General features: G+C 40.8%; 5 protein-coding genes and 1 non-coding gene across 13 annotated transcripts in view; 4 read left to right on the top strand and 2 right to left on the bottom strand.

The window, feature by feature from the left end:
- The window catches only part of PRAG1 (PEAK1 related, kinase-activating pseudokinase 1), a 24005-nt gene extending 21927 nt beyond the window's left edge, over window positions 1-2078 (top strand). For all 5 annotated transcript variants that reach the window (XM_027721722.2, XM_027721721.2, XM_039379900.1 and 2 more), the window contains one exon: window positions 708-2078. In XM_027721722.2, the coding sequence (XP_027577523.1) occupies window positions 708-1745 (1038 nt within the window). In that variant the 3' untranslated portion in view covers window positions 1746-2078. The remainder of the gene's footprint in view (window positions 1-707) is intronic.
- A 5572-nt stretch (window positions 2079-7650) lies between these two features.
- LOC113988258 (ribonuclease CL2-like) lies at window positions 7651-12129 on the bottom strand. Of its 2 annotated transcripts, none has more exons than XM_027721661.2 (2): window positions 11964-12129; window positions 7651-9405 (listed from the first exon to the last, which is right to left on the bottom strand). In XM_027721661.2, the coding sequence occupies exon 2, from the start codon at window positions 9397-9399 to the stop codon at window positions 8968-8970; it is 432 nt and encodes a 143-aa protein (XP_027577462.1). In that variant the 5' UTR covers window positions 9400-9405; window positions 11964-12129; the 3' UTR covers window positions 7651-8967. The 2 variants fall into 2 exon arrangements, with proteins under 2 accessions (XP_027577462.1, XP_027577461.1); XM_027721660.2 differs by lacking the exon at window positions 11964-12129 and adding an exon at window positions 9816-10444.
- A 114-nt stretch (window positions 12130-12243) lies between these two features.
- Window positions 12244-15969, top strand: RPS3A (ribosomal protein S3A). Its single transcript, XM_027721659.2, has 6 exons — window positions 12244-12358; window positions 12606-12709; window positions 13940-14127; window positions 14300-14508; window positions 15108-15217; window positions 15807-15969. The coding sequence occupies exons 1-6, from the start codon at window positions 12297-12299 to the stop codon at window positions 15926-15928; spliced, it is 795 nt and encodes a 264-aa protein (XP_027577460.1). The 5' UTR covers window positions 12244-12296; the 3' UTR covers window positions 15929-15969.
- LOC113988289 lies at window positions 15470-15539 on the top strand. Its single transcript, XR_003540862.1, has one exon. It is a non-coding gene; the product is annotated as a small nucleolar RNA SNORD73 (small nucleolar RNA).
- A 2422-nt stretch (window positions 15970-18391) lies between the features above and the next one.
- On the bottom strand, window positions 18392-105135 carry SH3D19 (SH3 domain containing 19). 3 transcript variants are annotated; one of them, XM_027721656.2, is made up of 20 exons: window positions 104809-105135; window positions 85543-85582; window positions 60163-60203; window positions 53055-53097; window positions 51716-51863; window positions 51289-51490; window positions 49717-50709; window positions 39591-39698; window positions 36381-36493; window positions 34149-34207; window positions 31668-31932; window positions 30444-30512; window positions 29129-29201; window positions 28681-28811; window positions 26300-26358; window positions 24511-24698; window positions 24207-24259; window positions 23526-23712; window positions 22828-22925; window positions 18392-21543 (listed from the first exon to the last, which is right to left on the bottom strand). In XM_027721656.2, exons 1-20 carry the CDS (start codon window positions 104924-104926, stop codon window positions 21427-21429), a joined length of 3105 nt encoding a protein of 1034 aa, XP_027577457.2. In that variant the 5' UTR covers window positions 104927-105135; the 3' UTR covers window positions 18392-21426. The 3 variants fall into 3 exon arrangements, with proteins under 3 accessions (XP_027577457.2, XP_027577456.2, XP_027577458.2); XM_027721655.2 differs by having other exon boundaries at window positions 49717-50712; XM_027721657.2 differs by lacking the exons at window positions 85543-85582; window positions 104809-105135 and adding an exon at window positions 54023-54063 and having other exon boundaries at window positions 49717-50712; window positions 60163-60185.
- On the top strand, window positions 104921-106311 carry LOC120322985 (translation initiation factor IF-2-like). Its single transcript, XM_039379872.1, has 2 exons — window positions 104921-105280; window positions 106108-106311. The coding sequence occupies exons 1-2, from the start codon at window positions 104946-104948 to the stop codon at window positions 106115-106117; spliced, it is 345 nt and encodes a 114-aa protein (XP_039235806.1). The 5' UTR covers window positions 104921-104945; the 3' UTR covers window positions 106118-106311.
- The last annotated feature ends 28610 nt before the right edge of the window (window positions 106312-134921 follow it).

The raw sequence follows: 134921 nt of genomic DNA on the forward strand, positions 1-134921 counted from the left end.
GTTTTTTTTTTCCCTGTGTTGATGAGCGCAGCTTGTTGCTGGTTTCCCTTAGCTGTTGATCATGGGGTTGAGAATAGTTGTTGACAGAAGGAAGCGGAATGGTTGAGGAGGATGTGAAAGTGGCTCCAGGGCTTAGGACCAGAGAAGAATTAGATGGGAAGAAAGTGCTGGAGGTCTCTGTCCACCCCTCACTCCAAACAGCACTATGCTCGTAGACACGTCACATTGCACGGGGCCTTATCCAGGCAAGTGTTTACCATCTCCAGAGATGGAGGTGGCACGCTCCTGCCATAGGCTTTGCTTTTCTCTCTGCAGTATGTCTTCTGGGTTGCAGTAGTTTATCTCAATGACATCCATGATGTAAAAGCTGTGTTGCTTCTATTGGTAATGAAATAAAACCTTCAGAAGTTATTCACGGGAGGGCTACCATCCTCCTTTCCTGTAATTACTGGGCACTACCTGGCAAAGGACGCAGGCTCAGAAATGTGACACAGACATCTGGCTGCTAACATTGGAGTGTTGCAGGACGAGAACAATCTTCAAGCCAGGAGATAGTTTAAAGTACTTAAGGGACTGATGTGCATTTTGCTTCTCCCGTTGTCTTAGCATCTGCAAATCACAGTGTAGGAACCCACCTCTCAACTTCCAGTCTCTACCCTGTCTCTGTCACTGGTTGATGAGACTTTTCCTTTGGTCTCTCCTCACAGATTTGTAAAACCCAAGAGTCAAAGGTGGCTGCTTCGTACTGCAGCCCTGCTGTGCCAGTCCACTTCAACATCCAGCAGGACTGTGGTCATTTCGTGGCCTCTGTCCCCTCCAGCATGTTGCTGGCCTCAGATGTGGGGAAAAGCATGCCTGGGGATGGCCTCTATCCGTCCCGCACTGCCAGTGAGCACGACTGTGTGGTGGTCATTACCCGCGAGGTGCCGAGCCAGACCACTGCCGACTTTGTGAGGGACTCAGTGATGTTGCACCAAGCCAAGCCTGAGCTCTATGAACGTCGCGTTTGCTTCTTGCTCCTCCAGCTCTGCAATGGCCTGGAGCATCTCAAAGAGCATGGCATCATCCATCGTGACCTATGCCTGGAGAACCTCCTGCTTGTTCCCTGCAAGCCTCCCATGAGCTATGTAAAAGCCAAAGATGACAAACACTTACCCCGCCTCATCATCAGCAATTTTTTGAAAGCTAAACAGAAGACTGGAACTGGAGACTCCAAATTGAAGAAGAGTCAGGCCCGGCTGGCCCCAGAAATTGTGTCAGCTTCTCAGTACAAGAAATTTGATGAGTTTCAGACTGGTATTCTCATCTACGAACTGCTGCACCAGCCCAACCCTTTTGAGGAGAAGGTGCACCTCAGGGAGCAGGAGTACAGCCCTGAGGACCTCCCTGCTCTACCCAGCCTGTCCATCTACTCCCGGGGACTCCAGCAGCTGGCCCACCTGCTACTGGAAGCAGACCCCATCAAGCGTGTGCGGATCACCGAGGCCAAGCGGATGCTGCAGTGTCTGCTTTGGGGACCCCGAAAAGACCTCATGGAGCAGCCCCTCAGCCATGAGGAAACCCTCCGCCAGGTGCTTCAGAACTGGGTGGACATGAAGCGTGCCCTGCTCATGATGAAGTTTGCAGAGAGGGCCGTGGACACAGAGAGGAGCATTGAACTGGAGGACTGGCTGTGCTGCCAGTACTTGGCATCTGCTGAGCCAGCCTCCCTCTTACACACATTAAAACTGCTGCAGCTGCTCTGACCTTGGATGTGTCTCGGAGGCAGCTGAGGGCTCCTGGTTGCCTTGCAGCTAAAGGTACACAGCCCCTTTATACGTGAGAGGCTGGAATCTCAGCAGCAAATGCATGTTCACCTCCTGCCCTGCACTCCAGTCAGAGTGCACCAGACACGTTTAGTATCCTCAGCACTGTTAGTTTGCGAGCAGGCAAAACTGGGAACCTACCCCAATTTTGGGGGATTTTCTGTTTTGGGGTTTTTGTTGTTATTGTTGTTTGTTTTGGTTTTTTTTTCTGGTATGTTAAATGTGGACTAATAAACCCCTGCCTGCGTGTGTGCATGTTTCTAATGAGCTCAATATACTTGAGTTGATTTCTGTGCCTATGGGACAGTCCTCTGATCCCCACCTCTCCCAAAGCTTCAGAGCCCAGGAACACTACCATGCTCCAGAGTGGGCAGCAGGGATGAATGGTTGACTGCTTCTCCTGGGAACCAAGGGCAGTTCGCATAATGCTCCTTTGCAAGGGAGAACCAGGAGGGACTTTCAAATTCACATCTTTTATGGGTTTTGGCATCCATTCTGCTTCTCACTTTAAAAACAAAAATTACTGCTTGTTTCTGTATATCAGTTGCATTTTTCACCATGGGCAATTTAATATCAGGTGCCTGTTACCTTTGTTAGATACTAATACAGCGTGGCTTTCCTGTCTAGTGCAGTAGCCATGCAGGGTCTTGGATATGAAAGGGTGAGAGAAAGCCCGGGATGGGTCTGTTCATGAGGATGATGCTGCATGCTGGGACTTACCCTTGTAAAGCTAATGAAATGGAAAATCCCCAATTCACCTCCAAGGCTTTGGGGGGAAGTCAGCGTGGGTTGCTTTGCTTTCCTCATCCCTTGAGCTCCCTCTCTTTGCCTGGTACTTCACCTGTCCCTTGTGTCTAACATTTATTTAACCCTTTTATCAAGAGATGAGCTGGCATGTGGAAGGCCAGGGACACCAGCCTGAAGGCTGGGAGGGTTTTATTGCTGCTCGTGTTTGAATTAGAAATGCACAGGGCTGAGCGCACTGCAAATGTACTCCTCCAACAGATGTGATGCAGGAGCAGCACAATGAAAGAGGGAGAAACTGGCCTGGCTCCCTCCAACCCCTTTCCCTCTAACTGGACATAGAGCAGCCGCTCAGCTTGGTAGAGACTGTGCTGCTCAGAGAAAAACAATTTGCCAAAAGGTTGTGGGCTTCTTTTACTCTTCCACCCCAACATGAGGCAGAGATGAGCTGCCCTGCTCCTGGCACCAGTTCTGCAGCCCTTGGAGAAGGGGTAGATTTGGGACACATGGAGAGAGCCCAGTATCTGCCTAGCTGAGACAGGATGTCACTAGCTGAGTTACCCCCTCCCTACTCAGAGAGAAACTAATGAGTGCCTTCCTTCAGCCTTGATTCACCTCCAGACCCAGCCTACTCTTATGGGAAAATTTAATTACCTAGGTTTTTTTGACACTTCATACACTTTCTGTGAATCTTTTCCAGGCTTCTCACCTGGATTTTTTTTGGTTTTAATCTGTTTGGCTATGACTGCTTCTGATGGGAGGGTTCCTTGGCTGGGCACCCATTTGCAATGAATTTCCCCCGATTCCCTTAGGGAAGAGGCTGTGCATGTCCCTACCTGCTGGAAGAATGTGGGATGGCTCCAATTGTGGCTGCCAGGGATTTTTTAATACACTGACTTCCTTGTGTCTGACTCTTGGGTCCCCTTCCCTCCAGCATATGTGGCAGGAACTTTCTGGCTTGGGAACCGCTGTCCAACAGATCATCCTGAACACATCACTGGAAAGTCTGGCTTTGGCTTGCTGCATGTGGTCTCACATGGGTCAGCAGAGTGGTGAAACAGCTGGAGAACCTGTTTGAAGGAGCCCTGCATGTTCTTCTGAGATTAGATGAAGAGATGACTCAGTTTCTAAGCGTGGATGTAAGGAGGAGGTTGGCAGCAGTTCTGCAGGACAGCACTGAAGGAGAAAGGGCCTGGCCATGACAAATTCAAGCTGTACTGGCAACAGGGAAATAATATGCAAGGCAAGTGTCTTGCAAAGCTTGAGGCTGGGTACTCAGCGGGACTCAAGAAATAGCCAAACATTCAACCAGCCCACATAAAACAAGATTGGATCCGTTTTGAATGCCAAGTTTCAATTTGGTGACAAACACTGTTACAGGTATTAGCACAGGGCCTGCACAGCATGGGATGTTAACCTGATCAAAACTCTTTCCCTTGAGTTTGGGCACTTGAGACTGTTTCTGGTGTTGGTCCTGGCACCTTGCAGCAGCATTCCCAGAAGACTAGACGCTAACAATAGCTTTGTAGCTTTTTCAGCTGTATTATTTTAAGATTGGGTGGGTGGCTTCTTGCTCTCATGTAAACAGAAATTCTTATCTCCAGGTTTTCCTGATACTTTCCCCTATGATAGCTCATGCTTCTCCAGCCTGAACAGTCCTAGGTTTTGGGTCCTAGGCTCAATGCTTGAACTGGAGAACTGGAGAAAAGCATTAGGGTTTCTGCTGCCCTCAAGGCAGCCTGGCAGCCCCTTTCCCTCTGACCAGGTTCCTAGTGGACCCAAGAAAGATTGCAAGAGAGCTCTCTGCCAGTGCCTGCTATTCCCGTGGAGAACAGATTCCCAGGAGCTGGGCATAGCTGCTGACTGGTGCATTTGTAGTGCAGGTGAGTTTGGTGGGGAGGTTGTGTTTCCTACACAAGATGAGGCTGAGACCCAAGACAAGCACTGGGCAGGCAATGCTGCTAGAAGCCCTCTTGCCCAGTGGTCTGGTGACCCAGCCTACCTGCTTCACAGCACTCCTCAAAGCTGGGGGATATCCCAGGAGTAAAAGCCACCCTAGTTCTCCAGAGGTGTGTTATATGTGATTGCTTTGCCAATAGCACTTCTCACCCTGCATGCACACATGTGCAGGGACATGTCCCACCAGCCACACAAGTTACCCTAGGACAGGCTCAGTTCTGCTTTGGCTTCTTAGCAAGCAGCAGCAAAAGAGAGAGGCCATAGGAGAGGGAAAGGATGCTGTTGCAAGAAGTCCAGAGCAGGGGAAAATGGGGCTTGAAACTCCTGCCAAGGTGTTTATGCTGGGGCTTAGTCTGGGTCCTGCACCTCCACTGTCCTCCTGTAGTCTGCCTCCTGGCCTCTTATGGGCCTGAGTGATCACTAGGACCACTGTGGCTGCAAGCAGCAATATGGGCAGGATTGGGGCAGATGTTGCTGGCCCTGTCTGGCCCCCATCCTAGTCACAACAGAGACTGTCCCCACTTCCTGCCCTGCTCCCCTTGCCTATATGTTCATTCTGGTACACCCCTAAGCCCATCTTTCACAACCCAGAGTGTCTGGTTTGGTTGTTTTGTCCTTAATGATCTTGATCTGCCCCCCCCAGAGAGGGGGAACTGGGGTCAACTCACAACTGAACCGTACAAATGTCCTTATCCGAGTCAGCAGGGACTTGCTACCATGTGTCCCTCTGCACCTCTGGCCAGGAGAGCCCCCCAGGAAGCACCACAGACATGAATTGCCCTTGGTGTAGCAGCAGGAGTGACGACCATGTACCAGATAGTCAGAGAGAGGTGTCCTGAAGCACAGAGGTGGTGGAAGAGCAGCAAAAGGGAAGGCCACCAGTCGGTATGGGGCTGCAGGGAGAAAGACAAGCAGGTCTGTGGTGCACATCAAGCACCTTCCTCAACTGCCTCCAATGCCCGGAGAAAGGACTGAGCCAAGGGCTGCTCTGGCTCCTCCTTCTATGTGGCAGGACCTCAGAAAAAGCATAGCTGAACCAAGGAAACAGAGGTATCTGCTGGAAGAAGGATATGTTTTTTGTATTTGTCAGTGTTGAACTCCTTTAAGAACCTCTGTCCCAAGGTTTGTGTGTAGGTGGAAAAAGCTGGGGTTGGTTATTTGCTCTGTCAGCCACCTGGGCCATTATCACATACTTTGAAGACATCAAGAGCAAGATAAGATCCCCTTTGAGCTGCCACATATGGCATGTTGAGATGCAACTCTGAGCAAAATTCCCGTGTACTCCTGGAGGCTTGGTCCTTCCTCTTTGCTTCCTCTCCATTCATACCTTCACAGAAAGCAGTAGCGTTTTTCCAGCTCTGGCCTCATGTGCTATAGGGTAGTGGTGGGAACATGCCAGCATTTAAACCCCCGGTCACAGGAAAGTGAGGATGGGTTCTGCCACTTCTCAGTGACAGGGGAGGGTGAGCCCATCAGCCCCACCACTCAAACCAAGCTCCAGAGCCTTTTTATTTAATAGAGATAAAGGAATAGCTCTAGTCTCTCCAACCCATCATTCTTCAAGTAAATAAATAATTTTTAGAAAAAGACCCATAGAAATACTTGTGATGGTAGAAATTAGTCATTGTGGTTAAATTGTTCAAATTGCACATTCATTCAAAAATGTGCCATATGAGAAAGTAAAAGGTCCTCTTTTGAGCCAGACTTGGAAAGTGATTTCAATAGTCATCTCTAGGGTGATGTGAAGCACATTCCTGTTGCTCCCATAATACCACCAGCAGTATTTCATGCTAAACAGACCAAAAATCTCAAGAAAATCAGTCTACATGATTTGGATCTTCTCAGTGAGATACAGCTATGAAAAAACAGACAAATTCAAATGGAAAAAGAATGGATTTTTTTAAATCTCAGTTGATACCTGTTTTATTTTAAGTGTATAAACAGTGTGAATACAAAGAGGAATACTTGGTATTTCCTTCTGGAACTAAAAACATTGGAGGGGTAGAAAACGTAAAGTTTTCTCCTTCCTTTGATGACTGCTTCAAAAGATTTAGTGTTTTTCATTTAAAAGAGCAAAATTAATGCTTAAAGTTAGAGAAGTAACCGCTTATTAAAGAGATTTTGATTTTAAAGGTATATCAAGTCTGACATACGAGTGCTTCCACTCTTAACTGAGCTTTTCAAGCTGTCATGATGTTGGAAAGCTTGGATGAAGTATTTCGTTATAAGAAGGTAGAACATCAAAACTCCATGGAAAAAATTATTAGAGCAAATCCTGCATAGAAACCAGTTTTTCTATGCAGAATCCTGCATAGAAACCAGTTCGCTGTATTTGTGCAGGGTATATTTTAAGAGCAGGTGATAACACTGGAGAGAAGCTTTTTCCATGCCAATTTTGGCATGCATGGCATGCAGCAACAGCCTGGTTTCACTGTGCCAAATCCATGGAGTCTGGTATTGACTTTGCTGAGTAAATATTTTTTAAGGCCTTTGCAGTGCCTGCTTAAGCAATTCCCTGCTATGGTTCTGCAAAAATGCCCTTGCTTTTCAAGAAGCAGAAACAAATTTCCACAGTAGCACTGCAAATATTAACACACTGCTCATGCCTCTCATTTTATACCATCAAATGCTGGACACTGGAAGCATATGAGCCATAGTGAAGCAAAGCATGCTTTGTGTCAGCATTATTTGCTTGATTTCCATGTGCTAAACAAGCAACAGCCAGTTCCTGGCAAAGGAATTAATTGTTTGACAATACAGCGGGTGAGACGAGCAGGCTGACCACTGTCACAGCAAACTCTGGGCATAAAATTCGAGCAGATACCACTCAGATACAAGCTTTGGGCTACTACTCTGGTGGCATGTAGCACTGTTCTGGAAACACTTCTGGTTGCGCCTTTGCCTTTTCTTCAGGTAAAAAGCACATAAATGGGAAGGGAGGCTATTAAATCAGGTTGAGGAGGTCTGAACTGAGCTCCTGTCCCTGACTTTTTCTGTGACCTTAGGAAAGCTGCTTAACTCTCACTCACAAAGCAGAAATGATAGTTTGTGTCTCCCTGTGGTGTTACAAGGCAGAATCAACCACAACTTTTACATTTGGCTGTGATATGCAGGACATGAAAGTACCTAAATGAGAAAGGAATTGAGTAATAAATACAATGATTTATTAAAACACAGGGTGGAGAAGTGAGTGCTGGAAGTTGCTAGGCCAGGAATGCCCCAAATGCCCTTGAAATACCCCAATTCCTCTCCAGTGCACAGGAAGTAGTGCTCTTCTCACTGGGGCAGGCAGCATTGAGAGCTGGAGCTCGCCAGTCCATGGAGGGCCCTCAGAGTGTCTTTCTGCTGAATTCCAGAAAAAGAGCAGCTGAGTTACTCAAGGCACATGAGCAAGAGCTATCTTGGAGAGGGAGCAATGAAAAAGGATCAGGAAGTCCATTCGCTGCACTTCTTTTCCTCCTCAGCTACAATTTCTGGGTGCATCTGAGAGCAGAGACTGTTCAGCCTGGAGAAGAGAAGGCTCAGGCAGGGGGAGATTATAGGTGTACTGGTAAGTACTGACGGGGAGGAATGAAGGACAAAAGGTGATGAACACAAGCTGAAATGCATGAAATCCCATCCAAACCCAAGAAAATACTTGTGTATGTGTGTACGTGTAGTGTGTGCGTATTGTGTGTATGTGCTTGTGTATGTGTGCTAGGTGTAGGAGCAGGGGTGTGAGTGTTGTATGTTTTGTGTTGCGAGTGTGGTTGTATGTTGTGCGCACAGTGCACGTTTCATGTGTATTGTGTGTGTTCAGTGTGTGGGGTGATAATCCAGAGCTGTGTATGGCCCCAGCTAGGACTCAGTCCCATACGGGTGCCAAGGGGGCCCAGAAGCAGCTTCAGCCACAGATGGGGGCAGAGGCATGTGGGAGAGGGGATTGTGGGGCACCTGATGGTTTATGGGATAGATATGGGGGAAGTTGGGGGTACCCAGGGGGTTATGAGGCACATGGGAGGTTGTGGGACCCTGTGGGAGGTATGGGGCATCCAGAAAAGCAATGTGACACCTGAAGGGTGAGGATACTGAGGGAGAGAGCTGGGTGCACATCCAAGAGATCAGGGGGACCCTGGGCTGGGGGAGTGGGGATGGTTATGGGGCACCCATAGGAGTTGTGGAGTGACTAAGAAAGGAAGAGAGGGCACAGGAAAGGTCAGACACCCTACAGGTCCATGGGACATCCATGATGCTGGGAAAAGGGGTTTATAAGGCACATGGGTGGCTAGATCCACCTTGGACAGGGTTGAGGGCACCCAAGGGGCTTAGGGGCCACCAGAGAGGGGTAAGATCACAGGATTCCCCCAGAAGCTGATGCTGGAGCCCAGGCCTGTGACACCTCCTTTATTTCAGGCATTAATGGAGCCTCCAGTGGGAGGGAGAATCCGTATCCCCACCTACAGCCCCCACACGTCCAGCCTCACTGCGGGGGCGCGTAGGTGCCGGCGAGGTGCACGGGCAGCCCGTCCCGGCAGGCGACCCGCACGTGGTGCTGGACCTGCCGGGCGCGGTAGGCACAGGGGGGGCGGGTGTCCCCCCCCCGCAGGCGGCAGGCTGTTATGCCCATGGCTGTCGGGGTGCTCTGGAACCCTGAGGCATCAGGCTCCCGGGAGCAGGCAGCCACCAGATCCTGGGCCGGCGCGTGCACGAAGGTGTTGGAGGGCTTGCAGGGCCTCCCCTGGGCCGTCACCTGCCGGCGTGCCAGCATGGTCTCACAGTAGCGGTGCGCCGCGAGCGTGGATGTCCGTGGGTAGTCCACGTGCTGCCGCAGGAACTTCTCGTAGCGGCTCTCGCCCTCCACCCCTGCCAGTGCTGCCAGCACCAGGGTCACGCATAGCACCCAGCCTGCCATGGACACCTGTGGAAAGCAGGGTTAGGGCCATCTGGACTTCTGGGCCCCCAGCTGGAAACCCCACCCTAGATGCTTGATTTCTCTACAAATTCCCCCTCCCGAACACCTGGGTCCCTTGCAAATCCCCTCTAAATGCACGGGGACCCACCGCTGGACAAATAGGCCATCTGTGTGTCTCACCTGGATGCCTGGACACCCTATAGAATACCCCACGGACACCTGAGTTAGGCACTCCCCAGAAGCCTCAGTCCCCTACAGAACACCCCCTATCTGCTCCTCAGACCCCTGGGTCCCCTATGGATGGGGTCCCTGCCCCAGTGCCCAGACGCCATACACAGCCTCCCTCTCCCACCGGATGCTTGGGTTCTTCACAGCCCCCTCCCACAGACATTCCCTTACACATCCCTCACCCCCACCTGTGTGCGCGCCTCAGTTTCCCTTATGGCCTCAAGGTCTCCGGGATCCCTCCCACTCTTCTGCACATCTTTTATACTGGCCCCAGCTGGGCCCAATGGGCAAGGATCCAGGAGGAGGGGCAGAAGAGTAAAGAGCAAGGTCCAGTGGATGTCTGGGAAGAGACAGGTATCCAGGAGGCCCCACTCACCCTCTTGGTCCCCCCCAAGGTCATTAGGTAGTCATTAACAAACCACGTGACTGTCTGCACACATCCCCTTGGTGTCCCCTGCCCAAGTTGCCTTGGATCATGCATCCTGGCTTGGCCACCTGTCCCATGAGAGGCAGGACACCTGGGCCTCTTTGGGTGGCAGAGCAAGATAACTAGTTCCCTGGTGGGGACAGAATGTCAGCATTACCTCAAGGGGACCTGACTGATGTTCCTGCTCCTCTTGAAACACATGGCACATCCACGGCTGTCCTGCAGTGCTTCAGGAGCTATGCATCCCTTTTCCCTGTGTCCCCTTGCAGGCAAGTTCATACCCCTGGGAAGTGCATTTTGCCTCGCTGCTACCTCATATGCTCCCAGCTACTCCACTGAGGCAGAGAACAGCAAAGAACCAGAAGCCAGTCTGAGCCTATCAAAGACCCATTCCTTTCCCTTGACCATCCTGATGGACTGCCATGGAAAGCATGTCCCATTCAGGGGGAAAGGCTGTCACCACTGGGTGCAAGTGGTCTCCATTGTCCTCTTCAAAGACATGATAGAGACTGTGATGGGAAGTGGCAAACGGGAGAACGTGCACAGGAGCCCTCAGCTGCCCTTCTCCCACATGAGCAGCCAAGTCTGAGCCCACCAGTGATTCAAGGAGGACAAGGAGTGGGCCTCAGTCCTAGAACCATGGGTGGCTGAGAGATGCACTTTTGAGTGTGTGTCACCATCACCTGACCTACTTGTCCCCCAGGACAGCACAGAGCTGCCCCCTGTCTGTCCCAGGCCCACCATGTCCTTCAGCCTTGGGTACACTTGGTCCTTGGCACCACCTTCCCCAAAACAGCTGTCACAGTTTCAAGACTCGCCACAATGGAAGTGCAGAGGGTCCTACCCTGGGCTCTGGTGGCATTTCTACAGCCTCTCAAGAAATCCTCCTCAAAAGTGCACAGCCCCTGCAGCAGGAACAGCTCAGGCACCAGGCCAAAACCCTGCAGACAGGGAAGGTCAGCACAGCCCCCTTGCTGACTCTCAGATGCTGACAATACCCTGCTCCTGCTGGGCATGGAAGAAGGATGGGGACTCTCATCAGAACCCTCCAGACACTCTCTGGTTTCCACTGTCCTGGTGTGGGTGGAAAAGGGATGGTGTCTGCAGGAGGAGGAGCAAGCCTGGATGTCTGGCAACGGGCTGACTCTAGCTGGCATGGCACAGGGACCTGTGCTGGAGCCTTTTCTACCTGGCAGACCTTCAGGTGTATCCTTCCCAAAGGTCACTATGATGTCTATTCATGAACCACAGCCTGTGGTCCATTCTTGTCCCAGGGAGTCCTGACTGCCTGGCGCTGTCCTGGGCACTGCATCTCCCTCTCTCATCCCTGCCCACCATCCCAGGTGGGCTGATCGGAGCCTCCTGCTGCCCTGTGGCAAGAGGAGCCATCAGCCGAGGCACTTGGGGAAGCCTAGACCAGGAACTTCTGTTTGTCTCCTTGGCGCCCCATATGGCATGGGAATGTTGCCAGTTTTGGGAGCTTTCTAAACACAGACACAGAGACTAGTTTAGAAAGGAGACACTGCTTATTCTGTGCAGGGTGCTAGATGAAGGTTCCACGTATCAAGCACACCATGGGGTAAAAAGTTACATCTTTTATACAATAAAGTTTACATGAACCGCCTACCTAATGCATATTTATTTGTATGACGTAATCTTACACAACGCTTAAAACACAAAAGCTCTTTTCTTTATTAAGCAACTTCTACTGTAGAAGTTATCCAACGACACCAGTTACGTTTACAAAAAGCGAGAAGACTCAGCCTGGGGACAGATAATTCGGCTTGAAGGCATCAGGAAGGAAACGTAACTGATGCGCATTAGGTAGGCGGAGAATATGTATTACATAGGCGGGTTCAGGTAAACTTTACTGTATAAAAGAAGCAACTTTTTACCCCACGGGACCTACCTTTCGCCCGGGCACAGCCGGCGCAGCGAGCCTGGTCTCTGTGGCTCTTGGGTCCCCGATCTCAGGGTCGCGGTGCGGGCGCTCCGCAGGGCGCAGCTGTGCCGGGCGGGGGCGCTCACGGGCACGGCCACGCCGAGCGCTCCCCCGGCCCCCCCGCGCCGTTGGTTCCGTCCCGCCGTGGTACGGCCCGGCGGGGGAGGTGGGAGGGGGGGGCACCGCCCGGCCCCTCCCGGCGCGAGACGTCCCCGTGCTCGCAGGTCTCGCGTGAGCGCCGGTCTCGTATAATCTCGCGGGAACGGGGGCGCCCCGCCCTTTCGCGGCGCGGGCGGGACGATGGCGGTCGGGAAGAACAAGCGCCTCACCAAGGGCGGCAAGAAGGGCGCCAAGAAGAAAGTGTGAGGGCGGCCGGGGCGCGGGCGGGCGGTGCCCGGGGGCGCCGGGCGGATGGCGGCGGCGGCGGGATGCCGGCGATGCGGGGCGGATGGCGGCGGCGGCCAGGCTGGAGCGGGGCCCGGGCTGTCATGGCGGCTGCCGGGCGGGCCTGGATCTAGAGAGGCGGCATGTGGGGAGGGAGGTTTTACTGAAGCTCGGCTGGGTCTGAGAAAGTCGGTTAAAAAATCTTTTCCCTTCATTCGATTTAAGGGTCGATCCTTTCTCCAAGAAGGACTGGTACGATGTCAAAGCACCGGCGATGTTTAATATCCGAAACATCGGGAAGACACTTGTCACCAGGACCCAAGGAACTAGTGAGTAGTTGGGGTTTGTGCAGTAGAGGGGCATGTGTCTCCTCCGTGCGCTGGCTCCAAGCGGGACTCGATTAAAGAACTGCTGACAAATGGGTTTTGCTCGTATTAATATGAACCTGGAAGTTAAAAAAAAAATAGGCATCTCTGGCTCAGTTGGGTGATTTAAGTGAGTTTTCTTGAGTTGGGCAAGTTGTTTGAATAAATGAGCTTAGTTGCAGGGAAGTTCATACGGTGAGGTCCTTGTTTGTACAAGAAACCAAACCATAGGAGGACAGGATAGGCCTGAAGTTTCTGATGAGCTGCTGTGGTGCTAACCTAGTGGGTTGGAGAAAAATTAAGAATTAAGGAGTCATTTTGACTGTCACAGGGGGAGATGTGGGACAGTGCCACGGGAGACCTTGGTCATAACAGGATCATAACGACCAGCATGTCAAGGGACTAAAGTTTAAAGCTTTTGGGTAAAGGTGTCTCATCTCTGTTGAGAGCTGGAATTGCTGATTTAGTGTGACTGTGTGTACATGTAGGCGTATCACTGAATGGTAAAGTTGTTTTTATAGGATCTGGCACATCTTAGGAAAAGGAAATGTGTTAGGGATGCAGGGGGATCTGGATAGGGGTAACAGTACTTTTGGAAGCCTAGCTGTGCAGAATGGCTAAATAGTTACACTGTACTACATTTATGAAGATGATCATTACTTTGAACTGTAACGTGAAACAAGTAAAATAAGGGTCACTGTAAACCAAGTGTGAATCAGCCAGTGTTAAAATGGTTGTTAGAGGGGGAGCTGTGAAATGACTGGGGTGTTGGTTGCTGTTTCATTTCTGCTGTGGCATTTTTGTTTTTCATTGCTGTTCATAACTTCCAAATACTCTGGAACCTGTTCCACTTAAAACAACCCAAACTATTACATGTGGTGCAATCTGCAGCACGCTGGTGTTCATGTCCCCCATCTGATACAGTCGCCTGGAAAGATTCATCCCAGAGTTAACAAAATCCAGTATTTGGCTCTGTGAATTGATTTGATCTGGCTCAAGACACAAATGAACTGCAGTGCTGCAAGGTCCTGGCATTGCATCCCCAGGGGTTGGGCTCCATCTTGGAGGCCTTTCCAACCTTAGTGATTCTGTGATCACCACCATTAGAAAACATCCAGTGGGAATTTGGTATCTGATTTGAACAGCGCGCTTCTAATGTTAATAAAAGGTATTTTATTTTGTTCCATCACACAGAAATTGCCTCTGACGGACTAAAGGGCCGTGTGTTCGAAGTGAGTCTGGCTGACTTGCAGAATGATGAGGTTGCCTTCCGTAAATTCAAACTGATCACTGAGGACGTTCAGGGCAAAAATTGTCTGACCAACTTCCATGGAATGGACCTCACCCGGGACAAAATGTGCTCCATGGTCAAAAAATGGCAGGTGTGTAAAGAACAAGGTCTGTGTTCCTGCCGGAGCCCTCAGGAAGGGGGGGAAGCACTGGAGCGTTGTGAAGCTGTGTTTGAGGTGGCAGCGGCAGGTGTTAATGATGTCGGGTTAGAGGGGTTGGGGAACCTCTCTGTCATGTGGGGGTAAATGTCTCTTTCTTTTCCAGACAATGATTGAAGCCCACGTCGATGTCAAGACCACGGACGGTTACCTGCTGCGCCTCTTCTGCGTGGGCTTCACCAAGAAGCGCAATAACCAGATCCGCAAGACCTCCTATGCCCAGCATCAGCAGGTCCGGCAGATCCGCAAAAAGATGATGGAAATCATGACCCGGGAGGTGCAGACCAATGACCTGAAGGAAGTTGTCAATAAGCTGTAAGCTCTGACTGTGTTCTCTTTTTCTCCCCTACAGTTTCAGTAGTTGTTTGTTGGTTGGTTGTTGCTGAGAACTTGGAGAATGCTGGTGCTTCCTGTGCCATTTGGCAAAGACCAGGCAGGGAGCCCCTCATGTTGGAAAGCCAAAGGCCATTTTCTGCAGATAGCTTCTCTTGGTCTCTGCATCCTGTTTGACTCGTACCCACTGTAACATTTGCATAAATGTAAAATTGTGCTCTCCAGAGGATTTGCGGTTCTGCAGACTAAAGTTGTAATTCTCATCAGCTGGGGCTGTGAGTGTTCTGGGTTCTTCTGGTATAAGAAGGTTTTCCGAAGTGTGATATTTGCTTCCAAAAGTTTGATTGGAGATTTGTTGTCAAAATGGGCACGCTTGCCCTATGCTCCTTTTAACACTGCAAGGGAAACGTCTTAGAATCTAAACATACTTGAAGAAAAATGTCAGAGTGAAGGTTGCATTAATGATGTGAACTTATGTAGATTATTTCGTACTCTTAAAGATTTTTTAAGCCTGTGTTGCTGGTGAAGAAGCAGGCAGAGTTTTTAACATTGTGGCACTACTGTGCTCTGTGATTTCTCAGGATCCCAGACAGCATTGGCAAGGACATCGAGAAGGCCTGTCAGTCCATTTACCCCCTGCACGACGTCTACGTCCGCAAGGTTAAGATGCTGAAGAAGCCCAAGTTTGAATGTAAGTCAGTTACTGCAGACCTTCAGTGTTCCTGGAGAAGGATGTGGCAAGCAGTCACTTTAAATGTGTTTGCTTTCGGATAAAGATGTTACAGCAGCATCATGAACTTATGCAGCTGTGGTATTGAATTGGTGTGTTCTTGTGTAACTTTGTGGCTTCCAGGATTGAAAGCAAAGCAGTGAGCATTGAGTTAAGAGCTTTTTGAATTCTCACCTGAAACTGCTGCTGAATGCTTAAAGGCTTTACCTTGGGAATGAATGATGACAAAATGTTTCGGTCCCAAATGACATGGAATGATTCTGTTTTCCCATTTTCTGACATTCCCATGTAATGCAGTAGTAGGTTCTTGAATCCAAATCTTTTTAGAAAAAATTTAATTTGTAATTGTGTTATGTTGCACTTAGTTCAGTCTTTTTTCCATCTGACTGTCAGTTACTGCAGCAGCATCTCCTTCCATGAGCTTTCTGGAATGGACTTGGTCATACCTGTATTAAATGTTCTCGTGGTTTGTGTATGATGGGCAACTGAGTAATTTAAAACTGTTTAAACAGGTGCATCCCTCACTGTTTATGTTGCTGCTTCTTTTTAGTGGGCAAGCTGATGGAGCTGCATGGTGAAGGTGGTGGTGCTGGAAAGCCCTCTGGGGACGAGGCAGGCACTAAAGTAGAGCGAGCTGATGGATACGAGCCGCCCGTGCAAGAATCTGTCTGAAACTAAAAATTGGTGGAAAATAAAAGTTTTAATATACAGTACTAATGTTTGGTTGCCTGCATTGCTACTGGGCAGTATTGGTGCTGGATGTGTGGATGGGTTTTCAGTAAGGTAAACCTATTGCCTCGGTTTAAAAAAAAGAAAAAAAAAAGACTTGTGTTGGACTGGTGTTTTTCATGATTGGTGTTGCAAGATGGGTTGGAAGGGAGGTTGTCCTTTTTGTGGATTCTGTATGTTGGTTTTTCCAGTAATTCTAGTCCTTACAAAAGAAATCTTGGGTATCTGTGCAGAGGTTGCATTAATGAGAGGCGCCTCACAGAGGAGCATTGTACAGGGATAATGGGGCTGCTGTTTCAGAATTTTTCTGCTGTTTCAGAATTTTTTATTATAGGGAAGTCTTGAGGATTTATCTGGACTACTTGCCTAAAAATTACATGTATACGTTTAAGCTTCCTCATGGTAATTTAATACAACCTCTTGTGGGATAGATGTGGTCTCCCATAATCAGAAGTTGTTTAAATATCTTAAAGTTGTAGTTATGGTTATGGAAGCTGTGTTTGTTTTGAGCAGTGCAGAAATGCAGAGCATGCTCAAGAGCAGTAGGGGGTTGCATGTTGGTTTTTAACCTCTGTCAGAACTGAGGGGTAACTAATCATAGTTGAAAAACCTGTGAAACTTTAGGGGGAAAAATGATACCGTAAAAAGGCAACGGTCTGTATTCTGAAAACAAAGCATACTTAAGGGATTTGCTGAGTAATTTTAACTGTTTATTATCTGATAGCATTTTTTCTTGTTCAGGCTTCAAAATGGAGGAGTGTTTTTTCTGACTGAAATGAGTTTTTTGTGCTATGAACATGTTTTGTTTAGAATTAGTCCTGTGAAAATGTTGGTAAGTTTCTGATTTAAAATCTGAGAACAAAATGGGGAGGTCAGTGAGAGCTGTAGATCTCGCAGTTGGCTGTCATATAGCATAGGATAAGAAATGGGGGAAAATAGGGAAATATTACTGTTTCAGCAAGTTACTAAGGGAAAAGGAGGGGGCCCTGCTACCCATGAGGGCTGTACTGTTCCGTGTCAGGGATTTTCACCTTTTCCTATTTGGTAATTCTGGTTTGCACCAAATCATATACAAAATGAAACTAATGTTTTCAGACTTCAGAGGACTGCAGGTGATGTGATTTCATGTTGTGATTCCAAGTTACAATTTAATATGTGTTCTGCTTTTTCCAGTTGGTGTAGTGGAAGTGTAGTGAGTGCTCAACACTCATGATCTTGTAACGGAAGAAAGGAATCATTCTGCTTTTGACCCTCTGCTTTGCTCTTCCCATTAGTACTGCTGAGGCAGGTGTCGTCTGCCTCCAGGAGTCCCCGTCAGTCATATTTTTGAAGCCATAAGTTGCAACAAATGCCCCTTCACTTCTCTAACAAAAATGAGAACTTCTCACCAGAGTTAGAAAAATGAACCATGATGTAGGGTAAGTGTGGTTAGAGGTTGGAAAGCCTTGAACCTACTACAACACATTCCAGTGCAGCTGTGCACATGCAGATGTGTGTGTATAGCTATTCCAGGCCTGGATTGGCATAAGGACTGTCAGAGCTGTCAATTATGAACAGCCGTGTGTTGGCTGTTTCCTCTGCTTAGCAGTGGTTCCATCAAACAAATCATTAGGGCCTGCAGCTGGCCCGTATTCTCTGTAGGCTGGGAGAGTTAGGAATCCTAAGGTGGTTTCTGTGCTCATTCTCTGAAAACTTGAATGTCTTGGATATTACTTTCTCCTTCAGCCGTATGTCTGAGGAGTTGTTGCAAAAAGTCTAGTCCGAGAGGATATGGAGAAAGAACAAGAACTTGCCTTTTTTCAGGCTTTTTAATGTTATGTTTTTGAACAGTGGACTGCCAGTATTGCTGTGTAGGGGCTCTGGGCATGTATGTATGTATGTATGTATGTATGTATGTATGTATGTATGTATGTATGTATGAATGTATGTATCAGGATTTCAGATGGGGGAAAAAGCAAGCAGGAAGGAAAATTTTGTGCATCCTCTATTCTCTCAGCAAATACCAGCTGAAAAATCATGGTGTATGAAAGCAGCAGTCAGCAGAGCACACCAAAATCATGTGCAGAAGTGCTCATCAGTACAAGTAATTTTGGCACAGCGAGAGTCACACTGTGTGTGTCACCCTGCGGTGACAGCTGGTTGCTGCACGTAGCAAGTGTCACAGATTCTGCAGGTGGTGTTGAATGTACCTGAGTCCAAAGGCTTGAATAAACTCTGTTAAAGCCATCCAGATTTTCTGAGGGGTTTGGACTACTTGAAAATGGATGCAATATTATTTGTCTGATTATTATTGGTATTTGTCTGGGGGTTGGGTGTTTCTTTGCAGCGGAATGTAAGCAGAATGAGATCCATAAAACTGTCAAGTGGAAAGCTCAGCTCTCCACAGCATAAGACAAAACGCCAGCATGACTTAATTACAAAAATTTTATTGGTTAAATACATTCTTAATTTACAGAGGTACCATAACAAACTTACTGGACTTAACAAAGGTATATTTAGGACACTGTTAATTGTACACAGAACAAAGATGTCTTCCTGAAGATATTTCCAGAGGGTGGGTCAAACAGTATTTCATCAAATTAGACTTTTCTTATTATGCTAATGCACACAGGTCTAGCTAAATTTCAAGGTTACAGCTGAAATTTCCTACTATATTGCAGTTAAGATTTGTGCTCCACCTCGTTCCTGGGTTTTTGTACACCTTAGGAATTTTGTTATGATCTGTAGGCAGTCTCATGGTGGTGCTAGGCATTGTCTTAAGAAAACCCTCTCCTGTAAAAGCCAAGCATCTCACTTGTTTCAGTGTTCACAAAGGCGCTGTTTCAGCTGCCTGCAGCAATGCGAGCAGCCCTTAGATGGCACTCGGTGCTGTGAATAGAAGGCCTTGCTGCTCTCCCTTCCCTGCCCCACAGGGAGGAGATGATTAACATACAGCAGAGTGGTCTTTTCTACGGATAGGCACTGCCTTGAAACATTCAGTGGAAGTTACAAAAACAACTGGTCAATACACATTATAAAAATGAGAACGAGGACATGGAAAGAAAAAAAAATATAAAAGAATCAGTTCTACTTTTAAGACGTATCAAAATTTTAGAAAACTGCCAGACAATAGGTAAACATCATACACAACTCTCACCTACTGCTATACTGATTTAGTATATCTTTGGAGGGCATGGGTATTCCTTGGATTTCTCTAGGAGATGGTGTTTTACTGGAGTAAGAAACAAGAAGTTTTAGAATCTTTTGGCAGGAAAGCTTGGGCAGTGATTTACGTCTAAGTTTGATTCCACAGGAGTTCCAGATAGGCTTGTTGGGGATGCTAAAACTGAATAATAGCTGTACAAATAGTTTTTCCCTCCGAGAATGGCACGTAATTTAGAACTGTTTTATAATATTAATAACCTAATGGAAGTAGAAGTCTAGTTCTCAGCTCATCAAAACTTTGTGTGATCTTCATTTCCCGGTTGTGGAAATGGTATTGGTGCAGTTTAAATACACTACAGAAAAAAATCAGGGTGAAAATGCCTGTGTCTGTGCAAGTTCTGTGGCCTAATTGTGACTGCTGAGTGAAATGGTGCTGAGGACCTCATGTCTGCTCTGCACATTCCTCAGGCTTGTTTCAGGTGAGCTGTAGTCAGCTACTGGGACTGGATGCCCATTCCCCGCTCAGGGGTTGTTCCTCAAGTTCAGTTTTGGCTGTAAGCCTGCTTCTGCCTGCTGTGATGGTAATCAGAGTGCAGGGCACGGGGAGCGAAGGGCAACCCTCACCAGCCTGCTTAGGCATCAATTTAGATGCACCTTGATCTCCTGTAGCAGCAGGGACTTGTTGCTGTGATGCTTAGAGCTCATACTGATAAAGCTGTAGAAAGACCAAGTCAAAACTATCTCAAGGTCAATCATGATCCTAGTTTCCAGTCTCCATTCACCACTCAACTGTTGGCCCTCCTGCAACATGAACTGCCAGACCCATGAAGAAAAGTCTTGTTGAGGGTATCTTGATACCTAGTGACCTGCAGCTCTCTGAAGTAATGACTCGTGCAAACAGCTTACTGGTTTCTCTTTGTTATATAGTGCAGAAATGATGGAATACTGTCAGCAATGAAAGAGCCAACTGCAGCATAACGTTTTCTATTCCAGTCTGATGGAGTTAGATGCCGTTTAACTACTTTGTCAGAAGCCAAGTGTTACAAAAATTAATTTACTACCAGAAGTTCCTATAATGTGAAGCTTCCTCAAGTCATGTCTGTCTTAGTTTGTCAGTCAAGCCACACTGCTACTTTTTACTTATTGCCTTGGTTAGAGCTGCTTAGAGTAACCTCTTGCCAGGCATGTTTTCCTTAATGTCTTGACAGACCATTTATGATGATGCTCAGTATAGTTGGTATGTGGTAACAAACTGGAAACTACTCCCACGTCTGCTGAAAGCTAAAACCAAGGCTGTATAATACCCTTCATGTTAAGGTTAGGAATAGTGTTACTGAAGTATGTTCCAGTGCTTGAGTGACAAATGAAATGTAGACTGACTGAAGACTGGTTTTCCACTTTCATGACGGGAGTGGAGGGGCAAATATTTGGAATAGTGCAGCTACTCCATGGATGGGATTTGAGAAAGCTCAGTAAATGCTCTCTGTCACAACTATCCTCAGCTGGGAAAGAAGGGCATGATAGTGCTTGAAGAACAGTGGGCAGTAGAAAAATCTAAACCTGTACCTGGAAAGTATTTTGGGGAAAGGGAGGAAGGTTGAAGATGATTCATACTAATTTAAACAGTACTTGTAAAAGGCAAAATACTTAAAAATCTTACTGTGATCTTGCTGTATGAGCAGCTTGGGCTAAGAAAGGAAGAATACTACACAAGGATTTATTTCTGAGTTTTCCCTCTTACCAGTATTAGATTTGATACCTTTCTACTATGAAATACCAGTTATTTTTCTTGTCCTCTAAGTTATAAAACAAACAAGTGGATTCTACTGCTAATGTGGAACTCAAGCAGTAATGGAACTCGAATATCAAATTCCATCTACATACTGAGTATTGTAATTATATATTAAAACAATTCTTTAAATTTGGATTTTAAAAAGTTTTTAAAGAAGCCCAAAGCGGTTTACTTTATGCAGACTTTGTGCAGGATAAATGTAATACCAGATAGTAAACATACTAGAATGCTATATAAGTTAAAATGGTGTTGCACCACAATATTCCCCTAGTTGGAAACCGCTAAAAATCCTGCTTGTTTTGCTCTCAGAGCGTTCATGAAACATGACTACATACACTGTCACAAAGGACTAAAATGTTCTTATTTGACTTAAAGACACTAGTATGACTGTCTAGAAAAAGTAGTGCAAAACATTGATAGTCAACACACGTTGATGCCTTTGCTGTGCCTTTAGGGTAGAAAACATTCTCTCCCACATGCAGGGAGTACAAAAAGAGGCAACACTTCATGGTGTTTTTAAAATCTGAACAAAGTTCTTGGGAAATATCCCAGACCTTCCTTGTATCTCTCCACTCATCCAGTCCTCATCTACAGATTCCAGCTCTGTTATCGTATCACCTGCCTGTAAGAGAAGGAGTAATGTGAGTCAGTACAGCTTACTGTGCAATGTTAATGCATGCATAGCTGGACTTATTTAGAAGCAATTAATATCAATCAAATAGAAGAGAAGTAGGATGTGGCCAGCCTCTTCTGTTGGTTACATCTCTTGGAGATTGTATGCCAAAACCAGTTGAAGCTTCTCTTAGGGTAAATATTTGTCTATGGGGAAAAACCTTTGGAGGGGCAAAAGAACACTGCTGGATAACTTCCTGAGTTACTTAAGCTCTCCAGGTAGGCAGATATGCTAAAAGCTGCCTCACAGACCACTTGTTATTTGCGTGTGTTTCCCCGCTCTGTTATAAGGGTTTCTCTTCTTAAAACCCTGGAAAGATTTTTTTTTTTAGTCTCAATATTTTCTAGCACTTGGAAACTTTCCCAAAAGGAAAAGCAATAATCTGAGAGCTCAGTGTGGCCATTTAAACTGCAGCTCTTGTGTTTGGTCCTTGTTCCAGTTTTCACTGTCTCGTGCCACACTCTTCATCGGAAGTACTGTTATGGCCCTTCTTCCACTACCATTGTTCCCCTTTTCTGCTTTAAAGAATCATCTATCCTTTCAACATTGCATGCTGCTATAATGCTAGAACTATTTTGCTAGTTTTAGAATATATTGTGTGTTTCAACTGATAAGACACACTTTTGGGCCTGCTTGTGAAAGACTACTGTTTCTCAGAAATTTGCTTTTGAGGACACGGTTACCTAAATCATGACTTTGAATCTCAAGGGCACTCTGTTTCTTGTTCATGCTGGGCATCCAGCAAGTATTTAATTTTTCCCCTTGTTTCCACAGAAACTATGTATTGTGTTGCCGATTTAAAATTTTGCTGTACTTGGTGTCCCTTAGAGGCCTGGCTGCTGTAGCACTGGCACTCTCACTATTATCCTCCTTCTCACTGCTGTCTTTCTAGTCAAAAAAAGAGGCTCTGTTGACCAGATCAACTGATCAAGAACTGAATGTACTGCAAAATGAGGTTGGTTTGTCTTGTTATGTTTACTAGATCAGAGAAGTCAGAGGAATTCTGCAACTCCTGATCTCTTTTCAGTGTCTTTAATGAAGATTTTGCCAATATGAAACAGCAGTGGTAAGGGAAAAAGTGTTTTTTAGAGAGACCATTTATCAAATGTGTTAATATTCTATGTGCTTCATTCTTCTTATTTCAAGCCTATTTTAAGAGTGGATAAATCTTATTTTTTAGCACTCTTCAGGAGTGTAAGACCTCTTGGAAATTGGTCTAAGAGAGATACTTACTTTAAAGGAAAGCTCATCTTCGTTTTCTCCATGAAAATCATAAAGAGCTCTGGCTTTTCCTTTCTTCCCTCCCCCAGACTGTGACAGCTCTATCCTGGCTGCAGAACATGGACAAGAGAAGTTATTTGGATTGGCATGAAATAAATCTCTGTTTCTGGAGAAGTTCCCTCTCATTCTCATGCTTTCTCCCCATTATTGTGCTACAGGGTGTCCAAATGTTATTGCTACTGCTGTAACAAATTCACTGTTCTACTGGAATAAAAAACTCCACTGACACCAGTTCATTTTACAGTACTAACAGAGTCTCACAGTTCTGCTTTCAGGAGGACTAAATTTGACTTACTTGAACTTTCCAGTGGTGATATCTAATAAGAGCTGTCTTCTCTTTGTGCTTGAAGATGAGGCAGCACCCGTGATTTATTCCTAAAGGTGGCTCAATGGTCCTGTTGTGCCTGTGCCCAAACCACACTTGAAAACATCCCAGAGTCTGTGTCACCTCCCACATTACTTATTGACTAGAACATTATATTGCCATTATTAGAGGAGGTGATTCAAAACTTAGCTTAGCTTTAGAATATTAAAGACTGTGGTGGTGTGTGTCTTGCTAATACAATGGAGTAGTTGGGTTCTCCCAGAACTCTGTTGTGACTGTCACAACCGAAGGAATAATGAATTGCCATTTAATAGGAGCACTGTACCTGAGCAGGTCTGAACAAAAACTGCTGGGAAAATCCCTTCCTTTCCATTTAGTCTTCCTCTATACCACTCCAAATCTACTTGTTCCAGTATTTGGATGTAGTCTCCCTTTTTAAAGGATAGATCATCTTTGGTTTCTGCTGTAAAATCATGAAGCGCTTCGCACCACTGTACCGAGCATCTGTTGTTCTATTCAAGTGAACAGAGGAAATGCAGTAATTTTAGAAGCGTAAATGGAGCCCAAAAGCTGATGGATAGTGCAGAAAGCAGCTGTACAGAACATGGGTGTCCTGACTTTCTCCCAAGTGTTGCTGCAGATGTACACTAGAATGGCATTTCAGCAATTACCACCACAGAATTTCATCTTGGCTCAGGCACATCCCTTTTTATCGCTGGTGGCAGGAAGAAGGATTAATAAATTCAAAATTAGATCACTGCAGCAATACTTAAAATAGAGCTAACAATAATTTTCTTAAGCATAAAGGATAAAACTTTACTTATTTTTTCAAGCTATGAATTTAATCAGTTTAGGCCAAATGTCAGAATCCAAGATGTGACCACGCAGCGTTGTGTGCTGTGGGAGTTGTGTTACATTCAGCTAATCTGGCATTATAATAGGATGTCTCTGTAAATCTATGAAACTGCTATGTAAATTCTGACCCTAACCTATGAAATTTTATTACCTGAGGAAGGGAAGAAGAAACCTCCACCTTGTTCTTCAGTGCTGCTTCTGTACCTACATAAGTAAAGCACAACTTAGAATAGCAGCAGTGACTATTCAAATCGTTAATAACGATAGGGACTTTAGATATTCAAAGTGACTATTAAGAATAGCTTCTTAAGATTTTTGATTTTTTTTTTAACCTGTCTTCTCTCTCTTTCTACCTCCTTCCTGCATTCACTGTTCTTCTGGAATTTTCTCCTATAAGTTGCCTATATGCCTGAAGTACAAAATGTTTTTGAAGATTTTTGCCTATGTATTCATACCTGTTCCAGGCAGATCTTCAATTACTTCCACAAAGTTCAAGGGGAAAATTCCAGATGTGCCTCTGAGCTCTCCTTTGGCCCATTCTTCATTTACATATTCTTTCAGGATAATAGTTTCACCTTCTGAAAAACTGAGCTCATCTTTCTGATCTCCAATGTATTCAAATCGTGCTAGACATCTTGGACCTCTGTGCACAAACAAAAGAGAAAATTACATTGTGTCTTTATTATTATTACTGTCCACTTAATAACAAGGCAGCGTGGTGCAACATATCAATTGATAGTTTAATTAAAATGATAAAAGAATGCACTGAAGATAGAACAGGTGGAAAATTGGGGTCTAGCCCTGGTTCTTATCTCTGCTTTCTGAGGAGGATGAGTACGGAGTCTGGTTGAGCCAGACGCAACTTCTGCATCCCAATTCCTGACTGTTAAGAGTATTTTGCAAAAGATCCTATTTCTCTTCCAAACAACACTAAGAAACCTTGGGTTTGGGCCATCTGTCCCATTTCATATCTTTGCCTATATCCAAGTAAGTGTCCTGATACACTTTTTTCATGAGTTTGATTGTTTTTCAAGCTAGCATCCCATTTAGATGCAATCAAACATGGGTGGGTGCTGTATATTTGTCCCAAATACATGGAGGTTTCATAGGAAGAAGATAAAAACTATCTTCTTTTACATACTTTAGTCTGTAAAATATATCCCCATAGGATATATATATGGGAAATAACTTACCTATCAAAGAAAGGAACACCAATGCATCTAATAAATTTTGCATACTTTGGTACAGTACTGAAAAAAACTAATTATTTCCCCCCCCGACTCAAACAGATTTAACAATTTAACAAACTAATAAATTAAATTTAGGAAGTTACCCTAAGAAAATATTTATCAGAAATACCATGCTGAAAAAAGAGCAGTAATAGGCTTTAATTCTTTCTATAGCATCATGGCATACAACTAGTGTAAGAAGCTTGTTTCCCACCCCTGTTCCCCACTCGTATCTTTGCAAAGATGTGTCTTTTGGGACAGAGCTAGCACTTTGTGTTTCTTTCTAAGTTGCAGAAGCAGCTTTTAAAAAGAAAATTCTGTTTATGCCAAACCAAAGAACAAACTGAATGATCCCTCTCACACTAGGTGCTCCTGCCTCTGCCTGAATTGGGTTTAATTGCTGGAATGAATGATTATGAAATCCGATAAATCATCACTGAGAAAAAATAGCATGAAAAATTGTCTCTTGCCCACAGATATTAGTACAAGTTGTTTGAAAACCAGAAATGAAAGTGCTGGAAATACACTTGATAATTTGATCTGCGGAACTTCAGATTCACCCGTACAGCTATACACTTAAGGAGATGGATAGACAGATAGATAGATTTATCTCTTAAAGTACATCTATATTCTGTCCCATTTTATCTTGTTCTTTCAAATGAGTAGGAGCCCTACCATGTTGCATTTTATAAGGATACTGGAAGAAAGGAGCAAGGCCTGGAGCAAAGGGAGGAGCATACAGTGCTGCTGAAGTTAATCAGATTGCTTCATGGTTTCCGTAACCAATTTTCATGAAAGTGAGGTTTTAGGCTTTTTTCACCTAAATATGAGTCTTATTAAAACATCATAAATACTCAGTTTTTTAAAACATATTTTAATTTTCAAAATATATTTTGGTGAATAAATTGTTGACTATATTAACCTCAGTGCTGACAGCACCTGCTTCACAGTTGGTGTTTCTTTTTACTTCCTCGTAAATCAACATGAGAAAGAAAATAAGATTTATCTGACTCACTTAATACATTGTGATGAAGAGGGTATTTTTTTCCTGTTGGCTTCTTCTGGAACATCAATCTAATAAGACAACAAAATAAGTTAAATCTTCCATTTCAAACTAATGGGAACATAACCACAATAAACTTGAAACTGGATAAAATAATCTGTTTTTCAGATGTGTGATGCTCTGTAGTCATTGGTATACTCTGATATATGACCGTAATAATGTAAATTATGGGGGGTTTATGCCTGATTTCTCATTTCTAATTTTATGCAAACAAGGAGCAATATTTAATGTTTTCTTTTATGAAGCTGGTTTATTGTTTCTACTTGTGGCATGACTGACAGAATATGTGATTGCATGCTACTACATGTTATTGTATTTAGTTCCCAACTTTCAACTGATAAGTGCTCTCTATTATTTACTAGCACAGTATATCACAATAGACAAAATTATTGTTTACACTTATCCTTTCTGTGCTCTGGTAGCCAGCTGTCTTCCAAACAAAAATGCATCTCGCAAATCTCACTTGAATTGGAGAAACACAACTTAGAAAATCAATACACAGATATATCAAACAGACAACATTCAAGCCCTTTATCATAAGAAAATTTCAATTGTATTTTTGGTGTGACATGAAGGATGATCTGTAAGATGTGGAAGACTACAAGCCTAGAGACTCTGGCGAGGAGCTTTGGTTTACAGCTCACTATGGTATCAGCCAGCTCCCATAAAATCAACAAGAATGTTTCACTAGCTTATGTGAAGGACTGGAGGAAATTTAACACACTTAATCTTTGCAGTGCTCTTGCTAGAGGGGCTGGTATCTGTGGTGCTCTGAAGATTCCATGGGAAGTAGTAACTATGTATTATTGTTCGGTGTCCAGGCCTAACCTATTACCCAGCTCAATATTGTAAACCACACTGTAGCACATTGTACAGAGACTTTGTATCAAGATTAAATCTGACATGAATTAAGAGGAGAATTCACTCAAGCAAATTAGCCTCATGTACTGCGCTGTCTTTTGAAAAAAAAAATATTCTGAAACAAAAGATTTTTACTCTCAAAGGGTAACCACCTTTTACAACTTAGATAGACATTTGAAATGTATCTTCCCTAGCTTTTATATGCTTGTATCTGTCCATATGAATGCTGAATTTGACCTCAAATACTCATTCCACTGCTTTAACACAAAACCTTTTCTCTGTTAGCCATCAGTATGAGCAAGAGTTTTTAAGTTAAATTGTTGGTTTGTGTAGAAGCAGCAAATCAATTTAGCTAACAAATCTTTCTCATGAAAGTGAATCGAGCATGGATCTGTTACTACTGAGTTTAGTTTTTATTCTTCAGCACTTCTCACATCAATTTTTCTCTAATAACACCACTACAAACTAGACAGACAGCCTACACTTCCTGATGTTTACCAAATCCTTGGTATTGCCCATGTGGCAGCAGTGCTCATCTCTGCCAGCTGTCCCAGCTCGACATAGACACTTAATTGTCTTTAATGCCAGGCCATGTACCTCCACAGCATCCTGGTGTTAGTCTGGCATTCCTCCATATCCATATGGCCAGTGTGGATAGCCCAGTGCCCTTTCCACTGTCACAAAATGGACCTCAATCTCAGACTCTGGCTTGTAAAAGGTTTGACCCAGCATTTGACACAGAGAACCATATTGAATCTCTTTTAAAGAGAAGGCATTCAATTAATAGCTACTGGGCTCCCAAAACAGCACCTGTTCTTGCCTTCCGTTTACTGTCAAGTGTCACATTCAGTAACAGGATTGCTTTAAGCTGCTCATTTGCAACAACACAATCTCCTTGCACTGTGCCAGCATAACCATTTGTGCAGCCACTTAGTAAGCCACTTAGGCAAATTGATCCTGCTGGAAAAAACAATATTCCAGGAAGAAAAAAACAAACATGTTTTGTTGGACCAAATTGCTGCCCTGACCTATTTCACTACATGGCTATAAAAGTGGTGATTCCAGTGCAGTTCAGGGGACAAGAAAATGAAAGAAGCTGGGGAGTGGGGGGAAGGCACCAAAAGGAACCATCTTACTGAGTGTTGATTCTTACAGGCAGCTGTCAAAAAATAATCTGCTCTGCAGACCCTGAGAAACTACCCAAGTAAACAAAGAGAATTTGATAAAGGCAATGATTTTCTCACTTGGCTTTAAAATAAGAACAAAATATTCCCCATAACACAAACTGGTCGCGCCAAATCAAGTATCTTTCTAATACCACACAAACAAGTTGATATGTCTTCTGTACTGCCAGTGGGATAAGAGATTATCTAAATACAGAATGGGGTTAAACACACAGGAGACTAAGTAAAATAGAGCCAGAAAACAAATGCAATAGGATCTGTGTAGCAGTGTGTATAAAGCCTACGTACAACTACTTTAACAAAGTTGGCTGGAAATATCCCTGTGCAATTCCCACATTTTCCTCTGTACCACTCAGTATCAATTTTCTCCAAAAGACAAATGATGTCTCCAGAATGAAGGTCCAAGTCATCAGGATGCTCTGTAAGACAACATCATTTCAGTTAACAGTATTTGCCACACTCACTGATTTTCTCCTAAGTAAAACCTTCTTAATATAAATACCACAGACAATAACAAGAATGAGTTTTCAAAAAGTCTTAGTTATACTTGATAAACCAGTGAGCTTTAACTGAAAGATTTGGCCCATCTACAGCTAAATTCATTGATTTGAACAACTCTATAGGCAGATGCTGTAGACTGAGCTTCCACACCATGTTTAAGCTCTAATTCCTAAGAAAATTCTCATTGGAAAGTCTTAAAATAAAACAAGCTTCTAGAATATTCACATTTACGTACCTGCAGGAAAATCATGCAGGACTACAGCATGAGGTGCACTTGTGTCAGAAACTTTTGGAGGGTGGTTTGAATCCTGAAACAAACAAAATAAATCCAAGCAGTTCATAATCATGGAACACACCAACAGTATGTACTCCAAAAGTAATGTTCTGACTCTGGACACAATTTTGTCCTGGTGTTAGAGAAACACCTTTGGAGGCAAGGGTTATTGGTCACACAGCTATGGGTCTGAATTCTGGATGCCTTTTGCCTGTGTAAACCAGAATACATTTCACCAAAGTCTACTTCAGAGCCAGTAAAAGAGAGGGAAGGCATGTAACTTTCCCAGTACAGACAAAGCCTCAGCTATCTCTGTGGGTCAGAAATCTGGAGCACTGATAGCAAGGGCTGTGGCCAAATTTTGTGCCACCAGTCACTCTTTCTTGCTTAAGTGAAGACCCAACCCAACTCTCCCTACCACACTCAGCAGGGGCAGCACATCTGCTGACTAACAAGCATTTTAGAGGGGCAAGGAAGCCACTTTACATGAAGGTAACACTGAGGGGAGCTGACAATTTCGTTGTGGGATCTTTACACAGGGAAAGTATATTCAAAATGCTGAGTCTTCTTCTCTATCCCACCCACTAGGGATTTTTCAACTGCACTGATGACAATCATAGAGTGTGACTTACATTTGAAGTAATTCGTTGTGTGCAAAAATCCCAACAAAAAAAGCCCAATGTGGACAAAGATAAGGGCAGAGTAATATGAATTACAACAGATAACAAGAGATTGCATAGAAATCTACTTCAGCCATGTAGGTTTCTGATAATAGTCAAAAAGGCTGCTCCTGGCTATAATTTACACTAGCTGTTTAATATTAATGCAGCATGCCCTAAAACCAAGTAAGGATCTGTAGAAGCAGAGAGAGGAAAATACTTTCAACTCTGTACGTCAAAGCCAATTCACTGATATATCATGTACAGCACTTCATAAAACTACTCGCTTATCTTTTGCTCACTTCTCAGATACTCAGCCAAGGGAGTGACTGTTTTCCTATGAGACACAGGAACTTTACCAGTTTCCTCTCCCTTACGGCACTCCAAGTAATTACTGTTGCTCTGCTCCATAAGCAGCATGTTCCTGTGCTATAAGGCAAATCGCCATTATTGGGTTTTGTTTTGGCAGTAGTTTTGTTTGGATTAAAGAATCACAAGGATTTAATAGATCAGTATTACATTTCTCAGTGTAACCTTTAAAGACTAAAGCATTCGATACTTTAAGGCAACAGGAGTCTTGCTCATTAAATATTTACCAGCAGAAAAAAGTGCCTTACCTTACAGGACGGTTCTCCTGTGTTCCTGGGAAGACAATCTTCCTTGGCAACTCCATGAGGCACGGGTAGCTACAACAGAAACAGAGACAAATGTAAAAGTTTTTTTCACTTCTAAGCACCTCAAATTCCCACTGCGAGTGAAAATGGAACTATTCAGACCACCTAATACAGGTAACTAATTTAGGAGTCCAGTGGAAAAGGACAGGCTCCTTTGGAAGGCACTCAGATAGACCACTAGTGATATGAACTGCCACTTTGAGAAACCCAGGTGGTGTCATCCACTTTAAAAGTGTCTTAGACACCCACTTGGTCTCATACCATATGGTACAAGATATTCAGAAAGACATCTGATGTAGAAGTGTAATCATTTGTCATGGAGGGCACTCAAAAAACAACCTGGGAGGACAATTTCCTTGACAGTAGTATTTGGGGGCAGAGAATTACTAGTGATCTTCTACTGAAATAAAAAATATAGAAATCTAAGTGAAAGATCAAAAAGAAGGCAACAGGAAGTTTCCACTTTATGCGGAATATTGATGTTGTTCATGTTCATGGCTGTGTGGCTTCTTTTTTTGACAACAGCACTGGTTCAAGCAGTTACACCAGCTCTATCACTGACCAGTTTCAAGTACCTGAGGAAAGACTATGCTGATCTATTTGTATTTAATATTCCTTAATAACACATATAATACCAAAAAGAAACATTTTTATAATGAAAAGGGATGGCATCAATAGGATGAAAATGTAAGATTAGCAATGTTTCTCACTCTTTACAGGCTTTTTTAAGCAAGGTCAACTATTCTTTAAGTTCTAATGCCTCCAAATTTTCTTAAGCATTTTCATATATATGGATAAACCCAACATACAAATGCAATTATTTAGCATCATTTTATGTGCTGTAAGAGAATTCAGAACTGATGACTATACAAAGAACCCCCAAAACCCAAAAGCTATGCATTACAAGATATATATATATAAATTGTATATATGCACAAAAATACACCACATATATCTATACTTGGCACTTATATATTGCTTTCTCCAGTATTACTTTACAGGACTTATTACTATTTATCTATTGGTATTTTCTAAAGAAGATTATGCTGATACATGCACTTTGAATGACACAGCATAGTAACCTACTTTACTATCTTTTTCACTACTATTTTAACCAGCACTGTTTTATAAAAACAACGGTCTCAGATAGAATATCTCAGCTCTCACCATGTATTTATTGTAGAGAGGATGACCCGGCTTAGGTCTAGGAGGTAATGCTGGATCCGGATTTTTAAAGAGAGCACTTTTTGTTCTCTTGGGTCCCAATCTGAACTTGCTGGTTTTTTTATCAGAAGCGATGTCAGAACTAGATCGTGAAAGAGCATCCTTTTGGGAGGAGGCTTTGGTTGTGGAGAGTTTTGGTGGAGGTGGCCTTCCAGGAGCACCTTTAGGTGGGGGAGGTCGAGCTGGTATAATTTTTCCATCCACAGGCCTAAAAATTGTGCAAACCATCAGAGAAAATATGCATATTAATAAGCCTGCCACCTCATCCTCCACCACTGCCCTATCTAGAGAGTATGCAGCAAGGAAACATGATTCATGACAACCTGGGCTGCAGAGTATGTAGCATCTGAAGCTTTCCAGGAACGCATGAACTCTTCAGCTACTGGGACTGTACGACCACGTCCTTAGACAGATCCTTTGACTACGCATTTCCAAGTCTGCTCACCACTTTTGCTTATCAACAGCCTGCCAGCTTTCATGGGAGCCCACTATGTAAGCTGGATTTCTTTTAGCAGTAGAAAGAGCTTTGTCTGAAGCTGCTGCAGGATGTTCTGCTATTGAGAGCTTTTGGGAAAACTGGTCTTCAGGATCAGCCTAGCTCATTCCCTGGGTTATCACTTCCCTAAAGTGACTTTTGGTCCTCTGCAGAAACTCATGACATACGACACCACTTTGGACACAATGCCATCAATAGAAGAATTTACCATTTTTATGCAATAGAAAGAACACTGGTGAAAATACTCAAGTTCTCTGACATCTGGAGGTACCACATTCTCATTAATGTACCAGTAGTTTAGAAACCAAAATCAGAGACTAGCAAGTGACAGTAGTAATTTTTTTTTGTTTTAATTAAAAATGTAAAAAAACCCCCTTACTAAGCATTGATTAAACAAAGCTGCTTATACAGTACACATGACTCATGATTTTTAGAATCAAAGAGTGTGGCCAAATCAATAAATTGCTAATTAAAAATCACCTCTGCTATAAACAAGAATTATGTACATAAAATTTAGTCATTCTGTTATTAAGAACCCTGGCACTACCACTATTCCAAAAAACCAGTATTATTTGATTGTTATGGGAAAATCTTCAGCCAGTTACTGCAAGTTTCTGCTACAACTGTTTCTCTTTTTTTCATATAAAGTAACTCAGCAAGGTCTGCAAAAATTATCAACCCCAACAAATGTGCATTAGTGGATCTTTGAAGTATCACTCTAACACATTTTGTCAGTGTCATCCACCACTTGAGAAGATATTATTGCTCTACTAATGCTCCTTATAAGAGTTCTCTATTACTAGTTGAGTATGGATTAATTTTTAAATTTCAAAAAAAATTCCACTTCTGTTCAACTTCCACCTCTCCCCTTTCTTGGCCTCATCCTAAACTGAGTATTTTTAATATTGACAAAAAGGGAAATTCCAAGTTAGACTGCACTGAATCTGTAAACAGATCAACCCATACGTTTGTAAGGCAACTCAACTAAACAAGACTCTAAAAAACAATTCAGCAAATTATTACTGCTTACTTAAAAAAAACAAATTTAAAAAATCCATTTGAGCAGAAGAGTGAAAGGACAAAAAGTTTATTGCAGTTCCAGAGACCCTCATAATAATCAGGAATGTTGTTATGCTAAACTGAATGTGGGGAAGCAACACCATAAGGTGTTCTCTTGTGCGTACAACCACATTCTTTCACGTTAATGAATACTTATCATTAATGACAGACTCAGTTCAATAACAGAAAGATTCTCTTGTCCTGATACATCAGAGTAAACTGTTGTGTTTAAACCCACAGATTCAGAATGCAAATGCTGAGATAGCCACAGTGGGCTGGCTAGCCAATGCCGTATCTCCCTCCCCTCTGTCTCTGGCATTGAGTGGACATGAATTTAAGGTGGGTCCAGCAAGTTTTGCCTCTGCAGACCTTTTTCCTTGTTGGTTCAGAAGAATAAAAAAACCCCAAGGTTACCACTGATCCTGCACCTTCACAGGTGTTTTAGGTCTGAATTGAACTGTACAAACTAGTCAGTGCTTCTGGGAAGCTGCTGGCCCAGCATCTGCCATTTCCAGAGTGGCAGCATCTGCCACCTCCATTCCTTCACCACTCAAACCCTGCCACAAGTGCAAGTGCTGTGGGTGAAAAGGTTAAAGATGTAGAAAGGAATGACTGTCACCATCCACTGTATATTAGCTGAAAAGTCAAACAGCTGTCCTATAATCTCCCTGCTCATACCACTAATGTACAAACAAGTATCAATCAGCTAGCAATTTGGTCCTGCCTGTTTATTAGTAAGCATACTACCTAGCCAAGACTATAGAGTTATAACTAAAAATTGGTAGTGTCTACTTTGAGACTAACTAGATAAATTAATTCAGAAACACATTCAGAAAATTTTAAGTGAGTCTCTGAAGAACTGCACTTACCTTGGGGGTAGTACAGGTTCTTGTTGAGGCACTCCACTCTGTTCTGAATGATTCAACTCCTAAAATGATTCAAAAGAAAAAAGATATTTCTTTAAGCCTAAGGAAAAAAAAAACCATAACAGATCTTGGTGAAATTATATATTTCTTATATTAAATTATATCCCACAGACATGAAAAACAAGTTTCTGGAGGTCTGGGAGTAAAGTAATAAGTATTATGGTGTGTTCTAGCCTTTTAAGGTGTTGTTGGACATAGAGGGAGATGTAAATGACCTGGTTTACTACCTGAAACACAGATTAAATTGTGCGTTAAGTATGATCCAGCCCTCTTTTCCTACTGCATGGCAGTAAGGGCTTAAGAGTGAAATAGAGGAGTCATACAAATTTACCACTACACTGCCCATAGGATTTCATTATCAATTTTTATTTAACTTTGACACGTGAAAGAGACTTTGAGCAGTCTTAAAGCAGAAAACATGACATCAGTGCAACTCACACAGGACAGTGTCTCTTGGAAATAACATTAGCTCCCATTAAAAAAGGCATCTAAATATGTTTCCTAAAGATCTAACAGATAAACCCCAGTGAATCTTGCTTTGGCAAATTAAGGCATCACTCCTCCCAGGTGTCCATGCTGGCCCTGCCAGGGATTACTACCCTACAGCAGTCAGGAGAGGGGGGACATGTGCCATGTCTGAAGGGCTTGGACCACAGCGATGGACTAACAAGTGAACATCCTTACTGCCTCCTGCTGTTCGTTTTCATCCCAGTGCCAGAAAATTCTGCCAGCCTCACTGAACAAGCACAGCTGCTTCTGGCACAGTGTGGTAAATCAGAGTGCTGAATCTGGGTTCAAAAGGATCCTTTCTGAACCAGTAGTTTGAAATACGTCTGAACAGTCTTGTTTACTTAATTCGGTGCTTGAACGTGCTCGAAACTCATAAACAACTTCTGTGACTTTTCCCACCTAGAAAATACTTAGATGTATTTTGTGACAAAATTTGACCTTGACTGAGTCCCCAAATTATTGTCCTGATTAAACAATCCTGATTAGAAAGAAAACAACCTGCCACTTTCAGATGAACATGTTATCCTCATACCAAAAATTTTCCTTTTCAGAAACGGAAGAAATCTGTGCCAACTGCTACCTACGGTCAACGATTTTTACTGTTGCCGTTTGATCACCTCCACCGACAAACAATACTAGTTTTAGGAGCACAGTTCTTATCTTTCCACAGATAAGATTTAAGTGTTTCAGTGGATTCAATGCAATCGTTTTCTTAAAAACATCCTCTGAAGCTTACACATGCCCATCACAATAACCTGAATGACCTTGTACGAGTTTTGGAGTAGCACTGCATAAAATGTTATTTAATGTCTTGTATCGGAAATTATTTTCAGCATTATCCAGAAAAGATGGGACCTCACTGAATAGCCTTTTCAATCGTGACATTTAAAAACCCTTTACCTTAATAGCAGAGGTAGGTACAAAGGCATTTGTTGGCAGCTGTCCAGCTAGTGAGGGCTTTTGATTTGATTTGATTTTTTACTGCCTGTGGTTTCCACACGATTCTCTGACATTCTTGCCATCACAAAACTCAGTATTAGAAAATTTTACTGTCATTTTCTAGTTTATTTTAATTCATTTTTGTAAATCTGTGTCAAATGGCATACAGGATATGCAGCTACAATGTCCACCATTACTGTGTAGGTGCTCAGGAGCGAGGAGCAGAGCCTCACTTTCCAAAATAGGTGGTTCAACTGAACAGAAACAGCTAGAAGAGCTTAAAAAAAGCAAGCTTCATTCTTCTACAGAAAAGTTTCCTCTGCCCGGAAATTAGCACAGACATTAAGATGTATTGTGTGTATGAAGGCAAAAAAAAAAAGATTTCTAAAGGACTTTGACAACATTTCACTATGTAAATCCCAATGGATTTTGAACCACTTTGCAGTGCTTTTGAAATTAAGTTGTAGAATATCCTGATTCCAAATGATAAATACAGAAAATTGAAGATAGATGTGATCAAAGTTTAGTAAAATCACCTAAGTGCTTTTCAGAACTGACAGCAGTCTAAATTACCTAATTAAATTAAAGAACATAATTAAAAGAAAAAAAAGCCTTAGATTTTTGAGTAGTCCTTTTCATCTTTTGGTCCTTCAAATAACTTTACAAGTGTTTGAGAGTTAACCACAACACACAAAGCTGTAATACAGGAAAACAGTTCTAACTTACCCCTTTTTTCACTAGGTCACCACTGTTGGGTTTTCTCACTGTGATATCGGATGTGTTCCCAATAGGCTTTTCAGCAGGAAGTGGTGGAGGGCTATGGGGGATGTCATTTAAAGCTGCAAAAAGACCAAAAGTTCCCAAATGAAATTCAAATTAATAGCTTCTTTACATGGACCAACAACAGACAAAATGGGGCATTTTTCTGTGAATGCAACTTCCTTCCTCAAAGCCAGAGCAGCCAATGGGAAGAACCACTTAAAGACTAGCGAAGAGAAAAGGGACATGAAGCAAACATTGCAACTCTGAGGCTGAATTCAGGAGTACTTCCCACCCTGCATAAGAGATCTTCACTTTACTCTCAGGACACCAGCAAGTTATTCTAGAGTTTCAGGGTTTCAGCTGCAAAACTCATTGATATAATATTAGATGAGTAGAAGAGTTTCTACCCCTGGGAATGTCAGACTCATTACTGGATACCCCTGAAACACCATCACCATCTCTCAGCCACATTTCTAAACCGGCTCACTTTTTTTTCAGCTGTCAGCTCCTGGAATATCCTTCAGGCTGGAAAACAGCTGAGGGTTATTTCAAGTAACCCTGAAAGATCAGGAGACTTGGATGGAAGAATCTCCAGAAAGGTAAAGGCAAGAAAATAAAGCGTTGCCTGCTACAAAATTCAGGGTGACAGAAAGCAGAGACAGAAGCTCCTGGGCAGTCTTTAAGGAGTTAAGCAAATTTAGGACATGGAAGAGGAAACAGTAAGCTCTTACTAGGAAAGAGTGATGATGTCCTCGGTCTCAATAAAGAATATAAAACTCTGGTAATTATATGACATTTGCTTTGAATGTCTCTGCCATTGAAACCTGGGAAGCACTTGGACAAGTTTTGCCAGCATATTTACCAAACATTTCATCTTTTATATATTGGAACCTTGTCATCTATTTTACAATGTGTTTGTATATCAAGAAAATTCACTTAACAGAATGAATTTCAGACACTTAAGCTTTTCTGAATTCCTGCTGGACTTGGAGTTAAGTAAAAATATGTGTAGACAGTCTGGACATTTATAGAGTGATGACAACAAAGAAGAAAGATGCTGTCCAAAAGAAAACTTTCAGTTGCTCATTCCATGAAAAATACTCTCCACAAAGAAACAATACATAGGAAGGAGAAGTGCTGTTTATTTTTAACACCTCTGTTGCATTACTATGATTACTATGATGTAAACCACTGCTGTGATATTTAAAAATTCATCAGTTCAAGGATAAATCCCTGATTCTTAGAAGCAGATCATAGTTACTGTGTTGGCAGTGACCAAGCATGGGGAAAAAAAGTTAGAAAGTTCATCACTCTTCTAAGCTAGTGTGATGGATGAAAAATAAAAAACAATACCTGACAGTAATTGCAAAAGAAACCTTCTCTTATCACATCTTACTGACATATAAAAAGCACGAGACATTTATTTATCCACTTCAAATCTTGCTATATACACAGATGGCCTGATTTTCTCTCCCTTACTCTTCATAAAACAAAATTAAAGGAACTAAAGGAAGATAAAAAGCCTGAACAAGTAGATGGCAGGTGTTCTTTTCAGTGATTTCTAAGTGTAATAACTGAAGTGGAAGTTTAATGCTTCCTTTCTAATCACATCTCAGCAAAAATGCTAATGCTAATTGAATACTTTACTGGAGTTCAAATTCCGAAGCATCCAACTCTATCTCCTTTTTGGTAGTGCTGGATGGGTGGCTTTGTTGTTGTTGATGATTAGGGGTTTTTTGGTGTTTTTTGTTTGTTTGTTTATTGGAGTTTTTCTTTTTGGTTTGTGCTGGTTCCTGACAGAATTTATCTCCCTCAATATGGTGAAAGACCCCCTGTACTGAGATTATGTGGCCCTTTTACAATGTAAATCCTACTATATCCATGTTATACCTTGATCCAGTTGTACTTTTCCCATTTTTTAACTTTTAACAGCTTACATTTCTGCAGCAGCTCCTATTTGACAAAAAACTACTCTGCTTTCTTGGAATCTGCTTCTGTTCCTCCATATCCCATTAATCTTCCAGCCACAGACTCCCATAAAGCAGTCCTTCACACCCTCCTGACATTTGTAGCTAAGTACAGGATGACGGGCAGTCTTCTCTGGAAAGCTAAATTACCACTAGAGAGCAGCAAGGGACCAGTTATTTACAAGTTCAAAAGAGAATTGTCTCAGACAAAAAAAAAGAAAACGAAAAAAATTGTCAGGTGGTTGGTAGCAGTTTGTTTGGTTTTGCTTTTTTTATAATGGAAATTACAATTTCTTTATGGAGAAGAACTATGTCAGGGGTTCTTCACAGTAGTTCACAAACATGTTCTTCTAACTGAAAAAACCCTTTTATTTACAATCAGATATTAACAGAAAGACTTTTCCTCACAGCTTTATCTTCAGTTTTTCTGCATTTTTAATCATTACCACTGCACTTCTCACATATGCGGGCGACAACAAAATGTAGTATTTTAGCACTGCGTTGGTGACAGGGGGAGATGGAAACTTGGGAAATAATGAGAGAAAGTCTCAGGAGAAAAGCCACCTGGACATACGGTTGCTACAAGCTGACTCTACACATACTCAGTGTAGCAAAACACGATTTTGAAATATGAGTTTTAAGAGTTATCTTCTGACATTTCTCCCTAAGCTCTGAAGATAAAACATTAGGCTAAACAGAAACAAGTATATACTCCAGTGTACAAAGATCAACACAAAGACCTTGTGGCTCCCAGGAAGCTTGGGAGCAGCATTAAAATAACATCAGCTGAGGTCAGAGCCAAAATCAATTTGGCCAATCAGCTCCGTGATAAGATTTAGCTGACAAAACAAGCTTGCTTCTGTGGGAAGGGTCTCCCGCTCTTCCCTGCCAGTGTTTAGATCTGCCTCACACACACTCTTTCCCCTTTGATATGCATTAGCCCCATAAGGTTTGAGACATCAGACTCAGTGCAATGGAGGGAGCCAGATGAGGTAGCTGGGAGGCATGGAGAGTGGAACATGATTCTCATCTATTTCTCCCTCCCACCACAGCCTTTAGGTTGGCTGCTCTGTCTTGTCAAACTGTACCACGGGATTCCTCTGGCATCTAATACAGCTAGTAAATAGCAAATCAATTAATAAACATTGAGTTCCAGGTGAAATTATTTTCTAATAGATTTCTCAGACAATTTTGGAGAAGAACTTACGTTTCCCGGGTTTAGCTGGGATTCGGATCACAGTGGGTTTCCGAGCTAAAGCTGATTGAGCTGGCTGTTCCTTTGCAGTTTCACTTTTGGCGAGGAACTGAAATGGATCTAAAAGGGGAAAAAAACCCCCGACATATTTAATATTTATTTGTTGAACACCTATGTCACCAAGTATTGCTTTCATTATTAAGGATATTTACACTTCACACCCAAGATAGTAATAAAAAAAATAAATAAATCAGGCTGATGCAACTAGTGTACTCAGCAATTTGTACATAACATGTCTTCTTTGTACATCTGCATTCATAGCTGACTTAACACAGACATGCTCCAGATACCTTCTGGGATTATATAAGCCACTGAACAAGAGAAACTGCATTGCTTGGCAATAGGGACCTGAAATCAGAATGGTTTTAGGGAAATGTTTTCAAAGCAGTTGCTCTGATATGTAGACATAGCTGTGAACACGTTCACTATAAGTTTTAATCAATAAAATCTAGTCAAAGCTAAACGATCAGCACTGCAGCAGATAAAATGCCTACAGAAACAAAACAAAACATTTAAATATTACCAATTACAAAATGTCTTTGCTGTAGAACAACTAACTCCCTTGAAGATTCTGTATCACTTTATTGGTTATAAACCTAGTGACACGGAGGAGACTGGTTCAGACCAAGGACTGCGAGTTGTGCCTGAGCTCTGCCCCTGCCAGTATCACTCATTCCTTTACAAGCCTTTCCAATCATTCCATTGGTAACACAGGAGCAATGTTTTCCATGCTTCACAAACTTCAGCACTGGTATCTTATTAATAGGCATGGGAACATAGGCACATGTAGAAGGCAGCTGTAAAAATAGTTGTGCATAAATAAAAACCAAATCAATGGGTCTTTCTCATGTACACCTTCATGTCAAAGAGCGATACCACATTTACACCTCTCCTCTCTTGTTAACAACTGCTACTTCTTTCTCTGACATTACCAAAAACTGCTGTAAAATGGCAACGCTTAACGATATCATAAAAGTGTGAAGTAGAAACTGGAGAAGCACTCTGGATGATAAATTCTCCATGACACATATTCCTAGCCACAACAACTGAGTCTGATCTCCTCTGGTGGCCTTTTTAGATGTATAGCTCAATGAGATGTTATTTATGGAGTGTCAGAGTCTAAGAGAGCAAGTATGCTGGGCATCTCTTTAAATGCTTCATGACTTTTATAAAAGTATACCCTTTCTCAAAACTACTGCCATGCTTCCTGACTAATTTGGAAAACCCTGTATTTAACAAAATTTTATCTTCAACACTTATAAAAACCAATTAAAATTATGCAATATTAACTCATGATTTCTTCTAAGTAGTCTTGGATAGCATATCACAATGTGGTTTAGCAAGACACAACAAATCTGTGTCTGGGAATTTCCGTAAGATTTAGGAAAATCCAGAAAAACAGTACTTATTTATGAACAATCTCATGCCCTCCTGGATGCACATAAGTTTGGTGGCCACAGCTCCCCAGGCTCTGCTGCCTTTCCCCTTCCCGGGTGCTTCTCCCTGCTGCGGGCAGCCCCCTCCCTTTGCCCCCGCTCCCATTGCCAGCGTGCAGCTGTCACACAGCAGGGACCATGTGCCACAGAGCCCGTGCATGTTCACCCCTGCTCAGATGTCCACCTCCCACTAGCCCATTGCTTAAGGCTTCCTTCACAGGTGGATCCAGCATGTATAGGTGTGCTATGTGGGTTTGTGCCATGGCCTCTCTCTAAGTCAAGACAGGCTCCCCAGAAATTCACCTGGGTACCTTCATATCACATTTTCAATCATGAATCAAGTACATCAGTTCCCTCTGTCAAGCTACTTGTACAACACTTCAGGTACAAAGGATCATGACAGGTCAACAATCTGTCTACAGCTAAAGGTATAGTTAAAAATAAGCTCTGTTACCATCTAGACAGGAGATGGCTCCATCACATTGTGCTCAATGACGCTGGTGCATCCAGAAACTAGGCACAGGCAACCGACACTATTTTAGAAGGTAAGGGCAAAACTAACATCTTGCTGAAGTTATAGATTAGCACCAGTAAAAGGTTTGTGTTTCTTCAATGAAAGCTGCATCAGAGTAAGAGTTTTTCTAGAATTCTTGAAAACACAGACCACAAGAGGGGTGGAAGCATTCTGGCAGTACAGTCATTACAAGAAACAAAAATCCCTTTGTCTGCTAGCTACAATGCTAACTCTTGAATTGCATTAAAACCCCCAAAGATTTATCTAATCTTAACTCTTGTCCTGGTGTTCAGAGTGACTTTAAGTGCAGCTGAAAAAGAGAGAAAACCTGGGCTTTCTTCTGTCTTTCAGTTATCTGGCAACTCTATGACACATTTGAGGAGTGACCCTGGCGGGGCAGTAGGGCAGTGGGGCCTCAAGGCTGCACTGGCCCATTGGGATGCTGGAGAGACAGGACGAACAGCAGAAAGGTAAGCAGGGCTAAGTCATGGGCTCCTTGACACAGCAAGACCATAAGGAACACACTGGCACACACAGCACCTCCCAGGATAAGGTTCTGCAGAGGTTAGGGAAGTTCTGCATGAACAATAAAGAAACAGTTTTCCAAAGCCTCCATCTTATAAAAATAGAGACAATTGTGAGACCAAGTGGAAATGCTCTAAACACCCAAAATAATCACAGTTCTGTATTCTTGTAAATTTATAGGAGATTTAAAATTGTACAAAATTGCTGTTTGTCAGCTGTTAATCACTGCTATGCATAGAAATGGTTTTCTTGACCATTCAACAGTTGGCAGAGGTCTCCACATCAAAACATCTGATAATTTTAAGTCTGAGAAAAGTAATTTCTAAGGTTGAGAAAACCATTTGATGAACGTTAGTTTTCCACTCATTATCTGATGTTCAATTATACTGTTGTCACCTCATAATTAGTTTAAAACTCATTACCTTGTTTGTGTTATTCCATTCCCCAGTGCTGGGTTTGCAGCAGAAATTGGCTGAGAAAACAACTGTGCTGCTTTGTGCAATGGGACTGACAACATATCAAATTTTTATGTTGTTTAACAACAATTGGGCATCGTTTGAGCATAATTCACGGAGGTGTGAAAACAGAACTGTTAATATACTCATTTAAAGCTTCTCAGCTCAAGGAAATTAATCTGCAAGTCATTTTTCATAACACATATCAACAGATTTCTATTGATTTTTTTTATTAAACTTTTAGAACGATTCTTAAAGTTTGTGTCTTCCTTAGTTTCATTTTTCTACAGCTTCTGTTTCAAAGGTTTATGTGATAACCTATGTTAGTGTGCTTGTACACAGGAAAAACAAATGAAAGCTCTGTATTCAAATACACTGTATATCACCTCTTTTCTTTCAACAGCTTAGGAGAGACAGCCTTTTCCCCCCATTTTCATTTACTACCCTTGTTTAAAATAAAAAATGTAGGAGCTTACAGAACAAAGAGTGGGTTTTCCCATGTGAAGAGGATGGACAGATATCTTTCTGAAATATTTATTGGTAGTCTTTAAGTGAGAGGGAGGAAGAGGTAACAGATACCTCAGCAGCAATAAGGGGTATCTCCAAACAAATAATATGTGGAAAGTTAAAAGCACAGACTAGTACTATCTGTTGTGAAGGTGCTCAGTCTTGCAAGGAGTACTCAGTACACATGAGAACAACGTAATACAAAAGGTGGGGATGCTGACATGAACCCCACTTGCCACTACAGAAGTATGCAACTGTGGTTTTTAATTAAAAAAACTAAATCGGCTCATACATTCTCTTCACACAGAACAGGACTGTTGTCAGAGTCTTCCAGAAATAGAGAATAGACACAAACCTCATCAACAAATGGTTTTATTAAAACCTAGGCCCATAAAAACACTCTGGTGTTTATGGAAGCATACTCAACCCATATCTGGGGAAGATTCTCAACAAACAGGTCCTCCTAGGAATATATCTGAAGATTCAATGGAAATCTGACAGATAACATCCCAGAGAAGAATGAGGTTCATGCTCAAGAAACACTGTGAAATGCCACAATCAAAAGTCTGATGTTCAGACATTTTAAACCTCAACCTATTTACAACTACAAAGAGATGTACTAGACAGGTATCCTACCTAAATTCCAGCATCGGTGATTTTCCCAATCTGTTTTCCACAGCATTTTTCATCAAGACAAATAACAGTTTGCTGTTCTTAGAAATGGTATTTCTGACACAGAGAAAATAATACGGACTACATCACATTTCACAAAAGAAGTGATTTGCAGTTCCCTCTGCATGGAAAATTGTCATGATGTGGTCATGATCATATATTTTAACAGGCTGGAAAATTAAAAAAGAAAAAAACCCCAAACCAAACAAAAGAGAGACAGTATGATGCAGGTTCTTTCAGGATCTGATCTGTAAACAACATGAAAGTAAGTTCAAGTGAAACTCAGGCTTCTCAGCATTCTCTTAACACTGGGAAACTAGACCAGCTCACTCAAATAAAAGGAATACAGTATTATACAGCAGGAGACTTAGTATCCTTTCAGATTTAAAATTGGAGCAGAGGAAAAGTACATCTGCTTTGCAGAAGGAGCCTAGCAATCAGTGTGACAAAAGCGCACAAAGACAAAGAATTATACAGAGTTTTGTATTCTCTGGAAAGTATAGAAAAAGAATTTGCCAAGAGATGCAACAGAAGATCCGACCTAAATGTACTCGTTGAAAATGCAAGCTGTCCTTAGCTGAGCAATGGGATGTCTCATCCACAGTGTCAGAAAGCTGGAGAGCAGATAAAATCTACTAGAACAGCAAAATTTCTTGGGTTATTGTAACACTGAACGGTAATAAAAGCATTCATGAGGTGGGAAACTACACATGTACTACTCATACACAGACAGAGATACACAGATGGACCTTTTCTGAGCTTTCAGCACTTCTCTCTCAAAGTGTCGGAATCCCCACACTTTGCACCTGTGTGTATCTAAAAGCATAACCACTTGGTTCATTGCTAGATTGCCCATACTAGTAAAGGTAATAGAAATTACAGTGCCTTTGGCACAAAACAACTGTGTATCCCAGCATGAGCTCATATGTGAGAGTTTGGAGGCTACTCCTACATCATTAATCTATTTTGCTAGTTGAAGTAAGATTAGGATAGTTCAGATTGCAAGAGCCTTCAGGAGGTCTCTAATCAAACCTCCTGCCCAGAACAGGTCAGCTATGAGGGCATGTTGTTAGAAATTGGTTACGTAACCTGGTCTAACTTCAAAAACTGGATGCCAGAGGGTATTTGGACATACACTGGGTGACAAAGAAAATAAGCCTCCAAGTTACCCTGGAGATTAAGAAACACAGCCTTGTCCATTCTTTCCAGGTGAATAAATGGTTGTTCACTGGCAAGAGATTTGAGTGCCCCAAAACAGGCTAGCTGGAAATTTCCAAAACAGGTAATGGAAAGCAGTAGGGCAGACAAAATCTTTTCCTATTGAAAATGTGAAGGACAAGGTAATTTATAATATTGTTTAAAATACCTATCTACTCTCTTGCAAGAATCTCACGTTTTCAGCAAAGGAAAAAATAGTTTTATTTAAAAACATTTCTTTCAAATAAGCATTTTATTGTTCTTTAACAAACTTTCTGATCAAAGGATGTCTGCATTTTGTTACTGTAAAATAAACAAATTTAATTATCAGAGAAGACAGATCTTATTAAGAACATTATTACTTGTGTGTTACCACTTAACAAGCATCTATAGACCCAGAACTCAAAAACAAATTCATTTGCATTTGACAACTTAAAGGGCTCCTCATCTATTACATAGCTATGATTTAAAAACCTTTTTTGTTTCCTTAACCTAGATATAAGGCCCTCTCCTGCAGCAACAGTGGAGTTCCTTTCAAGGTCCTTGAAGGCTCCAATTTACATTTACTAAGCAAACATCTGTAGTGACTGAAGAGTTAATGGATGCTTGTTGCCACTTCTGCTGGAGACTGCCAACCCTGCAGCAAAACCAACAGGACACAACACAGACCCGAACCCCCACTACTCCACCCCACAGCAGCGCGTCTTCAGGCAAATCTGTTTTTATAAGAGGTTTAAGCCAAAGAGCAGATTAAAATGGATGAAACAGCTTGTTCTTTTCTGGCAGTAAGTAAAAAAGGAGACAGGTGTCTTTAATATAACCACAATAAGAGTCATTGGAAGTAATGCAGCAGAACCTTAAGAAAAGCTGCATTATTTTGAAGATATGTCTGGACTAATCTACAAGTTAGAACTATTTCAGTTCTTTTCTGTTTTTCTTTTCCTTCCTGAGGAAGCAATTAAAAACAAGCAGCTGGGCAATATCGCCACAGCAGACAAATCTGGAGTTACTAAAGCAGCAGTTTTTATGAATTGTCTATAATGCCACACAAATGCCACCATTCATGCCGCAAGAAGGAACAATACACATAAATGGATAGCAGCACTGGTTTGGTTGGGGTTTTTTTCACCCTACAGGCAGAAATGAACCTTTATACTACAATAAAATAGATAGACAGACAGATAGATAAGACAATTAAGAAATGCAGTAGTTGTACTACTGTTCAAACTGAATCTAATGAAGCTATCAAAATGTGAGCTGTCTCCTGCTGGTAAGGTAAGGCTCTTTCTGAACTACTTTTCAAAGAATTTGGTTTAAATTGAGTTCTGGTATGTTAGGCACAGAGCAATCAATGAATTATATGGTGTTTTAGAGAGAAGGAAGCATAGCTCCCCTTATGTGAAAAGGAAGAAAAATATCCTAGCAAGATTTACCTCCAGTTTTAATTTAAATGCGCACTTTAAATGCACAGTTATCTTATTTTCTTTGTCCAAAACACACGTTGTCAGAACATTCAGCAAGCGGGCACACTACATGCTTTGACACAGCAACTAACACAAATTATGGTTAAAATCATGGGTCTTCTGAAGCCATGAATTTACACTTGGTTAAACTTGCACTAGCATTTCATTTCCAAGTCTTTGTAAAAATGGGTAAGTGAGAAGAGAGCCCGCCTGACAGATTACCAAAACTTCAGGAACTGCACAAATCCCTGTTATCAGCTATAAAAGAAATGCAAAAATATCCCACATGCTCCAGAATATCACAACCATCATCCAAGTGTTAGAACCTCAAGATGTAGAGTCCCAAACAGATCCCTTCGCATCTTAAAATGACTGGCTTGAACAGAAGTAATTTCATTAGGATACAAATGACTTTGAACATTATCTTTGGCCTTCAAGTCCAAAATTATTGCACTTAAAACTGGCATCAATTTTGGCTGATAACAAAGCAGTTCTACAGATTTGATGTAGACTGACTTCTTTCTGGGACTTCCCTTGGGCCAGCATCAGAGACATGAGTTGGATGCAAGATTCTGCCACAGTTCACCTCTAAAAATAAAATCATTACTGTTTGGATAAGGGCAAATTCACTCTACTAACAGCTGTGCTGTCGGAGATGCTGTCAAACACTGATGAAACCCATGGGATTGCCTGAGGTAAACTTGAAAGAGAATCATCCAGCGAGCTTAAACTACCAATTAAACACTGACAGTTAAACTGGTGGAACTATAAACTGTTTTGTTGTCCACACTGTTGATATCAGCACATACACAGTATTCAAATATCTTTCACTACTGTGGAGATGGCAGCCTTCTGTTAGAGGAAGCTGATGTCTTATGTCAGTCAACGAAATTGCTGTGGAGACTCTGAATTTGTTTTGCCTGTTTCACCTTTTCATTCACATGCTCACTTCAACTTCTGCGCCCTTCTCATCAACTCAACATTTCACTTTCTAACTTCCACACCAGCTTTAGCAGCAGCAGTGACTGATCCGTCCAGTTCCATTTGCATTAGTCTAAGTACCAGACTCGGTTGTGCTGTACCAGAAAAAATGAAGCTTTGGGAACGCTGCAATCTGTGATGTAACACTGGCTCTTTGACAAAAAAGATGTTGGTGCTTGGTTTCAAACAGCACTGCATAAAAGCCTCCTTCCTTTCCTAGGGTTGCCATAACAACAAGCAGAGTGCTGTCATTTTGCTAAGTAATGACAATGACAAATATGTAAGAAATGCAAAGGTCTGGGGAACTGGGAGCAAGATTAGAGCTACTCTTCCTGCCTTCACAAAACATTTCACTGTGGATTCATCTTGCAAATCCTAAGCTGTTCCTACGGGAACGTGAGAAATAGCTAGTGTTAGTGCTCTGTGTTGCCTCATTTTCAGAAAGCCAGTGTTGTTCTTGTGGATACTCTGTCAAGACATTGCACAATATATGATCTTGAGCTCACAAATGACAGCAAAAATCTGGAATTAATCCTAATGTTACAGTGAAATAAACTGATAATGCTGTCAGACCTTTTTAGTAGGCAAGAAGTGATTACAGCAAAGATGACATTTTATTGCATGAACAAAATCACAGACAGGCGACTCAAGAAGTCAGGGAACTATTATTTGAATAATTCCTCTGTTAACCATGAGAACATAAAGCATTTTCTTCTTAATTAAATCAAGAATAACACCTAGGACACTAACGAGAAAGAGTAAGAGTGACATTCTTACCACTTCATTGTGAAAGCTGGATTTTTTCAAGTGATTTTCATTTGTGAACACTCACTCTCTGATTTAATAGAAGAATTAATGTTATTTAATTTTTCCAGGTTGAGGGAAAGTCTGTCCTTTACTGTACATAGCAAAAACATAATTTTCCTTTCAAAATATAAATATTCTCTGCTACTTAGAACAGTAGATTGGCCCACCCAAGCCATTCTATCACTCAACTCACTCTATCTCCCTCAACTGAACAGGGAGAGAAAAAATAACAAAACGCTCATGGGTTGAGATAAGGACAGGGAGAGATCACTCACCAACTGCTGTCGTGGGCAAAACAGACTCGACTTGGGGAAAAGTTACTTGAATTTATCACCAATCAAATCAGAGTAGGATAATGAGAAATAAACCCAAATCTTAAAAACACCTTCCTCCACCCCTCCCTTCTTCCTGGTCTCAACTTCCCTCACAATTTTCTCTACCTTCCCTGCCAGTGAGACAGGAACGAGGCTGTGGTCAGCTCATCACAGACTCTCTCTGCTGCTCCTTCTTCCTCCTCAGAGGGGGGACTCCTCACGCTCTTTCCCTGCTCCAGCTTGGGGTCCCTCCTGCTCTGTTGGACATGGGGGAAGATTCTAGCAGCTTCTCAGAAAAACCATCCTTGTAGCCTCCCTCTACCAAAACCCTGCCATGCAAACCCAATAGATGAGAGTAAAAAGAAAAAAAGATGAAAAATCACCGCTAGTTTCTTAAATAAGCATTTTGTATGACACACCCTCTGCTTTAAAACACAACTCTCCCTGGATTGCAATGGGGTTGGTAAGCTAAATCAGGACATAGTTGAATATTAAGAGAGCAAAACTTATTGCTATAAAATTTAATGATAGCCCAATCTGTGTTTTAAACTACCAAAAACAGCATTAAAAAATCAATCCCAAGTGCTTAGTGGTATCAAACAAGGTTTATGAACAGGAACGTAGCTGTAGTAACTGATCCGTCCATATGAAATAATTATTTTCACTTCTTAGAAAAAAATCGAAGTTGCGTAACTAGCATATAGCATGTGACAAGACAGGACAGAAAGACAGGACAGAGAAAATAAGTAGGGACTGGTGACACAGAGTGTCCCCGTATGTTTGATCAGAAGTTTCCCTAAATGCCACAAACATTGCTACTTCTCCAGACGACTAGGTTTCCCACTGCAGAACTTCAGGCACTTTAATAAATTAGTCAGATTAGACGGCGAGATATAAGATGTCCCAAGTTCCCCAGAGAAAATTGTGATACATTCTAGAGGTGACATCTAGCATATAACATCAAGTCTTTAATCATTATTTTAATAATCACGTAATAAATCCAGCAGACAAGTTCTGAGATTTATACAGCCTTGAAACCTTCCGAGTCTCAAAATCCAGGTAATTTCATAGTGATCCTGACATAATAGAAAACCAGAAGTTTCATACACCCATATAAACCCTGTCAAGACACGTAGACATAACTCACAAAGGATCACATACCTGCAAAGAGTAACCACAGTGAACATTTAAAAAATTTTTTTCTTACCTGCTGCTGCTTCAGAATTGATGCTATCTTTAACTACACAAGTTGGACTTAGGGGCAAAACATCATCATCAAAACTGATCAGATCTCCTTCCACATTTAGTTTATTTTGCAAAGCAGGTGCTGAGGAGTTGGCTGCAGGTGACAATTCCCCCAGAGACTTGACAACTTTTTCTTGGGCAGATACAGAAGCCCGTGAAGGAGCAGCAACCGGTTTTAGTGAGGCCAAAGACAGGGCAGGATTTTCTGCATAACATGACTTTTTAGGAACAAGAGGCCTTGGAGCAGGAACAGGAAATCTCTTTTGTCCATCACTATTTTCTGCAACTGATCCACTCCTTGCATCAAGAAAATCACTACTGCTACTTTTAACAAGGCCAGGTTTTGGCTTCTTTGGCAGTTCAGGTTTGGTTCCAACACTGCTCCCAGCTACTTCAGGCTGAGGTTGCAATTCCTTGGAAGCTGTTGATTTGTTTTCGGTCCACACATCCCAGTCTTCTGAAATTCTGCTTACCCCTGGCTTTGGAGCAACTACTGGCTTCTTTGTAGTAACAGACCTCGGGGTGAATGAACGAGGGGCAATTTCTGGCTTTTTTGCTAATCCTGAGGTATCATCAGTTCCTTGGGATTCAAAAACTTTGATCCTTGAAACAATACTATTTTGGCTCTTTTCTGTACTCATGCTTCCTGTCACCAAGTGATTGTCGAGTAAGCTGTCATCTGAAAGAGGTGACTGCTGAACTGCAGGTTGCTGCCGTTTCGTGGTGGGCTGGTTCACTTCTTCGCCATTGTCTGTCTCACTTTCAGTACTTTTGACCACAGGTCTGAGATTGCTTCTTGATCTTGGCTTTGGCACAGGACATATCACAGCATTGGGATTTTCTTGGCACCTCTGACCTTCAGGATTTTCAAAGACTATTAAAGGATTCTCATTTTCTGAAGGAGACTTAATCAGGAGAGATGCAGAAGGCCTAGGAGGTTTAGGAGGACTCTGCCCTGCTAACAGAAAAGGTTTCAGTTACCTATTCCAGAACACTTTGTTTATGTTATGGTTTGACAGCCATCAGGATGGTCAACATGATGGTTTTCATTCAGAACTTACCAATGCTTGTGAAAATGCAGTGATCTTTCTAAAAAGATGCATGAAAAAATATACAAACTCTAGGAATAAGCTGAAGATTGCTGAAAGGCATGGTATCTACACATTGTAAGTTCAAAACTACTTGTTAACCTGCAGCACTGAGGAGCCTGCAAACAACATCTATACCAAAGAAGAGTACAGTAACTTCCCCAGCTAGGTTTGCACACTTTTCAGTCTGAATGTATGACAGTGCTGCTATTTTGATTGGACATCTGAGCTCCTCAGGCCCCAAAGCTCCGACTGTAATTCTGGCTGAATCAAACAAAACTTTCAAGATTTAATTATAGTCTGAATGCAATGGTAACTCTTCAGAAGAGAAGATTTTTATAGAAATTTAACTGTTATTCATATTAAATGCTGCACAGACCAATAATAGAGAATATTGAGGAAACAGAGTAAGGTTTTCATTAAGGAGAAATCCAAATCAGCCTCACCTCGACAGCCTGCAGATTCCCAGTGTGTAGGCACACTAGTTTTTACATTACTTCCTGGCAAATGGCTGATTAGTTCCTCTGGAAAGTCAGTTTGTGTTGCAGAAGTAGTGGTATGTCTGGGAGCAGCAGCATTATTGTTATTTGTTGTATTGACTTGCACTTGATTGATTTCTTTTATCACCTGCTCATATGATGGTGGAAGCTACAAAATAGACAAATATTAATGTACATCCAGATATGATCCTTTAAAAAAAAGGCACCATATAAATTTAAAAATACTAAATTAACATATGCAGAGGAAAAGAACACTGTCATAAAATCTTCTATTCAATGTGATGAAAGCCTAAGCAAGCAAAAACTCCGTTCCTCTCTTAATTTGCTTTTTACCTTTGTAAATCAAACACACCTCACAGAAATTCATGCTCACCTCAGCTGGAATACGTTCATTTCTTCTCCACTGAGCATGAGATGACGCAGAAGGGAATCCTAATCCCTGAGGAGTGACAGGGCTTGCACCTGGAAACCAGGAGGATGGCCGGAGGGGTTCAGCAGCAACTATTGTAATTTCAGGACGCCTGGAAATGAAGGCAAAGGAGAATAATTACCTAAAACATTTAAAAATAGTTCCTTTAAGTAAAAAACTCCAAGGTTTCCTCTTCATGGGAAATCAAAATAGTCCAGGTCTTTTTGATTTAACCAAAGATAGTTTTCCATGACTTAAAAGCAACTTACTTGACCTTTCTAACAAACACACTTGGGCTTCTATTCAGAGCACCTAATTAAATGCCTAAGCCAGAAAGTAGGTTTATTGGCTTCAGTGAAATAATTTACATGCTTAAAGTACTTAAACACAAGTGTAACTCAATTAGATGGCAGAAGTCTTAGTCTTCATGGGATAATGAGAAGTAATCATGTGCTTGCCCTTAGCCTGCTACAGTGTGAAAACAGTAGGTAGTTAAAACTGCTTCTGGCTGGCTACCTAAAAACTTGTGTGTCCTCAGACCTCAAGGGAAACCTCTCACCGTGCTTAAGTGGGGCAGAAGCAGCCTCATGAAGCCTTTGGGACAGGGCCTCTTTGCTTACAGCATCGAGTACACCAGGGACTTCCGTGACAGTGAAGGCTCCATAGGTACTACCCTTGGTTTATTACTGTACCAGCTGCTTTAGAGCATAAGCTGCAGGGATGGCCCACGTTCCCAGACCACGGCTCCCAGAGCATCACTGATCCAGCTGGAGTCTCACACAACATACACTTTGAAAAGGGAGTTTTGTGAGTAGACAATGCATCTGCTTACAGAAGGGTCTGCCTGCTAACAGAAATAAAACTGCAGAAGCGTAACTCCTAAAACTATTGTAAAAACAATTAAAAAAAAAAAGAGGGGTACAGTTCCTTCACATCTAAAATAATGGCAGATTCAGTTCACCAGCTATCCAGGCTGATGACCTCCTTTCTCAGTGCCCTTTGAGCAACTGAAAGGAAGCCTGAAAGTGTGCTTATTTTCATTGTGAAATGATCCTGTAAATAGATGTCAGGAGAAGAAAACAGTTCTGCAGAGGTTTGACGGTTGGTTGCATTCTCTTTTTGAAGACACAAAAAAAGTTGATGAGAAAACTCCTCAAACTCTTAACCTACCCTGTGCTTAAGAATCATGGTATTTCTATTTTATTCCAAGTCTAGTTTATTTTTAAACACACTAAGGATAGAGAAAAGGAAAAAAAAATAATCTAGAGGAGACCTAACTGCAATATCAATGACGGCACATTACCTTCTATCCCTCTGTTGTTCACTATGGCTAGAGGTCCGAGAAGCTATTCAAAGAAAAGAAACAAAAGTTTTGAAAAGGTTAAAACACACTGTCACAGCAACATAATGAGGATAATAGCAGAGCTCTTACCAATCCACTATCAACGACACGGAGAACACCGAGCATCTGATCATAAATTCCAGATTTTAAGAGTGGCCAAGTTTAAAAAAAAATTATTTGCATTAAATATGAGAAGCTTTTAACACATTTAGGGTGCAGTTTCATAATCATTTAAAGTCACTCTGTGTCCAAGTTACCACCAAGAGAGATTGTCATGTCTCCTGTATTCTTCCTTGCCCCATGTTCTTGCATTCTGCATTGTGTTAAGAAAAGTTGAAACTTTTTTTTCCTTAGTTAAAACAATGCATAAATAAAGCAACAAGAACTGTTAAACATGTCTGACTTTTCCTTTTGATGGATCATTTCTGAGATGTTCTCTTTAATCTTTTTTTAATGTCTCTGTTTGTTTTTATAGATGGGAAAGGCACTAAGGCACAGAATCTAAGAAGGTATTTCACCCTCCTTTATATAAAAAGAAAAAATTAAATGTTCCAGCTAGATATTTGCTAAAGTTTAATCACTTGTGGATTAAAAGTTAGAAATATTTCTCTTTTTTTCAAACCATGTGTTTAAGTTACACAAAACAAGCAAATCCTGACACCTTCATTTTTCTAGTTTTGCCATATTTACATTCAAATAATTTTTTTTTTCAACGGCCACATTATATTTTCATTTGGATTTCCTTAGAGAAAAAAGAAAATTATCCAAGGGACAAATTTTTGCATAGCAAGTGCAATTCAGGAAATGGTAGAATCTCATTGTGCAACAGCCGACACTGTGCTGTCCCTGTCCCGTGCCATCACAGCACCATTAGCCGAAATCAGCCCAGCACACTTGATCCAAGTTGCAGAGTGTTGCGTCACACATACCTCTTCGACAGGGCATTTTGGATGTGCACTATTCATGAGTGCTAAAGGAAAAAAAGAAGGGGTTACAGAAGACAAAGAGGAGGTGAAGGAGAACAAACTAAGGCTTCAGAGCACCAGAAACCACGATCAAATGGGTTAGTCATGCAAGGATAGTGCACGTGCCAGTGTTGCAAGGAGCCAACTGTAATGTCTATTAACAAATAGTGTCTTAAAAATGAAAATAAAATTAGATTTTATTTCTAGCTGCATGTCAATTTTAACAGTGACTCTTCAGAAGTTTCCCTTGCAATAAATTAACCATGAAGATTATAAATGAACATGGAAATGTCCATGGCTCAACAAGGAACCACTGTAGGAATGAGGAGAGGGAAATCAAATCTCTTTGAATGCTTTTTTAGCTTAAAATCATGGTTTATTTGGGTCTGCCATTTTTACCTTCCAAAAGTAATGGTTTACACTGACGAGTTGATATAGATGCAAAAAAGGCTGGGATCTCATAATTTATACTCTCACCTGTCAAAGAGCTATGGGCAGGCAAGTTGAACCCAGCAAGAGGTACACCTCTTACCAAACTTTTGGGTATGACTGCACATCTGCTAAACGAGTTCTGTAAAAAGTGTTTGGTTAAGATAAGTAAATATAAATCCCCTACACCTCATCTTCACTTTCTTCTTCAGACATCTTAACACAGCATTGATCTAATACACACATTGGAAGAAAAAAACTCAAACTGAATCAAATCAACCAAACCCAAGATTACTTTAGGAAAGAGGATGGAAGAAAGTGTTTGTTTGGTAAATGTATTCAATACAAAGGCTTGGGTTATAGCTGAATTACAATGATAAGGGTGTGAGAAATAAAACCTAATTAATAAGGAATGTAAAACTGAATTGATAAACCTGTCACCTAATTCCATTATTTCTTCACGTCTAAGTAAATTCTACATGCTGTTTTCTCCTGTGAGATTCTAAATCTGCTTCTATTTATCAAAATTACTAAAACAAATAGGAAAAACCTAAAAGCAGTTTGAAATACCTTTTTCATTTCTTAACATAGGTCAAAAAAATGCACTGAGGTATTTATGCAATCCATCAAACTCCAAATTTCAAGTGAAAAGAACACATTTACAATATTTATATAAAATAACACTTTACTAGTAGATATAAATATGTCTCTTTAAAAGGACTAATATCCAAGCCATCACATATGTTTTCAGAACGTGCTCATTCTGCTTGGAAAAAAAAAATCTCCCAGGCATTTATGGAATCAAGTTACTTCCATGTGTATAAACATTTAATAGAAACATTTATTTTTTAATGACACTGACAAAGTTCTTCCCTCCTTCCATCAACATCTCCTCTCTTTTTGCTGTCACATTCTTTTTAAAACCCCACTTTTAGAACATGTTTTTTTCTGGAAGCTCTTTAGAGGATTTAAATCCACAGTAGAAGCAGAGGTGAAATCAACTGCATCTTCTGCTCTCAGGTATTCCACAAATGCTAGACAAAAGAAAATATAAACTTTCCAAACAATCCTTGCCCCCAGACTTGCAGGGGGTTTATTCCTTTACCATTTCAAACAAAAGAATTTAAATTAAAAAGTGTATGAAAGAAGACACGAATTGGTAAAATATGGTACACACCTGAGTTAAAAACACAAGAGAAAAACCTGCAGCTATTTTTCTGGCCTTGTGGTCTTTCAATCTTCTAAGTCTATACTTTATTCCCTTTGTGGATTGCCTTGAAAAAGCATGCTACTAATTTTCGCCTCATATTTCAAATTATGACAGCTTTAAGATTTGAAAAACCTTTCTTCCATCAGGGGAGTCAGTGGAAATGTATTTCAGTGCTGGTTGGTACACTGGCAACTGAAAACAGTTGGATTCTCAACTTCTACACTAAGAAATGCTCAGGGTGAGAATTACTGACTTTTCTAGAAGATTATGCTTAGGGGTATTTAAATAAAAGGTAAGCAAAGAAGTTACAGAAGGGGTGGGAGAGGAGAATCTCAGTGTATAAAATCCCCACTTCTTCACCTTATAACTTTTTTGGTCTTGGGTGGGGAAAAAAAATCAAATCAACCCATAAAATTGTCACTATTTATTTCTGGTAGTGTCAACGTGGCACTTTATTAGTTAGTGTCAATGAGGCATCTAAATGTGTTTAACCTAGTATAATAGAATTTAAACAAGGATTAATGGTAATACTGTAAATAGAGGCCAGATCAGTGACTTACAGATTCATCTTTTGTACATTTCTTACAAGCATTACTTAGTGGGCTTTTATCCATTATTTTTAAAAGTGCAGCGGTAAAGGGTACTCTATTTGTGCTGTATACTTATGTTTCAAATATTTGTCCTCTACTGTTTCTCTGGGTCCTACTGTTCAAGTGCAGTTAATATGTCACTCATATTTGAAACACATTAAGATTAGGGTGCAGGGGGGCATTTTAAGCAATGGGATCAAAATGCCTGTGTAAGTACAACAACCATTACACCACAAACCCATAAACTTTGATGCTATAGACAAGCTGGAGGCAACAGAAGTCTGATATGCAGATATGAGCCTTTGGAAAAGAGCTAAAGTAGAATTTACAGTATTTCAGGCAACTTTTTTAGGCAATATAGAGGCAACGGAAGTTATTTCAAGGATTTGCTCAGAGATAACGTTCTGCTGTGAGCTTTGAGTGCTTCCACAATATGTACACTGCATAACAATATTTGCATGCTCTCTTTGCATAGCAAATCTCTATGAAATACTGAACAGTTTTGTCATTGCAGAGTGCTTTAAAAGCAAGTTTCATTTTGCATTAGACGGGAAACATAACCTCAAATAGCCCAAGTCTTTCTACAAGGATGATGTGTACCAATATTTAAAACCACACCTTCTTTGAATTCTTTGTAACACCAGGCTAGACATTTCTACCACCAATCCTATAATATATGTAGACTATTAGACTGAGAAGTTATTTATTTCCCTATATAGATGCCTAGGAATGAAGTTTATTCATTATATCGCAAGGAGAGTCTCCAGAGCGGGCAAACACTCCCTCCCTTCCCTACAAAGTAATCCACTTGGAAGAGCAGACAGAAGAGTCCCATGCAAGAGGCCATGCTTGTAGTCCTTGCAGTATCAAAGTTGTTACATGGTTGCAGAGGTCCTTCTTCAGGGAACACTAAAAGGATCAGATAATCAAGCCAAAACCAGAAAAAAAAATATTTAATTTTGCCCAAGATCTGATTAGACTATTTCTGTAGATGTGGAGGTTCAAACTAATTAAAACTTTTCATGCATCTCTCAAGTAAGAGAGTTGAAGTTTTTCTCCAAAACTGTTTCTTGGCACAAGAGGGAGGTCTTGCTCCTTTTCTCCTAGTTCTGTTTCCAGGCACCTCAGGGAAATGTTAGGTTGTCTGATTTTAGAGCTGGGCTGATTTAATGCTTGAATGTAGCTAAAGAGATGGTGATGCCCAATTCCCCTTCCAAACATGGATTTTTGTCTCCTCCTGAATGAACATTAGCACTCATATGACCCCACAGTGAGTTCAGAGTGTTAAATGAAAAAAATAAGCACTATCTGCACACTTTTTGTCCTGTTTAATCTCCTTTAACCTGCTTACCTTGGGTTCAGACCACCAGCAGCACAGGGGAAGGAACGTGCCACCCCCAAAAGCAGTCTCTACTTCCTGCCTCTGCTTCCTGTTTCCAGTGCTCTGTGCAGCATCAGGAAGGGAACTGATCAAAAAAATAACATAGGGGGGTAACAGGGATTCCTCTTCCCACCCCCGGTGTGGTCATATGCCCTTTTCACAGCTGATCTAACTGCTGGGCTCCAAGAGGCTGGCATTGCTGCTGAATAAAATCTTCATAACTACACCCTGTAGTTTCACTCAAATTGGACAATCACAATTTATGAAGGCACTTCACTCCTACCTACACCTTTACTTGGGCTGTATGTTTCTGCCTCTGCACCATTCCCTGCACTATGCCAGCCCAAATGTTTGTGCAGATGGGGAAGAGAATGAGGTCACGGAATTGATCTGGTTGGGAAAATATAGGAGCCAAAAGAATCTAGGAAGCCCCCAAACAAAACAAACAAAAATGAAAAACAAACAAAACCCACAGCCAAAAATGGCTGCAAAACTGCCAAATGGAAAGCCACAGCCTCAGAGTGCATACAAGCTGTTACACGTCCTTCATTCAGCCACATATTTGCTTAGGACAGAATGAGAATTGAACAAGCCTACAGGTTATTTCAACATTTTAGAGTAAGAGACTTGCTTCCGTAGCCCTGTTCCTTAACAACACCCTGTTCTGGATGAGTGGAGAAGCGAGTGAAAACACTGTTCCCCTTTGTCTCACTGCTGCAGCACTTGGCTTGCCTCTTTTTACTTGCTTTGGCATTCTCGTGCATGTTGCTGCGCTGGCGTCAATGGGAATAGTTTCGCTGATTTCAGTGGGAGCTGGGTTCAGTGGTGTGTTGTCCTGGCCTGAGACCATCATGAAAAATCCTAGGGTAACTTTTTTGAAGAGCTGAGATTAAAAGACTACTCCTGAGCAGATCTCACGTTCACATGCTTGCTTTGTTCAAGTTACGTTGGGTTCTTTTCTGAATTCTATGGAACGATCAAACAACTGAAAATGACACCATCTTTCTGTGCAGAGTTGTAGTCAGGGTGACAAAGGAAAACAAATCCTCCTTCTCTTCAGCCACAAGACAGACTTCTCAATACAAAGTGATATACAGCATTGTCCACAGGTGGGTAAGTTGAAACTCTGTACATACTTACCATGTTTCTTGAAAATTTGAGAATAACAACCCACAGAAGCTTTGATTAAGAAATAAAGAAAGATTTCTAATTCCTTTAGGGAAATACACTTTTCTAGATAATACCATAGCTTTTCCAGATTAATGTCAAGGGGAGTTAGGAATTATTGTGTCTATTTTAATTTAGGTCAATTCACAGGATGGTTACTGGTATACAAAGAACTACAGTTTCATATACAATGCCTTGCTATGTGCATGGATTTTTTTTTTTCTAGCTTATTATCTGAATAATTCACATGGTACTTATACTTCATCATAGCTACTCACATATTAATAAGTAAATAGCACATGAGCCACAGCTTCCTGACTAGATTTTTACTTGATTATGCCTCAAGACAAAGTATCATTTGCTACTATATTTTCAAAAACACAGATATCAAATGCCTAATGATCTCCTAGATGGTGTCTCACTTAGGCAAGGTACTGGGGCTCAGGCAGTCTGAATCAATTTCTGACTCCACCACAAAAGGCCCTCTGTGATCTGGTGCTCTCTGTTTTCCAGTCTCCATCCATAGCAGCAACAGCACAGATAAAGTGCTGCATTTTAACTACAGCATCATGCAGACTTGCTCTGAGTAAAGCTTTCATGATGTCCTTTCACTACCTCCAATTTAATCCATACTAATGAGTCCCTGACTAATAGGTCCAGGAGAAACAGATCAGTAGTACATACACTAATTTATTTTTCCCCATAGCAGAATCCTTAGGGTTGTTTCATTAATATGAAATTGGAGTCCTGGACAGACAGGAAGTAAAAATGAAAAGTGGAAGAAAGAAGCAGCATAAAATACTTTGAAAGATGCAGTTGAAGACATTCTCTGCCTGGAAATATCATGAGCAGGGAAAAGGGAAACGGAGTTAAATGATGAAATCGAGCAAGAAGAGTTTGGACTCTCATTCAAGATTTATAAACAATTTTTTGTTTTCCAAAACAAGCCCATTACATGAGTATAATCCTGTCCCCGGTACAGTCACTGACCAGTTGCTGCAGATTTCTACTAAAATAAAACAATCTTCTGTTTTGTCAAGTGAACTAAAAATTGGCATATGTAACCCAAAGCTCTTCAGAGATGGATCACATCTGTGCACAGATGCATTAGTGGACAAATAAGAGAATGTTACTAACTGGAAATAAGGAACAGCCCATCAGCAAAGCAAAAAGATGGTCTAAAAACAAGAAGAGAGAGAAAAATTATAGACCCCCAGAGCCTGCTAGCTACTTTGTTTTCACATGCAAAGTTAAACAGTTACTAAAAATGAAGATGTATCAATCTTACAATATTATAGTTTTCAAGAAATAGGAAAAGTAGACTTACATCTCTTGATTGCTGCTCTTATGGATGACAAAGGTCCTTGGCTTAATGGAGGAAAAAAAATTATTACAATGTGGTTAATGTCTCAAAGAGGAAACAACTAAGTAACATGTAGAAATTCCCCTTATATTTTAAAGGGTCTGCCAAGCTCATTTTCCCCCTACGTTGTTATCGTACAAAAACTTATCCAAAACTCCTGAAGTAAACAACCATACCCAACCCCTTCTAACGAAAACCAGGTTACAGTTTAGCTTCAAGACTCTGCAAAGATAGAAAGCCTATTATTAAATGCATTATTTCTCTCAATTGTGCATTGAAGTTCACGTTCTGGTTCCTGTGGGTGTGTATATTCGCAGATTATAAGCATTTAATGACTCAACATTCTCAGAAATAAATAAAACTTACACAGTCAAGTAAAAACGTACAGCCTCTTTGCTAAATATTTTTAACAATTACTTAACAATTTGTCTTCTCTTTCAGTCGAGATTGCATTTTTCAGTAATAACTCGGTGGGTGGGGTTAGGCAGGAAGACAACATGACCAAAAATTTGTTGATGCACAAGGACAGAAAAATGTTTCCTTTTGCCAACTCATCTGTTTTCTTGGTAAGACTAAGGTTTCTGATGCTTCTCTTCAGAATGTCTTATTTAACAGACACAGCAGTCCTTATTATTTTTGCAGGTAAAAATCAAATTTAATTTGGGATTACCACTTTCAGAAACATTGCTAACTTGAAGAATATGGTACCTCTACTTTGTGCAAAGCTACAGAGGAGATTAAAAAAACCAAACAAACACAACAAACAACTAGTTCAGAAAAAAATGGTTTTTTTTCCTCTTTTTTTTTTTTTTTTTTTTACCACAAGAGGTAAAGAATACTTATTGGTGAGAAACTTCTGGAAGTGCTGAATAGTCTTTTTAAAGGCTGAAAATAAATAGACTATATCTGATTCAAATTAATACAATATTCTAATTACAACACAAAGGTATACTATCAGCCTTTTCCAGAAACATTCTACCACCAGCCTTCATCAGCAGTAGAATGTTAGTACAGGGAGGGCATTAGCATTTTAACTCTGCTCTCCCTCTGACTGCAACAGGCAGTGCAGCACACCAACTCTGTCAGGGCTCAGTTTAGCTCCACATGCACACGATAGCTGCAATTACTCCAGTGGGCTGAGGAACAGGGGGATTTGGAGGAGAGAAGAAAGAGACAGTCAAAAAGGATGTGGATGAAAAACGTCCTCCCTTTACAGTCATTCTGGAGACTAATTAAGACTAGAAATGCATGTTGCTCTGATTGAACTGTTTTCTGAAATAGTCTGGCTACTCTAGGATAAACAATGCCTGTTTGTCTGGTTTCAGAAACAGTTCAAATGTGGCTTGGCCCCAATCCACACTGCTAGCAAAGCTGCATTAGAAAACATTTCTATCAGTCATATTTCACTCTGCATTCTCAGCAGAAAAGGGTTCTAATTTTCCTTCAAAGTGTCTCATCATAATAGAGCCTTATCTTTAAGAAACACTTTCAGTTGTGTGTTCCTCACAGATGTACCCCAGACTCCCTTTTTAACTCTTCGTATCTCAAGTCTCTTGCTTTTGGATGTTCATTTTTGAAGCTTTATTCTTCTGCTTTCATTTCTGTTTATAACTACAATTTTTAAGGTTTTAATTTAATCATATTTAGTATCATACAGGAAGGACACCGAAGTCTGGTAACATGAATCTAAAATCTTCTGGAGCAGCAATAACTTTCTATACTCAGAATTCAAGATTTACCTAAGTTTTATAGGCAGAAATTAGAAAATCTATAAAGTGTGCATATTCAAGTATCAGTAAGAATGAAAAGGAACATGTTAAGTTTCTTTCTTCCACTAGCAAAAGCCCTTTGACCCACTGCAATTTGCCTCGGAATCTGATAAGCACTTTCATATACAAGCAAGTATTTTTAGCTAGAAATCATAGGAGTCATCATGCAGACACAAGTTTGAGCTTTCCATGTGACATGAGGACCAAAAGGATATAGAACACATTTTTAAAATCAAAATGCAAAGAACAAAGATGCAAAACCTCTCATGAAACCAACCTAGTGAAGTTGAAGCATGGATATATCAAGAGCAAGGCAGTTCAAGTACGCAACTACTTGTGTAATTTAGAACCCAAGATAATATGGTTCTGTTAGAAAATTTATGAGCTTACAGGCAAAACAAGCTGTTAACAGACAGTTCTTCTTTTCCACTTTCCATTAACAGGTCACCCATCAACAACCTTTTGGCAAAGCACTACATTTCCTGTCCCAAGGAGAGTTTCATTCACATCTAGCTTACAATTATTTCAACCCTTTAAAAACTTGGAAATGAGAGGGGATGCATTATTTTTTTCCGCATGAAGCCCTGTAAAGGAACTGCAAGCTTCATAACTTTGTTACATATTAAACCCCAGTAACTTAAATAAGATGCTGTTCTTGAGGCAACTGGTGATTTTGCCCATACCTTATGCTGAGTTAATCCCTTCCTGCTCCACAAGCAACAATTTCTGGACTCTTACCCTGTCTTGCAAAGACAGAAGTGATAAGGTTGCTAATACCCGCCTCTGTTCTGCAGTTAATGACATGTTTTCTCTCAAGCCATCCAAATAATTAACATAACCAAATCAAATTTAATTCTCCTATTTGATGAGGTAGGAGCTGCACCGATTACTATACTGCATGGTCCTTGCCTCTTTCCCACCTCCTCCTCCTGTCCATAAGGCACGGCAATGAACCAGAGCGCAGAAGAAAATCCTCACAAACACACATGCTGAGGAAAAAACTAATACACATGGGACCAGGATCAGAGTCCTGGTCCCAGTGTGACTCCCCTAACAGACTGAGGGGACAGTGTGCCAACAACTAGCCCCTGGGGGTGGGGGACAGCAGCTCCTTTGTCGCCCTGCAATGTACACAAGCAAAGTCCAAACTTATGTTGCCGGAAGAAAACAGTGCACACAGCAGAAGTTTCAGAGCATTTGAGACTGATAAACATTAGCTCCAACAACACCACAGTCATATCTAATATGGAACAAGTAAAGATGCAAACCATTCATCTACACCCTCCCTCTCCCCAATTTAGCATGCAGGAGAGCAATTCCTCTCACATCTGCACATTTATCCTAGACCTTGCTCACTGTTAATTTAAAGCACAAACTTTGTTTCATTTCCAGCTATGGCAGAAGCTTTGTTGAGCTTCCCCTGCCAGCCCCTCAAAACCCACCTCTGTCTGATCCTTCGTGCACCCAGACAACCCCAGTCAATAGGTTCAGAGGGGATCTGTAAGCTGCTGTGCCTGCTATGCTGAAAGCAGTTGGGTACTTTAAGTCAGCAGTAATATGAAAAGGGCCCCATGGGTCACCATGTCTGAAAGATAAAGAACATGGAGTGGTGTGTTTGAAGCTGTTAAACACCTACTCCCTCTTCCTTGGCAGGCTTTACTCTGGGTTTCAAGGACGGGTTTTCTAAATATAAACACTTGAGGAAAATGCTTCAAAAGACTATTTTAGGTCTGTGCATTAGGGAAATAAAATTGCCACAAACTAGACTGGTCAAAGAGCTGTAAACTCTTTTTTTAGCCAAGTGCAACTACTGTGCATAAACCAGGGTCTCTTCCTCATTAGGGGCTCTGCTTCAACACTTACTTGACTGAGTAGTGTGTCTCTTCAAACGCAACTCCAGTGCAGCTACAGTATTTCTCAAAGGCCCGCTCCTGTGGGGTGACTCCTGACCCAACACAGCGACTGTGGGAGTATCACTCACCTCGACAGTCCCTGCAGAGCTGAGGAGGGGAGGTGCTGTTTAAGTGGAATAAAGCTCAAATCACACAGGCATCTTTGAGCAAGCGGGCAGGGATTTGTGTCTGCCCGGAGCAGGACAGCTACCTAAGCAAAGAGGCCAGGAAGTTCTGGACTACCTGTTTCCGGAGCAGCAGCATCTCCAGCTCAGCCAAGGGCACCCCACAGACGCATTCCCACCAGCTGGCTGACGGTGAGGCAGCTCTGCTTCCGAGCACAAACAGGCAGAGTAGTGCTGGACTTTGCCTGCCTCTGGAGAGCACAGGCAGGAGTGGCAGGTGACTGCTCCCTTCCTGCCTGTGAGCATAACCACAAACACCTAGGGAAGGTGTCCCCCAGCTATCTACAGTCTTCTGCTCCACAGGCTGTGGTACTGCTTGGGATACAAAAGACTTCCCAAGCTACCATCCTGTCTCAGCATCTCTCCTTCATCTACCTCCATCACTCTCCTAATGGCTTGCACAGGATTCTCAGCAGGAATTGGGCACTCCTCCATATTGCCTGCTCCCTTTATCAGAACCAGGACCTTTGGTTTATTTATCTAAACTGACATAACCATGAATATTCTACAGGAAAACTGATTGCATCGCTTTCAGACATCACTCTAGAAATACATAAAAGCCTGGAGGGAAAAAAAAGAGGTAACAAAAAAATAATGAAAAAGAATGTTCACTTGTTCTAAAATACTAATATTCTGAAGCATCTATTCCAATGTCTCAAAATTTACCCTTTGCGTCAAGTTATATGAACGTTTCATACAGTATCAGTCCTTAGGTTCACATACCCATGTAAAAGTTCAATGTATTTCTAATTATGATGGTTATTGACCCTGTCTTATACACACACACACACACAGAGTAGAAAGAACTAAAATGTTGCTATTTTTAATGTCTTGTGACTTCTTTGAATGTGAGCCAAGAATTTTAAAATAGCTAATGCTGAAATTACTGTGAAGCAAAACACTAGTTTAATAAAAGGCATCATATATTCCTCTCAGTTACTTTAGAAATCATGCCACCTTTATAACAGCCAGTGTACTACAGTGGAACATTTTAAAAACTTATTAGAAGACATTATTCGAAATACAAAATGTTTAAAACGTCACCTAAATGATTTCACTGCAGACTGAGTCACAGAAAGACGTTAATAATTTTACAGCTAAATTGAGGGCGGTGCAAAAGATCAGATTTATCACCACTTGCAGACCAAAGACAGATCTATTAGTTCAACCAAAAAGCTCCTAAAGCGAGAACAGAAGACGCACAACTATCCCAAATTCATGATGTGGGTGCAGTAGACAGAACTGTAGTAATCCTGTGGATTAAATGAATCTACACTGAAAATGTATCCACATGATCAGCCTCTTCAATGCCTCCACTGCAGAGGAGTCCCAGTCCCCCAGCTGATATGTGTAAATTCACTCACATGGCACATGGAGCCCAGGTGCAGTTTCCCCATTAGTGTAAGAGAAGTGGACGCTGCGTAGCCAATAGTCCCACCTGCCCCAAGATCACCATTTCCACCAGCTTTCTTTTGTTGGTGCTGGCATGGTCACAAGTCTGCTGGATCAGCCATGTGATTTTGTTAACAACAAAGAATCCCATCCCAAATACCCTGATTAGTTTTCAGCCAGACAGGCCAACTGCTCCAGCTGGCTGCAGAGCCACACAAGCATCAGGGTGGCACTGGAGAAGCGATGGGAGCAGACAGACAGGCAGGCCAGCAGCAGTCCTTGGGGTAAGCAGCTCAGCCTCTACTCACAAAAACAAACCTTAAGTCTATGACTCTGCAGCTAATCTGACAGCAAATCACCAAATGCTGGTTATGTTTCATGTCAGCTGTTCTCATCCTTCAGTATTGGTTTGTTATCGAAAAACTCTTTCATTTTTTTTTCCTGTTAGTGTTGGTCATCCATATTGGCCCACTAGGAGATCAGACAGGTACTAGAAAAACACAGTTGGCAGCAGCCTGGCACCACAGTGGTCTTTCTGTAAAATCAAGATGCACTTGCATGTTCTCTGCTAAATCATGGGGTATTGTCATGGCCCTGTGGGTACAAGAGGCTAATGAAGATCTAGTCACCTAAGAAATCACATCTCAATAGTACGGATCTGGTAATCTATGAAATTAAGACCTACCCTCGTAATAATTTTACCTCTCTCTTGGGTCCAGCCCCAAAAGCAAGTAATCCTGAACCAGTAATGAAGTCCAGCGACAATTCAATCCTCATCAATATGCTGAGGATGTCTACTTCTGCATCACTTAATGAATGCCGCAACTGTGACTTCCCACTGTCTGGACAAGCGAGGATGTAGTTAAGAAGCAGCTAAAATCCAGCTGCTCTGCTAATTAAAACAGCTCACGTTGATCAGCATAGGGAAATCCTTCCAGGAATTGCTCTCTAGCTGTTTCTTCAACCACTTATTACATATTCATGTGCCTGTCACTGTCATACTTGGGGATTGTATTTCAGCAACTGAACCTTCAATTTTAAGGCAGAACACAGGCGGGAAGTCAAAGCAAATCATGGCAGCAGATGATAACATTTCACACTTTGATTCCCACAGCAACCTAGAAGTCAGGAGGTTACAACAGCTTCCACACTTAATAACACAGCTTAGATCTTAAAGCTGAAACACCTTCCAAATTTTTTGTCAATCTGAGTCACTCAGCTCGTATGCAGCCTGAATTAACTCTCTCCTGATCCAGAGCTACAGATACACCAGCTAGATTTCCATGAGCATTTTCTTTCAGTCAACAACCTGAGCTGAACTGCTCCTTGCCCCACAATGGCTGTACAAACACGTGCATTCCAGAAAGGCAAATCCTTAGACCATGATTCAGGTCATGCTCAGTCTTCATTGTATATTGACTGATTCTAGCTCCCAATAAAATGTACATGACAAGAAGACTTTGGTCTTCCTGGAACAGCTAAAAAAATTCCCTGCTATGCCATCTGTCAACATATTTTTACTCACTGCTGTGATAAGCCTGCTTGTATGTTTTGACTGAAATCAGTAAATAGTATTTATGCTTTAATAACAATTTAACCTTGGTAGTAAATAATTATAGCAGTAGAAAGCACTTATAATTGTAATAATAGCATAATAGCAATGTAGCACTGCAAATGTAAATGCAAGTATTACTGAATTGTCATAGTGATAAGTGACAGGATATTTGGGCCCAGAGAGCAATATATTCAGACACAAAAGTAAGGGTTAAAAAATGGAAGGGAAGAACTGGTTCTTTTAGATACAATAATTTAGCTGTAAACTGCAGCTTCTTCTGATGGAAATTCTTTACCACTAAAAGCCTTATGTAGTTTCTGCATTTACACATGGGGAAAGATGACAGTGCCCTACTTCTACAGTTAAAGAGTACAAATCAGAGCTTATTTCTGAAAAATGGTGCTTTGATTCAATTATTTGCAGTTACATTTCAGTCAGTAAATCAAAGCCCTCTCTAGCCACTGACAGGACATTCTGCTAGCTTCATACCCTTCTGTACATCAAATACAACCTGGTGGCTGAATGAGCTCCAGAACCTCTGTAATTGGCATCGCAGATGAATAAAACCCGGTTTAATCATGAAGGATGGAGCAGGACAAAGGAATAAAGAAAACATGTAGATCTGGATCTACAGGATTCAAGATATCTTTACAGGACTTTAACTATTATGAAGTATGGATATCAGATTTTCTTCAAATAGTTTCTATATTTTATAGAATATATAAGTATAGCATTAAGATTAAAGTTTTGTAAAGGGGAAAAGTGGTATGTTAATGTCTTCATCTGACTAGAAACATTAATAATGGTTACTAACAAAACAGATAACATTTGCTTTGCAGCAGTGAGTATCTTAAAACCCTACTGAAACAGTTATCTGTTGATAAGCAAAGAGAAAACAATAGGGGATGGATGGGGAAAAATCACCCAAAGAAATTAAAAGATGGGTGTATTTGGGCTGGCCTTATGAAAACACAGAGGCTGAGAAGCTTTTGAATAGAATAAAGCAGAGCATGGCTCCAGAGAAGAACAAGGAGAAACTAAAGGGTGTTGACTGCAAGGGCGAGAACTCAGCAGGACCCAGAGGACGCAGATGCTGGGGGTGAGGAATCCAGCAGAGAAAGCTCAGGTGCTTGCAAGTATACAGACTTCAAAGACATCAGAGCAGTAATCAGACTGAAGGAACAAGGCATAGGTGTTTCTTATTTTGCCTAGATCTGTTTGTTTCCTGTGTAAAAATAATCTGTAAAATACAGGCCTGTTCGCTTCAATTATTGTGCATCCTTTAAGGAGGAAACTAGAGTATAAGGAAGGAGTTCCTGGGGAACCTCAAGGCATCTAAGGCCTGAGACAGGAGTCTCACTTCCCAGGAACAGTACCAAATAATTTCTACACTCAGCAGCTGAAACAGTATCTGGATCCTGTCTAGTCAGAGATTAACAGCACATGATTCAAGCACTGTAATACAAAAGCCAGCCGTTTGAGAAGTACCTAAGATGTAAAGTTCAACCTAACCCATAGAACTGGGATTACGAGAAGTGTTCAGTGCTGGTGTGATCTCAGTGCCAAAAAAGCAGTTGAGCACCTTTGAGAATTTCAAAGTTCGACAACTGCAAATGCTGAGCTCTTTGACAAGTCCATTCCATAGGCTTTCTGTGCTCCTTCAGTCTAATTCAACTTCTTCATAGGTCAGCCAAGTCAAATAAGCAGCAGGAAATGTGCTGGAGGTTAAGCTTTAGTTGAGTGAGGAAATAAAAGAAATTCTCTCATTGTTTTAATTATAGATGCGTGTTGAGAGCAAGGGCATTTCTTGTGAAGGGACAGTCTACAAGACAGAAATAATAATACATATGCATCAAACATAGTGAAATCTTAATTCAGTGCTTAAAATGAGAAACAAAAAATCAAAAACCCCTCCACAGTGTAAATGTGAACCAACAGCCAAAAGATGTGCTTAAGAATACTCCAAGGTCATCTGTATAAAGAAACATATTGGCTTCAAACTGGCCATTTATAATTATAAATAAATCATGTAACAAGCAGCAGAAATGCTAATTTTCAACCCTCCCACATTAAAGCCTCACAAAAGTAAAACTATCTTCATGTGTGATTGCATCTTGTTCCAATGTACAGTTGACTCACACAGTTACACCCTATAGTACATGACACCCATGAACTTATAACAGTGGCCCTTACAGAATGCACAGTGCACAGAAATTGTGAAATAAAATCTCATAACCACACCCTTCACTGGACCCGTCTTTCCAGAAAGTGGCCTGCATGCAGCTCACTCAGAGAAATGGCATGTTTGCCTATACACTCTTCCCCTGCCCTTCCTGAAATGCTTCCTTTTCTTCTATACCACAGATATGGACAGAGCTTTTGGATACAAAATACAGAAAATGATTCACCAGAAACTTGCACTACACAACAACAAACCATACATTCATATATCTGTAGGTCTGCAATGTTAACCTCTGAGTTTAAATTTGACCTTAAACTTCAGTCCCTTTTAGACATTCACAATGATCCAGCAACGCTGAGATTAAGCTCAACCATTCCTGAAGATACGCATCAAAGATTATATTTCAAGTCTTTTAATTCTAATTGTACAAGGATCTTGGTAAGGTATAGTCTATAGGTGAAGTTAATACCTTTGCTAGCTCAAGCTGGGGAAAAGCAACCAACTTTACACATACTCTAATACTTTTGCAAGGGTGAAATAGAAGCATCAACCAAGAGAGACAAAGAGCTCTGTCGATTTTTAGGAGTGATTTTAAAACCACACCTACAAAACCTGCATCTATCCCACACTGCAAAACCCTGACAGGTGGGAAGAGCACTGAATTTGCTGTAAGAACAGTCAGCATACCTACCTCAACAACCGAGAGAAGGTCTTTAACCTCTTGGGACACTTCTCCAGTGAAATAGATGTCATCTTTGAGGAAGTCACCAAGCAAACGTACTACAAGACAAAAGGAACTTCCTCCACCCTCAGTCGTATATCCTGGCTGTCTTACAACATCATAGACCTCAAATTATATGGCAAATCAATAAATACTGCAGCCTCTAATGGATGATTATAGCTTGGAAGAAATAATCACTGTCATCACCTTTTGCCACTCAACTACATTTAGCTTCAGAAACAAAACACCTTGTAGAACAGATTGAACCAGACCTTGCTGGAGCAACAGCCATAAGAAATACCTTGCTGAAACATTACACAGCCACAGAAATCAATGCCCCTCCCTCACTTGTATCCCTCAAACACATGGCTCTATCACATGCTCCTCCATGCACTTCAATCAATACACCATATGTCATCAGGTAAATTAGGCAGAGGAAATTAAAGAGCCACAAAGTATCAGCCTACAGAGGTGACTGAAAAAAACAAAAAAACCAGGGATCAGTGGGGTTACCCTTCTCTTATAACAATCACTTAATCTCTGACCTCTAACCCTTTATCCCTAATATTTACAAAGACAGGTATAGAAAATAAATTTTGCTTCTTTTTTTTTCAATTTCCAGTGCAGCTTAAAGGCTCTGGATTCAGATAACATAAGTAGGTAATGTCTCTAACCTCCACTATAAGGGATGCTCTTAATTCCAAAGGTAGTAAATCATTCCTGTTCTTTTTCTCATGTCAGTCAACAACCTTGTCTCCCTCTCCCCTTGCTAGCATGCCTCTGCGCCTCCAAAAGTAATAGTGACCTTTTCCTTTACTGACTCATGGATTAATATGATCTATTTAAAACCTGGAAAATAGCATTTTAACTTTCTCAAGAAGCAGCAAAGCTATAGTGAACAACAGCTCAGTCTCTTACACCACAGAATATAGAAAACTTTACATAAAACTAGCAGACACCAAGCTCAAAAGAGCCAAAGAGACTTTTCAACATGCAACATGAGGTTAAGCTGTGGCACTGCCTGCCATGACACACTAGAGGTGCTAAAAGTATATATGAATTCCAAAAAACCTAAAGAAAACCCATTGTTGCCTAATAAATACAAAACATCACCTCTCTCAGAGGCCACAAGCCACACAAATCTGGGTGCTGACAGAATGCATGGATACTTTCCAGTGAATGCTCGTTTCTTCCTTATCTTCCTCATTAGGCTTCTACTTCATACAAAAGCAAAGACAGAATAAGAATACTGGAATAGGTAGACTTTTGGTCTGCTCCATAAAGGCCATTTTATACCCTCAGGTGTCTTTCAGGACAACTTGTCAGACAGGCCCAACAGGCAGACAGGATGCATGATATCGAGGACTCCCTGCCCTCTCTCCACCTGGCTGAACACTGCAACTTAAGGGATAGGGGGCAATGCCAACAAGTTCCTGTCCAGCATAGCAGGCACATCTCCTCTGTGACTGCTCCCCCTTCCCAGATGTCCTCACACAACAGGTATGAGGTTCTGCAAGTGGAACCAAACAGTAAAAAGGACAATGGTTCATCTAGCATGGAGGTGTTGTCGAAGTGAAGTCAGTCTATGCCCTGTGACAAAACTGCTTCCATAAAGAGAAAAAGATGGGTCACTGTCATAGGAGACTCCCTTCTGAAGGGAACAGAAGGCTCCTTATGCAGACTGGGCCCACTTCTTAGGGAAGTCTGTTGCCTCCCTGCGGCCTGGGTTAAAGATGTGAAGAGAAAGCTTCGCGCCCTAAATACCACCCTTGGATTATTATCCATTATTGATTTTTCAAATAGGTAGGGATGAAGTTGCAACTGAGGGCAATAGAGACTTCAGGGCATTCAGATGACTGGTTAAGGGATCAGAAGACCAAGTAGTGCTCTCCTCTATCCTTCCTGTTGCAAGAAATGATGAGGGAAGAAATGGGAAGAGCCAGCAAATCAATACCTGGCTCTGAACCTGGTGTCACCAGCAGAATTTTGTGGATTTTGATTATGGGTTGCTCTACACGATACCCAGCCTGCTGGTGACAGATGAGGTACACCTGTCTCAAAGGGGGAAAAGGATCTTCACACAGGAGGTGTTAGCAGGGCTCACTGAGAGAGCTTTAACCTAGACTTGAAGGAGGAAACTGATAAAACCAGCTCACTAGAGATAAGCTCATCAGTGTTTGAGGGACGGTGTGCTAACAAGGTCCTTCAGTCTGGCTTGTCAGTGGAGTTAGGAGATGGAGATCCATGCAGCAGCAAAGATGAAAGGATTATTGATGTGTCAGAAAGCATGGAAGCGTCTCAGAAACTCAGGGCTTCTCCTCCTCAAAAGGTGATGGGATTGATAGTCCAACAGAAGTGGATCTACACCAATGCCCACATCATGGGCAACAAACAGGAAGAACTGGAAGCCACCATCCAGCAGTAAACCTATGACATAGAAGCCATCACAGAAACATGGTGAGATGACTCGCACAACTGGAGTGCTGCAATGGATGGCTATAAACACTTCAGAAGGGATAGGCAAGGAAGGAGAGGCAGTGGTGTATATTAGGGAGTGTTTTGATTGTCGAGAGCTAATGATGGTGATTATACAGTTGAGTGAATCAGGGGGCAAGGCAAATATCATGGTGGGAGTCTGTTACAGAACACCCAACCAGAGTGAAGAGGCAGATTAAATATTCTATAAGCAGCTAGGAGAAGTCTCATGATCGCAAGCCCTTGTTCTCAGGGGGGGCTTCAACTTACCAGACGTCTGCTGGAAATACAATACAGCAGAGAGAAAACAGTGCAGGAGGTTCCTGGAGCGTGTTGCAGATAACTTCCTGACACAGCTGGTGAGTGAGCCAACTAGGGAAGGTCCCACTGGACCTCTCTGTGAACAGAGAAGGACTGGTGGGTGATGTGATGGTTGAAGGCTGTCTCGAGCTCAGTGATCACGAAATGATCAGTTTTAAATTCTCAGGAAAGTAAGGAGGGGGGTGAGCAGCACTGCCACCTTGGACTTCCAGAGAGCAACCTTTGACCTGAGACTGGTTTAGAGAGTCCCTTGGGAGACAGTCCTGAAGAGTAAGGAAGGTGATCAGGAGTAGTCAGCATGGATTCAATAAACATAAATCATGCTTGACCAACCTGATTGCCTTCTACAATGAAACAACCATCTGGATGGATGAAGGGAGAGCAGTGGATTTTGCCGACCTCGACTTCAGCAAGGCTTTCAACACTGTCTCCTCACAGGTAAACTCAGGAAGTATGGACTGGATGAGTAGATAGTAAGGTAGATTGAGAACTGGTTGAATGGCAAATCCCAGAAGGTCACAATCAATGGCACAGGGCCTAGTTGGAAGCCTGTCACTAGTGATGTCCCCCAAGGTTCAATACTGGGCCCAGTATTGCTTAACTTACCCATCGATGACTTTGATGAAGGGGTAGAGCAAGTTTGCTGATGAAACAAGGCTGGAAGGAGTGGCTGATATCCCAGAGTGCTGTGCAGCCCTTCAGAAGGGCCTCAACAGGCTGGAGGGATGGGCACAAAAGAACTGTCTGAAATTCAACAAAGGCAAATGCAGGGTCCTGGACCTGCGGAGGAATAACCCCAGGCACCAGTACAGGCTGGGGGCTGACTTGCTGGAAAGCAGCTCTGCAGAGAAGGACCTGAGAATCCTGGTAGACAACAAGCTGTCCATGAGCCAGCAGTGTGACCCTGTGGCCAAGAAGGCCAACAGTATCCTGGCCTGTATCAGAGACAGTGTGGTCAGCAGGACCAGAGCAGTGATTGTCCACCTGTACTGCTGAGGCTGCACCTCGAGTCCTGTGTCCAGTTTTGGGCCTCTCATTACAAGACAGATATTGACATGCTGGAGCATGTCCAGAGAAGGGCATCGGAGCTGGTGAAGAGTCTGCGGCACAAGTTATGAGGAGTGGCTGAGGGAGCTGGGGTTGTTTAGCCTGGAGAAAAGCAGGCTCAGGGAGATCTTACTGCTCTCTACAACCACCCGAAAGGAGGTTGTAGCAAGGTGGGGATCTGTCTCTCCAAAGTAACAAGCACTAAGACAAGAAGAAATGCTTCAAGTTACACCAGAGAACTGTGTTGCCATTTCAGATCTGTCCTTGATGGAAAAAAAACAAATGCTGTTATTAACAGAAAGCTTTGCTAGTCATCATAATAAAGTTCATTTAACAGAACACATTCCCTTGTCAACAGCCTTAGAAGGAAGAAGATAGACTGAGCAAATAACCTTCTGTCCTATACACCAGTAAGGTGTGGTGAGAAAGCCTCTCTTGCAGCTGCCATTAATGTACTTGTTCCATGATATTGTTCTCTTTCTTTGTAGTTGTCCAACCTTCACCTGTCAGGAGCTTTACATGCTTCTAGCTATTCATGGACCTAGTATTTTAGAAGGGGCGGTGGAAACAAGGTAATAAAACAACATAACCATCTTAAAAACAGTTGTCCAAAGAAACTGTGCTCTTGGGAGAAGAAGAAAACTTCCTGAACTGGTTCAATCACAAAACAAGATCAGGATTGTTTGAACTAATACTGTATTCATAAAATCATGGAATCTTCAAGGTTGGAAGAGACTTTTAAGATCATCAAGTCCAACTGTCAACCCAGCATTATCACTGTACCCCCTATACCACTAAACCATTATCACCCAGTGCCAGGTCCAGACACCTCTTAAACACCTTCAGAGATGGTGACTCCACCACCTCCCTGGGCAACCTATTCCAATGCATGACTACCCTAACAGTGAAATTTTTTGTCTAATAACTAATCTGAATCTCCCTGTCTCAGCTTTAGGCCATTTCCACATCTCCTCTTACTGCAGGCACAGTAGAAGAGACTGGCCCCCACCTCACTCCTTTCAGCTTCTAATACTAGATAGATACTAGATACTAATGTGTAAGGGAATGGGGAAGCAGAAGTCCAGATGACACGAAATATAAAAATTATTATAGCTAACCCAAAGCTGTTTCTTTCCACTAAGCATTTATTCCAAGAAAAAATATTGCCTAATATAATACATGACATCACTGATGTACTTCTTTCGCTTGAACTAGATATTATGCTTTAGATCAAAAGAGAGATTTAACAAAGTAATCATTGTTTGTGGTTGGAACACCATGATTAGATCTGGACCTTCTCTTTAATTAGAAGTCAAACTTTGCCTCAAGCCTCAGGAGATGGCAAAGTCCACTATACCCAGAACACATCACAAACCTCTTGTAACAATGCTCCCAAGATTAAGATGCAGCCATGCATACTTATAAAGACCATACTTATATGAATACTTTCCACATTTAGGGGTGTGTCACCTAATTTCAGCCCTCTGTAGCAAGGGACCCTCCTGTGACCTGAAGGGCCCTGCTGGTGACCTGCCTTGGTTGTAGCCTCCAAGGCAACATCAACATGACTTTTCGTACCATTGAACCTTAGCTCTCTTCTTGAAGCTGAAATAGCTGGAACACACGCAAAAGCAGCTCCTTGTTATCTACACTAAGGGCTAGTACTAGCTCAGTTGAGCCTGTGATTTGCCACAGATGGCCAAAACCAGGACAAATACTGTATGTAAACAGGGCCTAAATTCAAATGGTGATATCAGTACTGAGCAAAATACCGCTTCTGAAAAGAGAAATTTTGTAGCAAAATCAGAAATGCAAAATCACAAAAATTTCTTACACATGACAGGATCAGAGTCTGAAATAAGCTGTGAAAACTGCACAGCAAGCACTATACTGAAATACAGTAAGGAGAAAGAAACTATCAATGTGACAGGCCACACTAGGAATACTTTTCCCCCATGATGTAGTAGTAAGAATGCAACTGTAACATGCTTTAAAAGAGTACTTGGTCAATCATTTCAATGTTCGACCTGCTAAATCAGATGCTACTTAAGGTAACTGATTCCCTATACTAGAATAAAGAACAAAGACACTAAAGAATAATTTACAATGAAATTACAAAGTAGGTGAGCAGTACAGAAAAATAGAACAAAAAAAAGGAAGAAGTAACAATCTCTTCTCTCTTGGCACATTAGAGTAAGAGGCCATGGAAACCAACACAATATAACTGCAAACTGAGCTCTCCCACTCAGATTCCAAATGTGAAGGAAAATGTACTTGCTGTCCTAGACAGAAACCTACGTAAATCCTCAGGGAAATAAACCAAAGCTCAAGTATCAGCTCCAGCACTTTTAAAATATCAATATGAAATTCTTTCAGAGCGAACCTAACAACTACTACTTTCTGAGTTCGAAGTTTACAACCTGCTGAGTCTGCCTCCTCAGCCCTGATACACATACTATAGGCTGCCCTTAGCAGCTCCTCCTCGTTTTCTGTTTTCTTTGAGAATATTACAAATGCCTTTGGAAAGAATTCTCCGCCAGCCCTCTTTCCCAGCTACCAGATGAATTTCATCTGCTGTTTGTCGTTGAAATGTCTTAAGGAGAAAAAAAAATTATAAAGAAGCAGAATTATAACCATTCTAATTTGGCCCATCACATGTTACTCATAAGCAGAGAATCCAGTTCTCCCCACATCTTCCAGCCACCTCAGAGCAGGGCTAAAAGACAAAGCCGTATGGTTGATTTGAAGAGAATTATTTCAATTTTATAGGGAAAAAGTGAAATCTTCTCAAAATGACCTTTAAAAGGAAAGCGTCACGATTAAAAAACTGTGATGTGTAACTGTGTGCTTCCTAAAACCACCTTTTCTAGAACTAAGGTCTAACATGGTTGTTTATGCTCCATATAGTTCCCCTAATGCACAAGGAGTGTGGCCATGAGTCTAGATGGTCCTCAGTACTTTCTACAGGAGTCTACTCCGAAAGATGATGGGATGGTGAAACTTGCTCATGTACACAAGATGCCCAAAGAAGGACTGAAATTCTTTCAGTGAAGAAGGAGGGTCAGCCTTTTTCTCTTTATTCCTTCAACTAGCATCTCATTCTCAGCATTATTCTCCATTTTGAATTAGCATAAGCACTGGGGTGCAGCCCAGACAACGGAAGGAGTTGTTCAGGGCACCAGAGCAAACAGTCCTTCGAAATTCCCTTTGCAGAGAAACCAGAAACAGAGCACTCTTTTATTAAAACAAATCCCTCTTCTCCATTTAGGAATAAGGAATCTAGAAGTCTGGCTAGGATGCACCCTTCAAATAACTCTTTACTGTTGTGAGATGAATAGCCAAAGATCCCCAACACAACAGTGATGAATTGACAGCATTAAAACAAACACCCGCAGGAACAGGCTCTAGATACCCATGTGATCTCAAACTGCTGACAACGAAGCTGAACCCATCTGCCACTTATTCCTCTGCTCTACCTGTGATATTTTTTTCCCTCATTTACAGATAAGTATAAATTGAGCAGGGAAAACTAACATTGCTAAGAAAAAAATTAAGCATAATGATTTATTATGGCAAAGAAGCTGTCAAAGAAACATGCACAAAATTACTCCAGCTTATTCTACTTCCAGAAGGAATATCTCTGATGTGCACAGCAAATGCTGCTGACCAGAAACATGTCATAAACAAAAGAAAGACACATAAGCAGATTCCAATTTCAAGTTTCATGAGTTTAAATGCACACTTTACCTGTAGGATTGCACTGATTGAGTCCAAAATTTAGCTCTCAGAATGAAAAAAAATACAGCCACATGATCCTACGTTTCAGCTAACAACAACAAAAGTCATGACACAGAGCCCTTACTTCCAGCTCTGTCACTGATTTATTGTGCAACTTGCAAGAAATCACTCTGCAGCCCTGTGCTGAATCTGCTTCAGCTGTAAAGTGGAGACACAGCTATTTTTTTCCCTGGGGATCAGCCTTCTGATCCAACTAACCACATGAGCACTGATATCAGCCCAAAGGAGAGAATGAGATCCTTCCTTCTGGAGTGACAGAGGCTTAGCTCAGCTCAGGGCAATTGTGAAACTGCACCCCAAGGGTTTGTGAAGAAGACTAGATACTTTTTATTATTACATCAACTTCTGACCTACTGGGAGTGTACAAAGGCAGGACATTCTTCTTTTTACAGTCTAAAAGCATACTTAGACTAAGACCTGATACTCCCTAGCCTTAAAAATCGTAAAAGCTAAATGTAAAGAACCAGAATGTCACAGTAAAACATTCCCCGATATTAATTCTTTCTTCTACACACAACTCTTCCCATTCAGATGGAGTGGAAGCAAGTTTCATAGTCTCTAACTTCAGATCTGTATTACAGTCCACAACTCTGGCTGGATGGGCAAAAGCCTGAAATTTTCCTGTGTGGAACAGATGCATTGACAAGGTCGTCCAGATATTGCCAGTAGAAGACATGAGGCTTTCAAACAACAAAAAACTGTACTTCATAATGTCTGTGGGAATGAATTTGGTCCTTGATATTAAGCAGTCCAGTGTTTAGACTGTTTCTTTTGGCACTGTCTCCCCCAGCATTATCATCTGGAAATCGAGTTAGTAAGTGACAGACAAACAGTCTGTAAGTGGGTTGAAAATAAGTGGGCTCAATCTCTTTCTCCTGGGAGGTTTTCAAATTTTTGCTTAAAAAAGGCATCGTGGGCCTGATCTAGTGTTAGCATCTTCCCACTATGAGCAAGATGTCTGATTACATGACCTGCAGAGGTCCCTTCCCACCACTCTGTGATTTCTCAGTACAGAAGCAGCTGAAGCACCAGAAGTCTCTCTACACTGCCCATTTGACTAAGACATAACAGAAAAGTGGAGGTCTTAGGTAGGGTTTACAAGAGCACTTTTCACTCTTTCCAGTGCCCAATTCTAATACCATACCCTGGACTTTAAACTTACCTAAAATACACAATATCTGTTAAATGCCCTGCAAAATAATCAGGATTAAGGCACAAACAACGTGGATGTCATCATGGGAGTCTACTGTAGACCTCCCAGCCAGGACGATGATGTCAACAAATTATTCTTTGAGGAACTAAGAGACACTTCTAAGTCAGCTGCCCTTGTCCTTATGGGGGACTTTAACTTGCCAGATGTTAACCAGGAATACCACATAGCTGGCCCAAACAGGTCCAGAAGACTCCTAAAAAACACCTGGATGATAATGGATGATAACTTCATGGTATAGGTATTAAGGGAGCCAACTGGGAAAGATGCCCTCCTTAACTTGTTCCTTGTTAACAGAGAGGGTCTCATGAATGAAGTGGTAATTGGTGGCCATCCTGGCCACAGCAACCACAAAGGAATGAAGTTTAAAATCTCTGTTGACAAGAGGAAAAGTGCCAGCAAAACTTCAATCCTGAACAGGAGGAGTGCAGACTTCAGGCTGCTCAGGGAACTACTTACTGAGGTTCCCTGAGAAAATGCTTTTGAAGGTGCTGGGGTCCGCCAGCGCTAGTCAATTTTTAAGCATCACCTCCCAAAAGCATAGGAGCAGGCAATTCCAAAATGTTGGAATTCAAGCAGAAGGCTGCCTTGGCTGAGCAGCAATCTCCTTTGGAGCTAAAGCAAAAAAAGGAAGATGTATACCAAATGGAAGCAACATCAGGTGACATGGGAAGAATAGAGAGATGATGCCCAGCACTGTAGGGAGAGAACTCGTGTGGCCAAAATTCAATTGCAGTTGAAGCTGCCAGAAATATGGGGGGCAATAAAATAGTTTTTTGAAATACGTTAATAGCAAGAGGCAGTGTAGAAATAACACCAGATTGTTACAGGATGAGGATGGTCACCTCACAAGCCGGGACAGAGACAAAGCAGAGGTGTTTAACACATTCTTTGCTTCTGTCTTCAACGTAGATGATGGACCAAGGAGGTCTCAGTGCCTTGAGATGGAGGGCCATGACTGTGAGAATGATCAACTCCCAGAGGACCCAAAACACATGCAGGATCTGCTACAGATGGATCCCTGTATGTCTAAGGGGCCTGATGGCATGCATCCAAGAACACTCAAAGAGCTGCTGATGTCATCGCAAGACCTCTCTCAATGATTTTTGAATGGTCTTGGGAATCTGAAGAGGTCCCAACTGACTGGAAGCTGGCGAATATTGTCCCAATTTTCAAGAAGGGCAAGAAAGATGACCCTGGAAATTACAAGCCTGTCATTCTCACTTCAGTGTCTGGTAAAATTATGGAGAACATTATTCTGGGATTTACTGAAAAACACCTGAAGGATAACATAGTCATTGGCCACAGTCAGCACGGCTTCATGAGGGGAAGTCCTGCTTGTCAAATTTAATTTCCTTTTATGACAAGATAACACACCTAGTGTTAGGAAGCACCTAGGAAGCCAGTTGATGTAATCTTTTTGGATTTCAGTAAAGCTTTTGATACTGGCTCTCACTGTATCGTTCTGGACAAAACATCCAGCACATAGCTTGATAAACACACCATGTGGTGGGTGAGCAATTGGCTCACAGGTCAAGCACAGAGAGTAATAGTGAATGGGGGAACATCAGACTGGTGACCTGTCACTAGTGGGGTTCCACAGGGCTCCATTCCTGAGCTCTTCAACATCTTCGTAAATGACTTGGACACAGCACTGGAAGGGACACTGAGCAAGTCTGCAGATGACACAAAACTGGGAGGAGCTGTTGACGCCCTTGAAGGCAGGGAGGCCCTGCAGAGAGATCTCAACAAATCAGAGGACTGGGCAATCACCAACTGTATGAAGTTCAACAAGGGAAAAGTGCTGGATTCTGCACCTGGGACAAGGCAACCCTGGACATACGTGCAGACTGGGGAACAGCCCCACAGAAGAGGACCTGGGGGTCCTGGTCGACAGCAAGTTGAGTATGAGTCAGCAGTGCCCTGGCAGCCAGGAGGGCCAACTGTGTCCTGAGGGTCATCAGGCAAAGCATCACCAGCCGGTCGAGGGAGGGGATTGTCCTGCTCTGCTCTGCACTGGTGAGGCCTCACCTTGAATACTGTGTGCAGTTTTGGGTGCCACAATATAAGAAAGATATTAAGCTCTTAGAGAGTGTCCAAAGCAGGGCAACGAAGATGGTGAAGGCTCTGGAGGAGAAGCCATATGATGAGATGCTGAGGGCACTTTGGCTTGTTCAGCCTGGAGGAGATTGAGGGAAGACCTCATCACAGGCTACAACTTCCTCGTGAGGGGAAGCAAAGGGGCAGGCACTGATCTCTTCTCTGTGGTGACCATTGACAGAACTCGACAGAATGGCCTGAAGTTTTGTCAGGGGAGGTTTAGGTTGGATATTAAGAAAATATTCTTCAACCAGAGGGTGGTTGGGCACTGGAACAGGCTCCCCAGGGAAGTGGTCACAGCACCAAGTTTGACAGAGTTGAAGCATCTGGGCAATACTCCCAGGCACATGGTGTGATTCTTGGCGTCTCCTCTGCAGGGCCAGTAGTTGGACCCTGATGATCCTCGCAGGTCTTTTCCCACTCAGGATATTCTATGATTCTATGGAATTACTAAATGACTGACCATAATGATTATAACATAGAAAATCCTGTTACTGTTTTCTCAAGAACTCAATAGCATATTGATTTGTAAAAGCACATTGGTTTAATTATATAGTGAGGACAGTTCCACTGTTCTCAGGCCAGTGCTTTAAGACTCCTTTCACGCTCTTTTAAAGGCTTAAGATCTTAATTAAAGGGTATCTTTCAGGCTTCACAGATGATCTGGGCAAACACATTCTTAAGATATAGTCAGTTACTGTAATATTTATGAAACACAATTTCACAAGATCAACATTATATAGCTGAGGACTAGAAATGCAGAGCTTTCACTAACAGAATTCTGCTACATTAAACAAACAAACAAACAACTAAAATAAAAGTCAGATACAGAAAACCATTCATAAAAATGATTGCTTGATTTACCAGATCCTCCCTAAAGGGATCTGTAGTCCCTTTGATCAGACACTTCAAGTGCTTCTTTATAAAGGAACAAAAGAAGAGTTGTGTCTATTTGTATAGTTGATTTGATGTACTTTAAATAAAAAAGTTCAATTTAGTTCGATCAAATGAAGGCAACCATCTGTAAAAGAACTTTAGCACATTACAGTCAGCAGACAGACTATATGCCAGTAAAACCTAGAATCTATTTCTAGAAATGAACTTATTGCTTTCATCCCCCTCCCTATTTTTCACAGTAGGCTCTGGTATTCTAAAAGTCAAAATCTCTTACTTGTCTTCAAATGATTGATATCCTACTAAATCTCTCAATAAATTGTTGCAGTGGTTAGCTACCTTCATCCTCTCATGTCCAAGGTCAAGGCAACTAAAATGAATTATATCATATTATAAGACCATGTTTCAGGATTTTTTGATCCATAATCCTTACTCAAAAGAGGAAAAAAAGCATAATAAAATTTATCCAGTTTCTTCTATGAGCTTTACTCATGTTCAGGGATTAACTGCAAATACATAGATGCCTGAAATCCTCTATTGTATGACTATTATAATTTTCAGTTTGAAAACATTTAGAGGAATAAAGGATCTACTTCTTTTGACCTAACTGACCCGTGTTACAGCAGTGCATGACCTGAAGCTATCAGAGCCAACAGTACTTGTGTGACCTGACAGTAAAATCAAGAACTAATTATAGTTACAGACCACTGTTGCCAGTAGAGACATATTTTAACACTGTCTGAAATACAGCAATTGAAGAATGGGTAATATTAGGTCATGAAACTAATTGTCTCTTGCTAAAAATTTAACATAGCAATAGGTATCATTTATTCAGGGAAAATCTGTTTTGATCTTAATAATGTGCTAATATTTCACAAAAAATCCAACACAGAGCAGTACATGAAATAGATATCCCCAGGTCCTGTTCTGCTACTCCTCGCTTTATCTAAACAATCCTGAATGGTGCATGGTTGCCAATTGCCAAAACAGGCAAAAGATAGTGTAATAACACACATTTTGTAAGTATTCCCTAGTATCTGTTTCCCTCCTTTTAAACCATTATCTATGGTCTTTGGTTCATCCACTCCCCAAATTTCTTCCCAGTGCCATGCCAGATCCCCATATCACCCCTCAGAACGCTCTCCCTTTCTGTAGCATTTCTCCCATACAAACATTTGATAGGCCAGAATATTTTTCAAAGTTCCTGATACTGCTATAAAAATACTCCTACAAAAGGAGTAACTATATAAATGACCATTTATATACTGTTGTGTCTAGGATAGGTTTTTTTATATGCTTTTCACTGCAAATTAACTATGTCCAAGCTGTGTTTTAGAACTGTTTCTGTTTTATTGCATGATCTCTTCAATCTTAATACCGCAAAGACTCAAGCACAAGCTTGAAATAGATTTAGGAATACATGGTCACAGAAAAAGAGGTTGGAAAGCACAAGCTTTAGACCCTCAAAAATCACAAAAAATAATGTTACGTGATCTTTCTATTAAGATGATCATATTGCAGACCAAAATTTAATCTTACAATGCATGAGGAAGAGTTGGTGGTTCCACTCTGGATCATGAGAGAGATGGTATATTGTGTTTTTTGGATATGGATCCCACAACATACAGTTTAAGGAAAAAGTAGACAAGATGCCTCTGAATCATTGTATTATCTCTTTCACTTGTTGTGAACTGCTCCCAGAGAAGAAAGTGTCATGAGTGTAGTAGCTCATCACAAAATGGCATAAAACTGTCCTCACTGGAACTCAAACAACTCTGAAATGCTGCCCACGTTACAAGAGAAGTGTGCTTTGCACTTCAGCTTCAGTCTTGCACTTCAATCTTGCATACTTCACAACTTAGTTTTCTCTCATTTCTTACATCTGGTCTTATGCAGCTGCAGCTCTTTTCCTAGGTATGATATGGCCAGACTGGGGATAAGAAGCTCATCCAACAATTTGTCACCACAGAATTATGCTCCAACTCTAATGACACATGAACCACAGAGTGTAGCAGTATCAATTAGCAGAGTACATAACCTAAGTAAGGCAGGCTGTTCCTGTTCCAGTATAGAAACAGCAATGAGACGTGCACAAAGCCACACTTCCCTTTAAACAATGGCTTTTCTTCCTCATAGCTCATCCAGGAAAGCAGAGCTATCATGGACAGCCAGTGAGATTGAGAAGTGGGTAGAAGATACATAGCTATGGTCAGAAAGCACATGTGCCACTGACAGGAACAGAAGACTGCATTTTTCTCAACATTATGAGCAATTTATATTATATACTGTTAACTTCTCTGTGCTTTACACCTGAGAATTTGGAGTCTGTAGCCCAGACAATTTAGTGAAGTGTTTTATCGTCAGGGCATTTGAAACTGCAATTCCACAGAAAAAATAGGAACTTTTACTTTGCTTTTGGTTGCAAATTCAAAGCTCTAAAATACACTCCAAAAAGGTACTGGCGAGAAGGACCAGACAGAAGAAAGGGGAAGAGATTAAAGCTGTTTCAACGACAAACTAAAAATTTTGATAAAATTAAATTTCCTTTTGATAATGATTTGGATTTATTTGACGTTATTGTAATATGACATGATCTAATAGAAGTTCAAACATGTGGAACGTAGCTGCATCATTTTAAGAAAAAAAGTGAAGTACTTTTAAGCATAAAAGGAAACCAGGACATGCAGTGATTGAGGTTTTAAGTAGATGTAAGTAATCAAAGACAAAGGCAATACTGCCCTGCAATTTAAAGACACTGCTGGAATCAACTACACTTCTGGGCAGATAGGGGAGGGAAGGGAGAAGCATCCTCTCTTGCATCACATCACATGGTAGATACAACACATCAACTGTGCTATAAGAAGAGGCTACAGTTTCAACTGTTCTTCCAGCTATAAAAGCTACACCACTGTACTGTAAAACTGTTAATAAAAAAGAAAAATTTAGACTGTAAAAATCAAATGAACAGGTCAGGTCATGTCAGAAGGCTGGATGCCAGCAGCATTTTTTGGAAAGACTTTTCACAAAGGAGCAGGAGAGCCAGTGTTAGTTCGTCTGCTCTATCACTTCATTAAAATCCCATTATCCGCCACATGATATGGATGAGATCCCATTCCCCAGTGGAGAATTGAAAGAGAGAGAGTTTGAAAATATGGCAGAAGAGAAAGGGTTTTTTTAAAAAATGAGAGGATCCAAAGAACTACAGAATATTCTGAAGCTTAAGGGAAAGTATGGCCTCACAAATGAATACCTTAGAAGTCCATGACAACTGCTGATGAAAATTCTAAATAAACACAAAATGTTTGTGTGTATGTGTGTGTGTTCTGTTTAATACTCTTTCATTTGCTTCTCTCAGTTTTGAAATCTTAGGTATGATGGGATCAGAGTTAATGGAATAAATAATAGCATTGCTATTCTTGACTGAACCAAGAATTATTTTCCTTGCTACAGAAGCAAATAGTTCAAAGAAGCAAAAGTCATAAGGGTTTCTTTTTTTAACCCACAGCTTTAGCGAACAACCCTGTGCATGATACATAAACAAGCCTTTGGATTTTAAGTACACACAATTACAATATAGTAAGTCCTGTTAATTTCTTGTAAAATTGCCCATAAGGAATATAAAACAATTATCTTTAACACAAAATTATTTTGGTATTGCATTATTGTTACCAAAACAGAGAAGTAGAAGAATGGCATTTTTATTTTTCTGGCCAATCTCCTAGGTCATCCCATAAAAGGAAAAAAAAATTAGGGGGAAAAAAAAAAAAGAAAAAGAAGAATAAATACAGAAATATGGTTCTTACCCTGAAGAGCGGCAGTCTGGTTTATTTCTTTCTGAGCGATCTGTGAAAAGGAGGCATAATATCAGCACAGAAGTTGGATGTTCTTTAGCAATACTAGTACAGAAGTCTTATAGGAACTGTAAAACCATATGACTAGCAAAACCAAAAGCTGATTCTGTTATAAAACTGTTTTTCCACACTGGACTAGTCTGCCTAAGACCAAGTAAAATTACTGCAAGTTTAATGTTTGGTAAAATTCCTCCACTCAAAACACTGTGTATTTAATGTTTTGTATTAATGATTTGGATGCCTCCCCTCCCTTTAGCTGAAATGAATAGGGCTTTAGTTTAGGGTAAAAATAAGGGAGAGGAAAGAGGAAAAAACGAAAAACCACAGATTACTCAGCGCAAAAAAATCATTCCATGAATCACAGCTGGCGGAGTTCCCTGACAGGATGGGAGAAAAATCAGCAGTTGGTTGCAGTAACATCTGCAAATACAGTGAATCCAGTGCAGCCCCACCATTAACTCTTCAACTCCTGGGGGTTCCAGATAATGAATCTTTCTGTGTTTTTAGAAAGGGTTTTGTTTATCCTGTATTTCAAGAAGCTTAATTGCACAAATAAAAAGCTTCCATAGGCAAAGAAAGTATAAAATATTTCTCCTAAGAGTTAAGATTATCATAAAAGCATAACAAAATAACCAGTGTTGTGATATTAGAATTCACATATTATCTGTTATATTTAAAGTCCAGAATATCTCTTACTGCATGACTTTTCAACTACCTGAAAGAACTGAGATTGCTGTCCGCCTAAAATACATATATTATACATATAAAATACATATATTCCAAAATTAGAGGGAGGGTTAAACTTTTATTATAGAAAGATCCACTATGTAAGTAGAAGGAAATTCGTACAACTACACACAACCTCCACTGACCATGGCAATTTTGCTTCTAAATCAATCTGTGTGTATTTTTAAAAAAAAAGCTATTTTTCATGTGCTAGTAAACGCTTCACTGAAAAGCCTGTCTATACAGAAGAGTGTCTTCCTAAAAAAATTTTCACCCTCACATATTTTATTTTCAATCTTAAAGCTCTATATTTGAAATAAAATTTGTTCTCTCGATAGCACACATTTGTTTGTGCATTATCTCATTTATAAAAGAAATATTTTCCTCTCCAAGCTTTAAGTGCTCATTTGATTTGTTTTCATGAAAGTGGTAAAAAATTATTGCATGTCAACAGTGCTAATGCTTCTTCCATCCATAGGTGCTCCTATCGAGCCATCATAGCCACACAGTGTATAACTTATTTTGTTTTCTGACCCACAGCAATTCCATTGTATTACACCATGTGCAACTCTGGTAGCTAGAAACACCATGGTATAGCTCCGGTATAGCTCAAACCAGAGTCGTGCCAACAGTTGTTCAAACACACACAGAAAGGCCTTTTCCATCCTTACCACGTAACCCCTTACCTGGGAGTACTGAAAAAAATGAGACAGGACTTACTACTGAAACGTGCTTGCCATGTGTTGCTTGTTATCAGTGTTCCCTGCTCTGTGGGCAGCCACAATCTAACAGTATTCAGACAAAGCCTTCCCACTTCTAAAAAGATCGTGTGAATAAACCAGTGGGAAGGAAGCAACAGGGTCAGTGCATGTGTAAGCACAGCTCCTGGGAGCTTTCCCCCCAGACCTTGTCCAGTCGGCAGATCCACCACTGCTGCAACCTGCTCATTCAGGAAACCAATGCAATTCCCTTTTCCCTTTTGTTTTCATTCCTGTTTCAACATCTCAATATTACATTTGTTTTTACACATTTTATTTACTGCTAAGCTTAGTGAGACACACCACCCACACACACATTTGGTCGTATTGAAAAGAACAAATTGTATACCTACAAGCAAACAGCACTTAGAAATAAAACCTGCACCTGTTTAAGGTTATTGTGAACTGAATCTTTTAAATTTGTTTTAATATCAAGTGTAAGAAGAGACTCAAAGAGCTGAATCTTTCAATTAGGTGCTTGGAGTCAATTAGGTGGTGGAGTCACCGTCCCTGGAGGTGTTTTAGGAAAGACTGGACGCGGCACCAAGTGCGTCGGACTAGTTGACATGGTGGTGTTTGGTCAGAGGTTGGACTTGATGATCTCAGAGGTTTTTTCCAACCTAATTGATTCTGTGATTCTGTAAATGTTGCAATTCTAGATGCTGTTTTGGCATTAGGTACAAGTGCCGAGTAATGACACACACCTCCAGAATCTCTCAAAATATGAAAGCCTAGAAGAAACAGGCAAATCTTTTTTTTCTTTTAATACATAGACACATATATGTTACACTTAAACACACACACGTGTAGATTTTATCTCTCCATTATGTAGGCTTGGAAAAGTTGAGTCTCAAAAGTGCTCACCCACAGCTGACTCTCTTTTCTCTATACATGTTACTTCAACAACTGAGAAATCTTTTCGTAATCTAACAGAAATAATCACTAAGATCGTATAGTTGCAAAGATCTGAAAATTAAATCCTGAACTACAGATTTTCCTCTATATCAAAGACATAAATTGTTATAAAACATTATGGGACATGATGTCTTTCTAGCAGAATACAGTATATCCTTCAATTCTAAACTCTGGAAGCCAAAACCGCATGTTAGATTAGAGCAAACACTGGATGTTGCTGGACTAGCATGCACAATGAACAAACAGGACAGTCAGACACCAGAAAGTATTCTCTATCCTTCTGTTGCTAAAAGCAATAGAATTCCTTACTATGTATGTAGCTGTAGTAAAATAGGCGAGGAATTCCTAGCAGCTAGTACTCACAAGCTACAGAACTGGATTGTAAAATTCTAAGTTTTGGTTAATGAAGTTTCTTCTATCTGCCCTCCAATCCACAATTTGCATAGCCAGACACCTGAATTCTCTCAATCCATAAGACCTGACCATGCTCCACCCTCCCGCAGACCATACTTAAAGATTTTCTCCTCTTCGTATTAACATCTACTGTTTACAAAACCTTTGCTGCCCTTATGCAAATACAGCCATTGCAGGAGAAATATATTATCCTTGTTCAGCAGCAGGAAAAACTGCAAGAAGTCAAGGAGCTAGCAGATGGAACAGACGAGATGGAAGAAGTCAGAGACTCCTGGCTGAGGTTGGGAAGACTGTCGCCAAGTTCTAAGCACTGCAGAAGAATCAAAGATAACATCAGGGCACAAAGATCTGCTATTCATACCACAGTTGTTTGGCAAATCTAGAGTTTATTTAAAAAATCGTGCTGCATGTATTTCATCAACAGCATGGACACCTTATGCCTTTTTTCAGCATTCAAAGGTTGAGCAGCAGACAAATGCCATGTTTCAGTTGCTTTTAGAAAGGTTCAGGTTTCTTTGACTGGTGATTCTCTTACCCTTCAAGCATGGGAAAAGTATCCTCTTTTGTTGTTTGCTTTTAATACGATAGAACAGCTTTTCTTCTCAAGGAAAACATAAACATAACCATCAGGAGAAAAAACAACTGAATCAACATTATTTCAGTTGCTCCATAAAGTGGGAACAACTGAAGTTTTTGCCAAAAAGACCACCAATGCAGAAAATGATATCTCCTAAGGCAATAACTCTCGTGTCTGGAAGACAAGCACAGAAAAGGAAAAAGGCAACTCACACGAAACAGTCATTGTTTTTCTCTGTTTATTTTGCAAGCTTCTTCAAAGTATCTTGTTGCTAAGAGTGACTTCAACTGAAAAGTGTGCTCTCACTAGAAAAAAATTTAATTATAAACATAAAATGCTGTTGAAAAATGAGTGGAAAGTTAACACACATTTTGCCGCATCAAAACTGCAAAGCTACTGGGGAACCTTCAATGCAATTACCTACCCAGGTTGGCAACTTCCTGCTCTTAGTCCCATTCCACAGCCCAATCTTTTTTAAAAGCTGAATTGCATGAAGGGAGCAAAGGGGGGCACATACCATTCCCATTTCTGGGAAATATTGTATTTTCCAGCTTAATTATGGCTCTTGAATTGAGCAGTCACCAGAGGAGGCAGAACACTGTAACACTCTTCAGGAAGACATATAGTTAGAACAGCTGTCTCCATCTCCATAGTTTTTAGCCCCTGATGGTACAGCAGTGGTTTCACAATGAAATGCTGTACATGCTGTACATGCTGTAGCATGAGATGCTACTGTAACAATGGCAAACCTCCAGATAAACCAAGTAACAGGAGTTGTGGGCTCTTAAGCAGTGATGGCAACACTAAAATACACAGAGCACTTGTATTCTCAGAATAGGAAACGTTGCAAGAGGCTACACAACCTGCCCTAATCTGAATGCATCAATTCCCAAGGAGCTTTGAAAACTTCCAGGCCTTAACAAACCCAGATGCTAAGACTGATGCAGCAGCCTTACAACACATCATGCAGAAATGTGATGGCTCCGACCACTATTTCAGCAACATGCACCTAGACCCAGGTGATCACAGCTAAACAGTGCAACAGTCCCCGCCATGCACCTGCAGTAGATCAAGAGCCCCGAATTTCTATTTCAAATTATCAATGTAGATAGGGCCCTCACTCAAACTCAATGCACATTTTCTGGGTAAAAGATCCTGCATTTGTGCAGGGCTTTCAATGCTCTTTGATTTATTTGCACTGAGACAAACAGAAACTTTCACTGATACTGTCACCTTTTTGTCTTCTGCCCTGTTAAGGCAAATTGTGGCTCACAGCAACTCTTCCTTCTTTTCAGCACTCTCAAGTAAGGAGTCAGAACAGTGCAAATTGATTCCACTGTATAGAATCTACTATAAATTTTGTCCCATTTTATTAGCAACAGCTATACAACAAAACCCATAAAACTGAACATCTGTTTACGTATTTTAGTATTTTAACAGTAGAGTCCCTTATGGGTTGTTTAATAGGTAGAAAGCCAAGGAGAGATTAATGAGAGGCCTGGAGGAAACTTTTTAAATTTAGTTTATGTACAGTTTTCCCTTTACTACAAAAGGCCACAAAACCAGGACACACTCAAAGTCTATAACTGCAAACATAGATAGTTTTTATACTTGCTTTGAATTCTACAGTATGCTGTTGAATTCCAGAGCAGTACATTGCAGGGGAAAAAACTTTATAATTCCCCCCTATGAAACGATACAAGTCTGTCAGTTTTAATGCTAAACAGTAACTGAGTCAGCAAGCACAAAACATTCCTGCAGTTTTTTATACGTGGAGTAATGCTTTTTTCTACCCCCTCTAAAGTATGACTGAGAGATGGCTGAAGGCAGACCCCAACACATACCTGAGAACACACTGAACCTCTGCATTAGAGTATTTAACTTTGAAACCCACTGACCACCGTAAAGCATACAATTATCCAAAGACTATATTCTTTTACTTGCTAAAGAGATTAAATATAAATTATGATCACTTTTAAAGCCTTTTGTGCACTTGTACAACATATAAGTGAAAAAAAAGGAATTTACTGGACAGCAGAGGTCATATTTGCCAGTGCTACATTTACTGTTGATTTGTTTTTGTGACTGAATTTCCACACCCTCATTCTTGCTCCCACATTACTCCTGCATTGCAACAGTAAAAGTGTGCCTGCATCAGTGTGAACCTATGTGCCAGCGTAAGAAGGGGCTGATGCAGAAACAAAAGAGAAAGGAAACAGACTGTGTGAGGTCTCACCACTTCTCAAAAAGGTTCATGCTGTAAGAACCTAGACCAAACTGGGAACCAGGCTCGTTCTCAAGCCATAGATGACAAACAAACTATACAAACAATCAAATACACCCAGTACATACATGTTAACACACTTGTGCCTTTTACCACAGTTGTTTAAGAAGGAAATTCAGGATACAGTTGTTTCTAAAGCTCTTTTTTCAAGAAATTAGTAACCCCTGAAAGTACAAATCTCCCAGCTGATCAGTGCAATGTAATTCTTAGATTATGTATGGCGGGTACAAGCAGACATGAGTATCTGCTGCACATCACCAAAATCACAGCAGAAGCTACTCTGGACAAGCCCTGCTACTTAATTTTTTTGATACTTTCATGAGAAAATTTTTTTGATACTTTCATGACTCAACTTTTTGATAGACAAAAAATTTATAACCACTAACTACGTTCTTCTCTTCACATTCCAGAAATGTTAGATCTACATTTCTAAAAAATATTTCTCTGTTGTTGCTAGCATTGCCAGTAAAAGGAAATTATCTTTCAAGAGCACTGTACTATCTTTCTCTTCCCAAATCAGACATTTAGCATAATTCTGCATATTCCTCAGCTAGACCACAGAGTTCAGTCTTACAGTTAGACATGTGTGAATAAACTTGTGCCTCTGACACTGTATTAACAGACCATCTTATAAACATTCATACGCTACATGCAAGACCCAAATTTATTCAATTACTTTGCTCCTCAGGGGTTTGCTCTGCTTGAGGACCAGCACATCCAGCTGCAAAAGAGCCTCCAGCTTTGAACACCTGTGTGTAGGTACACTTCCCTATCACAACATCCCCCTTAGCACACAAATTAGGGGTACCTTCCATGCTAGGAGACTGAAGATGTCCACAGAGAAATATTGCTATGGAATGATTAAGATAATAATGATAAAAGGCTTTCTAAAAATAACAAAAAAATCATTTTCTTTAAGTTTTCCATAGGGTATTTGTTTTGGATTCTTTTTCTGTTGAACAACAGTTTCCTAAACATGTGCACTCCTGGCCAAAGGGAGGATAATTTGAGGCTATGACTGTAGGGGCTATAATTTCCATCATTTAAACAATTTCCTTGATTATACAGTACAAAACTAGGTGTTGTGGAAAGACCCTTCGTTGTACGCGATTCACATAATCACACACCCTACCTTGTTACTTTCAAAAGACAGACTTTGCATCTATTACGCTCTATAGTAAGAACATTTATTCTTGGATGTAAAACACTGAAAATGTCACCCTTCCCTTCCGCCTTGCCAACCCAACAATCCTGTCCCATATTCTGAGTTGGAAGGGACCCACAAGGATCGAGTCCAACTTTTAAGTGAATGGCCCATATAGGAATTGAACCCACAACCTTGGCATTGCTAGCACATGCTCTGAGATAATCCAGATTAAAAATTTTCTGAATTTGCTAATCTGAAACAATATGTTTTTCCTCTTGAGATGGCAAACCTCAACAATGAAAGTTTCCAGTATAATCTTATGCACTAAGTATTTAGAAGTTAAGTTATATTCAATGTGAGTGACACATGGATTCATAATAGCAGTTAGACTGAATAGCAATTCAGAAGATAGTCCCATTTCCATATCATGGGAAACTAATTCAGCTTTAAAGAAACCAAGAAAATTCCTTTTTTTTTTTCTTTTTTTCTTATTTTATTCTGTGAAGGCACTGACAGAATAAAGGTGATATTGCTTCCAATTTAGAAATCAGACATTATAGTGAGTGTAAGTGCGTGCATAGGTCTGCACTTTGGAGAAGTGTTGTTTCATCCCCCCAGAAGTTTGGAGACTGGGGGGATGAAACAACATAGAGAGAAAGAAAATTACATATTAAAATAAAGGATTGTAAAACACTCAACCATAAAAAACCAAACAACTCTAAAAAAAGAAGAAATGTACCAGGCAAATAACAGTATTTACTTCTCTTAAGATACCACTGAAATACTCAATACCTTTTTCTCAGAATATTTTGTGGTCCTTTGTCACTATTTATGGTAAAAGAATCCCCAAACTGTTTACCCATAAAGGCACCTAATGAGAATGGTCTCAAATCTCAATGATTTTTTTACAAGTACTAATTTTCTAGGGAAGTGCATTTGAAATTAGCCTACTAACAAAATATTCTTCCTCCATGACATTGGTAATTCTGCTCAACAGAAAAATTCTGAGAAACTGAATGTAACAATTGCTTCTCACATGCATTGCATGCATACCATAAAATGGATTACTCCCAAAATGGTCTCCTGCACTTTAATCATCAAAGACTAAAAGATCTAGAAACATCATAAAAGGGATTAATGTGAAGGTGCAACACATTGATTTGTTTAATAATGTTGTCATATACCAACAAATTGTTGCAATCTGAGATAACCCTCATCCATCAGCTTTGAGTACACACTTAAAAGTTGTGCAACTCTAAGCTAGTATTCCACAGAACAGAAAGCCCAGCACTTCCCTATTATTGAAGCAAGTAATGTTTTAAACCATATTATTAAATAATGTAGTGATCAGCATTCAATTTTTTAATTAGTGAGTCACCTGGCATTCTGAAGACATTTTACTGAGGTGTGCGATGAGTTTATCCACATCTACTCCAAGGTAAGTGTTAAACAACTACCAAATCCCCTTCAAGGTACCTCAGAGTCCTTCTTTACTGGCCTAACGTGTGCGTGTAAATCTGCATACGTGTGCCCTTCGGTCCTGAAGGATCAGCCTGACCAGAAGTCCCTTTGTACAGCTGGATTCCTTGCATCATGCTTTCACTTCATGCAGAAGGCCCATCTGTGCAGTCCATCTGATCCCTCTGTAGCCACATCTGTTGTGCCCAGAAAGATGCAGCCACTGGACACCAGTGTCATTACCTTCTTAACACAGGCCTATGTGAAACATATCCTTCCAAGTTCCAAACCAGAAAATAACAATGTTTTATAAAAAGGGAAGACAGGAGGGGAAAAAAGAGAGGGACAACAAGGAAACAGCAAGTCACAGAATAGAAACACCACCAGCTGTGATGAAAGAGAGGCAGGTAACCCTTCCTGGGGTTTTATAAAAGCACTGGGCTTTTATACCACTTGGTAGCAAGTTCAAGCATGCACAGCAAAAATAAGTATGGTTCATGGTTCACAACACACAGCTTGGTGTATTATTTTTCATTTAAAAATTGAAAACATGGTTGAATTCAACACAATTTACAAAACATATACAAATCATAATAAAGTGCTGAGTTCTCTCTGTGTACAAAAAGAAAGGTGTAAGTCACAATTCTAAGAAATGCCTTTTAAACAACCACTCATATACATACACCTTTTATTCTTCACATGTGGCCCTTGTACTGTAGACAAAGCTGATTGCACCTACTTCTGGGCTTCTGAGAAACTACAGTATTTCACAGAGCTTTCTCACCCCTTTTTTTTCAAATGTTTGGCAACTGTACTTCCTTCTCCTCCCAACCTCTCAAAAAAGAGTAGAAAAAGCAGCTATTACAAAAGTAATTTTTTAGCCGCTTTTAGCCCCAACATGGGACTAGTGCATCTTGTCATCAGTCTTCTAAACACAAATCCATCCATTCAGTTGTTATTCATGGTAACACAAAGCAGCTTCCATACTGTTCAATGAGAGGCTTCAGAAATCATATGGCAACTTAAAATGACCAAGCAAAAGGATGGCAAAGCTATAAGCATCCAGAAACGCTCAAAACAAAGAATCCTGTATTTACCACAGATAAGCCCAGGGTTTCTGGGCACTCTTGTAATGCTGGCAGAAATGGTTGCAATTCTTTGGTACTTTGGAGAAATACCTCTTCTCCCATGTGCTCCTAGACCTCTCCCCACTTCTGTGCACTCACCAAAAAGGCCTACAGATCCTGTCACAGGCATCCAATTTCTGTAAATACACTAGTAAGTACCTCTACATTGCTACGGTGCCAAAATATCAGAAAGAAACACCTCAATTAAGTAATTCTTGATAATGGAACCACCAACATCAAGCCAGTGGACAGTAATTAGAGAAATGAAGTGTGCCTGATGTCGTGGCAGCTGCTACCATGCATTTCCCAGAGATGATATTGGTGATCTACAGCAAGCTTTTGTCATCGTGAAGTTAGGCCCATGAGTGCTGAATACGTGAGGGCTACAACATTATCCCATCTCATCGTTCAGTGCCACGTGTTCCATGCTGGTAGTGACACTCTTCCAAGCACTGTCTTGACCTGCCTAAACAATGGCTGTGGTAGACTACAGCAGGTGTCCAGCCTCAGGTGAACTTCATCATCCCATCTGGAGTTCACTGGGTGTTAAGTCAGACATACTCGCAAACGTTGGCCAGCTTAAGGCAAATGACCAAGCTTACAGCATTTGCCATCAGTTAAACTGTGGCACCTCACTATGCTGCAGAAGGAGAGAGTTTTAAAACTTCTAATTTGATCCCAAGTCCCACGTTTCTATTAGTTTCTATACCTAAATTTACAACGCAGTCATAAAATGAATATAGCACACTGATGGAGCAATTTATTACGAGAAAGTTATCAAAATGCTGAGCTTGTTTCTAGACATTTATGTCCCATTGCTCCAACAGCATGAGCCAACATCATTTAAAATTCTTTTAAATGATTTAGCACAGATGGGCACAACCTGAATCAATTTTCATGAACAGATCTGTGATACTGAGCACTCACGTTTTAACGTAAGAAGGAAAGCATGCTGAATACAAGTTTATCACCTTGAGAAAGCAAGTTATCTTAATTTTAGCTTCTCTCTTATAAATAAAATCAAAATACCATAACTGAAGAAAAAAAATCAAATGGCCTCTCTTATGCATACAATATTCTGTCTAGAAGGAGAATGGATCAGAAATCCCTTTGGAGGTAAATTTTCAAGCACTGTTTTTCCTAAGTTATAAGGAAGTAAATCACCATGCTCAAGACCATATTGAAAGCAGCACATAGATTAGAAATTTATCATCACAATTCAAGAACCAATGAATACCCAGTAAAGATACCAACCAAGGTAGGTAAAAGGTAGTAACTGATTTCTTACATAGAATAATCATGTTTCTTACTACTATGCAAGATTTGAAGACCAAAAGTCTAAGTGGATTCAAAAACAGAATTGAATTTGTAAAAGATAAATCCACTGGCAACGATTTAGCAAGGCCTTTTATATGCAGCCTCCAAGAACTTGCTAAGAAATTGACTGCAGAAGGGAAGGAATCTTTCTTGGAAGTAAAAACTGAATCCTAGGAGATGTTTCTTGCATACTTTCCTGAAAACATTTGTAGGCAATTGTAAGAAACAGGTTACCTGAGGGGATGAACCTGTTGTCTGACCCAGTATGATGTTCCTAAGGGCATGAAAATGATAAAATTCTTGGTTTTCTTCAGTTTGTTCACTGGGACACATATGAGCTACTATCACAGCTCTGAAAGGCTGAGGGTGTGCCCTTAGAGGAGTGACAACGTCAATAATTTGAAATCTTCAGCATGTTCTGATCCAATCACATTTTCTCCAAAAGCCTGAACAAGCTGACTGAGGTAGTAACACACACAACAAATACCATAATCTCTTAAAAAGCTTAGGGGGAAAAAAAAGGCAGTAGGAAAGGAAATGAACAATAAAATCTGTTGCATTCAGCTTCTACTACAGTGTGAACATTTTCAGCCTTGCTGTAATGAAGCCCTTCAGACTGCACCCAAATACAGCCATAGAAAGTAGGGATAGATTTGATTTGTAACACATGCAAGACTTCATAAACCAATTAAGTTCATCTTTGAAGCATCTTTTTTAGAATTCCATTAACTTTTGTCAGAAGATTCTAAATTTTCAAGTCAGAATGTCAAACCGATGTTTTTAGAATAACGCATGCAATCCATACAAATCTCTACAGATTTACAACACCACCTGAAGCAATTAGTGTAACAGCACTACATCAGATGGTCAATTTAAAAATACCAATAGACATAAAATCCTGTGTCTTTCAAAATTCATACAATGTTGAGGAAAAAAAAAGTAAATTTTCTTGGTATGTGCCATCAACCACTAAATCTGTGCTTTCCTGCAAAACTTATTTTTGTCCTTCACTGAAGGGAAGGATACTTGCCAAGGACAAACCACAGATCAACAGATGATATGTTGTGTTCCCAAATCTGCTGTTGAAATGCTTCAGTACCTTTGGTTCATACTGTTTTTCAAGAGCAGAGTAAAAAATCTTGGCCAGCAATGAGAACAAGGCTTCCACTACATTTTTTGTATAGATTGAGAACCCGAATAAGCAAGGTAGGACTGCACAATGAGAAGGCTGAAGAGGCCAGACTTCTTTACTCCAGAAAAAAGGTGGCAAAAGAGCTATTTAACCACAGTACACAGCTACCTGTAGGGTAGCAACAAAGATCACAAATGCAAACTCTTCCTGGCGTTAGTAGACAATATTGCAATGGGCATTGTCGCAATTGTGCCTTGGAAGGTTCAGGTTGAATGTGAGTAAAAACTCTTTCATTAGGAGTTAGTGCAGGGCTGAAGCTGAGCACCTTTTGGATGACCCTCTTTTGGATCCCCCTCTTTTGGATGACCTTCCAAGATACAGCTAGAAAAAGCCTTGGTTGGATGGATCTAGCCTTAGCAACAGGCCTGCTTCAAGAAGGAGGCTGGACTAGGTGACCCCAGAGCTCCCTTCCAGCCAGCACTTCCATGGTCACAAACACAAAATCATCAAAGCAAAGAAACTAGACCATGCTAAATGTAAAGTGCTGTATTTAATTATAGACAATAAGCATCAAGAGAGGAAGTTTATGTCAAGTTACTTTAGTGCTATAAAAATAGAATTTCATATGGCACATATTGTATGAGATTCTGACTGAAACAACACACACAAAACTACATCAACTTTTCATGGAGAGAGAGTCAACACCACTGCTTTGTTGTTTACAGATTTTAAATCAAGGTGATGTATGGCTTCCAAACAGATAAATTATATTTAACATCTCAGTAATTGCAGCTTAACTTGCTTCAGTAATTGCAGTTGTAGAAAAAGAAAAAAAAAAGGAGGAATTTAGGAGTACAAAACTTGAGAAACAATCACAGTGGAATGCTGAACTGATAGACTGCAAGGACACTTGGCAGAATGTCCAAGATAAGGCCAGCAGGAACCAGATTAGGAGGAACAAAGCAAGCCAACTCATCAATCTGACGTGCTAACTAAGTAAAAGGTAATTGTGGCAGGGGGAGATCAGGACCACGGACTCACAGCCACTGACTCAAGAAACTCATCTACTCAAAAGAAGATTTAGCATGTGGACTAATTAGCATAAGAAACAAGAGAGTCATTTAACCAATAGAAATAGAATACTAATTAATGAGAGAACTATGTAACTTAGAGCCACTAAACACTAATGCCTTCGCTTGCTAAGATGTATAAATAGTGAAAAGGTTTGATAATCGGTGTGCCGGCTTTGTGGATTTCTGTGCTGCACTGTGAATAAATCAAATACCTCGACTCTTGTGTGTGGATTGGTCTCTTGCACATCATGTGAAAGAAACCATTGCAGGACAACAAAGGCTACATGGTCAAAAGCAAATATTGACAAATTTATTTACAAATATTATTTTTTCCCATCTGTAAACAACAACCACTTCTGTAAAATGAGGTTATGACTCATTTTGCCCTTTGCTGTCTATCCCTATTCTTTATGCAACAACCCTGACTTATCATTTGTTGCCTTGACAGGAAATTACTGCTTTTAACACAGGTAACAGCACGATCTTTGGGCAATCATAATTCAATAGGTCATTCTCTGGCTACAAAATACCTCTCCTTAAGCAATGATACATTTCTGTGCCTTGCTTTGGCTATAACCTAAATGAGAAAGTTTGTTTCATCACTTAATAATAATACTTATTATTATCAGTTGTCCTTCTACAGTTTCCTTGGTTAGTAAATCACACTGTTGACTATCAGAATGTATTCAGTTATTTTCCTTAGAGCAGCTTTCCTTTTTAGAAGGGTTGTTTCTTCAGAGGACACAACATTCTTTGGGGTTTAGTCTACACTCTTGGCCAAGTGACTGCAAGCAGGTTTTTTTCTTGTCACCGACAGTACACTCAAATTTCAATGTTGGGGAATTTCCATATATAAGCTATGTTAGTCAACTTCCAGAAAAGCTTTAGTTAATATTTATATTTACCTCAAGCAAGCTACAGTCAAAGACTATGAAATATAGTGGAAATGTGTGCACTAACTTCAGTGAGATATGGAAAATGTCCGATCAGGTAATCCTTTCAATACTTACATGATACAACATCCCAGCACCAGTCAGAGATTATTACAGAAGAATTACATATTTTGTGCTCTTTAGATTTTAAATATTTTACTGTGGTGGTGCCTGAAGCAGTTATTAAAAGTGAAGTCTTTGAGTAGTGAAGTCTTTGAGTTTGCATTGGGACTACCAAAACAAAACAGACTGAATCCTAGGAGGAAGAGGGAAGAGATGCTCAGCTGGTAATCAACTCTACTATTGTGAGGCAAATGATTCAATAAATAAATAAATGAAATTAATAGTGGCACCACCCCCACCCCCCAATGCTCCTGTCAGCCCTTTCTTTAAGGGCTTCTGGCATACACATGGACAGAGTAGCAGACACAGGTAGACTATATGAATTTATTTAAGACAGGTGATCTACTCTATTGGGATTTTTTTTTTCTTCTCTGAATAAAAGAGGATAAATGGTTATACTCGGTGTGGACAAACAGAACAATTCTCAGATCAGCACTGAAGGACACAGGCATGCAAAGAAGTTTCCAGCTGAACAATGCTGACATCTGTTCTGCAAGATGCAGATCTTTCCACTTCTAAAATATAAGATTTAGTTAAGCAACAAACTCTTAGAATCACCCTTTTCCTAATTATGCTTTATCTCTGCTCCAGGGTCACTGTGCCCCTTGGGAAGGACTAAGGTTGAGCTGTTCTTGTTATGATCCAGTGAATCCTAAAGGACATCATCACTGAAACAGTCTCAGACTTAAGAATTTCGTGAAGAATTTCAGACCATCTTACTCTTTACTTCTTAAGCTCAAACACGTATTTTTGCATTAAGATGAAAACAACTGCTGAGCATTCTTGTACTAGATTCTTCATTTATCAGTTAAAAATCCATGATGCCTGCAAATTAATGTTCACTGAATTTCACCAGACACACTATACAAATGTACCCCCATAACCTCTCAGCATGCTGAGCAGTGACATATTCAACCCTAATTTGTTTTATTGGACACAGCTCATTGTTCTCAGCTTCAAAACAAGTCAGCACCAGTTTGATGTGGGAGTTGTGGGAGCAGAAAGAATTGATCCAACTCTGAACCAGATCTTGTTTTGGCAAAAAAAAACCCCAAAGCACTCAGTCAGTCAACGAACCAAGAACTGATGATTTCACTCATAACCTAAAATTGCCCACTAGAGTTGAAAAGGTTCCAGGAAACATGTGAAATACTATGGAGAAATGGAAATAGAGGAAGAGGGGAAAAAAACCCCTACAACAAAACACAACCCAGAGATGTTTTAATCAGCATAGCAAAACTCATATGCAAAATTTGTGTTGCAACAAACCACAGACAAGCATTTGTGATAAGTAAAACAGAGCAATATTAAATTAAATCAAAGCCTTTCCTTGTACTATTGACCACATGTACTTTTACCACACATTAAAGTACAAATCACAATAGGTCTTCATTATCAACTCAAATAAATTTGATTATTGGTTTCTATATTTGGCAATTTCATTTTATTTTTGAGTAAAGAAATCCACATCCATAATGGGCTATACTTTCTCAGGGAACACTGCCCAGAATTCAAAGTGAAATAATGCAGATACTGAATATGTTAAAAATGTCTTGTGCACTTTAGATAACTTCAGAATATTGGGGCACTAAGCCCTAATGCAGCAGTAAGGACACATAATTAACCAATGCATTTCATAACTAAAATTTACCATATTCACTATAAACTTTCCTGCAAGTCTGCTTATTTTAGTCAGTAGTCATAGAATAAAAAGCTAGTGAAAACAGGAAAGCACACCACATTAAGGCTCTAAGTTAGCCTGGAGAGAGCCTGTAAGTCTATGGAAAAACAGGATTTTAGTGGGGTTTGTTGTTGTTCTGGTTTGTTTGGAACTTTTTGTTTCCACTTTATTAAAAACAAACTAAATAAAAATACTAACATTCTAAACCAAAAAAAAAATCCAGTAAACATCCTATGGTCTCTATTACTTTCCAGAACAATAATGTATGTGACAGAAATATGCCACAAGGGAGGTAGAAACTGATCACATTATTTTGCTTATTTAATCGCAGTAAAAAACCCTAAAGGTTTCCAACAAGCCTAGCTTCCTTTCCCACAGAAGATGACCATATGATTCAGTTTCAACGAACCTAGGAAGCAACTTTTATTCTTCTCAATTTTTAAAGAATATACCGTAGTTCTCCTCCCTATCATTAAAAAAACCTACACATATTAAAAAAAAAATCATTCAGTCAGCGTTTTCTCAGAAAAACATTTCATTAGAAGAATCTCAAATTGCTCTACTTAATATCTCCTCACAGGTTTTCCAGAACACGCTAAATAAAAAGCTTTCTCGAATTCAGAGAAAATAATTCCATGACATGGAATCATGACATGTAGTGTGGTAAAAACAGGCGGTCAGACAAGTCACCTGGGCTATCTACAACTAACCCATGGATAATATTGATTCTGACCATCTCATCCGCTCACCTCTCCAAGTTTTCAATCCCCGCTTTACCATCAGCTCTGGCACTTGCCTGGTGCTTAAGTAAGCATTAAACCAGCAAAAAGGCCCCCAACTCAATGCAGCAAAAAAACCCAAACACGTCAACCCCCCAGTGAACCAAATAAAAAATCCATGCGTAAGTCTCTAACAGCTCTCAGGCTGCAGTTGTACAGCAACCTAAGCCAAACTAACTTCTGGCTGGCATAGCCTCTTACCTCCCTCCAGCTGCATGTTCCTACTCTTTCCCTTGTGCCAGCTTCAACATTCATCCAAACCTGTGCAAAACCATTCCAGCGAGCTGAATCAGCAGGCTCCCATCCACTGAAGAGAGCTAAAAAAATATCCCACTGCTTGGCCAATGCACCAGAACAGGCTGGTGCAGGTTCTAGCAAGCACAAGGTCTCCAAGAGAGGCCTCAGCAGCCACCCAGTAGATCAGCCTAGGCTGCCACCAAGCCACAACTTCACTCACCAGCAGGTTGGACAAGCAGCAGAGCTGATACACAAGAGAGAGCAGAAGTGCACATCCACAACGGAGATCACACCTCTAGAGCAGCAGCAAGCTGTTAGATTAGCTTAGCTGGCTTTATTCTACAACATGAGGCATACTACAACTGTGACTAGCTTCAAGGGAAAATACTACTTCTTCGTTCCAGAGCCTCCTGTGCTCTGGTTGTCCAATAAAACAGTGCTAATTACATGCCTGAGTGTTTAGTAAGTCAGAAGCGTTTGTGAACTTTCACCTTTCGAGTACCACTTTGCATATGTGCCTTGCACGTGCAGGACAAAGATGACCAATGCATTTTCATGTATAAGCTGAACATACCAGAAATTTTAAGTTGCTTGCATTCACAATTAGTTTAATAGACTGAACTGCTTAAATTGGCCGTCTGCTAAGGTGCAACTACATTGCTTAAACCCTGTAAAAAATATCTAGCAGGCTTATTTAACACCTATTTATATTACCATCCTGGCAGTGTAACCGCACATTACATGCAAAAAAACCCCACTTATTTTCAATAGGTTTGTAAATAAAAGTATGTAAATAAAGGCCAAGTAAAGGAAGAACAGCAAACTCATCCACCTTGGATGATATTCTTCACGGATGCCTTGAGAATACTCTGCTAGGAGTCCTTGTGCTGTTTTCCCAGTGTGTAGTCTTGCAAACAGATGGAAAGAAGGCGAGACAACTAAAGCAGAATGCTATTCATTCACACATACTTTACACTAGTAAAGTAAACATAAAGTGCCGGCCCATTTCCAAGGGTGGTTGTCAGGACAAAACACTAATAAAAACTGAAAAAGGAATACGAGTCTTTTATTACTGGTTATTGCATTGTGCCAAAGACAAACTCTGGGAACAAGCTTTGTTCCACAAGAAGGTGGCAAAGGTTATATACATATATAAACTGTAGAACCAACTCTGTGTTTTCTGCTAATAAAAACCTCCGAAAGAAACACCTTTAGAAAACAGGTACCATAACCAGCAGCACGAACTATAGTGGAAACCATACAGGAACCAACACTGGGTTTTTTTGCACTCTACCCCAGACAAGGTGAAACCCTGCACACATTCCAAACCACAGTGGTTTCAATAAGGCCCTGCTAATCCTCCACCTGCCCAGATAGGCAGTGACATAACTTGGGTCACTGGAAGCCACGGCACCTGCCTGTTCCAAGTTTTCCGCTGTGATCCCTCAAGTTGCTGTGTTTTTGTCATCTACAAAGGGACACTCAATTTCTTGTTGCTGAAATGGATGCAAAACCACCCAAATTGTAGAAGATGCTATATTGCCACAGTTGAATCCTAATTATTAAAAATTGGAATATTTGGAATTCAATTTTAATTATGCAGTGTGGCTGAGACTTTACCTTGAAACAGACTTTAGGAAAATTATTCATTCTGGAGGGAAGTTTACACTGACAGAAAAATAAATGCTGTGTTCTCACCTCAGTGACTACAATAAAGTGACATGTGTGTTGCCCCTCAATCAACAATAAAGTCTGAATTAAATACTTTCAATTGCTGCCAGGATCCACTGCAGTTCACTATTTCAAATAAAAGCTTGCTGCGACCTCCAGGTCTCTCTATAAATACATATCAATCTGCTCACTCCCAAGCTCCATGCCTTCTTGTATGCACCAATTCCTGCCTTCTGTCTGCCAGGGCCTGCTGTCCATACCTACATAAAAATGGCTACATGTAAACAGCGTTGATATCTAGAGCTTCCTCCACCTTGGTACTTTGAAGAAAAATCGGCATTTAATTTCCTGATAGGGCAGCCTATGCAACTGGACGTGTCTGTGGTGGCCAGCACATGCCCAGGTTAGCATCAGCGTGGCGAGACACTGAACAGGTTGCCCATGGAAGCTGTAGATGCCCCATCCCTGCACCTGCTTAAGGAGGTGCTCAAGGCCAGGTTGGATGGTGCTCGGAGCAACCTGGTCTAGTTTGAAGGTGTCCCTACCCATGGCAGGGAGGTTGGGACTAGATCATCTTCAAGGCCCCCTTCCAACTCAAACCACCCTATGACTCTATGATCAGCTCGGAGCAGGAGCGGGAGCAGCTCTGGGGCTGCGCCTGGGGAGGACGGCCCGCGGGCACACGCCTGGGCTCGGATGCACCTGAGCTGAACGGAGCTGCCCTCGGGCGAGGCCACCGGGGCCGGCACACCTCGGGGCGGCAGCGCCAACGCCGCCCAGCCCCCGACAGGAATCCAGACCCGGGGAGCGGGCCAGGGCCGGCCCAAAGCAAGCGACGCCACGGCCCGCCGCGCCCCAGCCCCTCACCTGCCGCCGAGCTCAGCGCGACCCTCCGGTGCCTCCTGCCGAGCTCCCGCAGCTCCTCCTCGTCCTCCTCCAGCCTCCAGGCTTCGGCCATCGGCGGCGGAGGGGCGGCCGGCAGCATTTAGGAAGCGGGGGCTGCCATGACCGATGCCCTCTCCTCGGCGCGACCGCCCGGCCCCCGGGCCCGCCCCGCACCTGCGCCCTCTCAGCCGCGCTGCTCCCGGACACCGCTCCGCGCCTCTGCCGGCCGGGCGAGCGGGGCGAGGCGGGAGCAGAGGCGGCCTTTCCTGCCCATCCGCGGCTCTCCGGCGTCAGCAGGAAACCCGGCGGCCGCCTGGCACCGCCACAAAAGGGGGCGGAGGAGGCGGTGGCGGGGGGAGGTACCTGGCGGCCGCCGCCGGGCAGCAGCTCTGCGACCGCGGGCACCTCGTGGGGACGGGCCGGGACGGCCACTGCCGGCACCGAGCGGGGCGGGGTGAGCCCGGGCGGCCTCCTGCTAAGGGGAAGAAGGGGCTTGCGGCGAGCGGGTGCGAGGTCTGCCTCGCCTCACGACGAGGTCGAGGAGGTGCCAAGATGATGGCGCCAGGCTCTTTATGGTGGTGCCCAGCGACAGGACGAGGAGCAATGGCCATAAACTAAAACACTAGAAGTTCCACCTCAACGTGAGGAATAACTTCATTATGTTGAAGGTGGCAGGGCACTGGAACAGGTTGCCCAGAGTGGTCGTGCAGTCTCACTCTCTGGAGACATAAACCCACCTGGATGCGTTCCTGTGTCACCTGCTGTAGGTGACCCTGCTTTGGCAGGGGGTTGTACTCTATGACCTCCAGAGATCCCTTCCAACCCTAACAATTTTGTGGTTCTGTGAGGTGAGAAGGGCAGTTCCTGCGGGCGGCCGGCAAGCCGGGAGCCCCGGGAGCAGCGGGGATTGCGGGCGCGGCAGTGCTGCCCCGGTACCGGCCGAGGGCTGGGGGCAGGCGGGAGTCCGACGGACAGCGGCTGTGGCTCCCCGCCAGCAGGATGTGTGTCTTGGCCTGAGATTCTTGACGGTGGTTTGAACTACTTAAGGAGAGGTCATCTTAGGACCTACTTGAAACCAGTGAGGTACACACTTAGAGCGCCGAAGTGATATGAAAAACAGGGCCACATTTTAAGTCAGACACTTGTGTAGTTTTAGCTCTCATTTCTTTTTTTTTCTCCCGGGCCTCAGTTGCTTGTATGTAAAATGGAAATTATATTGCTTCTTCATGTGGTAATTGTAAAACCAAATCATAAATGTTTTCACATGTTACTCCACTTTAGGTACTACTAAAAAACTTGAAGTTAAATTCATCTTCAGAGCAAGTGAACGAGGGACAGTAAATCAATAAATTATGTGACCACAAATTAGAGCAGGAAGATACAACAAAACAGTGAGTAATCCTCATGTTGAGCAGTATCTGTGCTGACACACTAAGCACCATCTATGCTACACTGTGAAAAAAGCAGATCATACAGGTTAAAAAGAAATATGTCACCACAAAACTGAAAAAATATTTCATAATGTGTGAATACAAATGATTATCTGTGCATTTCTTAGTGATTCAGTTCTTGACTTTACCATCATTGTTCCTTAACAGAGGCTTTTTTTCACTGGAGCTCTTAGTGTTCAAGTGGTATAATAGTTACACTTTGAAGGACATAAGGCTTTATGCTACAAAAGGATGTAAGGCCAGGCATAAAACTGGATGTACAGCTGGACTGTATAACAGACAAATCAAGCCTTCTACTATGTGTTTTCAAAAGCCTCATGCTCCTCTGCATGGATAGATTGCATGGTAGTCCAAGGAACTCGCCTTACAAATTTCAGTGCAGGATCAGCATGCCTTGTACATGATCTAGAGGGGATACAAAGTTCTTCAGTGGAGCACTGCTGTCACAGGTATGGTATATGGCTGTGCCACAAAGCCTCACCTGCATCAAAAACAACAGAAAACTAAGTTCCAATGCAGAAAGTATGAGGAAGAACAGCAAAAGGGAGGGAAGTTGCTTGTACGTGCATGTGTGAGAGATAAGAGACTCTCCCATGTAAAACAAACAGTATGTGTTGTTTGTATGCTAGTTCTCCACTGTAAAGCCAAAATGCAGCACCTGTATTCAGCTCCTAACCTCCATTAACCACAAAGAATGACAAGGACCATCCATTTTCCACTTCCTGAATATCTCCTTTTTATACTATGTTTCACTAATGTTGGGGGGGGGAAGCTTGGTATCATGTAAAATTACCAAGGAAAGGAAAGTCAGAAATATACCATAGAACATAGCACAAATTCAGAGAGCCTGAAAATTGGATTAAACCTTCTTTTGTTGCTGTTGATGAAATTAACACAGAGGCTCCTAAGCATATAAAACTGAAAAATACATTTGGACAGCTCTTAGGCCTAAGAAAACCATGCTGAATTGAGTAGTTCCAGCTATGACTAAGAAAACATTCCCCAAAATATCAAATAATACAGTATAGAAGGATCATGAGTATTTAATGCTGATCAAATCATCAAGAGTTCCTTAGCATTCACAGGGAAAGTCCAACTTAAAAATGAAAGTGTAATAACTAAATTATATAGGAAGGGGTGAAGTCCCTGAAGCAACCATTTTGCCATATATTGAGCTCTGCCAGCAGGAAATGCACTTGGGACAGTGACTGAGTTTTAGGCCTAGAGGAGCCATTCGAGAAATGCCTGTAACTGTTTGAAGATGGATTCCCATCTTGAAAGGAAGAAATCAAATGAAGATATAATTCATATGTGGATACAAATTTCAGGTAGCAATATCCAATATATTACAGTAAAGAGTACTGGAAACAAATTCCAAACAGTACTACCTGAAACAAAAAAATGTCACAACATTCAATAAAATACTTGAATCATAGTTCTGAAATTTTTATTGCAAAAAAGAAAAAGAATAATGCTCAATCCCTCCAAAAGGAGGTTACTTACCGGTAGATAGAATTCTTCAAGGTCTGTTATGTGTAGGTATGCTCACACTGCCAGTGTACCAGTCGTAGAACCATAATGCGGTTTGTGTTGGAATGGACCTTAGAAATCATCCAGTAATAACCCGTCTGCCGTGGGCAGGGACACCTTCCCCCAGACTAAGCTCCATCCAGGCTCCATCCTCGCCTTTAATGCTTCCAGAGATGGGGCAATCACAGCCTCTCTGGACAACCTGTTTCAGTGTCTCACCACTCTCACATTAAAGAATTTCCTCCTAATATCTCTCTTTCAGCCTAAAGCCGTTCCTCCTCGTCCTGTCACTATCTGCCCATATAAAACGTCCCTCTCCTTCCTTTTTGTAAGCCTCCATAAAGTACTAGAAGTCTGTAGTGAGGTCTCCCCAGAGCCTTCTCTTCATCATGGTGAACAACCCCAACTCTCTCCACCTGTCTTCATAGGAGAGGTGTTTCAGCCTTTGGGTCATCTTTGTGGCTCTGCTCTGGACCTGCTCTAACAGGTCTGCATCTTTCTCTGGTGCTGAGGACCCCAGAGCTGGATGCAGTACTCCAGGTGGGATCTCACTAAAGCAGAGTAGAGAGGGAGAAGCACCTCCCTTGACCTGCTGGCCACACTGGTTTTGGTGCAGCCAGGATAGAGTTGGCTTTCTGGGCTGCAAGTACACGCTGATGAGACATGTCAAATTTCTCATCCACCAACACCCTGAAGTCCTTCTCCCAAAGGGTAGTCTTGATCCATTCTCTGTCCATCCCGTACTTTTGCTTGGGATTGCAAGATCTTGCTCTTGGCCTTGTTGAACTTCATGAGGTTTGCACAGGCCCATGTCTCAAGCCTGTCCGGGTCCCTTTGGATGGCATCCCTTCCCTCCAGCCTGTTGACTGCAGCACACAGCCTAGTTTCATCAGCAAACTGCTCAGGGTGCACTCAGTGCCACTGTCCATCTTGTCAATGTTAAATAGCACCAGTCCCAATATAGACCCCTGAGGAACACCACGAGTATTCAAGCTTAGAGGTGTTTTTTAGATTTTAAATGCTTCCATTTCTTTCAAGTAATCCTTTCCTAGTGAGTGTTTGCCAGATGCATTCATCCGTGCTCTGTCTGTGAGCTTCTAGTTTATGTTGGTATTCTCAAGTGATAAACAGCTTTAGGGGTTTTTGCCAAATGCAACAACACATCACTGGGTTGATACCTGATAAAGGTGTGTAAATAATGGAGGTACCTAGGAAGGAGGGAGGCTTTAACAATTCTGTGGGAGATAGATGGGGCTCTGACAGAGTGCTCCTGAGCAGCAATGGCAGATCTACCTTTGCAGTCTTGGAACAGATCCTGACACAGCCCCTTATCTGGGTAAGCAGTTTCTAGGGGGAGGAGAGAGCTGTGCTTTAGTAAAGCAACAAAACCAGCTGTTGAAATAATCAAAAGAGCTACAGTTGCTGGCTAGTCTAATAATAGCCTAGGCCAGACAGAGTAATTCACAATAATTTGGCTCAGATCAGAACACACAAACACACACATACATACAAAAAGACTTCTGCTGCTGGGTTGCTGGGCCCAGGGGAAGAAGGAAACAAAGAAGAGGGGAGGATGAATTGGACCAAATAATTTGAAGTGCAGAAGAAATTAAAGCCATGTGGGAAAATCTCTCCAGCAAGTCAAGGTCCCAAGATCCTCTTCTACTTTTCAGCAAATAAACAGGTGGAAATTATCAAAAAGAAATAAAAGGGGGAAAAAAGTACATATAGATGCAAGTTGCAAAAGTTTTATTTAAAAAAGAATGACCAAAAAAAGAAGGAAAGCACTTGCTGCAGTCTCAGGTAGTTGATGGGAAACATCAGCATGAAGCATTTGTTGCTCTAAAGCACTTCATGAACTACACCAAATTTGTGTCTTACAAGCAGGGTGAAGAAAAAAGAATTGCATTCTTGTACTTCACTGAGAATTTCCACTTCGTACATGTGCGTAGGAATAAAAGGCTTTTGTATATTTTCATAGCTACCATTCTCCAAGAAAACAAACTTCATTTTCTCAAAAAGTCTGTAATTTAGTTATCAAAATCTGGAAATTTCTCACTGAAATTCTACTTAATCGTATGCATCTTTGCCGTAGTGTAGATAGTTGTAATTTCATGATAGTAGAGTAAAAGAAGGAAACAAGTGAGTAAATGGGTCTTTGTACTCTCTGCTCAATGCTTACAATTAGTTGCCTTGGCAGTTATTATTTTATAAGTATTTTGTTCTGATTTGCATCCTTGGAATTGCCACTTTGTTTGGCCTTGCAAAAAGACACTGTTTTTCAACAAAAAATATCAGCTCTGTAGAAGTGTTTAATTGAAGTCCCCCAAGTAGCCTCAAATGTCTATTCAGGTTCTGCAAAGCAGCTGAAGCCTGCAATGAATGTATCAGTGTTTGGCTGAGATACAGGAGCCTCAGACCACAAAAGAATAGAGACAAAAGATTTTGTTTAAACGCAAAGGACGAAAAAGAGTATTTTCAAAGGGGAAAATGTAGCCTTTGGACGTGACAACATTATTTTTGTTCTGAATAAAAATAACAAGAGTCTTGTTCAATAGACAAATGACGTTAACGATATAGCCAGTATAGGAAGCTGACTTTGGTGAGGACCAAGATCTGATAATTTGATCTCCATTTGTGTTCAGCTGTTCCAATGGGTTTTAGGGTAGCTGGAGAATGACATATCAGGAGCCTGCAGGTTTCCTGAAATGTCTCCAGCTAAGTGTGGGTTCTCCTTGCATTGTTACAACTACTTGTGGCTTCCAGCATATGAGCATGATGGCAGTCTAAAGGTAGGTGGTTTTGTGATGAACGAAGATAATTGAAATAGAAGACTATTGGTTTCCTTGAATAGGGACTTTTCTTATGGAAACATTGTAAAATCACCTTTCCGCAAATCTGGGGATTTTGGGACTGCTCTCAAAAAATGAGAAGGATCTCTGCATGAAAGTAGCAAATCCAATAATTTCAAAAGACTGAAAATTGGCAGCCACAGGGGGAAAACCTATTCAGAGTGAGATTCTTATAGTTTTTAAAATTATTTTTACAAATAATTTCAGTTACTTTTGCTGTTTTACAACTTCTGTGGACTAAAAGCAATCTTTCCTGTCCTCTTAACAAACATCTTCTTACAGTATTATTCTCCTTTTTAGCCTTATCATTTGTAAGGTAATAAATATATTTGTTTCTGGTGCCTTCATGATGAGAGACAATAAGAAAGTAGAAGAAAGTGAGAAAATACGGAAGGAAAAAGAGCTGGTTCAGAGGAAAACACTTCTTAGAATGAGAGGCTGTCAAAGCCAAATTGATTCATAGTTTAAGTCCTGAAGTTCATGTTTGCTCTATAACCACGGAGTTATCAGTGGATAGTGTCGATGTTATGCTAACGTGAGCTGGCAATGGCATGATGTAAGAAGTATTATCACACTGGACACATGTGACACCTAAGAATATACAATGCTAACCCCAGGAGGAGAGTCCAGCTTTTCTGCTGCAGTTTGCACTTCACTGCAAAGAGCTGACAAGGGAAAAACTTAAAGAAGACAGCAAACAGAGTGCTAAAGAATTTTCGAAAGGTCAACCGGGATCATAAATTTGTCGATTGCAGTAAATGTATGAGTTTCTCACAGTACTAAAATGGGCTAAAGGAATGAGTAGCTCCGATTTTGGGATTTTTTTTCTGTTCTTCTGTCCTTAAGTGCATGTAAACTGCCTTTCACTGGATATATATATATGACATTCAGGTAGAGAATCTTCACAGTTCAATACAAAAATTTGCAGTCTCCTGGTTTTAGTGTTTTTTCTTTATTTGGAGGTGTGTGTTTAGTTGGTTGGTTTGGGTTTGTTTTTTTTCCCCCACCTGTGAGCACTCAGGCATTCTGTCATGTTTTTCTTGTTTGGAACACTGACAGAGTGCACACTTAGCAGAAGTGTTCACAAAGTGACATTAATATCCAGCAACTGAATAATTTTGCAATTAAATATTTGCACGATAATTACTAATTCAGTGCCACAAAATTTAGTATTAATGAGGTTGTAACAGTCTAGTTGCATTAATGTGTGTTTGCTAATGGAAAAACACTTTTCTAAATGTGAAAGTTTTAAAAATTTCAAAATAGACTACGACAAATAGAATATTATGAGTTTCCAACTTTAGAAATAAATTACTTTGATCTGTTCCAGACATTATGTTTCAGTCATACATTCATCAACACACAACTTCTTAAAACAATTTTGCTTTTATTAAAAGTTGAGTGAAAAAACAATTTGATAGCTTTGAGTACTTGGCTTGGACCCTTGAAAAATTTTGGATGACACCTGCTTATTTTAAGCCAGACAGCCAAACATGATGCAAGACAGCATTACTCAGACATTTATTTTTCAATTTATCTGATAGGAAGGAAGGACCTGCATTCCTCGTTAGCAATTAATGGGAAAAGAAAAATAATCCTACATGATAGTATCACTCTTTCAATTTTATACCACAACCCTTACTCTAATCACCAATTGTCCATGCAGGAATAGATGACAAGCATCCTCATCAAGTCTTACAGGCTTATGACTTGACATCAGCTAGGGGGTTTATGTATTTCATACTCATGCTTGCAAGAATATATTTTGGTAGGTTTTTTGGAGTTGTGCACTCCAGTTAAACATACTGATTTAAAGAACTATAGTTTCTGAGCTGACAACTCCCAAGGAGATATCTGTACTATTTAGATAGATGCAAAATTGAGTTTCAGAACTATTCCTTTTTCTGACTCCCAGAAATAGCTTCACATTATTCATACATTGCTACTGCAAAGGAATCTGGTGTTTTTGGTGTCAATGACCTCTTGCTAAATTATTCAATGTTGAGTTTTGTTAGCAGTATAGCAACATTGGAGGCCTTATCCTATATTTTTTTACCTCATTACTTTGCATACACACATACACTTTCAGCATTTTTTCACTGAGTATGATCATAGGATTGTATCATTCAAAAGAAAAAGATTCACATGATAAAAAATTACAAAGTTAAAGTTTATAATGTGATGATGCAACAGTAATCAAATTTCCTCTATCTCAGTTGTGGAAGTGGATGGTGTCAGACTCTTTTTGGTGGTGCCCAGTGACAGGACGAGGAGTAATGGTGATAAACTAAAATGCAAGAAGTTCCACCTCAACATGAGGAAGAACTTCTTTACATTGAGGGTGGCAGGGCACTGGAACGGGCTGCCGAGGGAGATCACGGAGTCTCCCTCTCTGGAATCATTCAAAACCTACCTGGACATGTTCCCGTGTCACCTGCTCTAGGTGAGCCTGCCTTGGCAGGGGGAGTTGGACTATATGGTTTTCATAGATACCTTCCAACCATTCTGTGATACAGTGAAATGAAACTCAAACATCTGCCAAATGTCTGCAGCTCCCAGCGAGGCCTGGACTGATGAAGCAGCATTTTTACAAGATGTTGGCAAAATCCCGACATGGATGGAAAATTTCTCACAGCAAACTCACACCTTGAATCAGAGCTTTGCACTGGCTGGTCTCTGAGTGAGATCTGTACACAACGCTTCTCAGCTGAAAACTGAAGCAACTCAGATTTTCCCTAAGGTATCATTTTCAAGCATTTTTAGACTTCCCTCACATCTTCTTTTCTGTAGCATTTTATGTCACTCCTACTCTTCCCAGTGCCAATATATTGCAACTCTTCAAGCCTGCCCCAAACCTCTGCCTTCCTCAGACTACAGCAATTCACATTGTTTATTCTTCACAATATTTATTCCTTTACCCAGAAAGAAACTGCTCTCTTTCCTCACAGAGAAACAGCTCATTCAGTCCAAATCTTACAGCTGCTTGTTGCAATTTCATTAGCTCAAAGGAAATGCCACATTCTTCAAGGGGCTGCTGAACAAAAAGCTTTAGGAGTGTGGAAAGCATGAAAAGCAGAGAAAAACCTGGGTAGAATTTCCTGGGGTTTTACACCATGGGAGGAGGTATGGGCTGATCCTCCTCTCTCCAAAAAAAGGCCTCGGTCCAATTTACACGAGTTTTTCTTGTTTCCAAGGACAAGAAGTGGTATCCAGGAATTAGTAGAGGAAAAAGAATTCCAGAAACACTCATCTGTGCTTTCTACACTCCTTCTGGTTGTTCCCATTGACTAACTAAATTGTCTTTATGGACAAAATTCCCTAAATGCATATCTCAGGATAACTTTATCAATTCAGGAACTCCTTCACAGAAAAAACAATCTTTTATATCTACTGTGAACTCCCCTCCTCCCGATGCTGTCTAAATGCAAGAAGTTGTTTAAAGGATCTCTACAGTGTTCAATTCCCGATCAGTAAGAGTTCAATGGTCTGGAAAATAAGGAAGAGAGTGTCAGAAGCAGTTTCTGGGATGCTTTTACAAAAGCTGTGTGTTCAGGATTGTGCTGGAGCCAGGAACAACCTGTCAGCCCTGAAGCAGCTCTCTCAGAGACAACTATATTCCACAAAACCTTCAGGGTTCTAACACAGCTTTATATTCTGAAAATTTATGATGTGATCATGCCCCAAATTTCTATCTGGACAAACAATTTCAGACTTCCTTCAAGACGAGAGAAAACAAGTGAGATGTTCTGATTTAACTGAAAATATAATTAAACCACAGTTTTTGATCTAGAATTCAGCTATGAAATCTACATAGACCACCCTCTGTTTTTCTCAGATTGGAGAGGTGCATATAAAGGAGGTAGGCTTGGGTTACTCTCTGCATTTCATCTGTGCAGCCATATATGGAATTTTCTACTGTTGATAGCTCTGGCATACATAATTACTATTGGCAAAGCAATGACTGAAGACTGAGAAAGGAATGCAAAAACGTACAAAAGGATAAGGTAAAATATGCTAATAAAACCTTGGTCTGATCTCACACAATTACAGTAAATACAATCTTCCAAGGGGATTAATATGGGTTTATCATCCAGTCCCAGGGCAAAACATTAGAAACGTTCAAAGCAAAAGGAAAACATATATTGAGAACTTCTGGAGTAAACTGTCTGTTGTTTTACTCTGGTGCTTACACTGGCTGAATGTTGATATACTGCTGCAGCACTAGGGCTCATCCATCTTTGGATTAGCACTAAAGAAAATGCCTTAGTTTGACAGTTGTTGTAAGCGAGCCTTGAGCTTTTTCTTTTTTATTGGTGGATGGTTAGGTGTGCAGGTCACGTTCCAGCCTCATTAGTGTATGGTGGCAACTGAAGTCTGGTTATTAATTCTTCAGCTTGCAAGTTGTTAGCAACTGAAGCCCAATAATATTCACATAATTTTGGTGAAACCAGAGATTTCTGAGTCTATCAGGACTTTTTGTTTCTTGATGAAAAATATCTTGCTGAAAAAAAAAGTGACTGCTTAATATGCTAGCATTATACCTGGTCTGTTAACAACTGGAAAAGTTATATGCTTGAATGTTTCCATTCTGATTTTTTTTTTTTTTTTAATTTGTTCAAGGCTTCTGAAAATGTACAGGCCTGATTACACTTCCTGACAGGCCTGATTACACTTCCTATTCTCCCTGGGAAGTGATTTTTTGCCTGACTGCAAAGGTTCTCTCTAGCTTATAATACCAAAATATCTTGTATTTGCAAGATGTAATCTCCATCTTATTTACTTTGAAATACTTTGACTTTCTTAGTCTTCTACTGGCAGAAGTATTGTATTCATTCTGCATCATTACCAGGTCAAAACTTTCAGGGGACAACTATGAATTTTCATAATTTCCTAATGTATGACAAAAAATATATTTAAATAGGGCTCGAAAGATGGAAAATCATCACTGTTAAGGTATTTCTAATGTGCTCATGATCACAGTGCCCTGGCATGTTAATGAAATTAACTGAAGCCTAAGTCAATTAGTACTTTTTTTCCTTCTGATCCTTCTAATTACAATAGCATGAATTTTATTTTTGTCATACATTTGCATCTGTTTGTGTATATATGATCATTCCTGTTTCTGTCAGTAACAGAGACATAATCCATAGAAATAAGCTAAGATTGACTTTTGGCCCTAGTAATGCAATCAAAGCCCAGAACTAAACAAAGTAAAACATTATGTTGCATGACAGGACAGCATCTGTTGTCTCCTGTAATTACTACTAAAATGTAAAGGGAATTTTGTATGCCATTTTTCCAGTCTCATTATGAATACTATTCATAATTTTATTTTTTTTTAATCCTAAAATTTGACCTCCCCTTTTCAAAAGTCCTGTAAAATTAGCATTGTGGCTTACCTTTCAATTTAAAATTAAATTCTTGGAAAATCTAGTGAAATGAATCTCCAGCTATTCATGATTACACGTGTTGCTTTTCTTGCTGTGACTGTACTCTGAACTGTTGAGCTGAAGGAATATTGAAATGTCAGCATGCTTCTTGCCTATAAATAAAGAACAGACCCATAGAGTGAGTGGTGTCAAGAGGGGAATGACAAATCACGTTCACATATAACCCTATATTTCTTGTGTATAGCCCCCCTACAGCCCTATCCAATATTGACATATAATTTCTGCACTGTAATCCAAATCACATTCAAAGGATGGACAATTTTTATTACCATTCATCCTTGTCAGGATCACTTGAACGGCATGTGTAACTGAACTCTCCAAGAGGCAATCTTTTTCTGTGCAAAGTGATATCTGAATACAAATAGAAGCCAAGAAGAAATAAAAAAAACAGAAGCTCACAGCACTCCTCAGAAAGAAAACCAAACAGATTCTACTGAACCAAGTAAAACCCTTTAAAAATTATGTATATTGGACTCAATTTTTGATTTGAATAATGTCTTTTTTCCAAGAGTCCTGTGAAACTAATTCTTTTATAGTAAAAATATATTAAAATTATATTAAAAGGCCTCCCAATTCTCATGCTTCCGCTGTCTTCACTTAGCCTGGCTAATACATACATGCTACTTGAAAGCTTATTTCAAGCAGGAAATTCTGAGGCTAGAGAAGTATCACTTTTATTAAAGGCTAGTGAGGAATCAGGAGAAATGGTAGAATCAGAAACCATCTAGAGGGACTATCTAGTAAGACTTTTAATTGGTAAAGCACTGTGACATGATCACTAATGGGAAAAGGCAGCTTTAAGGAATAGTGAGGTGGAAGCAAAAGAGACAAGAAGCAAGGGGTGGCAGTAGCAAAGAGAGGGTCAGGACAAACTGCTATACATTCTAGTTTATTTCTGGCTTCTAAATGCCCTGAGCATCCACTGATCATTCACAGGTTAATGCAGGAAATAAAAATAATGAAAAAACATGCTGAGATGTTACTTCGCAGAAATTCTGGCCTTACATTTGGTATCTTATGTTCTTTGTGCTGCCAACTACATATTTGATTAATTCCTCACCTTTCTCCTAGTTACATTACTCTTTTGTTGGCTACAATAAAAACTCGTGTTTATAGATTTGTTCTTTGTAAAATAAATATTCTCGCACATTTATGGTGAGCCCATATGGTCCACAATAATCCAGACTCCGATCATAAGAAGTTTTGTGTAGGTTTCACCACAGCCTCCAGCGTCATGTCTTCGGCATTTCTTTTGTTATTTTTGGGAGCAAGTTCAGTGATGAACTGGAGCAGTGACAACAGAGATGTATCAGCACAGTGCTTCCAGGCAAGTGAGCCTCATAGAAATTACTTCGGACATCTCAATAAAAGTGAAGTAGTTCTTGTGCACTTTAAATGTCTTCAGATGTGCTCTACTCACTTTATGCCCGCCATGATAGTTGGAGTGTTCTGCAATTCGTGGAGTCCTTGTTGGTGGCAGCATAAGGAGTATAAAGGCTGTTTATCCAAAGGGCTCTTGCAGAACATGGCAAGTAAGAGCTGTCAGAGCCAGAACTTCAGCACCAGTTGGAAGCTGTTCAGACTGCTGATCAACCCAGAATCAGAGGAGTACAGAGATGGTTTAGCTAGTCTTGTTTATTCCCCCCTAAGGCTGTGAATTCAGGTCTCCTTCTTCTAGATATGTAATATTCAAATTTTTCTGTAGCCCTGCTGCATTGTTTACTTAATTTGGCAGGATCCTTTCTACATCAAAATTGAGTCTCCTCACTTAAAAAACCAGTAGAAATACGAGTGCTTTCCTTGTGTTATAAGCAGGCACAGGAGCCTGGCACAGGTATTTCTCTACACCTCTTTTAATACGTGTCAGCAGATGAGGATGCGTATTCCAAAGAATCATAATCAGTCTTTCTGCCAGCTTCAGCTGGATTTGGATCAGGGATGTAAGTCCTCACATTATCCACAAAACATGTACAGTGTTGAAGCAATTCGATGGAAGAACTATGAATTTTCCAGACCTGCAGATTGATTTGATGAGATCACATTTATGGGGCAATAATGCCATTCCATTTCAGTCCTTTGCCTCTTTTCTAGCAAACAACAGTATTGCCAATTTCTGCCAGCTGTGAGAAATTCTGAGATATGAATATTTATCCATTGGGATGTGAACAGAAAAATAATAAAGGGTGATGTTTCAAAAAGCTGTATTTTGAGGGGAAAGAAAAGAACACCCGTGTAATTTCACAGCAATTTGTTAAACATAAGACTGAAGGGATATCTAGCCAGCTTCCTGGAGCTGGTACTGTGAAAGTAGCTAGCTTTTTGAGCCTTAGATTTAATGTACTGCTCACAGAATTTATCACATCCAATTCTTTTATGACAGACAGTATAACTTCATGTTTGTATGTGATTGAGAGCTATATCAAAATGTGTTCCTGAAGTGTTGCATTGTATTGAGCCATTTTTCTCTTTACACTTCAATAAATTTACTACTGTGTGTACAGTGTCCACAAAATATCTTCTATAAATAACAGTATTGGAGATTCACTACTGCCTGGAGGTTGTACTAGATTCTGTGCATATTCAGGATAAGACCTTTGCAGTCAATCCAACAGGAAAAGAAATGGTAGCTTAATAGACATAACATTAAAAGAAATAGTACAAACAGTACAGATAATTAAACAAAGCAGGAGAATCAAGAGAGGACATTATTTCAATGCAAAACTTGATCTGAGGTGAGAGAGTGCAAAGCTCTGGACAGCTCAAGGGGATACTAACTTCAGTATCCCTTAGGTTTTTGTTCTTAATTGGATTGGACCATGACCTCCACTGTTTTGCAAGGGTGGTAGCAGATGTCCAGCATGCTCATTTTAATCTGCTCGTCCCAACTAAAACAGAATATTAGTGAGGAGGCAGTGCTGTGAGGAACTATGCTTAATGAAATAAAGTGAGCTAGAGTATCTGAGCTGAAGAATTTATTAGTGTGATTATACTGACACAAAGAGCTTCCAGCTCATATGGACCCTTTAGATGCACTGTTCCTATACTGGATATCTTACTCTATCAATAAATATGTAAAAAGACCAACAAAAACCCAAAGCAACAACAACAGAGAGGAAGGAAATACAATGCATGACGAAACTGAAATACAGAAAAGTGAGGTAGCATTGCAGCAGGGATGGGAGAAGCAGGTAATTAACTCTGCCTCTCTAGGGCTCTAACCTTGCTAGCTCAGTGATGAAGGTCTTTAGTGGCAAAGGTCAGGAAAACTGGGAAAACTACATGTGGGTCCTCTAGACACTTTCTGTTTTGGCACAACAGGATTCTAGATATAATTAAATTACATTGAATCTGTATGACTAACTAATTTCTGGTAAACAGAACAAGAGAAAACGAAGATATGGTGAAAGCAGTTATTTATACTTTCATGTCTTGACAATAAAATTGAATTGGTTTTAAAGGTCTTTTCCCTTTGTGAATAATTTAGATGCACAAGGAAGAAAAGGTCCCTCTCTCAGGATTAGGATTACTTGGTAATACTAAGACATTTTTACCTTTCCAAATATTGATGGCATGTTTTTGTGTTTTAAAAAAAGTATCAGTTTTTGCCACCCACAGTCTCAAAAGCAGAGCCAAAGCAGACAGGTGGAAAGATCTCTTATATGATGCCGTTGTAAAACCAAAGAAACAGTGGCATTTTGAGAACAGCCATGGCTCATATTTAGAATTCAGCTAAATAAGTAATCTTCTATACAGTCCTGTTGCAGCCCTCTTGCAGCCATATTTGGAATACAGTGCACTGGCATTTTCAACCATTCTTCATTAGGAAGAACACAGGAGAAAAAGTATGGTAAATAGTGACGAAGTTATCCAAAAGTTTTGGGGAAAAAAAAATAAAACACTTCGTACAAGATGGACATTTTTAGTAACATCACGTGTGGGAAATAATTCCGTTTATTATAGCAGCTCAAAAACTGTGTTGACTGTTACAGGACCTGGTTTGGTTTGCAGTTCAATTCACCTTCAACAGTTACATTAATTCTTGCAAACAACAGCTGACCTAGCTTTTGCTAGCTCTACGTCTCTGCACATATATTTTGATGTGCATCTACCTGACACAGTGCCACCCAACAGAAAATGTGTTGATGTTTTCTCACTGTCTGATGCTCTAATTCTCACTCTCTAGCCTTGCTGGTAGAGTTGAGAGTTTCAGCTGCATGTGTTAGGTGTCAAAGATTGCTGCACTGCAGCACTGGGCAGATTTGTACGCAGCACTGGTGGTAGCTTGGGACCGTGGTGCTTCTGCTGCAACAAATAAACTACAGAGGAGGATCTTGTGCTGCCTGTGTCACGCTTCAGGCAACCTCACTTTTGCTTGCATTCCAGCCTCTAGCTATTTGATCAGCATCCCTGTTCTTTGAAAACACTTTCATTATCTTTCAATATTGTCACTTGCAACATCAGTGCATGGTTTTAAACCACACCTCTTATGTTGCTCTTGCTTGCACTGACTGATGTAGAAATACTTTATAAAATGAAGTAATTTTTTCTCTCCTTTTATACTGGTTTATTTCCTATACCCAAGCTGTTTCTTGTCCAATTTCTTTCTGAGCTCCTAATTTATCCTGTTTTATGATCTCCCCTTCTTTCTCAATCTCCTGTTCATAGTAAATTTTTCTTGTAATATTCCTAAATGGGAGAACATAACTGCTGCATTGACAGCCTCTTAATAGACATTACAGTTTGGATTATTAGGACATAGGCACTGTTACCTTCTTGGCAGAACTAATTAGCACTTTTAACAGCTGGCTTGGTTTAGAAAACAACACTGCCTTATGGCTGAGTATCCTGGAAAATACTATTCTAAGAAGATTTGTCCCTTGTTATAATATTAACCTACATTAACAAAATATATTCAAATGCTGAAGAGATTCTCTGGAACGAGTTACTAACATGGCCAAAGGTCAGCACCTATATCAATGATAACTGTAAGATGGATTTTTATTTTAGTAAGAGCAAGCTGTTTAATTTTTAACAATCCTCCTTCTCCTCTGCCCTCCAGCAAACCTAGGAGTGCATACAGGAGGATATTCAAAGGAAAAACACATATTAAAAACTCTGAGCTTGTTTTCAAGCTACTGGGCATCTCTGGCCAATATGATCTCTTTTATTCACTTGAACGAATTAATTTCCTATGCTTTGGACTTCAATTTTTCAGATTGCTTTCGGTCTGTAGGTATTGTTTATACAGAAAATAGTGTAATTATGAAGACCTTACAATATTTTAGATAGTAACTGATGGTCTCTGACAAGACATAACCAGGGACTGTGTTCTTTAGAAGTTAACATCTACAAGAAATTAGATGTCCACCAACCTCGGAGTTTTCCTCTTGACTTGGGTGTGCTAAAAATGAAGGCAGGAACACATCTCAAGCTTGCTTTTATTCCACTTTCTGAATCGAAACATGCAAAATTGCACAAGGATGAGAAATAATAGTACCCACATTCAACATAGCTTTCAGCTGTTAAAGGTCTTAATGCTGTAGGACTCCAATTGAAGTGCTCGTGGGCAGACAAATCTAAAGCTTGCTCACAGTACTCCAGAAGACAGATCTGCTAAATTTCAACCCTCTCCATTTTCAGATGTAGATGTGAAAACAGTGACTTACATCATAACTTACTAGGCAGTGTATTCTAACCTTGCATAAGTGAAAATATTCTTAATAAAAGTTTAATGCCCCTTTAACCCATTTGTAAAACACTGTGTATGGCTACATATAAACCTCTACACTTAAAACACAGCTTGATTTCTTCCATGATTTAGTTATTCCAGAGATTCAAAAGCATCAAAACTTCATACTTATGAAGGACACCAGACATGGATCAGTCTACTTGATTTCCTGGCCAGGGTATTTTAAAAAGTATTACCCTTTTACTTTCATTTGAAAATCCAATTCAAATTAGCATTATTTTAGACAGCCGGGACAAGCAGTGGTGAATTCTATGTTAGTGTACTACAGTATGCACATTATTAATGATCAAAACCATTAACTATAACATATTTAAAATATCAGGTTGGTAGGTGCCTACGCATGAAATGGTAGATTTTTCCTTTGTCTTCTTTTAATGTATTCATACTCTCATTGTAGAACATAAAGCCCAGACGTTCTCTCTCTCATTCCCAGAAACTCCTCCAATACAGTTTACTCCAGTGGAACTAAAGCTGTAGTTTATGTGCACGGCCATAGAGCGGCAGCCTAGTAACAAAAAAAAAGATGTACTTGATGTTCGAAGAAGTGGGTATTTCCTAATGGTTTAACATTGCAAAGGGGTTTCTAAACACCAGAGAGAAAAATGCAGGAGGCATGACTACTCCCTGGAGGGAAAAAAACCTAGCCTTGATAAAAGCTCAATACTAAGGGGAGGGAGGGGAAAGAGATTCATAATTAGATGGCAAAGGGGGTCAGATTACGTGCTCGTGTCAGCAAAACCGATCAAAGAGTATGAAACGAAGTACTTGATTTATGTCTTAAAAATCAAATGCTTTTTTCTTCCCTTTGATACAGGCAGTTAAGTACTTCCCTCATCTGTGGAAGCTAGTGGACAGGATAACATTAATACAAGCCAATTTTTAGTTAAGCAGTTTCACAGACTTTTCATTGATAAAAATACAGCTCAAAAAGCCTCTGAATGTTCAACCAGCATTGCAAATCTAAAATGTCAAAGAACAGTATTTCATTGTTCTGTTGTTTGCCATATATATTTATATGTGAAATAAGAACAATTAGATCTCTCTGCATTGAGCTTTATTTTTGTGTGGAATTAAGTGGGTTTCAAAATTTTGAGCACTCTTGAAACAGTATGTAAAAAATCACTGAGGCTGAGCTTTCTTTGCATTTATGTAAATGAAAATTAGGATTAACTCCATTAATGCTGGTGGAGTTTTAACAGCACGAAATTACTGTAAGAATAGCATTAGCCACAGCAACTTTTAAAGAAGTTAGTTCCCAATGCTACTAAATTATATAGCTCATTATCCTTAAAACCAGAATTATTTCATATGAACCGTTTATAATTTTACTTCAAATGGCTGCAATTATCAAATTTGTTTATTACACAATAAATATCATCATGCTGCAATTCCCGATTTTTCTGTCTGTGATGTCCATATATTACTTATGTCATTTGGACACCAGATGTAATACAAAATTGAGAGAAGTGGAGAGAGAAATGCCAAACAATTAGCAACCAAATATGGGCTGCACTATAAAGTGAACAACTTTCATTGCAGCAAGACTGGAAATTACCTATCAGACTAAGATATAATTTGAAAACTGAAGAGAACCTTCACGCAAAGTTGAAGAAGCCTTTGCTGGCACACTCGTTTTCCTTCAAATTACCACATATCCCTTTTACCCACACATATCCATCTGACTTACTTGGCTGACATTCAGTGCTTAAATTTCAGAGAACTGCTAAATACAATACTTCCCAGAACTAACAGCTCCTTGCAATACATTAGTGTTTCTAAAGGATAAAAAAGGAAGTGGGAACCTCCAACCTTCTCAGCATTCTCCTGGATATCAAAACAAAGTCAACAGCTTCTTTCCTTCAACTTCCGCATCACTACCACTTAGTTTGTTGATAATTTCATGTTTTTAATGTGAAAAGAGATGAGAGTCAAGTACTCTATAATGGCTCACATAAATGGGGCTGCCCAGCCTGATATCCCATCTTCTGCAATAGCAAATAGTACATATTTACAGTAAAAGGATGAAAATAGCTTGAGTAACCTCTGTCTCCAGTAGTATGCTTTTCAGAAAAGAAAATCTTTTTTCGGAGCCAAAGAAGTGCCAGGAGTACTTCTTCAATATCAATAACGGGACTTGTCCTCCATTTTATTTACTCCTCTTTGATCGTGAGACTTCTTCCTAGGCTTCAGCTGCTATCCCTCACACTACCACTACCTCCTGCTTACTCGCTTGCTTTAAACCTGCACCCAGATCTCTTCATTGACAGCACTCTAGTGCCTTTGAGAATAATGATGGCACAGTCTCTCCTGACTAAAATTGAAGGAATAAGCATTGAAAGGCCCTGACAGCTGCCTTTCCTAGGAAGCTGGACACTGCAACTGGTTGAGTTGCTGGGCCCAGGAAGCCATCTAGGATCAATGGTACAAAATCCAACTAGCAGTCCCTTACTAGCAGGGCCTTCAGGCAGGGATGAATATCAGGGTCAATACTGTTTAACATCTTTAATAAAGACCCAGATGATGGGATGGATTGCATGCACAGCATGTATTTGAGTGATACCAAACTGGAAGACATGGCTGTTACACTGGAGAGCAGGAGGACCTCTGGATAAAGGGGTTGACAAAAAGGGCAAATGCAAAGTCTTGTGTTGGGGTGGAATAACTTCACACAATAGGCTAGAAGCCAGCTGGGTGAAAAGCAGCTCTTCATAAAAGGACCTGGAGATGCTGTTGGACATTGAGTTGAATGTAAGCCAGCAGCACACTCTGGTCTTTTATTGACGAGGCAGAGTGATAGGGCAAGAGGCAGTGGACACAGGAAACAGGAAATTCCACTAGGTATCAGACATGACTTCCCATGTGGGCAGTCCAATACTGGGACAAGGGCCCAGAGAGGTTGTGGAATCTCCACCCTTGGAAACATTTGAAGCTGGGCTAGAAAAAGGCTTGAGCAACCTGATTTATTTGGTCCTGCTCTGAGCAGGGGTTTGGCCAAGGTGGGCTCCAGAGATCTCTTCAACCTGAATGATTGTGTGTTTCTATCACCTCAGAGTGCTACAACTGAACCAGAAGAAGGTGAGGAATGAGGTGGGGAACACAAGAAGGATGTGGACCTGTTGGAGTGAGTCCAGAGGAGGCCCATGAAGATGATCAGAGGGTTGGAGCAGCTCTCCTACGAAGACAGGCTGAGAGGTGGGGTTCTTTGTGCTGGAGAAGAGAAGGCTCTGGGTAGACCTTATAGCAGCCTTCCAGTACCTAAAGAAGTCCTACAAAAGAGCTGGAGAGGGACTTTTTGTAAGAGCATGTAGTGATAGGACAAGAAGGAATGGCTTTAAACTGAAAGAAGGTGGATTTTGATTAGATAGTAGGAAAACATTCTTTACTGTGAGGGTGGTGAGGCACTGGAACAGGTTGCCCAGAGTTGTGGCTGCCCCATCTTTGGAAGTGTTCAAACCAAGTGTTATGGGGCTTTGAGCAACCCGGCCTGGTGGAAGGTGTCCCTGCTCATGGCAGGAGGGTTGAAAATGAATAATCTTTAGGGTTCCTTCCAACGCAAACCATTCTATGATTCTGTGATTCCTAGAAGAGATGAAGAGAGCAACTTATGTCAAAGGAAGCCCGTTTATGAACTCCAGCTTGAAACAGATGAACTACCATAAATTATTTCCTGAAGTGCTTAGGACGTACTACAGAACTAGTTCCAAAGAAATCCTGTTTTGCCATTTGAAACTACTATGCACTGTACAGCTATAGCACTTCAACAGCACAATCATCATCATCATAAGTCCATAAACTTCAATTCTACTTTCCTTCAAGTTTTAATATTTATTATTAGCATGTACTCTTGGCTACGGTTGCAAACACAATAAACAACTTCCATTTGACTTTCTAGATTCCAGTAAAGGAAATTAAACATTCTGGTTCATTCTGCCACTTTTCCCCCTACAACTGTATATAATTTTCCCAAGTTATTTTCATGGAATTGGCAAGTTATAAGTGTCCATCTTATAACTTTGCATCTTTAAAAAAATTCATTAAATTAATGAATAAATTAAAATATAATTCTATATTGTATAATATATATATATGAAATGTAATATATATCATAAGTAAAAATGAATACATTCATTTAAAAATTAACTTATCAGGTAGGAATAGCAGCATAGGGATACCTGCACAGGAATACCTACTTTGTGACTGCTCTCCCAGGTTTATTGAGATATTCATGAAGTTGCAATACTAAGGCATTATTAGATCCCCTTGTCTTACTTTCTATGCATCACAACTATCCAGTGTGTTTATTGCTTAGTTTATCCAAACAAGGCAGGGAGGTGCCTTGACTACAGCAAGTATGGCCATATGTGTGTGTTATCTGGTCCCACTCACAGCCACGTGCACACAAAGAATTATGTATATAGTCATAAATACATATATACACTCTTTTATACTATTCACACACACATACAGAGTAAGGTATCCTGGATCCGAGAATAATGAACTAAAAGAAAAAACCTACAGGCTTAGGTTCTCAACTACACAGATTTTCTTTTTAATAAGATACAGACTGATACCATATTAGATCCTTGAATATAATTGGATTTATACTCATATGAATAATGCAGAATAGATGCTAGAGGACTTCAAACTTTAATACTAGTTAGCGTCATCATTTGGCAAGTGAAATATTTCCCCCAGGTCACACAATTCTACATATTTATTCTTAGTGATTCCACTAATCTCTGGTTTGAAAGCCAAGCTCCTCTGGTAGAACTTCTCCTCCTGTCCGATGCAGATAACTCCAGCAATAAACCACTAGTGACTGGAACTGCTTATTTAATTTATTTATTTTACTAATACACAGCTGCCAGGGCCAACAAATAAAAAACATTGAATTCCATCAGTATTGCAATTTCTAGTGAATGCATCTTAAAGGACAGAGACCCTAGAATTGATATTTTTTTAAAACAACGGTGCCAAGCTTTAACTTGAACAAATAATTATTATGATAAAGAATCTCAAGACATTAGTAACTGGCAGCTTACATTCTGTAAATATATGAGTTCTTGGGTGTGCAAACTATAACTGATTTCTCAGAGACAAGTGTATACAACTCATGCTGTACATTTAGGCCATATTTCTCGAACTGTAACAGTTCATGTTCAAAATTAACAACATTTTAATATATCATCCAATTTTCCTGGGATAGCAACTACGTCTTGTTTTATTTTCCTTCGTATAGGTACATGACAACCGTATGCGAGTTTCCTCTAATGCAAGCAGAATACTATAGAATCTCGTTTTGGGGAGAGAAATGTAAGGAAAAATAGGAAAAGCAAAACAACAGAAATGCCCTAAAAAAGGCAGCTGAAAATTTCCCTAAATGATAATTCTGACTACTTCTAGTTCTCTATTTTGCCTTCAGCAAGACAGTTAATGGTCAGACTTCCAACAGTGATGGCAACGCCTAACTATCAGATGCTGGAGTGAAATTCATACCTGAGTTCCATGTCCTTCATGGAGTGCATGGGGAGAACTAAGCCCCTTACAGAGGCCATCCAAGAAGTCCTTACTGAGCAGGGAGCTGCTTTGGGCTAGCTGAAGGGCTATGTAATACACAAGAGTGTAACCGCAGTCCTGTCCTCCCTGGAGATTGAGGGTACGAATTAGGACTGCAAATGAAGATTTTTTATTTACTCAGAGTCTAGAAACTACTCTTAGAAAGAACTGAAGGGAGCTTTCTTCAGAACATATCTCCTGAGGAGCTGCTGTTGGCCCTAGATACAGTACATTAATAGATCATTTGCCTGCAAAATAAAAGTGCAGGACTTAACTCATCCAAAGAAATTCAAACTCACTTTCCTTCCTTGCATCAATGTTTCTTACCCATCAATTTATACAAAGTGGGAAACTAGGGAGTCTTTTCAAGCTGAAGTACTTTGCTGCAAAGAGCCCAAGCCTGGAAAGAGCAAGGATGAGGAGCATGATTGTACCAGTTGGCAGCTAGGAACTAGCTCTCAAAGGGTGAGAGACTCGGAGCCTGCTCTTTGATCTTAATGCTGTCTGTGAATTTTATCCAATGATTTTAAAATGCAAAGGGAAACGAGCACTTTTCACCTGCCAGATGCTTTTGAAAAAATCCCAAAAGGATTTTATTTCAAATAACTTAGGCACCTATCAATGCTGATATTTGACCTCAAATCTCCAACAGCCATTGACCTGTAACTCAGCAAATTGCTGGGGATTTCAGTAAAACTTCCTATTGAATACCTCGCAGAACAAGAACGGACCTTAAAATATGGGATTTATTGTCTGTGATTTGGTTGGAAGTCATATCATACTGGAGGTTTTGTCTCTCTCTCCAGGTGTCTACTCTGAAAACTCAAAGATAGGTGCCCAGCTTTTCTCTTGCCCTAAGTATTTATTTGATACAAATAAAATAATTACTGGCAAAAAGTTAAAAGCAAATTTTCAAAATGTTAAGTAAAAACTATCAATTAAGTACTTTATACTTAAGACTCTTAACAGTCACTCATAAACTCTGAAGAGAAATTAAGATACAATGCAAAACATTAACTCAGTTTCAGGAAATAAACCTCTTTTTTTCTGTACATCCTATGCAAGAAATGCAAAGCGAATCTTTCCTCCTTGGCAAATCTCATTTCTGTCTCTTGTTTTCTCTGTAGAAAGTAACAACTACTGACTATACCAAGTATCTGACAATGGTGAAGAATCACTTTATTCTAGACCTAAGCAAGGAATGAAAAAGCACATGCAGAGGAACAAAACACTACTAAGGATTATTCTCTGATTTGCTATAGATTTTTTGCCTAGCAGCTGAATGGTTCATCTCCTGTCATAGTATCTTCATAGTATAGGCCTATTCATAGAGGAAATCAGCATTCATATACTCACGCAACAATGCTACTTAATAATATTTCATTGTCTTTTAAGTAATATGAGAGAGACATGCCCACTTATACAATCTTTCATTGCCTGTCTTGTCTCTCCATCTTCCCAGGCATGCAGCTGGACAGTAGTTCCATTCAGAGTACAGTGGACTTGTACAGTATGATATTTTATTTTTCCTTCCTTCAGTAACAGTTTCCAGCAGGTGCAAATTCATATTGGTTCAGGAAAAAAACCCCAAACAAACCAAAAAGAAATTCCAAAATTCCAATCTGTCTGATTTCACATCTGGTAGACAGGTTTTGTCTCTGTGTAACTCAGACTGCAGGAATTTCCCATATCACCTATTTCCCATTGTCAGTAGCTCAGTGATTAGAGTCTACCAAAGAGGTGGTCTATCAGGAGGTTTTATGAAAGTAGAAGGTTTTATGAAAGCAGACAGAAGTGTGACTTTGGGTGGGCAATACAGTGGTGAAAACTAAGAGGTGTTATGGAAACAGAGAACACTGTGTGGGTACTAATAAGCAAATGCTTCTCTAGGGAATTTACGTAGATTGCATTATAATTAGCTGGGGAGAGGCCTTGTATCCGAGCCAGTGTGCAACAGTGCTACTGCGTCTACCGAAATTTTCCCTACTGGTGAACTGTCAACATTCTTCTTTTTACAAATCTGACATAATTAAATTACTAAATCCAGATTTTCAGAGATGATTTTGAGTAGGGTGGGGATAGAAAATATGGATGTTTTTCCACTACTGCCTATGATGTGACGTGTGTGCAGGTTATAGGTAATGGAAGAGTATCTTTGGTTCTGTTTGCTCAAACACCATGTTTGCTATAATTGTAGTTTTTATAACCAGAAAAACAGAGTAATGCTGATAACCTCATTTTCATTAAGAAATGTTTTTTGTAGTTCTTGGCTAAAGCTCCCACTGGAGCTTGGTACAACTTGTAATTACAAAAGGAGGACTGAACCTTTAAAAAGTCTACTGCTACTCATCTTCCATGGATATATTTGGGCTAAATATTCTCCATCTGTATTCTTAAGGTAAGTGATTTGCGAAGGCCAGACATAAATCTTCTCTGGCAGAGAGGGTTTAGTAAATCTGAAAGAAATCTAAGAGAGACTTAAAAATTTTCTATCCTGTAAGACTAGCAGCCTGTGGAGAAGAAAGGAGGTTTTGGTCTCGTTTCTGTCAGAAGGAAGGATTTTGTTTTTCTTTTTTTTTCTTTCAAGTTGTCAGTTGCCTTCCTCCTCCCCAAAGCTGCAACTTGAAGAATTTACAGCACAAGTCCAGGGTTCAGCTCTGTGTCTTTAAAGCACAAAGAGAAAAAGAGAGTACCTGAAGAGGACAAGGGCAAGTTCTCAAATAAGCAGTGGCTGTATACAGCATGTGCCTTAGTTACATACTATCAAGCAAAAAACCCTCAGAAACAATAGGAGAGAGCACAATTGTTTCTAGATGCCTGTCTGTTAAAAGCCATTTTTGAATCATACTTTCAGCTTCACATATTCTTTATGCTAATTTATGCTGCCCCAGTTCATTCCTGCCCTCATGCTGCTCCCTCTCTTGTGCCAGAGTAAGGATTTATGTTGTGGCAGGTGAAACAGATAAAAAACCTGATCCATGTTAAAGTTAACCACAAAAAAAGGGGGGTTAATTTTAATCCGGACCGTGGAACTGATCTCATTTATTAAACAGCTGCATAGATCAGGGATGATGGAAATGTAGGGAGGGACAGAATGGGTGGAGGAAGGCAAGATTATTTCTTTTGATAGCAGTGCTGACCTGTGACATTTTACAGCACATGAGAAATTACAGACTACGAGTGGACTGACTTTTGGAGCACAGTGAATTAACTTATTCTCAAAATTAGTGTCAGGCCCTTACAATGTATCATAGATAACCAAATCAGGTTTTAAAGAGAAAAAATAATTTTATTAAAGGGGCAGTGAACTTATTTTGGTTTGTCTCATAAATCAATAATTTATAATAGCCATAGGTAAGTCTTTTCAACTAAATCCTGTTATATAACTTTTTAAACAAACTTTCTTTTATTTAAAGAGTTGTTTTGAAACAGGTAGATCAATACATACCAGTTAAGATAGCCTACAGAATCTTTAAAGTTGTTTTCTGTTTACCAGAGCACAGCCACTTAAAGGTAATGTATTAATTTCCAATCTGTACACATATTTTTATTAGTTACCAGTCTAGTCAAGTGTCTGGATTCTATCCATATAAATATAACATTTATCTTTCATATACTAATGATCTTAGAATGGTACTACATTGTAAATTGTGCGTTGAAGCAAAATATCTGCAAAACCATATCTCAAAAAAGCTTGGGGACATCTTTCAACATTAAGAGATTAATGTGGTTTATACCATTCAGATGAAATATGGCTTAGGTAGAAGTAACCAAAGATTTTTCATGTGCATTTAAAGTACAGGGCTTTCCCTTCTTAGTATGAAGGTTTTAAGGTATGTATAGAGAAAATTCTGCAGTAGCTTTCTGAAGATTTAAAGCAAACTTTCTTTTTTCCTATTGCTCATAGAAGATAAGGAAGAATGGCTGTGGCAAAGCATATAACATGACTTGGACAGTTCCCAAATTCTTCTTCGTTCTTAACAGAAGATGTTTATCTTCTAACACCTTTCCTGGAAATCAGATTTCTTGCTAAGAAGCAAATGTAGTATAGATTTGTTTTACTGAGGTGATATCTAGATCACATCTAAGAAAAATCTGTGTTAAATGGGGCCGTTCAGGGGTCATGTAATTTACAGTGAGTATTCCGGTTTGTTGACAGTGACTTGGGTTTTTGTAAATGAAACTTTCCATCTTAACGGATTTTCTCTTTGTAGTACAACTGTGACTAGTAATTGGAGATTGTAATTTAATTCTTTGCATAAAGCACACTTCTTTATAGACAAATACACTTTTAAAACATGTAACATGAGAAAATGGTATAAAAAATTACAATACAAGATCTCTTCTAAAAGCTGGCTGGTTTACCTATGTAGATACACTTGGCCATTTTTATCTGCAACAGCAAATATCTTTCTGACGCTGCAGGCATGCCCCTGGGTCACAGAAAGCAGAAACTTTCTGGAATTTCTTTAGAAAGCCTGACCTTTCTGTGGAGTAAAACTGCTGACCGAAAGTGTGAGCATACATGTTGTTATGTTCTCTAACTACTGTACATACAAAGTTAGTTGTAATTATTAAACTTCACTAGAGGTACTGCACAATTGTACTGATGACACAACATTCAAGACTGACAAGTGCTGTTCATTAAACTTTGTGTTACGTTTACTACTTGCAACTATCCTCTCAGTCAACTGTGTTTGGGTTCGAGTGTTATTCCTCTTACTCTTACACCTGGGCAAAGTATTTCTTAGTAGCAAAGAATGCCTGTAGAACAAAGAGGGTGAGTAGGAGGATTAGTGTGAGTTTGTGATAAGCCATCTTTACACTTCCTTCTCTTCTGTGTGATAGAACAGCTTATCAAATGATTAAGAGATAGGGATGTAAAAGGACAGCTATCTTGAATTCAACCTAATTATCACAGTAAAAATAATTATGGAGTGTTTTTAAAATGCTTAGAGCAGCAATAAGAAGAATCGAAATAGATTATATCAGCATCTGTAACAGGCGCTGCTTCAGAGGCTCACTCTTTAATGATCTGCTTATGATGAGATGTTTCACACAAAGGGCATCTTTCATCTGCGCGCTGCCTGACGGTTCCCATGCTTCTGAGACCAAACAATTTAAACAGAAGTATCCTCTTGGTTTCTGCTAAAGTCCTCTAGACAATGTTACCAAATTCTCAAGCTGGCTTCTCCTCTCCCATCCTAGACAGCAGCTGAATGCCACCCATCTCCATGCCCAGGTCCTACAGCAGCACATGGAAGCTGCTTCCTGAATGAATGGTAAGAAATACCAGATCTGATGTTGAAAACACCTCTCCAAACAGACATGCATGCTCAGACATCTAGGCAACAGATTCTGGATTCAGACTATGAGGGAGCTCTATCGAGCTCTATCGAGCACCTTTACCACAGCATTTGCAATAATTATGTGGACCTATGTCCTAGATAGAACAGCTGGGACCAGTTCATCAGGGTATGGGTGTAACCCAAAACTGTGTATTCTATAGCCTTCCATGCCATTTCCCAGAAACTGTTATCAACAGACCATTTACACCCTCTGCCCAGAGCAGCCTGACTCCTCAGGCTATAAACTAGGTGTGAAGAGGCCTGCGAGAGAGGAGGGTGCCCTCTGTCCTCACACCCATTGTGGAACTCCCCGCCCTGAGGGAAGTACTGACATTCCTGCCTGAACTGGAGAATATATAATCTTGGAGTCTTGGAACTTTTTTTAACCACTCATGGGATCCAGAGGAAGACTTCAGACCACCGCTCTCAACTGGACTGCAACCACCACTCTTGACCAGACTGCAACAGCACTCTCACCAACAGGTTTTCCCCTCTCCTTTTCCTTTGGACTCAGGGGGCCCAACGAACACCACTCTGTTCATGCCCCAGGGTGCGGGGTTATACATTTGGGTTTTGTGGGTTAAAACCAATTGTTTGTCTGTATAATCGTACTTATTGTATTATTTTCTTAAATTGTTATTCTGACTTATAATCTCTCTTTTGAGTTGGGTTCATTTCCCCTGCCGGTTTACCTTTAAACCAGCACAACCTAATATTTCATCTTGCAGTTCCAAAACCAATAAACAACAGCATGTGAGGGAGGAATTACAGTCTCTGGAAATGGCAGCTTCCCCTGCTCTTTAAAGTTTAGATTTAGTTTCAACGTGTGCCAAGATGTTTTACAAGAACCAGTGATTCTTCCAGTCTTCCTAAGGGGAGGAGTGGAGGAACCTCACTCATGTTAGATCAGTTTTATTTCTGACTGGATTTTTGGATGATGGTTTTATCCTAGCTTGGAAAAATTTAACTCTGGCATACCTAGGTGTGAGTTAGTTTGTGTGAGTCTAGTTAGTTAGAAATCTCAGTAAATTATTCTTTAATTACATAGAGTATTTTGAGAGAACGCTTCCTGAGCTCACAGACAACACCACTGCACTTGGTAAATTATATTATACATTTATTTAAATGAGCTGTTACCCTAATAGGGCGGTATCTATTCTTATTTTGAGTCATTAGTGAACCACAATCAGAACAGTCTAATTAATTTATCAGAAGCCATTAAAACCAAAAAAAAAGCCATGAGCATATTGAACCATGCTTAACTATTCATCACAGCAATCCATCACAGTTACAGTGAGGTATTTAAAAATAAGAACTATATAGTATCACAGAAAGGTTTGGGTTGCAAAGGACCTTAAAGATCCTCTAGTTCCAACTCCTCGCCATAGGCAGGGATACCACCCACTAGAGCAGGTTGCTCAAGGCCCCATCCAGCCTGGCCCTGAACACTTTCAGGGATGGAGCATCCCAGCTTCTCTGATCAACCAGTTGCAGTGCCTCAACACCTCTGAATATGTAACTTTTCCCTAACATCTCATCTAAATCTCTCTTCTTTTAGTATAAAACTCTACCCCTTTGTCCTATCACTATCTACCCGCATAAAAAGTCCCTCTCCCTGTTTTTTATGAGCCTCCTGAAAGTATCACACAAACCTGTGTGATTTATTAGAATTGTTAGGGTTGGAAAGGACCTCTGGAGATCATCTAGTTCAATGCCCCTGCCAAGGCAGGGTCACCTAGAGCAGGTGACACAGGAACATGTCCAGGTGAGGTTTGAATGTCTCCAGAGAGGGAGACTCCATGATCTCCCTGGGCAGCCTGTTCCAGTGTTCCGCCACCTTCAATGTAAAGAAGTTCTTCATGTTGAGGCAGAACTTTTTATGCTTTAGTTTATGGCCATCGCTCCTTGTACTGTTGCTGGGCATCACTGAAAAGAGTCTGGCACCACTCTCTTGGCACCCACCTTTGAGATATTTATATGCATTAATGAGACCTCCTCTCAGTCTTCTCTTCTTTAGACTAAGCAGGCCCAGCTCCCGCAATCTGTCCTCATAAGAGAGATGCTCCCAAGTACTGGAAGGCCACAATAAGGGCTCCCCAGAGCCTTCTGCTCTCCAAGCTGAACAACCTCAGCTCTCTCAGCCTGTCTTCAGAGGAGAG

This window comes from Pipra filicauda, unplaced genomic scaffold (assembly GCF_003945595.2).
Source record: "Pipra filicauda isolate LSUMZ 115617 unplaced genomic scaffold, ASM394559v2 scaffold17_size4572894_pilon, whole genome shotgun sequence".
In the NCBI taxonomy this organism is placed as follows: Eukaryota; Metazoa; Chordata; class Aves; order Passeriformes; family Pipridae; genus Pipra; species Pipra filicauda.

Bases quoted from the DNA above. Each gene is read 5' to 3' on its own strand.
- SH3D19 (XM_027721655.2), bottom strand. From the start codon at position 104,926: ATGCTGCCGGCCGCCCCTCCGCCGCCGATGGCCGAAGCCTGGAGGCTG. The intron at 29,202-30,443 runs GTAAGGCACTTT...TGTTTGTTTCAG, and splicing joins CAGGAGAACCGTCCTGTAAG to GATTCAAACCACCCTCCAAA. The intron at 22,926-23,525 runs GTACAGTGCTCC...CATGTTCTGCAG, and splicing joins TTTTGTTCAGACCTGCTCAG to CCAGGATAGAGCTGTCACAG.
- RPS3A (XM_027721659.2), top strand. From the start codon at position 12,297: ATGGCGGTCGGGAAGAACAAGCGCCTCACCAAGGGCGGCAAGAAGGGC. The intron at 12,710-13,939 runs GTGAGTAGTTGG...TCCATCACACAG, and splicing joins CACCAGGACCCAAGGAACTA to AAATTGCCTCTGACGGACTA. The intron at 14,509-15,107 runs GTAAGCTCTGAC...GTGATTTCTCAG, and splicing joins AAGGAAGTTGTCAATAAGCT to GATCCCAGACAGCATTGGCA.
- LOC120322985 (XM_039379872.1), top strand. From the start codon at position 104,946: ATGACCGATGCCCTCTCCTCGGCGCGACCGCCCGGCCCCCGGGCCCGC.
- LOC113988258 (XM_027721661.2), bottom strand. From the start codon at position 9,399: ATGGCAGGCTGGGTGCTATGCGTGACCCTGGTGCTGGCAGCACTGGCA.